The sequence below is a fragment of the Podarcis tiliguerta genome (genome assembly GCF_965153285.1).
Source record: "Podarcis tiliguerta genome assembly, chromosome: 8".
NCBI classification, from domain to species: Eukaryota; Metazoa; Chordata; class Lepidosauria; order Squamata; family Lacertidae; genus Podarcis; species Podarcis tiliguerta.
This window is the reverse complement of record NC_139541.1, coordinates 35072942-35212799: the sequence shown is the minus strand read 5'-3', so window position 1 is coordinate 35212799 and position 139858 is coordinate 35072942. Positions and strand designations below refer to the sequence as shown.

General features: G+C 44.1%; 3 protein-coding genes across 5 annotated transcripts; all 3 read left to right on the top strand.

Annotated features, from left to right (window-relative positions):
- Window positions 1-8567: 8567 nt before the first annotated feature.
- LPCAT2 (lysophosphatidylcholine acyltransferase 2) lies at window positions 8568-45000 on the top strand. 2 transcript variants are annotated; one of them, XR_014514124.1, is made up of 15 exons: window positions 8578-8835; window positions 19007-19146; window positions 20482-20699; window positions 22176-22288; window positions 23986-24046; window positions 25953-26011; window positions 28550-28584; window positions 29531-29585; window positions 31941-32023; window positions 32588-32713; window positions 33192-33345; window positions 39025-39123; window positions 39917-40058; window positions 41336-41916; window positions 42161-45000. XR_014514124.1 is itself a non-coding variant. In XM_083451886.1 (14 exons), exons 1-14 carry the CDS (start codon window positions 8635-8637, stop codon window positions 41563-41565), a joined length of 1716 nt encoding a protein of 571 aa, XP_083308012.1. In that variant the 5' UTR covers window positions 8568-8634; the 3' UTR covers window positions 41566-45000. The 2 variants fall into 2 exon arrangements, 1 of the variants encoding a protein (XP_083308012.1); XM_083451886.1 differs by having other exon boundaries at window positions 8568-8835; window positions 41336-45000.
- CAPNS2 (calpain small subunit 2) lies at window positions 33426-35681 on the top strand. Of its 2 annotated transcripts, XM_083451950.1 has the most exons (2): window positions 33427-33896; window positions 33948-35681. In XM_083451950.1, exons 1-2 carry the CDS (start codon window positions 33797-33799, stop codon window positions 34721-34723), a joined length of 876 nt encoding a protein of 291 aa, XP_083308076.1. In that variant the 5' UTR covers window positions 33427-33796; the 3' UTR covers window positions 34724-35681. The 2 variants fall into 2 exon arrangements, with proteins under 2 accessions (XP_083308075.1, XP_083308076.1); XM_083451949.1 differs by having other exon boundaries at window positions 33426-35681.
- A 16307-nt stretch (window positions 45001-61307) lies between the features above and the next one.
- SLC6A2 (solute carrier family 6 member 2) lies at window positions 61308-121514 on the top strand. The gene is made up of 15 exons (XM_083451884.1): window positions 61308-61394; window positions 61994-62303; window positions 78471-78602; window positions 81824-82064; window positions 86802-86940; window positions 88902-89036; window positions 92473-92576; window positions 102765-102889; window positions 104699-104811; window positions 107135-107263; window positions 107833-107932; window positions 113684-113784; window positions 118241-118408; window positions 120300-120371; window positions 121290-121514. Exons 2-15 carry the CDS (start codon window positions 62000-62002, stop codon window positions 121311-121313), a joined length of 1887 nt encoding a protein of 628 aa, XP_083308010.1. The 5' UTR covers window positions 61308-61394; window positions 61994-61999; the 3' UTR covers window positions 121314-121514.
- The last annotated feature ends 18344 nt before the right edge of the window (window positions 121515-139858 follow it).

The following is a 139858-nucleotide window of genomic DNA, read 5'->3' as shown; positions in this document are numbered from 1 at the left end:
GCTCTGGTTCGCCAGAAGTGGCTTAGTCATGCTGGCCACATGACCCAGAAGCTGTATGCCGGCTCCCTCGGCCAATAAAGCGAGATGAGCGCCGCAACCCCAAAGTCGGTCACAACTGGACCTAACGGTCAGGGGTCCCTTTACCTTTTACACAATGTTGTGCAAAAATTTGTATGTAGCATAGCTTTTCCAGGCTATGTGCACACTCTCATTTACTCTGCAACTAGCATGCTCCCACTACTGGTTTGGAGAGCCATATACAACAAACCAATAGCCACGATCTGTATCTATCCTGTTGTTTCTTACGGAATACTGCGTTTAGATGTGTGTTCCCACAAACCAGCTCCAAACAGAGAAAAAAGAATGGCACAGCTGCATCTAAAACTGGTAATGTGTACGCAGCGCCAGGCCTTGGTAAAAACAACAACAACAAATAAACAACCCTCTGCCGGCCAGATCATTCCTTGTTTTCTCTCAATGCCAGCCACCTTGAAGGATGCAAAGATGTAAAGAGAAGAACAATGGCGTCATCTTCCTAAAACCCAATTTACAAAGAGCAGCAATCCCATAAAACACAACCGAACTTTCAGGAAATCTCTTAATAGCTCATAATTGTCCCATGCAAATGCCTCAGGGACATCTCTGAAGGGAGGAAACAGACTTGTTCCAGACAGTGACTAACTTGTTTGGCCATGAGGGCTCTGTCGGTGGAGCCAAAACAAACCCCAACTTTAAAAGAACAATTAATCTGAGCATACATTGGCCCAGCATTTGGTAATGTGACAAAGCAGTTGTTCTAATGCAGGAGGTCTGCTTCTTTTGCAAAGCAAGCATTTTAAACCCCTGGGATCAGCTTTGTGGGCCAGGGCTTTAGTTTTGCACATTCTAGAGCTGAGAGCTGAGAGACAGCTTCACCCGTGAGCAAAGGGCAAGGGAAGTGGAGGTGGCCAGCCCTGAGAGCCACTGAAAGAGGCATGAATCCATCAACTGGATGCGCCCACAGCAGATTTGCTATGTTGTGGGTGCATTTCAGACCATATTCACCTAAGAAGAGAAATGAAGCAAGTCTGGCTCTCTGAAGGATGGAGCTGGAACATACCTCCTCCAAAACCATTTCTCCTCCCAGAATGTTGATGCTGATTATTTCCCAGGTATTCACTGACTACTCTGGTACTGAATGATTTGGGGCAAAAATAAACCTGATTGCTTCTGGAACAGAAATTCTAGTCAACATACTAGCCATCTCCTACGGAGGCTACTGCAGTCTTCTTAACATTTATAGCAGAGCTTTTCAAACTGTGTATCGCAACATGTTAGTGTGTTGGCTGCAGTGTGTAGGTGTGTCACATGAATGCTCTCCGTGCTTCTCCTAGGACTGGAAAGGGGTTGTCCCCAGCATAAAAGTTTGGAAAGCTCTGATTATAGAGTTAGGCTTGAGTTTTCAACCCCAACTCTGTTGTGATCTCATTGGACTGACTTCCTCTTCCTCTTGAGCCTCAGCCTAAACATCTGTAAAATAGGATGAACCAGAACCTTAATAAGTTATGGATACACAGCTTAGGTCCAAGCTAACTGAAAGATCATATTCCCTCACATGAACCTGCCTGGATTTTCAGGTGTTCAAAGGAGACTCTTCTCTCAGTCCCACCCACCTCACAAGAACACTTGGTGGGGACACGGAGAAGGTCCTTCTCGGTGGCTGCTCCCAGACTCTGGAACTCCCTCCCTGGAGATGCTTGTCAGGCTCCCTCCTTGTTGTCCTTCCACAACCAGGTGAAGTCATTCTTTTCCAGCAGGCTTTTGGGAACTGACTGTTTTTAATGAAAGGACTGGTGCTGTGCTTGTCTTATTGTAATTATTTGTATATTTTAAACATGTGATATATATATATATATATATATATATATATATATATATAGTATTAATTAGATGGATTTTAATTGTTTTTTAATAATTGTTTTTTCTATGTTTCTAGCAATTATTGTTTTTATTTGTAAGCCACCTTGAGTCCCACTAGGGAAAAAGGCGCAGTACTACTACTACTACTACTAATGCTACCCTGAGCCTTCTTTATAGAACAAATTATATATCTAAATTAATAGGCACTATTACAGTTTAGAAATTAAATATCTTGTTTCTCCTGTGCTTTCATTTCAGTTACACTGTCTTATAAATATATCCTGAAACTGTTACAAATGGATCTTTTTAGAGTTTGCAGTTAGGAACAAGCTAGCTGATACAGCTCAATAAAATGGACAAACACTGACATCTGGAGGCCAGATAAAAGACTGCACAGTTCCTGGGATACATGTGTCAACTCATTGTAAGAATCTAACTTTTGAACAAGTTTCCTGTTTGGATTCTTTCCTCTGCTACAGTAGCAAAAAACAGGGGTGGCATCCATCTAAGCCTTATGGACCTCACTTCGTCATGCTACTTAATTTCAAGGGGTCTCCTCTGAGTAAAACATAGTTAAATGTCATCCATTGTCTGTTGTATCTCAGTAGCCATGCTGCTACTACTAATCGTCAATACAGACTTTCCTTCTTGAAAGTTTTCTATCTCCACAAAAAAACATTCTATTATTCTGACTCTTTCTTAGGGCATTTTTGAATTTCTTTAGGATTTCAGTGGGTGTGGTGTGTTGAGCTTAAGTTATCATTGCAAAGTAGACAAGGGTTGTGTGTGTTTTCTTTTTTCTTTCTTGCCTGTAAATGTTTCTTCATCACTCTGCAGCCTCCCCAGCTGCCCACACTTCCTGATCTGTAAAAGCCCCATGCGAGGTGTTACATCACAACACCTCCCCCTGGACCATAGCTGTCAAGTGTCCCTTATTTGAAGGGACAGTCCCTTATTCCAGCACCATGTCCCGCTGCTGTCCCTTATTGATGGATGTCCCTTAAATGTCCCTTAAATGATGTCCCTTAAATTTCAAAGGAAGCAGCTCCTCTCCCTCCCTCCCTGCCGGCCAGGGAGGAGGGAGGCTCCAACTGTGTTGCTTGGCTGTGTTGCTCACCCACTAAGAAGTCTAAGAACGACTGGGGGGTGGAGCTTGCATGCCTTGTATGTGGCTAGTTAATGCAAGCTGAGGGGTTTTTTGAATGCTGGACGCCATTTTGTTGCACGTGCTGCTGCAAACTTTGCAGTGCAAAGCCAGGCCGGGGAGCCATCTTAAGTTGAGGCTGCATAGGCCTTGTGGTGCATGTGATTCAGATTCTATTCAGTTGAACCTCTGGTTACAAAGTTAGTTGGACAGTGTTCTCGAAGCTACCAGCATGAGTTTGACCAGACTGTAGGAGGACAGGAAGACTGGAGTGCCTGGAACACCCGAGGCTGCAGGTCCCTTATTTTGACTGCTGGTCCCTTATTTTCAAGGCTGCTGGTCCCTTATTTTCAAATCTGTAAGTTGACAGCTATGCCCTGGACTTTGGTTTAAGTGTGGACACCCAGGAAGAGTGAAGAGTGCATGCCACTGGTGAGATGCTTTGCAGAACAAAAGGATGAACTCTTTAAAAAAAGGTGGGAAGGAATTTGGGCACAGCATCACTTGAGAGAGACTACTTTTATGCATTTCATTTATGAATGGGTTCCTATGAAGCACCTCAAGGCAATCTCACAACACAACAAAAACATACATGAAACTATTGCTTGTTTTTGTTTGTTTGTTTGTTTGTTTGTTTGTATCTCACCTTTCTCCCAGAACTGAGACTCAAGGTGGCTCACACAAATTGAAACAAATACAAATAAAACACTAAAAACAGATAGGCTATAGTTTAAAAGTTACTGAGCTACCTATAGCATTAAAACAATGCAATAAAGGACAAAAAGGATGGATCCAGTCTAGCCTCTCTAGGAAAGGCATTCCAAAGTGAGGAGTCATTGGTGACTCAGAGTTCAACCATTATTGTTCAGGGAAGTTTTTAATGTGTGACATTTTAATGTATTTTTAATCTTTGTTGGAAGCCGCCCAGAGTGGCTGGGGAAGCCCATCCAGATGAGCGGGGTACAAATAATAAATTATTATTATTACTATTACTATTATTGTGGTGCAATGTCTGACAGCCACAGAAGTTAAACACACCCATCTATAGGTTTCAAAGCACAATGAATACAAAGATTTCCTTGATTTACCAAAAAAACAACAACAACAACAACAACTTTGGAGGGTAGGACATGAACCAATCAATTCAAAAAGGAGATTCTGACTAAACATCAGGAAGAACTTTCTGATGATAAGAGCTGTTTGGCAGTGGAACAGAATCCCTCAGAAGCTTGTGGACTCAGTACCAATTTATTCATGTATAAGCTATATACAGGGTGAGTCCTTTAAAAGTGGCCCCATGGATGCAGAGTACACATGTTCCTATCACACCCCACTGCTATTAACATTCTGAGAGACTGCAGGAAATTTTGCTGACATCTCTCTCACATCATTTCTACTTTCTGCTTACACTCTTGGCCACACTGAAGTGTAACAGCTTCCTGGGAGCCACTTGCTTACTGAGAATCATGGAAGATTAAGAGATAGATAAAATAATCCTCACTGATTATAGCTGCACTACTTCACTATGGCCACCAGATGGGGGCCCATTTTCAAAGTAGGTGCTAAGCATTCTACATATCAGGGGTAGTTTGAGCTGAACGAGGCAAAAGTGCACAAATGTCAGCTCACGGGGACTGAGGTGCCATGTTTGTTATGGGATGAGATGGTAACCCTAACCAGGAATGCAGACTAATAGTGCATGGCTCAAATAAAACTGTGGTTCTTCATGTTGCTCAAAATCGGTCATTATTTGACCTCGGCTGCAGATGAAATATTTCAGGTACAAACCCCACTTTTCAACTTTAAGTAGACTATCTCCCCCATGTTGTTATAATCCCATAGGCAACACCAGAGGGGGGAAGGAGGGCCAAGCATCTCCCCTAAACAAGGAGTTTGCCCCACTTGTCCGTCCCCCCATTTCTGAGCTCCTGTCATTAACATATTCTGTTATTTTTCTTTCTTATTCCCATCAAAATATACCGTATTTCCCCGTGTATAATGCGCAGACACACACACACACCATGTATAAGATGCCCCCTATTTGGGGGGACTCCAAATTTAGAAAATGGGGGGAGATTGCCCAGAGCTGCTGAGCTTTGGAGAGGGGATTTACGAAAAACGCTCACCCGCCTGTCATACTCTGCCACTCATATGCATCGCAAAAGCAAACTATCACCTGTCCCCTCACCGGCAGAAGCTGCCAATCACCTGCCCAATTGCTGCAGCAACAGTCAATCAACACCAGCCCTTGCCGCAGGCACCAATAACACAACCAATAGCCACTGACAACCAATCCCACGTCCCCCCTATGCACTATCCATGTATGACGACCCCTAATTTTTAACATATTTTTTAAATTAAAACAACCCCTCATTTTATACACGGAAAAGTACAGTACTTTGCCTCTTCTGTGCCCTTCCCCCCATTTTTTTTCCTGGTGCAGCCACTGTGTGACTCCCATACTATCTTTCTTCCAAGAAGCTTTGCAGCCAATTAGAGATTTCAACCTGAGTCTCTCAAGGTCTTATCCAACCCTCTAACCCAGGGATGGGGAATCTTTCTCAGCTTTAGGGTCACATTCCCCCTCCTTTCTGGGGGATGCATGCCACAGTGGGTGGGGGACCAGAGGCAAAAGTAGGTGGAGCAACAAATCTGATTCTTACATTTGCAGAGTGGCTTACAGAAGCAGAAGACATCAAGAAGAGATGGCAAGAATACACAGAGGAATGATACCAGAAAGATATGGATGTCTCGTACACCCCAGGTAGTGTGGTTACTTGACCTTGAGCCAGACATCCTGGAGAGTGAAGTCAAATGGGCCTTAGAAAGCATTGCAAATAACAAGGCCAGTGGAAGTGATGGTATTCCAGCTGAACTATTTAAAATTTTAAAAGGTGATGCTGTAAAGGTGCTACACTCAATATGCCAGCAAGTTTGGAAAACTCAGCAGTGGCCAGAGGACTGGAGAAGATCAGTATACATCCCAATCCCAAAGAAGGGCAGTGCCAAAGAATGTTCCAACTACCGCATGATTGCACTCATTTCACACGCTAGCAAGGTTATGCTTAAAATTCTACAAGGCAGGCTTAAGCAGTATGTGGACCAAGAACTCCCAGAAGTGCAAGCTGGATTTCAAAGAGGCAGGGGAACCAGAGACCAAATTGCAAACATATGCTGGATTATGGAGAAAGCTAGAGAGTTCCAGAAAGATATCTACTTCTGCTTCATTGACTATGCAAAAGTTTTGACTGTGTCGACCACAGCAAACGATGGCAAGTTTTTAAAGAAATGGGAGTGCCTGATCACCTCATCTGTCTCCTGAGAAATCTCTATGTGGGACAAGAAGCTACAGTTAGAACTGGATATGGAACAACTGATTGGTTCAAAATTGGGAAAGGGGTATGGCAAGGCTGTATATTGTCTCCCTGCTTATTTAACTTATATGCAGAATTCATCATGGGAAAGGCTGGGCACAAGGAGAAGGGGACGACAGAGTACAAGATGGCTGGACAGTGTTCTCGAAGCAACCAGCATGAGTTTGACCAAACTGTGGGCAGCAGTGGAAGACACGAGTGCCTGGCGTGCTCTGGTCCATGAGGTCACAAAGAGTTGGACACGACTAAATGACTAAACAACAACAAACCAGCATGCAGTTCTTTCCTGATGTTTCCATGGGGGAATCATGGGGGAACAGAGGAACACATGTGCGGAAAGTTTGGGGGAGTAGTGACATTGTCCAATGATGTTCGTTGTTGTGATTTCCAGATGGAGAGGTCTCCTTCAGCCCCTGGGTCTGATGTTCTCAGTCTTACTGTAACCACTACACTACTTTCTGGAAACCTATGTTCATGGATTGGAAAGACACAATTGCTATATTGTTTATTTCATGACAGCAGCAATCTGCCCAGTTACAGATAGCCTATTATAGGATATATTCCACACAGTTCACTACAGGAGCAGAGGTCCGAAGTCTAGTCTCTTGCCTTAGCTGAAAAACCTTCTGGGAAACTTGGTGGAAACCACAGGAGGGAAGAGTGCTCTTGTGCTCAAATCCTGCTTGTGCATTTCCCTTTAGGGCATCTGATTGGCCACTGTGAGAACAAGATGCTGGACTTAATGGGCCCTTGGCCTGATCCAGGAGGCTCTTACGTGTTTTATGCAAAGAACTCTTCCTAAGTTATGTGGCCAGTCCAAGAGGTGTAATACAACTGCCACTTCTTCAGAAAAGATTTACAGTGGTACCTCGGGTTAAGTACTTAATTCATTCCAGAGGTCCGTTCTTAACCTGAAACTGTTCTTAACCTGAAGCACCACTTTAGCTAATGGGGCCTCCTGCTGCCGCCGCGCCGCCGGAGCACAATTTCTGTTCTTATCCTGAAGCAAAGTTCTTAACCTGAACCTGAATTTCTGGGTTAGCAGAGTCTGTAACCTGAAGCATATGTAACCTGAAGCGTATGTAACCCGAGGTACCACTGTATTACCAATACACTTCCCAAGCTTAGCAGTTCCTGATGGCCGATGTTTTCATATGATTAAGCTTTATTTTATTTATTTATGTGTGTGTGTGTGTTTAAAAAAGGCTTCCCTTTTTAAAAAAGCAGGTGAACGGGAAATAACCTGCTTAAATATTTCCTCTTTCTAAAGCTTTGTGTTTCCTTTTCATTCTTCCTGTTTTATTTTGCTCTTGGCTTCTCATATGGGGGGAGGGGGAGAACAGCGCAGCTCTTTTGTTTGTCACATAAACCCATATATGGGGGCAGAACCTGCTATGAGTAACTCCTCAGGAAAGAGATCTGGGGGTTGTGGTTGACAGCTCATTTCTAACATCAGGTCATTGTATGAAGAGGCAATGCAAAAGGGTCCCAGGAGCCAGGGATGAGTTTGGCCAAAAAGGGAAATACTTTCCTTCACCACCACGATTACAACAAATGACATCTGTCTATGTATATAAGAGACTTTGCCATCCTGGCGCCCTAAAGAGGTATTGGATTACAATGCCCATCAGCCCAGCCAGGGGGTGGGGGTGGGGAATTTGATTCAGTTTGCATTTAAAGGCAGAGTTACCTAAGTTACACTTTTCAAGAATGAGAACTGATACACAGTCATCCTCCAGTTTACGTGCGAGATTGCCTCACTCCCATAAAAGCTCCCTGGACCGCTCTGATCTGCAGAACTGGCACCTGTTGCAGGTGCCACATAAAACTTATTCTGCATTTGTCAGAAATTGATCTTTCAGCGTGGCAGCACCTACACTTTGGAAATTATCACCTGCTAAAGTCCGCAGAGGAAGCTGCTCTTAAAAGGCAGAGGAGCAGGTTCCGGTCAATAAGTTGGCAACTGTCCCAAACAACCGCAATTTAGAGTTCTAATACAGGTCTTCCAGCACAGCTAACCGACCTAAAATAGCCACCGCCTGCTAGAGTCCGCCGAGAAAGCTGCTGTTAAAAGGCAGAGGAGCAGGGACAGGTGGAAACGTTGGCAAATCCCCCCTCCCAGCTCCCAGGTTGATGGATTGTGCGCAGGCGCCCTGGAGACAAGGAGGAGCGAGCGCCTTTCGCAGCATCTCCCGGTTCTCCTTTCGCCTGGCCGCGATGACTCTGTGCACAGAAGCGGCCGTGGCGGCGCTGGGAGGCGGATCTGCAGCCCAGGCTGGAGGCGGCGGCGGCATGTCGGAGCCAGCGCTGCAACCGAGGGCGGTCTTCACCTTGCCCAGGCAGCAGTCGCTCGCCTCGCCGCTGGTGATCAACCCCTTCGTGCAAGAGACGCGCCTGGATGCAAAGGATAAATCCCGGGTACAGGGGATTGACAGCCGCTGTAAACAGACCCCGGGGGTGGGGAAGGAGGATGGCCGGGGGCAGCCGGGGTGAACGGCACGGGGGCAGCCTGCGAGCTCGCTAGGGAGGGGAGTTAAAGGGGCCCTTTGCAAATGCCTCTTCAATGATGATGATAATAATAACAATGCGCGCGCACGACGCTGCGCTTTGCAAACATTGACAGGCGTTTTTAAAGCAAAAAGCCATGCTGAAGATTGCAGAAATGAAATCTGTTGCAGTTATTTCTGGGTCTCCGTTTGGTGCCCGCCGACAGAGAAGGGGGCGGCGGCGGTTCTGGCTGAAAAGAGTCTGCCCTCCTTATTACATAAGCAGGCGAAGAATGCGTTCTGTTAGAATTCCTCAGAGCCCCACCTGCCTGGCTCTCCCGGGTCAACTTACTGCAAGCGAAAGAGGCAGCTTCATCCTTCAGTTGGCAGCTGGATGCAAACCGTTTGCATCCTTTCTCTCTCATTTTTTGTATGGATCATGTGAGGGTTCTTTGGTTTTTTTGGGGGTGGAGAGAGTTTGCCCTGATCTCAGCCAGGGCCTCAGCTGATTGATCCGTGAAATGGGGATAAGGCATCATTTATAAGTGAGGCAAATAAAATACATGAGTTTATACAGATCTTCTAGTTAGCATTGCCCCCTTTTATGGTTCTAGTGTCTTTTATTAGTTGAACCCCACATGTGCTTAAACCAACAAAATCTATTTTCCTGGCCAGAGATATGAATATGTGAACTTGACTGGAGTCAGACAGTGTGTTTGGGACTTTGATTGGTCAGCAATATCTGGGGTCCTCAGTGGAGGCCCTTTAGCCAAGCTGGAAATGTCAGCATTGGACCCTTCTGGCTGCAAAGACTGTGCTCTGCTTCTGTGGCCCCTTCTTATCCATGATGGGCTTCTCCAGATGGGATGCTTATTGAGCATCCTGTTTTGCTTGGATGCTGTGGTTAGGTTATAACTGGCTATATTTATTTATTTATAGGGGAAGTGCTATAGATAATCCATTTTGCACACAGAAAGTATCCAGTTCAATTCCGGGCATCTCCAGGTAGGGGCTGGATAGGTCCCCTACCTGAAAACCTAGAGCGATGCTGCCAGTCCGTGTAGACAGTACTGAGCTAGATGGAAGAATACAGTAGAAGGCAGCTTTCTATGTTCCTTCTATTTAAGGGCAAGGGTTGTAGCTCATCGGTAGAGCATCTGCTTTGCAGGCAGAAAGACCCGAGTTAAGTCTCCAACGCCTGGAGTGGGAGAGACTCCTGCCTGAAGCCCTGAAGAGCCTCTGTCAGTCAGTGTAAACAATAATGAGCTTGATAGACCAATGTATGTTTTGTTTTCTTTATTTATCATTTGAATGTATGTACTGTCCTTCATCCAAAGATCACAGGACAGTATACAACATAAAAATTCAAAATGAGAGCACAAAATTAATAACCAAGAACTGAAAACAACCCCCACCAACAAATTCAAAAGGCCAGAGATAGTTTAAACAGCCAAAGGCCTGATTATAGAGGCCTGGTTATGTCCTGACTTGATCTAAGGCAGGTTCCTATGTCCACACAGGCGTGGCAGGAAGTTGTTGCCATTCTTATTTTCTATGTGCAATAAATTAATTTGCTTCCTTTTGCTTTCATACTGCTGCTGTTAGGTAAGCCACTATTCTTTCCATTTCAAAGATGAGAAACTGAGTCCATGCTTTGATGGGGGCAAGCCTGTTGGATCTCCTAAAAGAAAAGAAAGAAACCTAAGAAGTACCAACAGAAAGCATACTGTTAAAATTAAAGAATGAGCCTTTGAGCGTGTTCTGAGTTCCAAAATTTTGTTTTCAATGCAAGAATGTGAATTGAGCTTGCAGCCCTTTAAACACAAAATAAGTTCATAGCTGGTTTGCTTTCTGCATTCCTGTGGCCTAATTTAGAAGTGGGAAAACTATTTTGTTGTTACTATTTTTAAACATTTGGAAAGTTCTGCTGATCTAAGGCAGATTGCCCATAAATCTTATCAGTGGGCACTGTCCTGTTCCCCCCCCCCAAAAAAAAATGTATTGGGAACAGCATAGCTCAGTATGACCGGACTATATTCTCCAAAGGTAAGGGTTGCAGCTGTTTCTCTATCCACTTTTGCCTCTGGCCACACCCACTACTGTCATGCAAACTCCCCAAACTCAGGGAATATGGCCTTCCAGCTGAACATATGTTGATTCCCCACCCATGATGTAGGTTCTGGGGCAGATGAACAAATTGTCTGACCTGGTAGGAGACAGCTTCTGGTGAACTTAACTTTATAGCTAATGGAATCTTCATCTCATCTCACCTTAAGGTGTTTCTGGAATTCCAGATATACTTCAAACTCCAACCTCTGCAAATGGTTGTATTCCAATACAGAGTATTGTTATTCTAATACTGCCATAGATTAGATGTGAGGGATACACACCCACCCAAACAGTGGTACAGTGGTACCTCAGGTTACAGACACTTCAGTTAACAGATGCTTCAGGTTACAGACGCTTCAGGTTACAGACTCCGCTTACCCAGTAATAGTACCTCGGGTTAAGAACTTTGCTTCAGGATGAGAACAGAAATTGTGCTCTGGCGGCACGGCGGCAGCAGGAGGCTTCAGGTTAAGAACAGTTTCAGGTTAAGAACGGACCTCCAGAACGAATTAAGTTCTTAGCCCAAGGTACCACTGTACAAACTAGCAATCCTGGCAACTTGATGCCCCCCTCTCCCCTTGCACAGACTTCAGATTAGCAGTTGCTTTGTTCAACATTCTTAATAAAGTGGTATGTTGAATCCTGCATTGTGGTGGGCTTTGATCATAAGATTTTTGCTTTATGCAGACATTCTGATACTTTCCTGACTTCTGTTTCAAGCCTAGAGTTGTCAGTGTCTGGTTCAGACTTCTGCTTTCTCACTTCTCAGCAAAATTCTCCCCCCGCCCCCCAGTAAAAGTTTCCAGGATTTCCGTACTGTAATTTTCTTTTAGAGGAAGAAGAAAAAGAAGTTTTTTGTGAAATGTTAACCACAAGAAAAGTGCCACTGAAGTGACATTTACCACAGATAGCTGCAAGCACACATTAAACTCTGGTGTAGACAAGCGCTTGTAATCAGAATGAATGCTTCATAAAGATGGAACATTCATTCAGGTTTGTTGAAAGGACTATGTTCTACCACTTGTTGGCATCAGCCAGTAGATGCTACTTATATTAGAAGATTCAGGGCAGGTAAAAGAAAGGACATTTTCATGCAGCACATAATTAATTAAAGCATGGAACTTGCTCCCACAGAGGGCAGTAATGGCCACCAACCTAGATGGCTTTAAAAGATTAGACAGATTCATGGAGGAAAGAAGAAGAAGAAGAGTTGGATTTGATATGCTGCTTTATCACTACCCTAAGGAGTCTTAAAGCGGCTCACAAACTTCTTTCCCTTCCTCCCCCACAACAAACACTCTGTGAGGTGAGTGAGGCTGAGAGACTTCAGAGAAGTGTGACTAGCCCAAGGTCACACAGCAGCTGCATGTGGAGAAGTGGGGAATCAAACCCGGTTCACCAGATTATGAGTCTACTGCTCTTAACCACTAATCCACACTGGCTCTGGCCATGATGGCTGTACTCTGGCTCCACAACACAACGAAGAGGTGCAGGGACTCGGTTCCAGAAGGAAAAAAGCCCTGCCCACAGCATCTGGCTGGCCACTGTTAAAACTGGATGCTGGACTAAATGGGCCATTGGCCTGATCCAGCAGGCTCTTCTTATCTTTTTAACATCTGATGTCACGTGTAACCTTACTGCAAACTTTGCACAAGCAAATTGTGTGGAACGCTCAGCAAGAAGGCCATCTGGATGTAACCTGTGTTGTTTTTAGCATTGTAGCATAGTGGATGACCACAAACTCTGCATACAGGAAGTCCTGTGTTCTTTTGCCAAATTCTTTAAGTGGGGTAGGGAATAACTCTGCCTAAAATTATGGGACACACACACACATACAGTGTCACAGAGTCTCCACCTCTGCCTTAGTGGCTTTCTAAGGTTGTTCCCATGTTGCTAGTTTGCCGTGGACCTCTGAACTACACCCTGAAGAAAGGCACCCTGCCAACATTTTCTGAGGTCATTTTAATCCTAGGAAGATGACAGGGTGATCCAGAGCACCTAAATCATGCCCACTGAATGTTTTCTGCAGCATGTCTGAGCAGATCAGTGCTTTACAGGTCTACACGGAAGTAAGTGCCACTGACTTCAGTGGGACTTCACCTGTCAGGCATTCTTTAGCTGTAATTCCTGCATTGCTGGCAGTTGGACTGGATGCCCCATCGTGTTCCTTCCAGCTCTACAATTTTATGATCCTATGTATGTGTTGCGTTGCAGTCTAAACTGAGTAGTGGGGGCACAGGGCATGCAAACCCAGCCAACAGAACTAGATGAGCAAAGAGGAAGCTTATGAAACTTTGTGTGTTTCCTTTATGTGGCCGGAAAAGAGGGCTGACTCCCAGCCAGCCCTGTGAAACTTCTCCACTCCGGACCCACCTTCTGTTTCGTTGAGAAGTGTAGTGCTTCTCTTCTATCTTGTAATTTCAAAGCTAAGATAAACCACTTCCCTTCCAGTCACCTTGGAGGCCCTTCCACATGCCCAGTATCTGATGACTGGGAGATACTTCTTTCGTGCTTCCTGAAATTGCTATCTTCCAGGGCATCTGACTGTTTTTTAGATGCTCTTAATGCGTTTAAGTGATTTCAATGTATTTTTAACCAGTTTAATCCAGATTTACTGTTTCTGCAGGGTTTTGGTTTTTTTTAATCCATCCAGATTAAATGGAAACATAATATGGGGTGACAGTTTGGTAAGGATGATGTGACATTGAGACTCCACAATAAGCTGCTATGGGGAAGTACCCAGAGCATATCTGCCTTGGTGGCAAAAAGGGAGACTGCACATTTTCAAACCCAGGCTATCAAACCAGACCAGAGCCTGTTCTCTGCCCTGCTTCCACCCCACAGATCTTCTACTTTTTCACTATGGCCTGCAGAAGGGATGTTCTCAGGGCAAATGAATTGAGTGCAGCAGCAGGTGGCATTATGTTTTTTGGGGAGGACCTATCAGCAGATTTGAATGTTCAAGAAAGCATGTGGGATGGTCCCTTCAGGACCAAGCCACTTCCAAAATGCAGATTGAGGGTGTTTATATATTTTGAATCATAGAATCATAGAATCATAGAGTTGGAATAGACCACAAGGGCCATCGAGTCCAACCCCCTGCCAAGCAGGAAACACCATCAGAGCACTCCTGACATATGGTTGTCAAGCCTCTGCTTAAAGACCTCCAAAGAAGGAGACTCCACCACATTCCTTGGCAGCAAATTCCACTGTCCAACAGCTCTTACTGTCAGGAAGTTCTTCCTAATGTTTAGGTGGAATCTTCTTTCTTGTAGTTTGGATCCATTGCTCCGTGTCCGCTTCTCTGGAGCAGCAGAAAATAACCTTTCTCCCTCCTCTATATGACATCCTTTTATATATTTGAACATGGCTACCACATATCACCCCTTAACCTCCTCTTCTCCAGGCTAAACATGCCCAGCTCCCTTAGCCGTTCCTCATAAGGCATCGTTTCCAGACCTTTGACCATTTTGGTTGCCCTCCTCTGGACACATTCCAGTTTGTCAGTGTCCTTCTTGAACTGTGGTGCCAGAACTGGACACAGTACTCCAGGTGAGGTCTGACCAGAGCAGAATACAGAGGCACTATTACTTCCCTTGATCTAGATGCTATACTCCTATTGATGCAGCCCAGAATTGCATTGGCTTTTTTAGCTGCCGCGTCACACTGTTGGCTCATATCAAATCTGTGGTCAACCAAGACTCCTAGATCCTTTGAGTACTCTCCTAATATATCAGAGGTGGACCTTGGGACTCTGCCCAAGGCACACCCCTCACCAGCCTGCTGTGCCCCCTCACTGAGAGTTTTTGGCTGGCTAGGATGTGTCCTTGAATGGCGATAGTGCCTATTCCCTGCCAGGATGGAAGATGGAAAGGTGTAGACCTCTGACTTTCCTGTGGCTAGAACAGAGCCTCTTATACAAATATTTTAAAAGTGCCACTTGTTCCACCCACTGTTGCCTCTGGCCCCGCCCACCACTGGTCTTCAGCCCCCAGAATGCTTCATGGATTGAAAAAGGTTCCCCACCTCTTCAATGCAGAATGCTAAGTTTTTCCAATGCACAGGGAAGGTTGTTCTTCCCCTTGCTCTATGTATGTAAATGGAGCCATTGTTGCTGCAGCTGGTGATAGCTGTTGGTTACAGAGGTCATACTCCCTGAGACTGTTCAAGGTAAAATGTTATTTACCTATTTACCACCAAAGATCACAGGTTTTTCATATGGCTGCAGGACCAGCATGTTTCCTCAAAGAGCAGGTATAACCTGACATTCTGAGGAAGTGTTGTAAACGTTCATTAATGCTCTAAGACAGTTTTGCATTACTTGTTGCTCCAAAAGCCTGCAAGGACTGTAATTCTCTTCGTTTTCAGTACCATATTTAGAGGAAAGCAATTCCTTTAAAAGCTCTGTAAAAATGTTTGCTAGAGCCTTTTAAAAAGAAAAAGAAAAAAAAAAAACTTGCTTGAGAGACCAAAACCATAATTTTTGATTTATTTAATTTTTTTTTAACAGCAAAAGTAAGCCAATAGCTTCTTGCTCCATTTTTCACCAGATTTGGCTGAAAGTTGCCTTCAGGGATCTGAAGAGAGGCAAATTCATGCATGTGTCCTTTTTACAGGGATATACAAATCTTCTCCATGAAGACAGTCAAGTCCTTCTCTGTAGTGTGTTGAAATTGGCAGACTCTTTGGCCTGGGCAGCTTCATTAATAAATACAGCTCACATTCTGCTAGAATTGATAAGCGCCTGACTATGCCATTTCTCCAAGCTTGAGTGTGATGAATGGCAGAAGTGATCCGCATTTGTGGCTTCACACATGTGGCTTGCTCTGTGCCACCCATTTGCTGGGAATCACAAGTGTGGAGATGGCTGTTGCACTTGGCTGCACGTTTTCCAGTGGCATCTGGTTGGCACTGTGAGAACGGGGTGCTGGATTTGCTGGGCTTCTGGCTTGACCCAGCAGGGCTCTTCTTAGGTTGTTTTTCTTATTTTGGGCATTGAATCTCATGTGTGCATGTTTTAAAGTCCCATTTTACAGAATGGAGGTCTTGTGGATTCCACAATTTCAGTCGTCTGTTTTCTTATGGAGGTAATCTGAAGTTGCATTGCAGTTTATTCTGTATTCCTGATGTCGCCCTGACTGTTAACTTCCACATGATAGTTTAGCTTTCATACTACATAAAAGCCACTTCAGGAAATATAGTGGAATATAGCACACTTTTAGCGTTCATTTCAGTGTTACTGGCTTCCAGAATAAATAACACGGAAATAAGGGCTAAACCTGCTCTATATTCCACTATATTTCTGAAAGTGGCTTTTACTTTGTGTGAAAGCTGAAATATAATGCGGAAATTAACAGTTAGGGCAAAGTGGGGAAGACAGAGTGAGCTGCTGTGTGAATGCAGCCAGAGAATGCTGATTCTCCTCCTCAGTCAGGGAGGCCCAAGCATCATCATGCACATCCAGGGTGTGAATTCACATCAGGGAATTGGGGGAGGGAGTCTATGGCCTTCTAAGTGCTGGTGGACTCCCAGATCACACCATCCCTGACCATGCTGGCTGGGGCTGAGGGGATTTGGAGCCCATCACAATCTGGTGGGCCACAGGTTCTCCACCCCTGATGTGCATGACATTTTTTACATCAGACACAGCCTTAGGATGCCATTGTTTTTGAACATAAGAAGAGGTCTGCTGGGTCAGGCCAGTGACTCATCTAGGCCAGCATCCTGTTCTCACAGTGGCCACCCAGATGCCTGTGGGAAGCCCTCAAGAACGGAGCAGAGCACAAGAGCCCTCTCCAGCCCCTGTGTTCAGAAGCATTGCTGCCTCTGACAGTGGAGGTAGGCATGGGCCACCCAAACTCCCGCAAAGAACACTGATGAAATAACTCAAAAACAGGAAATGAACCTGATGTTCCAAAACTGCATGGCTAACCTTTCTTGACCTTCATGAGAAGACGCTACAAATGTTTTGTACTGATAGGAAATGGTGATTATTTTTCTGTAAGCTGACCTCAAATCAGGGGGCAGCCACCCCCCTTTTTTGGCTTCATCCATTAGATCATCAGCCCCAGCCTTTTGCACCCAAAATCCAAAGCTTCTCTGTGAATCTGTAAACTTGTATTGAATACCTCACAGGAAGAGAATTTCACAACTTCCTCAGAACTTCATTCTGCTGTTCCTCCTATAAACATCAGATGACGAGAGACACAGTCTTTGAAGGTGAAATGCTACTGGTTTAGCCGCAAGTTAATAATAGTAATAATAATTGTTACACTTGTCAGGGATACTAATTGGCCCATTATCTTATTTGGCATAAAGAAACTGCTTTTACCTGTCTTGCCCCTGTGCGGACTTGCCCCTTTGCACTCGTTTTAATTTGGAGGAAAATTTGCTTCTGTCTTTCAAGTTTCTCATTCAGTGTGAGGTTGCTTTCTGTGTTCCTGAGTTAGTTAAGTAACTTTGGTGAATTGTGATCTGCTGGGCTTCTAACTAATCCTATTCTGCCTTTGTCCTTGCAGACCTAGTTGCTGCAAAATATGAGAGAGGGAAATTGGCTCGTTAGAAATAGGACGTTTGGCAAGGGTTATGACTTGAGGCTTGTTCAGATGTTGCGCTGAGCACAGGTACAAACTAGCTCTACTTATGTGCAAATGTTTGTGTGGAAGCGTGCAGTGGTGGTGGTGCAATGGTTAGAGTGCCGGGCTAGAACCTTGGAGACCAGGGTTCAAATCCCTATGTGACCCATGAAGCAGTCATCACCTTTCAACCTAACATGGTTGTTATGAGGATCAAATGGAGTTGGGAGTAGGATAACGATTTACACCGCTTTGAGCTCCTTGGAGGAAAGGTGAGATCAAAATGCAAGGAGAAACAGAATCATAGAGTTAGAAGGATCCACTGGGGTCTTTCACCCAATGTGGAGCTCAAACCCGTGACCCTGGAATTAAGAGTCTCATGCTCTACTAGACTGAGCTGTCCAGCCTCATGCACCATGAATCAGAGTGTCTGCCAATGAAACACCTGTGCATTGCAGAACCTCCTTTTTGGGGGAGGGGGGTTCACATCAGTTTACATATGTCAATGCTCTTGAACCCTACTTCAGTTTGTGTGTGCCATCTTTGACCAGAAATCCAAGTATATAACAATGCATAATGCTGTCTCAGTTTGTCTTCAAATATTTACATTAAATTTGCTTTGAGTTATCACTTTCTTTAAACCAAAAAGGGAAAACAACAATCCCGTTCCATGTTAGAGCCAATACTTAGTCAAATAATGCTAATCAGGAAGTTGCTTTCTGTGTATTTTGGCAATTGGTCAATGATTAGGTAACCAGCAAGTTATTTCCAGAGACATCTCTTCCTGGGACGTGACCAAAAGACTAACTGAGAATTCTAAGGGTGTAGGGAGCCTTATAGCAATGCCTAAATAAACCAGGACTCAATTGCTTGGGACTTTTGCCCGCTACATTCCCTGTATGCCTGCATATTACTGAGTTACTTGGCCACTGATGACTAGGCAGCCTCTATTGGAAACCACAGCATTTTGAGGTTATTGTGTTACTGATTTATATACTTCTTAGTTGCCAAAGAGTCTTCTAAGCCATTTACAGGTATAAACCCAATTATAGGGGGGAAAATAGGCATGCATAATTAAAATACATGATGAAACAAGGCTACCCTATGAGAAATCAGGCTCATTTCGAGGGACCTGGGCCTCGTTCAAGTCAGGTTGAGACCGATAATGTGAATGGCCCAGAATCATCCAGTGAACTTCATGGCTGATTGGGGATTTAAAGCCTGATCTCCCAAGTCATAGTCTGATGGATTAAGCCATTATACCATGCTGGCTCAGCTAGGTTATCAGCGGTTTGTTACTGAGTTGGTAGATGCGATCACCGCTGTACCTCTGGCATGTGTCCTTTGGAAACAAACAAATGAATTGAAACATCACTTGTGGCCTAGCTGACTGGTTAACTCTGTCTCTTTATTTTCCAGGCTTTCTTGTTCGGGCTGATTCTGGTTCCTCTCCGTCTCCTATGCATGCTCTTCATTTTGCTGGTGGCTTGGCCATTTGCAGTCCTGGCAACTTCCTGCACCCCTGAGAAGGGGACTAAGCCACTGCTGGGATGGCAAAGGTAACATGGCTGTTGAGGACCTCTTAATAGGGAAGGCTTGCTGAATACAGCAGGACTTGTCCTTGTAACTGCTTTGCACATTATTTGCAAGGACCTCTTTGTCCTCATCCTGGAATGACGCAACCTCCACAATCACAGGTACAGCATCTCTCCACGGACTTCCAGGAAATAAGAGTGGTTACATGGCACCCGAGGTTGCAGTCCTGAAAAACATTGCCTAGGGAAGTAACTTACATTGAACTGAGGATTGCGTTGTGTAGGCCAGCACATTTCGCAAGGCAGCCCAGTGTTTTTACTGCCTCTGTGATATAAAACTTAATGTGGGAGAACCATCGCTTAGAATGTCCTTGTCTTTTTGGAGCACTGGGATTTGTAAGAACCTTAACTTTGTAGCATATTCATATGGCACCATCAGATCTGCCCCTTGGCACACAACGAGGTCCTGTGTCCTTCCCAGTTAAAAATAACAAGAAAGGCTTTTTGGTGTGCCTCTTTTGATGGGGGTTTTAATATGCTTTATTTGTTTTTGAATGTGTGCAGCCATTTTCCCTGTAGTTTTTTTGTGGGGCATGTGCATTTCTGAATATTACCATACCATACCAATTTTGTGTATGGGATTGCTGCCTAAGTCTATGTAAGGTGAATGATGGTGGTAATAGTCACCAATGTAATCGTCATCATAATAAAATAATAATAACACTGATGTACCTGAGAGGGGGTTGCAACAATATTATGTATGTTGAAAGATTTGGGACAGATAAAATAAAGGACTGTTCACACAGTGAACAGTTAAGCTATGGAGCCCACTCCCACAGGAAGCAATGATGGCCACCAACTTCAGTGGCTTTCTAAGAGGGGTAGACAACTTCATGGAAGACAAGGCTATCAGTGACGACTAGCCATGACGGCTCTGCTCTGCCTCTGCCTCTTCCTTCAGGAGTAAATGCTTCTGAATACCAGTAGCTGGAAACCACAGGAGAGCAGAGTGCTCTTGTGCTCAAGTCCTGCTTGTGGGTTTCTCAGATGAGGCATCTAGTTGGCCACTGTGAGAACAGGATGCTGGCTTAGATGGGCCATTGGCCTGATCCAGCAACCTATTCTAATGTTCTTAATGCAGGCTAAGCTCTTTATGAATTTTAAAAATGTCATATATATTTGTTTATATGGTGCTCTCAGTGTACATAACACAAATCATGTGTTAGGAGCTGCAGACCTTCTTGTGGCCTTCCAGCCTTCTCTGTCTGGTTCTCCAGTTTCTCTCCAGGGTTAGGGGTAGTGATCTTGGTGATGAGTGAAGTAATGAGGTTCCCAATTTTCTTTTCTTTTTTCCCTTAGGAGAGTGTGCTATGCCAGCCTCACGATCTTAGGCCGTGCCTTATTTTTTGTGATGGGCTTCCAAGTCAAAGTGAAGGGGGAAGTAGCTAGTCCTGAGGAGGCACCGATCCTTACTGCAGCACCGCACTCGAGCTTCTTCGACGGGATCGTCTGTGTTCTGGCAGGCTTGCCGTCGACGGTGTCTAGGCAAGAGAATCTCTCTGTGCCCATTCTTGGGAGTAAGTGTTGTTATGAGGCTTGAGGGAATGTAGGCTGGTTTCGCCCAGTTTAAGTCTGGTCTTGGACACACACACACACACACAGGTGAATGAGATGGTAGAGTTCTTGGATCACAGAACAAAATCCAGAATGATGTAGCATTCTGAAAAGAGATGGAGAATCCTCTGGTCCTCCTGATGTTGTTGGACTCCCAACTCCCATCAGCTGCATACAGTGTGGCCATTGGTTTTGACATGCCAACTTGTCACCCATGCATGGGTAAACTCAGGACTGCGCTCCAGATTCTTTCCTTTGACATAAAGTCATGTGACATCATCTGATTGACAGGAGGGCAGCCCTTAGCCATCTATTAAAATGGCATGAGTGGGAGCTCAGGATCTGGCCTACCTGCCAGTGTGTGGCAGCTGTGAAATAGGTGAATTCCATGCTAGGGATCTCCAGGAAAGAAATTGAAAATAAAACTTCAGACAGCACAATGCCACTACAGTGGTACCTTGGTTTACGAACTTAATGTGTTCTGGAAATCCATTCTTAAACCAAGGCGTGCTTTCCCATAGCGACGGGGGACTCACTTTACAAATGGAAAACACTCAACAGGAAGTGGAACATGTTCTGCTCCCAAGCAAAGCTCACAAACCAAAGCACCTACTTCTGGGTTTGCAGCGTTCTTAATCCAAGTTGTTCATAAACTGAGCTGTTCTTAAACCAAGGTACCACTGTATACAAATCTATGGTGCAACCACATTTGGAATACTGTACTGTGTACAGTTCTGGTTGCCTCACCTCAGCAAGGATACTGTAAAGTTGGAAAAGGTTCAGAAAAGAGCAGCCAAAACGATCAAGGGGGTGGAGCAACTCCTCTGTGAGGAAAGCTTGTGACATCTGGGATTTTTTAGTTTAGAGAAAATGTGAGTAAGTTATGTCATCATTCAAGTTTGTAGAAATATAGATGGCATAGAGGAAGAGAATAGAGGACAGCTTTCCCCCTCCCTCTCTCTTAACTCTAGAACTCCAATTCTGGAATGTTGGAGGTTTAGGACAAAGTTAAACTATGGAACTTGCTCCCAACTTGGATGGCTTTAAAAGAGGATTGGGCAATATTATGGAAGATAAGGCTATCATTTGCTCCTATCTTTGACAGCTGTTCACTGCCTCTATGGTTGGAGGCAGTATGCCTCTGAATACCAGGGAATCACAAGTGAGGCGAGTGCTGTTGTCCTCAGGTCCTCTCTGTATTCTAAAGTTCTGGTTAGGTATTTTAATATTGTTATACCATCTCCTCCACACATGATATGGGAGGTAGTCTAGAAATGTTCTTAATAAATAAACCAATTTTGACTGGTGCTTAGGGTCAATGAATAATTCTTAGATTTTTTTTGGGGGGGTGGATGGGCCTTGGAAATGATAGGAATCTTTCCTTCCTTCCTTCCTTCCTTCCTTTCTTCCATCCATCCTTCTTTTTTGCTATCAAACAGGGATCCTCAGTGCTCTCCAGCCTGTTGTGGTGTCCCGTGTTGATCCTGATTCTCGGAGGAACACAATCAAAGAAATAACCCGTCGAGCAACTTCAGGGGAGCAATGGCCCCAGGTAAGATTTTTAAGATGGTTTAGCTGCTGAAAAGCTGAACCATCTTTGCGCAAATTGCTCCTCCAGGCTCTTCGTGACAAATGTTGAGAAATGAAGGAGTCATCTGAGATAAATGGAGGATGTTGTAAGCATAAATGAGAGAGCCCTGTTGCCCTTTAAACAGTTGACCTAACCCCATCTGCATTATACATTTTAAGCAGTTTCATGCAAATGTAAACAGTAATGGCTTCTCCCAAAGAATCCTGGAAACTGTAGTTTTTTGAGGGTGCTGAGAGTCGTTAGGAGACCCCCTATTTCCTGTTAAACCACTCATAGTATTGTGGTTTGAACGGTAACTCATTCAAAATTATTCATAGATGGTACCTGATTCCCTGTACTCAAGTACTAATAACCCACTATGCAAGAGAGCCTAAGGAGAATCAGGTGCCTATTTTTATAAATTGTGATCTTGTGAAAAGATACAGGGGAAAAATATAGATATATATTATGAAGTGGGGCTTATCATGGATCAGATACTGGACTTAGTTCCCAGGGTGGCATTCTTATCTATATTTGATGAAGAAAGTCAAAACATTACAAACAAGGGCTCATTACAATTCTTACTATCCATGACACGCTTGACAATAGGTAGAAGTTGGTATGTTTCAGGAGACAACTTGCTGTTTGAATGGTACCAGCAAATTTGGAAAATTGCATCGATGGGAAAACTGACACCAAAGGTGAACGACAGGAAGAATTTCAAAAAAGACAGAAAAGAAGTTCCAAACAATATGCTATCTCCTTATTAAACAAGTAGCACAAAAATACATAACTGGCATCCACATGCGGACTCTTGTGGAACAACTGTGTAAGATGACACTAATAAACAAAAATAATTTTGGTTGTAAGTAAAGAGGCACAAATATTTTACAGCACAACATAGATTCAATCAATGCTCTTAGCTATATGCTCCTTCAATGTTTATGATAATGCATATTGGGTGGTTCACCCCCCCCCCCAAAGCAAATAAAGTGATTTAAAGAAAACAACAACTGCAGGTTTGAAAGGTTCAGTCAGTCATCTTGATTCAAAATAGTGCCCCATGATATCCAGACATAGGAAAAAACCTGCTTTGCTATCTCAGGAGCCATCATGCAACATTTGGTTATGGCATCTTAAGTCCAAATGTATAGCAAACAAGCACATTTCCAAAATATGTGGCAGATACAGCATATGGAAAGTGGAATGGAGCAACAGAGGCGGAATTAGATCAGGGTTATGGAGGCAGAAAGCTCTGACAGTGATCCATGGTTTGAGAACCGGAGTGTTATAAAGGTGTTCCTGTTTTTCTTTCATTAGATTTTGGAGCGTATGTATTGGAAGATGCAGGACAGCATTCCTGGAGTGTCACTACAAGTTCTATTATTGTAGGGACTTCCCCGGCCACTGTTCCAAACAGCCCTCCTCAGCATCTGGCATCTCCCATCAGACTCAGCCATTGTGGCCAGTGAGCAAGGATGATGGGACTTTGAGTCCAACAATATCTTATGGCCCACAGATTAAGAAAGAAAGGTTCAGAAAGATGTGCGCCTCCCCCCCCCCCCCATTGCTGTCTGAAGGAACCATTGGCAAATGAGTCTTGAACAAGAATTGCTGAATTTGTGGGACAGTTTAAATGAATGGAATATGGATGTCTTCTCCTCTTTTTTTGATCCCAGGTATTGATTTTCCCAGAAGGTACATGTACAAACCGTTCATGTCTGATCACTTTTAAACAAGGTGAGGAAGGCTGTGTCAGATGCATTGTTGCTGAAAAGCTAGAGGTGGGTGGGAGAGTGTGTAACATTTGAAAAGCAGATTTAAAGCATGAACCTTTTCAGAGGAATGGAGGAGGTGCATAACCCTCTAATGCATTGCAAAGCAATCCTCCAGGATACAGAATCTGAAATGGACCCATGAATCAGAGTTCTGGGATTGCAAGGTAAAGGTAAAAGATAAAGGACCCCTGGACGCTTAAGTCTAGTCAAAGGCGATTATGGGTTTGAGGCACTCATATCTCTTTTCAGGCCAAGGGAGCTGGCGTTTGTCCACAGACAGCTTTCTGGGTCATGTGGCCAGCATGATTAAACTTCTACTGGTGCAACAGGACACCTTGATGAGTGCCAGAGTGCATGGAAACACCATCTACCTTTCCGTTTCAGTGGTATCTATCTACTTGCACTGGTGTGCTTTTGAACTGCTAGGTTGGAAGAAGCTGGGACAGAGCAACAGGAGCTCACCCTGTCATGCGGATTCAAGCCGTCGACCTTCCGATCAGCAAGCCCAAGAGGCTCAGTGGTTTAGACCACAGCACCACCCACTAGCTGGCCCTACTCAGAGTACACCTATTGAAATCAATGGAATTATTCCAAGTCTATTCTGAATAGGAGCAGCAGTGAACACATGATCTGCCTGGATCAAATCAGGAGAGTCTGCTTTGGAATATGAGTTCAATTCCTTCCTTACCAGGAGTGAACTTTTTATGAAAGGTAGCGATGTTCTAGTACTGGGGAAAAAATGTATTATTGAGCTCAAATGTGCCCCATTAATCCCAACTGCATATCTTTTACACCTGGCTCTGATTGGTAGATCCTTTGGGGTTCTTGTAGAAAGCTAAATAACAATACTGGAATGTGCCAGTTTCTGGAATAGATGTAATGTGACTTGGTTTAAGGCAACGTTCTGTCTTCTGTATGTGAGGAATGTTTCTTTATATGGAGAGCTTCCCCCTTGTGGTCTGAAGCGGTACAGTCCAGAAATGAGCCTAGATCTCACCAACACAATAGACTTCAAAAAGACAATAGACAACCAAAAGTGTTGGTGTGCTTTTCTGCCTAGGGAGTTGGAACCGATCTGCACTTTGTTGTTACAGGGCCTTTAGAACAAAACAGAAAGGGGATTTAGGCACAACTGTATAGCTATGTATGCTTTATCTGATGAATTTCATCCCCCCCCCCATTGCAATCTTTAAAATAGGAATGGGGAACCTTTGGTTCCCCAGATGTTGCCAATCTGCACCTCCCATCAGCCCCAGTAAACTTGGCCCAATAGCCAGAGGTGCTGGGAGTTCAGCAACATCTGGATGACCAACAGTTCCTGACTCCTACTTAAAAGCCCAGGCTTCAGTTCCACAGACTTCAGCTGTCTATTCCAGTGAACATTGAATCCCTCCACTCTCCTGCTGACAGCCACCCAGATCCAAGGTAGTGGTGAAACTGGCCCCAGGACAGGATCCCATACTATCAAATTTGCCTAGGTTGATGGTCTTCATTCTTCAACCTGGGATGCACCTTTTAACCATGACATGCTTTAGGAGACCCAATTCACTTTTGACCACATATTTGGCGATAGCGCTTCAATTGTGATCTACCTTTGATCAGGAAACTGGTCCAGTAGTAGATCCACCAACATGTGGATCTCAATAACAAGTCTGTTAAGAATGTGGCCCCTAACAGCTGTGATTTCCTGGGATTTGGGAGTCTGAGTGAACATGGAAAGCCCTTAACTCAACATGGTAAACTGAATTGTTCTTGTTGGTGGTGTCCATTGATTATTATTCCTGAGTATGGTTTGTTCTCTAGGCACAAACTATAGTCCATGTAATTTCTCCCCATGGTGATTTTTCTTGTCTGGCTTCCATTTCCAGGGGCCTTTATTCCTGGCGTTCCTGTTCAACCAGTGCTCCTTCGGTATCCAAATAAATTGGTAAGTTCCCTCCCAATTATTTTATTGATAGAATAAGTTGGGTAGGGAACCTCAGACCTGGGGGCCAAATGTGGCCCCCCTGAACTCATTATCTGGCCCAAAGAAATCTTTGCAGGCCACATCCCTCATTGCCCATGCTTTAAATCCCTCTTGAGTGTTTCTACCTGGCTCAAATGAGTCTTTGAACTCTGATAATGCCCCTTGCTTGCCTGGATAGAGAATAGAAAAGAGCATATTAACACATTTTGCTTTGCTTGTGGCCCACCTACCCACTACTGGCACGTGGCCCTCAGAAAGTTGCCAGAACGGAAATATGGCCCTTGGACTGAAAAAAAGATTCCCCACCCCTTTAAGAAATCAAATGACTTGTTGCAATCCCTCTAGAATGATCCATTTCCCTGATACAAACTATGGCCACATCTGCACTATACATACATTTAAAGTTCTGCTTTGTTCTGCTTTTAACAGTTGTGGTTTCCCAAAAAAACCTCCAGAAAGTGTATGTAAAGAGTGCTGAGTGTGATTAGGAGACCCCTTTTCCCCTCACAGAACTACAATTCCTAGAGTCCCCTGTGAAGAGTGATTGTTAAGCCATTCTGGAAATTACAGCTCTGTGAGGGGAATAGGGGTCTCCTAACAACTCTCCGCACCCTTAACAAACTGCACTTCCCATGATTCTTTGGCAGATGGTATGATACTGCTTTAAATGTATAGTGTAGACAAGGCCCCTAAAAGCATTGTTTGCCTGAGGTGATCTGAATGTTCTGCCTGTGGTTCTGAGTCTGCTATGGCCCATTCACACATTCAGACCACCATTTGGGTGTGCAAACTATCCCACGATAGGCTCCCTCTATGTATTCTGTCTTGCTGCCTAGGAAAACTCCACCTGAAATATAGCTGAGAGCACACTCTGTCATCCACTCACCACAGACACCACCGTCACCAAGGGCAGGAAACTGGTTAAGCTTTTCCACCAGTGGTTTCTGCAAGTTAAACCTCTTGGCATTGCCACGTCTAAGTAAACAGTTATTTGCTCCTGTGAAGGAACATGACAGGCCTGTGCGGTATTGCCTCATATCGTGTTAGGTCTGAGGAACCTTTTTCAGTCTGGGGGCTGTGTTCCTTCTGCAGGGTCAGAGACAAAAGTGAGCAGAGCAGTGGGTGTGAATGGTAACGCCCCCCCCCTCATTGTTCAGGCAGGCAGGTGAACAGATTTTTCAGAGTTCAAGGACACATTCCAACCCCACAAAAAGATTCAAGGAGGGTTCAAAGCAGGAGCCAGATGGAGAGACTCAGGGGGCTGCATTTGCCTCGCTGGGCCAGAGTCTCACCAGTCATACTATATGTTATGGTTTGGAAATTTTGGGTCTGGCGCTCTGTACCTTGTCTGTTAGCTCACAGTAGGGATGGGAGGATGTGCCAGATCCAGACCTCTCGGCTTCTCATTTTTCCATTCTTGAAGTACCGTAGGTTTTCTACATTTCTGCACCAATTTATGTTTTCTAAAAAATAAAATAAAAAAATCTGCGTGAAAATTCTTCAAAGTGATAGTGTGATTTTCTCTGCGTGAACACACTTTTATAATGTGGTTTTGATGAATGTACACATTTCACCAGCAATTTCTCTTAACACCATTTTTGCATGTCATTTTCACGAACACATTTTACTGCACACATTTGCACTCCAACACATGCATTCTTGCAAACATTGACAGGCATCGCAAATTTCAGATGAGTGCGAATTCTGAAAGATGCCTGCATTTTGGTCCTTGTGTTGTTTTGGACAGTGCAAATGTGAAAAATTTTGCTTTAGGTGCAAACAGAATCAAATTTTCTCCCTCATCCCTTGTCAGGAGCCACAAACCAGTTTCTGCTCTTGCTGTTTGTTTATTTAGAGCCTTTGTACCCCTACTCTTCAGCCAAAAAGGCTCCCATACTGACTTATATACAAACAGTTAAAACAAGACAGCCTCTGCCCACAGTCTTAGAACCTAGAAAAAACACCACATACTGTAGGACAAAGGCATAGGGAGGGGCTGATGGGCGCTGTCAAATTCTGGCACCAGTTCTTAAATAGTTGTTCTTATAACGACCAGTTGGCATTGTTCAGGGGCAGGAGGTGCCTGATGAAGGTGGCCTTGTGGCAAAGCTGATAGAGTGAGTGAGTCCTGCTGGCCACCTCTCCCACTGAGGCAGCCTAGTGAGATTCCTGTCCCCATGTGACTGTTGAGGGAGAGGAGGCCAGATGGTACTGTTGGAATGAGTCCTGTTTTTTATCCTCTGTTCCATCTGATAAGGTGTGGGTGGGAGGTTGTGGCCCTCCAGGTGTTGCTAGATTCCAAGTCTCATCAACCCTGGCTAGTGTGACCAGTGGTCAAGGATGGTGAGACTTGGTCCACAGCCTCCGGAAAAACACAGGTTTCCTGCTAAAGACTTGCTAGCGAATCACACCCACGTCCTGGCCTCGGCTGTGCTTAGCTTTCCATTCGTCCAACGAGCTGTTTATAACTATTCGTTTATTTTATTTGCTTGCCTCTAGGATACCGTGACGTGGACTTGGCAGGGCTACAATTTGTAAGTGGCACCACCCTAATGACAAACCTTCTTATCGCCGGCGGCTGTTGACAATAGTAGTTGCAGCATCTTTGTATGTGCTGCATATACAAATCTTTAGATATGGGTGCCATGTTCAGAAGGTTCAGAAGGTTTATATCGCAGCAATTGTATACTAATGGGGCAGTGGTGGGGAAGCATTCTCATCCCAAGGGCCATGTTCCCTTCTGAGCAACCTTTGGGGTGGGGGTGGGGCACATGCTGTTAGTGAGCGAGGCCAGAAGCGAAAGTTGGTGGAACAACACATTACCTCGGTCACTCATCCCTTCCTGTCCTCCCTCCCTGTCCTCCATCCAGGTAAGCCAGAAACATTATCCAAGTTCAAGGACAGGCAAAAGCACTCAATGAGGTTGCAAGCAGGACTGTTGATGGGTTGTAGCCTGGATACGGCTATCAATGGTTACTACCTGTGGTGGCTACACTCTGCCTGCATGATTGGACGCACTATGCTTCCAAAGACCAGTTGCTGGAAATCTCAGGGGAGAGATGCTGCTGTGCTCATATCCTGCTTGCAGATTTCCCCCAGGCCAGTGTGAGAACCATAACTTGAACTCATGGGTGCTGGGATCTTAAACAAGCCCCTTTCCTTTCAGCTTCATCCATAATGATGCTGTTTTGCTTACAGCGTCTAGATTGTTGGCCACTCTGGAAAGGCCTTGTATAAATTGCATAAAATGTTAAAATGCATTAAACAGCCTATCATCTCAAGGCTGTAGCAAGGATTACTAGCAAGGATGTGAAACACTTCATTGCAAAGCCTAATTATCATTACAAGCGCCTTCTAAATTTTTTTAGATCTGCTTTATTTGTGATGTCCATTTGAAAACGTAGCTGTTTAAATGTCACATTTAAATGGATTGATTTGAAAATGGTTTGCAACCTTTGTTTTATTTTAATTCTTTTCCAGCAAGGAGGCATTAGTCTTGACTTTGTGCCAGCTGTTTACAAAAGTTGAAGTGGAGGTGAGAACCAGAGAAATGCTGCTATTTTAAACCAGAATGTGTTGATTAGTTTGAAAGCAATTAGTTTGCAAATGTTTGAGAACTGACATTGAGCAATGATAGAAAAGCTTCCTTTCTCTTCTTCGCTGCTAAATTGGACCTAGAGGGTTTGCCCCTCTCCCCAGTCCTGTGCTTTAAATAATCTCTCATGTTCTTTTTCTTTTAAAAAAGCACGTACAGCCCTACACCAATGGTTAAATTGTTGTTGTTGTTGTTTAACCCTTGGCCTTTGCCAAAATAATTGGAAATATTTGGTTTGAAAAAGATCAGGTGAGAAAATTAAAGGAACCAGGGAAGGTGAAGAAGGGAAGTCGTAAACGATTGGTTTATTTTATAGAAAGATATGGATGGGGAAATGCTTATTTTAATGTGAATGTGATTTTGAAAAATGTAACACTGAAAAATATTAATAAAATTAAAAGTTGATGCTTAGCATGTTAAGATGTGAGAAATGCTGAAATTGATTAAAACTTCAGTATCCCCCCTTCCTCCTTCCCTTTTGCAGAAAAAGGAACAAACTGTATTCCTTTTTTTAACCATTTTTATTGTAGTGCCTGGGGCCACCATCCCTACTTGCATTGCTCACCAACCCAGCTAACCCTGCACCAAAAGCCCACCTCCTCCCAAGACATAACCCCCTCCCTTTATACCTAACCCAGCCCCCTCACATCCCCACTGCTTCTTCAAGCTCCCCCTATAGCCACACAGCTCTGCTGTGTCCCTTCACTGTATGTATTCAACCCTCTGATGTTGTTTAAAACCACCATTTTAAAACCAACCTCGTCTTTTGTTCCCTTCCCCTACTGTGGCTTCATGCAAATCAGAATTCTGATGACGCATTAAAATCTTCCATTGCGAGCTGCGCAACGACAGCCTTACCTTTTTATGTATATAGGAAGAAAACGTATATCCATTTTGTGAATCCAGGCCTTGCTTATTGATAAGAGAGACTATGCAGCTACCTTCAAATAGTAGATCATGTCTTGACATGGACACATGCTGGGGTCAGCGCCATGCCAGCTACCCTCACTGTTGCAATTCCTCTGCCCCAGCCCTCACTCCTGATATCCCCAAGTCCAGTATAGCTGTATGGGGAAAGAGGAAGCCTAACCCTGCTCCCAGCCCACACATTGAAATCAATGCTAACTTCCCAAAATGGCCTCGACTGTGTTGAAGTAGCCATCCCATTCATTGTGTGTGGGCACTCTCTAAAAAGAAGAAATGCAACAATTTAAAGAGCTATAGTTAATTTAAAGAGTTATAGTTACAGACAGTGCTTTTTTCTGGGGGTAAAGTAAAGGTAAAGGGATCCCTGACCATTAGGTCCAGTCATGGCCGACTCTGGGATTGCGGCGCTCATCTCGCTTTATTGGCCGAGGGAGCCGGCGTACAGCTTCCAGGTCATGTGGCCAGCATGACCAAGCCGCTTCTGGAGAACCAGAGCAGCGCACGGAAACGCCGTTTACCTTCCCGCCGGAGCGGTACCTATTTATCTACTTGCACTTTGACGTGCTTTCAAACTGCTAGGTTGGCAGGAGCAGGGACTGAGCAAAGGGAGCTCACCCCCTTGCGGGGATTCAAACTGCCAACCTTCTGATCGGCAAGTCCTAGGCTCTGTGGTTTAACCCACAGCACCACCCACATCCCGGGGGGGTACGCATACCCCTAAACATTTTGTGAATCTAAGTTTGGCCTCATTGAAGGGCGGTATTTCAATATGAGTAGGAAAATGACAGTACCCCTAAACATTTTTTTTTGGGGGGGAGCATTGGTTACAGAGGTTTTTAGTGCAGCTAATTTTTGCTGTTGAGCATTTTGCTTTTTTAATATATATGGATGTGCTGCCATCTACTGGCAGACCTGCTTATCTTCCCCAGCAGATTTCAGCTGTTTGTATATTGCATGGATGCATACACAAAGAGGCCCAATCTGCACTATACTTTTGAAGTGGTTTGTTAAGGGTGTTCAGAGTTGCTAGGGGACCCCAGAGCTACAATTCCCAGAGCTCCTGGAGGGGGGAAGGGGTTGATTGTTATACCACTCTGGAAATTGTAGCTCTGTAAAGATTAGCAAACTACAGCTCTCAGGTGAAGCTATGACTGCTTAAAGTGATATGATATAGACCCATTGATAGCTTTGATATATGCATACATAAATAGATATACAGGTGATAGCCAACAATTGACATACATTAGACCAGTTGAAATAAATGGATTCAAAATCAAATCCATTTATTTTTGTAGTCCTGAAATATAACCTACCCAGGTTATTAAGACTCTACTGGTTTGTGTAACTGCATTTTTATTATTATTTCAGTTTCTTCCAGTCTACATTCCATCTGAGGAAGAAAAGAAGGATCCAGTCCTTTTTGCCAGTGGAGTCCGTAACAAAATGGCAAGGTGACGTGGGAATCCTTTTGCAAGGTTACCTTAAGGCGGCAGGTGACTGGTGTAAAATAGATCAGGCTTGAATCCTTCCAGCCTGTGTGAGTGCCACTACATAATTGGTGGAGAACCCAGGACTCTTCAACCCTCTCTATCCAACCCTCAGGACTCTTCCTAGGCCAAATCCCTTCTCTCTGGGTCACTCACAGAGAGGTCTCCTTACTGTCAGCACCCTTAACAAACTACAGCTCCCAGAATTCTTGGGGGGAAGCCACGACTGTTTTATGTGGTACGGTGCTTTAAATGTATGGTGTATCAAACATTCCTCAGCCGCCTTGAAAGGAAACATGAGCATATCAAAGGCCCTGCATCACACTCAAGAGAAGGTCACCAAAATTTTCACTCTCTTTGATGATTTTTCAGTGCAGTTTTGTTTCTCATTAACTGATGGCAAACAACCAAAATGTGGGGAAATCTTTCAGCATAGCGCTAGTTTATAAAGTCAGTTCTTTTACTTTGCCTAGAACAAGAAGATGAGCTTACCTTCTAAAGTGGTATCATACATATGTTTAATTTCAGGGCTTTGGATGTGGCCACTACGGACCACACGTACGAAGACTGCCGCCTGATGATCTCGGCCGGACAGCTGACCTTGCCCATGGAGGCAGGATTGGTGGAATTCACCAAAATCAGCAAGAAACTGAAGTAAGTGCTTTGCTTTTGCTTGATTTGGATGCAAGATTTGTGGGCTGTTGGATGCTTGACTTGAAAGATGCTCTGCTTGTATCCAACATCTGGAAGGCCACAGGTCTCCCTGTCCCTGCTGCATATGGATAGCAAACTCGAATGTGGCTCCTTGGGTAGCTAATCCATCCAGGCACAATAAAGAACTCCAGGGTTTACAGATGTACAAGGGAAATAATGGGGCAGGGGGATAATCCAAAATAGCTCAAGCAGGATTGAGTGTGTTTAGTGGCCATGGGGTGCTGGCTGACTGTAGGAAGGGGGTGACAGAACCATAAGGTGAAGGGGGAATGGAATGGAGCATGGAATGGATCTGGCTGGCTGGCTGGAGCCGTGAACAGGAGCATGCTACTTTGCTACTTTTCTTTTACTTTTGAACTCTCAGTTGCCTTTACTAATGGCAAGTGGGGCCTCTGGACTCTTTCTTCCTTTTCAATAGTCTAAAATGGGACAGCGTCAGAGAGCAGTTGGACCAGTTTGCTACGATCGCCAGCACCTCCAAAGGGGGCAGGATTGGAATTGAGGAGTTTGCCAACTACCTGAAGCTGCCCGTCTCAGATGCTCTCGAACAGCTGTTTGCCCTATTTGACAGGGTAAGCATGCTCCCCCACTCCCCCCATACTCCTTCCTGCAGAAGCTGTGCTTGTAATTCAATCCTCATGCAGTCTTCTTTTTTAATAAAAAGAATCCAAATTTACCATAAGGAGGAGAGATGATGCTTTGCTGGGCGAGCAGGGGGACAGCATAGAATCAGTGCAAGGAAGGAGGCACAGGGAATGAGGTTAAAAAGAGTCTGGTGTCTCCAGGGAAAGGGTTTGCAACTGCCAATGCACTGTGAGAAGCAGCTGCCTTTGTTTGTGTGCAGCAGAGGGCGGAGTCCTGCAACACCCATGGATTCCAGCTGTGAAAGACGACATGTATGGGCATGGCAGGCGGTAATTGCTTTGACAGATCAGTTGCTCTTGTAGCGCACACCCAACTGTGCTCTCCTCAGACGCCCTTGAAGCTTTTTGGAAGGTGCTTGGGTCTCTCCGAGTCTTCGCCATGTTCCTCGTTCAGGCTTTGTTGGACACCGCTACCAGTGGCGGCGGCGGTGGTGGTGGTGGTAGCGCTGGAGGAGCCCTTCTGAGAAGCATTGCAGGAGGTGGAGGAGGTGGTGGTGCTGGCGGAGCCCTACTGAGAAGCATTGCAGGAGGAGGTGGCGGTGGTGCTGGTGGAGCCCTCATGAAAGGCCTCGGAGGTGGAGGTGGTGCTGGGGGAGCCCTGGTGAGAGGCCTTGGGGGCCTCTTGGCAGGAGGAGGAGGAGGAGGAGGTGGCGGAAGCAAAGCAGGGAACATTGTGGGGATCGTCGGAGGAATCGTCAACCTCATCAGCGAAGCAGCAGCTCAGTACACTCCCGAGCCGCCACCGACCCCCCGCAGCCATTTTGCAAATGTGGAAGCCAACGAGAGCGAGGAGATGCGCCAGTTCCGCCGCCTCTTTGCCCAGCTGGCTGGCGACGACATGGAGGTGTGCCCCACGGAGCTGATGGAAATCCTCAACAAGGTGATGGCCAGGCACCAGGACCTGAAAGGCGGGGGCTTCAGCCTGGACACCTGCCGGAGCATGGTGTCCGTCATGGACAGCGACACCACGGGCAAGCTGGACTTCTACCAGTTCAGATACCTGTGGAATAACATCAAGAAGTGGCAGTGCGTCTTCAAGCAGCACATGGGCCCGGCGGGGACCATTGAAATGGCCCGGCTGCCTGATGCCTTCAAGGCCGCCGGCTTTCACCTGCATGAGCAGATCTACGCGCTAATCATCCGCCGGTACGCCGACGAAGACGGCAGCATGGATTTCAACAACTTCATCAGCTGCCTGGTGCGCCTGGATGGCATGTTCCGAGCCTTCAAGTCCCTGGACAGGGCTGGCGATGGCAAAGTCCAGATGAACATCCAGGACTGGCTGCAGTTGACCATGTACTCTTGAAAGCAACCCAGGGAGCAGGGAGAAGAATCCGGCACTCATTCCCAGCTTCAGGCTGCAAGCGCTACTTTTTAGTTACATAGCTGGACTCTGTTTCTTTCTGGAAACGAGGCTGACTCTCGTGCCATCGCTACGTTTTAGGCTTGCCAGGGAAATAGGCAAGGTAGGGGAGGTTGTACACTTACATCTGGCTTTACTCCAGGTGCTCATTTTAGCTTTGTTGTCTATGGTTTGCAAAGTTTTCCTTTAAGTGTTTTTGTTTAAGTAATGAAAATGGCTGGTGTGTTTTAGAAATGCATTGTTTATCATTTTGGGAGCATGCATAAACTTTTCTTGTGTAAGCTGTACTCATGTCTAGGACCAAAACTGTATTTTAAAAAGTGTCTAAATTGGGCAGAGAAGACTGTTGCTTTCACAGGCAGCAATCATGTGTGGAAGGGTGTGGGGTGTCTCTGATATATAGTTATACTGCAGGAAAATGCATCGCTGTATGGTGCAGGCCAGAACCCCTGCCCCCTCCCAAAAAATCCTCCTCAAATCTTTCCCCTCTGCAGATGTTTACTGTACACCATCAGGGGCTTGTGGAGACCAGTTCCCATTCCCATGCCATCTCCCATTTACATTCCCCCCCCCCCATCAGACACCTCATCATTCTATATTCGCTAGCTTGTTTTTGGGTGGTGCTGTTCCTCTTCTGAAACGTGACTGGCACTCGGCCACCCAAGTCCACTGTTAGCTGGAATGCTGTAAACTTAGACACAGGAATGGGTACTGGGGGGAGAGCAAGTTGCAAGCTGAGCAGAGTTGTAGTCCGTAGCTTTTGTTCAGTGTTTTGCGTCATTTTGCCCAAGGGCACATTTGAATCCCAAGCAAGCAGTGACAAAGTAGATATTTGGCTAATTCATGGCCATGAAGGGGTGAAAATAAGGGCAAATAAACTTGGATCATAACAACAAAGAAAGAGGTTTCTGCCATTTATTTGATCATGTTGCAGCTTGGTATGACCCGGGGTGGGGGGTGAGAGAAACTTATTTTTGCACTCAGCAATGCAATAACTTGAAAACTGGGAGGGCGTGGGCAAACCCTCACTGATGTTTATAGTAGAATAGAGCCCAGGGCTTCAGATCCCTGGGCGATACCTCATTTCTTCTTAAGGCTTTCTTACTTTAAACCAGAGCTGGGGAACCTTTGGCCCTGGGAGATGCATGTGCCCCCCCAGACCATTATTTCTGGCCCTCAGGACTCTCACCCTTCCCCAGCTCTGCTTTGCACCCTCCTCTGTTGTTTGACCTCTGTCCTTGACCTGTGATCATGCCTCTTGCAGCTGTTTTTTGAAACAGGAGCCATCAATGAGACCTCAGCTGGTAACCTGGTCACTGCATTGTGAACCCATCGAAGTTTCCAAATTGCCTTCAAGGGCAGCTTCATGCAGAGTGACTTGCAGTAGGTCAATGTGAGATGCTGGGCATTGCATCTTTCACCTTCTGCATGCAGAGATGCTCTGCCACTGAGCTATAGCCTTGTCCATATATGAACAAAGGAAGCCAGGTGCCTTATACCAAACCAGGTCCTTTCTCCATGGTACCACATTGGCATCGCAATATGCAGTGACATCGCCTGTGTACGTATTTGACCTTCTACCTTTGAGGATGGGGGAGAAGGAAAAGAGGTGCACAGACAGAGAGAACACACACAGAGAGAGAACACTGAACTCCACATTGTAACTTCTCTTCTCCCTTTCTTGTACATGCTCCATGTTTGCACCTCTTCTAAAACCACCTCTTCATGTTTCCACCATGTTACCAGTTCTGACTGTATGTTGAATCCTGGCTCCCCTCCTTTGCTTTTTCAGACCTAAACCCAGGTGTTTGCGTGTTTAGTAAACGGAGTGTGCAGAGATGATTCATATTTTCTTGGCAAGCCCTTTCTCAAATTAAGAAACCCAGACACCTATTTTTGGCATGGCTCATCTCCCCACCCAAAGTGGGAACGCCCTACCATGTCCGTTGTTCTTCATATTGGTTTTTGGAATGGTGTTATTTGAATAGCTGCAGCTGGCCTGGGAGGCCCCTCTGTAAACATTGTATGATGTGCACAGCCAATCCTTGCTGGCTATTTTTCTTTTCTTTTCGTAAAGAGGAGCTGTTTTAGCAGGGGGCCATTTGGAACTGGAAAAGTAGATGATGGCGGAGTGGGGGGGGGGATAATCACTGACTTAGCTGTCTTTGCAACAGGCACTCCATCTCTAGGAAATTCCAAATGTATGTTTGCTCTATCAAAGGTGCTAAAAGCAACAACACTCAAAATCATTTTAATTATGATTACTTCTCACTCCAGTTGCCAACCCTGCCTGCCCACCAAGCTCTTTGTCAGCTCACTTCCATTTACACATCACCCACCCCTTGCCTATCCCCTAATACCTCACTTCAAGCCCTCCCCCAACCACTTGCTGCAACCCCACCCATTTTTAAAGAAGAGGGGCAAGATTCAAAGAGCAGTTTGCCATATCACTCTTTAACGTGTGTCCCCCCTTTCTGTTAAAATGCTTACCTGGGCCTCCTCCTACCCACACAGCTTGCTTGCTCACCTGCCTGCCACCTGCTGGCAGGCAGGTGAACTGCAGCATGACAGTTGCCTTACATTTATATGCATATAGGAGGAATGAAGGTTCATTGTGTTTTCAGTTTTGACAGTTAACCTCTCTTTAGCTCATGAAGCTTCACTCGGCATTTTCTGCATACTTTCCCTGCAACTTTCATATTTGCATCCATGAGAACATAAAAATGCAAGCATTATTGAAGATAACACACAAAATTGCATGTTATTATTCCATTGCCTGTCAGAAATGTGTATATTAGTCAAAACTGCATGTTTACCAGGAGGAATTCACACTAAATGCTGGTGAATTTATAGAAGATTTTTGAAAAGGAAATTTGCAGATTGCTGCAGTGGTGCAGAGAATTTCACTTTAAGACTAGAAATAGGAGAAACGAAAATTTGCTAATTCTTCCATGATGGTAATGGCAAAAGGGATTTGGCAGGTATCTATTGACATCGACTTTTGATGCCAACCCAACACACTAGTACCAGTATGCTACAAATCCATCCTTTATTTTTAGTACAGGAGGCAGGAAAGAAGAGAAAATACTAATCTAGGCTTGTGATCTTTGCTACATTAACAAATAAAATAACTTTTATTTGTCTTTGCAAGCCTGTTCTCTCCCCTCTCCCAAGAGTAGAAATACTTTTTTCTCCCCTTACTGGGGATGCAGATTGGGGTGGGAGGGATGCAGTTAAATGTGCTAATTCCAGTTTGCACACATTCCATTCTTTTAAGGCAGAGCCCATCCCTTCCTCTGCCTTAAAGTCTGGAAACTGGCCAGTCTCCTGAGGGCTGGTATGCCAGCCTCTTTCAGATGATATAGCCAGTGGCTTGAAATGGAGCCTGCTCCTTGCACTAGAATATTGTGGGTGGGTGCATACACACAGAGAGAAACACACACATACACTACACATATAAATATTTACATAAAGGATATAGTTTGTAAGATAGATAGATAGATAGATAGATGATAGATAGATAGATAGATATTAAAGCAAAATAAGCAGAAATGTTAGGGTTGCCATACGTCTGGGAATTCCCAGACATGTCCTATTTTGGGGGTCCTTCATGCACATCTGGGGGGAATTTTACATTTTAAACAAATGTCTAGGATTTTGGTTGTATGTGTGTGTGTGCACCAGCAGCTCTGGTTCAGGCTCTGGCACAGGCACAACTGCCCTAAAAAAGCTCAACAACTATTTGTGTCCCTATTTTTTACCCCTTGAAATATGGCAACCCTAAGAAATGTATAAGACCCAAAACATATTAAGCAGTCCACTCTTATGGATCAGAGAAAGCCTGGATGAAAAGATAAATCATCACAAGATGTCTAAGCAGCTGGTGGTTGCCGTTTCATGTATATAACAGAGGGGAGGGCATTCCACAGAAGAGGGGCAACAGCAGAAAACACCCATTTTCTGTGATATTCTGTAGGGTGTGGTGTGACAAGTAGAATTCGCTATGAAGATGAATTGATGGTTGATCATTTTTTTGGAACTGAAGCTCTGTGAGGGGAATAGGGGTCCCCTAACAACTCTCAGCACCCTCAACAAACTACGGCTTCCATAATCCTTTGGGGGAAGCCATGGCTGATTAGAGTGGCGTCATAGTGCTTTAAATGTATGCTGTGAATGTGGCCCAACAATGTCAGGGAGGGGAGAGCAGCACATACCCTTTGAATGTTGCCCTGCATTTCTTACAGAATGGAGATGGTACCATAGACTTCAGAGAGTACGTTATTGGTTTGTCCGTAGTTTGCAACCCTGCCAACACAGAACAGACCATTCAAATGGCATTTCAGGTAAGTCCTCAAGCTTAGCATCTTAACTCCAAAAAGAGTTCCACTATACATATAAACTTTCAAAATCCGGGGGGGGGGGGGGCTCTAACAAAGTACTGCTCAGAGTAGGCCCATTGAAATCAATGGACTTAGTAGAGTAGCCATGGCCATTATTGTCAATAGGTTTAATATTTTTAAAAAGATAGTGAAATATACTCGGAGTCGAGAGTGGATTTCAAGCTCTTTATTCAGCTGCATTCTGAATCCTATTGTTCTAGGACCAATCAGACTGCTGCCTTTTGGATCCTATTCAACTCAGTATATAACAGATAGATTGCTGCAAACTAGGGGGGGGGGGGAGTTTTTAAAATCTAAATTATTGCACAGAAGCTGCAGCGTGTAGATACAGCCAGAGTTTCCTGATGAAATAGAAAATGCCTAATGCCTCCATATGGCATTGTTTTCCTTTAATTTCTTTTGTAAATTATTTATCTTATTGATTAAATGATTCATTTCAAGAAAGCTCATGCATTAAATGAATTAGCAAATGCTTATATTTATCTAGTCTGTTGATCTAGTCACTTTATCTAAACTGCAGCCTTATCAAAAGTGCCCATCTCACATTACTTTACACAGTGATGTATGGTTTGCTCAAATTCCTAACCGTCCCTTGATGTGCCATGCCACCACCCTCCATCTGTTGAGGGTTCCTCTGTAATTCCCTTGACTTATTTAACTGTAAAGCCCTTTTGGCTGTTCCCAATGTAACAACAGTTCCCATTGCGAAACATCAGCACGTGCCTCTTTTCTCCAGCTCTTTGACGTCGATGAAGATGGCATCATAAACGAAGACGAATTTAGCTTAATTATGCGTTCAGCGCTTGGGCTTCCTAGCCTCGACGTTTCTAATCTGTTCAAGGAAATAGATGCTGACAACTCTAAAAAGCTCTCCTATGGTAAGTGTCGCCAAGCCTAAAGTGTCATTGCTTCCTTGGGAATTGTTGTCTGGACCTGAGGATGCCAAATTGACTGGGTGAATCCTTAGGTTTTGCCTACAGTCCCAGTATTTCTGTTCAGAAACCAATGATAGCTCAACAAGGTGGACATCCTTTTACATCTGTAGTGTAACTGCAGCCCTCTAAGCATTTATTGTTGTAAGTATGGTGCCCCCTAAAAGTTGTAATTAACTATCATTTTCGGATATCACGGTTCCAGCGCTTCCAGTCTGTTGCTCTTTTCAGGTGGGATTCAAGTCGTACATTTAGAGTGGTTTTGGTGGTATTGAGCAACCAACTCCATTTCACAAAAGATTCAACTTTTTGTGACATGGAAAGTGGTGGGGAAATGGCTCTGGAAAGTGTGGGGGCAACACCCGCAACATCATCTAACCTCCCTGCAAGCAAATGAGAATGAAGGCTATTTAAAGAGTCAGTGGCGTCTAATCTCCTTGCAAACAACTCAGATTGAATGTGCAGTAAATGGTCTATCTAGACCAGCAGTTCTCAACCTGTGGGTCCCCAGATGTTGTTGGACTCCAGCTCCCATCATCCCTGAGCTCTGGCCGTGCTAGCTAGGGGTGATGGGAGTTGTAGTTCAACAACATCTGAGGACCCACAGATACAGAAAGGCTGATCTAGACGTACCCTTAATCATAGTTTAGTGCAGAGGGGAGGAACCTCCAGGCCAAATTGGGGTTCTCAGAGGTATTTATTTGCCCTGCAAGGCTGCTTTTCCCCCAGCCAAGCCTAGCTGCCCCACATCTGATGTCATGGGGAGTCAGGTGTCGGGGAGGTAAAACTGCGGCCGAAAAAGAACAATTGGAAGACTTAAAGTGCAATCTCAATTGTTCCTTAACAAGTAGAGCTTGCAATTAGCAGCTTTTTAATTTAGTGCCAAAAGGAAGGCCTAGTCACTCAGATGGGTTTCACTCAGAAGCTCCTAACTGGAGCACCTGAACGGAGCCAGTTTACCCTGACATGGAAACATGGACAGTAGACTTTTGTCTGAACCTAACACTGTGGTTTAATATTAACTGTGGTTTGTTTAAACAATTCAATTTCCCACTACATGTTTTGAAGTTGGCTACTCTCAGTCAAACCACGGGTTATCAGTCCAGATGACATGATGAGGTGCACCTCAGCAAAAGCAGAAGCTCATGCTAAAGCTATGGTTTAACGCAATGCCCAAACTCCCCCAGTGTTAGAAATAACTTCTTGTGCTTCTTGATTTTCAGAAGAGTTCAAGGATTTTGCTCTTAAACATCCCGAATACGCCAAACTGTTCACAACATACCTCGAGCTACAACGTTGCCAAATATTTCCAGAGACAGAATTTACTTGCAGCACGCCGACTGTGAAAACCCCAGTTTCAGAAATTGCCTCGGTGCCAAAGAATAAAGTTTGTCCTCAGGCCAGTGATGATGACCATTCCATTGTCAGTGTCTCTGATAAAAAAGAAGACTGAATCTAAAAGGCCGAATATATTTGTGTATGTCTTGATGTTTTGTATTTTATTTTTAATATAAAGAACATACGGATTTTCTTCTTTTTTTTAAAAAAAAAGCCGTTTTTAAATTTTTATCAGAGAAGGCAAAGATAAAAAAAATTAATTGCTTAAAAATTATCCAATTAGTTTTAATGAGTCAATTATTCTATTTATTATTTTTATTTTTGTCACTTGGGCTGCATTAATTGCACCCCTGTTTTATTGGGCTGCTTGCACTGAGGCAAAATGCAATACAATGGTTACTCTCTTGGAAAGAATGCCATTGATTCCCCACTCCCACCCCGCCTTTGTGGCAAATGTTTCCAAACAGTTAATAACTACAGTGGTACCCTGGGTTACATACGCTTCAGGTTACATATGTTTCAGGTTACACACTCCACTAACCCAGAAATAGTACCTCGGGTTAAGTACTTTGCTTCAGGATGAGAACAGAAATCATGCTCCAGCGGCATGGTGGCAGCAGCAGGCCCCATTAGCTTCAGGTGGTGCTTCAGGTTAAGAAAGTTTCCGGTTAAAAATGAACCTCTGGAACGAATTAAGTACTTAACTCGAGGCACCACTATATTTCTGGACTAGCAAACAGGTTGCTCTAAGCTAACTTGGCCTTTTGGAGCAGAAGTGGAAATGTAAGATCATAAATTAATAGGGTTGGAACTTGCATTTGGGGTGACCTATGTATCAGAATGAAGATTATGCTATCTCCTTTTTTTATAGTTGTCCTTGTCTACCCCTTCATTCTACCCCCAGAGTCTATGCCTTCCTCCACCTTCCTCTTCCCTTCTCTGAATTAGTATCTGATTTCAGTTCTGTGTACTGATTGGTCTACTGGATGACCACCTTGATTGACCCCCCCCTTTCTTTGGAAAAAGGAAAGCACATCATGGCTGTAATATGGGAGAAATCTGGTGGACTGTACTCTTTTATCCCTCACTTAAGCAGGAAGAAGGTAAGAGAAGGTCCTTGCTTGGGAACCGCCTCACTCCCATGCCAAAACCAGCAGTGAGTCTTCCAATTGGACACTTGATGTGTTGACTGGTCAGATGACACCCTCAACGTTCTGGGACAGCTGTACAAGGACTGTATCAGTCCCCTAAATAGTCATAATTTTGCTCCTCACTGTTATTCCATTTGTGGCTCTCTTGAGGGGCATTTCCCAATTGACTATGTCTGCATTGTACCTACTGAGAAACCAGACGTGCATGTATGGTAGCTCTTCTGATATCTTTCTTGGCCTGTGTCCTGGGGTTAACTTCAACTGGGGAGATGGTAGAAGAGGAGGGTGTATAGATTGAGAAGAGAAAATCCTCCAAACACTGATACAGATCTGTAACCCCATCCTCAAGGAGCTGAATTTGTCTTTATTTATTTATTTAATGCAGGAGATCTAATCACCACATCATACTAGCTGGTCTGATAGAATCATCACAGGCTATTTTACCAGCCAGCTAACTATCTTTGAAGGTTCTTCATCAGAGTACATTTGTCTATAGAATAAATGTGTGTGTGTTCAGAAAGGGGAATGTGCTCACTCAGGGGATTTTGGCCTTGTAACTATACTGAAAAGCCATTTTACAATATTTTTGCACTCTACAAAATATTGCCTAGTGTTGTCTATCTTAACCTAACAAATGCCTGTCTTGTCCTTATCTGGCCACCTTGGTTGGAAGCGATCTTCTGGAGTGGAAACTATGTGAATATTATAGAAAATAAATTAAAAATAAAATAATGTGGTTTATTTGCACATGATGGTGCATATGGTTGGCTTTGTGCTTAAAATAAGAGCTGGATCTGCTGCTATAGGCTTTCGTGTGTGACTGGTACTAGTTCAGTGTTTTAAAAATTAGAGCTGTAGATTCAGCAACTGTGTAATGAATGTTTACTCCTTAGATGCTCAGGAGAGAAAGTGGACTGAAGGTGTATGGATTGGTGCAATTTCTGAAGCTAATTAGGGCCTGGCTACTTTATTTTAAATCTGTGGACGCTGCTGCAAGGTGGAAAAGAGGAGTAGAAAGGCATCACATACAAAAACTAAGTGGTCTAGAGTAGTGATAAAGGAGAAATTCAATTCAATGCACATTGGAAAATTTGATCAATTTTGCACTTTCCAAAACAATATCCAAACCAAAACACAGCTTTCCTTCAAATGCCACTCTTACCTGAATTTTGCAATGCAGTTCTCCAACCAATGTTTTTTTTTAAAAAAAATGCATATATTTGGGGTAAGTGTGGATAGAAATGGACATGCTGAAGAAAATAACATACGAAAGTGCATTTTACCAGGTGAAAGTGCTTGCAGAAATGTAAATATTAGTAAAGGTTGCGTGCCAAAAAACAAAAAGCGTTTATCAGGAGAAATTAGCTCTAAAAGAGTGATGAATTTGCATTAGGATTTTTTTGAGTGCGTTGCGAATTGCTGTGAAATGTGGAGAACTGAATTTAAGATCGGAAAAAGAATAAACTTAGAAAATTAAAACTGACATATCCTCCCATCCCTACTCTAGAGTACGGCTTTTTGTAGACAGAAAATGGTATCCTTTTCAAAAGTTTGGGTCCATGTTGTGCAGCATCCATTGAGTAAGAAATCCCCTTTGGATTTAAACATAGTGGCTGGTGCTTATTGGGGCTGGTAGGGTGTAAGGCAGGAGCCCAACAGTAGGTGGCGCCAGAGCCAATGACAACTAGAGCCAGATAAGTCTAGTGTTGTTTCCATCCACCTCCCTGATGAGTTCTACAAGAGGCAACACTGAGACTAAGGAGGAGGAAGCTGGTGGTCAGTGCCACCCTCTGGACTAACTGCAAGAAGGCAGTCAGGTGGGGGCTGGCTGAGGGCACACTGTGGCTGGTACGGCAGTGACCTAATGGACCAGCTTCCAGGGTTAATCTTGTGTTGGACTGTAGTCCAATGCTAAGTGCAAGGAAATAGGGCTGATAGCCACATGTGTGCAAAGCAAGCAAGAATTCAGTGAAGGCGGAAATGTACTTTTACTAGAGTTACGTCTATAATTGCAGAAGTGAAGCTACTTACATTTCTGGAATTGCACATGAGTTTAAAGAAGCTCTGTTGGGAGAAGGTGGGTGGGAAAACGTAGGGGTTCATTTGAACAGAACTCTTGCAGAGAATATCTGAGTTTCTGGGTCCTAAACAACAAATATCAGGGGAAAACAGTAAAATGCCATCTATACAGTAAAATCTATACAATCTAAACAGTAAAATGCAATCGATAAGCCATAGGTAGGATATTGCCTTTCAAATTAACAAATAAGGTTGCTATATTGTTTCCATGTGTTTTATGGTTTCCTGTTTATATATGGTGTTTCCTCTTCAAAGTTTGTGGGTTTTATGTGCTTTTAAAATAAACATCTAAATGATGCAGTGTCTCCATAGATGAAAAACTCCAAATGGTTTCTGAATCATTTTTTATAATTTTTGAAATGAGGTGTTCCTCTGTATTTGGGAACCAAAGACAGAGTGAGGGACCTCCAGATTCCCAGACTGTCCCTGTGCCTTTAACCCCTCAGCTGACCTCCCTATCTCTTTGATGTTAGACTGATATGTCTTATGGTTGCATCCTGTTTACAACTTCCTCCTCCTTCTCACACTTCTCTCTCGGACCTCAAGATGAGAGGTGGCCTTGGAACTACCCTCGAAGAGCAAAGGAGCAAGATTAGCTAGGTTAGAACTAGAGACAATTCTATCCAAGTTATGCACTTCCAGCAATTATTTTGTTATTTTTTATTACTTTCAAGTATCTCTCTCTCTGTGGTTACAACAGGTAAAGTCTATCCTCTAGCCAGGTTCACTGGCTGAACGCTGCACACTTAGCACACCAAAGCCCTCCATTAGGTATGTGGGGTCATGCATCCAAGAACATGCTCAACAGCCAGGGAAGGGAAATTCAATTTAGTATGCATTTAAGGGCGAATCTGTCAAATTCACACTTTCCAGGACAATCTGTGATCTGAAACGCAACCAGCCATTGAAATTTGCACGTACCAGAATTTTGCAATGCAGTTCTCCAGCCAGCTAAGGTTTGCAAAAAAAAAAAAAAAAAAAGTGTAAGATATCCTAACCAAATTTTGCCTGATGGTCAGCTGCCCTGCCAATAGAGGAGCTATTTCATTTCAGTGACCTTTTTTCATCCATTTCATCCATTACTTTTAAAGCCAAAGTGAAAAAAGCCCAAGTTGTAAGATAATAATAATAATAATTCTAAAGAAATTCTCCCTCTCGGGTCGCACTGTAGCAGGCTGTGAGCGCTTAAGAGTCTCACCCTCGATTACTATTTGCAGGAAGTCAGAAGCCAAACCTCTTGTGACATTAAGGAGGTGTGTTTGCCATCTGCTTGAAAATGTGGACATTTCATTAGGAGGGAAGTTAACCTGACATTTCATTAAGCCAAAATGCAAACACAGACATTTAATTTGATCAAAAGGCAGCCGGTATGCTTTGAAGCCTGGTCCTGCATATGTTTACTCGGAAGCAAGGCTTACTGAGTTCACTACGACTTGGTCCTCGGACTGCATATTTCATTGGGGGGGGCAGGGAGCCTGCAACGGGGGGCTTTAATTGCTTCTTGTTTCTTGAGATACAAAAGAACCTGCGGAGAGAAATATTTTTACATGATAAACAGCAGTCCGTAAGGTAAAGGTAAAGGACCCCCGGATAGTTAAGTCCAGTCAAAGTCGACTATGGGGTGTGGCGTTCATCTCACTTTTCAGGCCAAGGGAGCCAGCATTTGTCCACAGACAGCTTTCCGGGTCATGTTGCCAGCATGACATCTGCTCAACAGCCAAAGCTAATTTTCCCCTCCCACTCTTATTTCAAAGCAATTTTTGTCTTTGTATCAGAAAAGCATCTGGCCAATTTGGTTGCCAATAAATATTGCTGCAAACATTTCCGACATCATGGCCTTTCCAACGAGTGGCTCCTGTCTAGGTTTGTTGATTGTCTTACTTTAAATCTTGTGAGGATCCTATGCCCTTTTAAAATGTGCTTTTTGGGGGTTATTGGGTGGTTGTTTTTATTTTGATTATGTATTTTGTGGTTTTCTATTTTGATTTTATTCTGTGAACCGCCCTGAGACCTCAAAGTATAGGGTGGTATATAAATTTTAACAGCAGCAGCAGCAGCTTCTGGTGCAACAGGACATTGTGACAAGTGCCAGAGCTCATGGAAATGCTGTTTACCTTCTCGCCACAGTGGTACCTATTTACCTACTTACACTGGTGTGCTTTTGAACTGCTAGGTTGGCAGGAGCTGGGACAGAGCAACAGGAGCTCACCACCATGGATTCAAACCGCTGACCTTCCGATCTGCAAGCCCAAAGAGGCTCAGTGGTTGACACACACACCCAGTTTGTACAGGATGGATGAATCTGCCAGTTCTGCTTAGCTTGCTTAGCTAGGTTACTCACTTTTTTATCTTAAATTCAAGGTTGTTAAGAGACCCCTATTCCCTTTCTCGGAGGTACAATTCACAGAATATGTCAACAGTCAATCTCTCTTCCCAAGGAACTTAGGGAATTGTAGCTCTTGGAGGAGAATAATGGTCTCCTAACAACACCTTACCACAGTTTCTGGGATTCTTTGGGGGAAATCATGACCCTTTAAAGTGGTGTGCTACTGCTTTAACAGTGCAGATGAGGTCTTATAGCACATGAATCAGGCTGCTGAAAATCATTAAACAAAGAATGAAGTCTCCTTATCTTCATTCCACCCCCTCATATAATTTTTTATTGAAACTTTAGGCTCCTTCTCTTCAGATGTTCTTGCTGTACATGTAGATTCCTGGGGACACGACTCTCCACTCACGCTTTGGGGACAGCAAAGCCACCCTCATCAGATTATGGTTTTGTCACAACTATGGAATCCGAGAGATGTTCACCCTGTGAGTCAGGATCACTTGATCCCAGCTGTGTGAGAGCCAGCTGAGATGTGCTTGGAGATGAGAGAAGGACAATCAGAGATACTCTTTTAATTCTTATCTTACAGGTTGCCAGGTTCTGGGTGTTGGTGTTATCCTGAAAGCTGGCAAGGGAGAGTAGAGAAAGGGTGCCCTCTGGTGGTCCATTGCATAAGACATGCCCCACAGTGAGAAGACGTAAGAGGGCTCCGCCATGCAACCTATCTTTGAGGATTCATGCTAATTTTTTTTACACAGAGGTTAGATTATACCCAAGCATTCATTCTGGTTGCTTTGTGGGCCAGTTATATGATAGTAAACATTTGATCTGATTGGCTGGTGTGGTATTTAAACAACTTCCCTTTAGTCATTTGTTCATTACAAACTTTTCACTGTCACCTTCTGAAACAGAAAAGGCCTAGTTGACATAGAGATAGATGATAGATGATAGATAGATAGATGATAGATAGATGATAGATGATAGATGATAGATGATAGATGATAGATAGATAGATAGATGATAGATGATAGATGATAGATGATAGATGATAGATAGATAGATAGATATAGATAGATAGATGATAGATAGATGATAGATAGATGATAGATAGCTAGATAGCTAGATGATAGATAGATAGATGATATAGATAGATAGATAGATAGATAGATAGATAGATAGATAGAGATAGATAAGTATAGATATAGATAGATAGGCCTTTTCCATTGTGTGTGTGTGTGAGAGAGAGAGAGAGAGAGAGAGAGAGAGAGAGAGGGGGAGAGAGAGAGTCAACTTTTCCCTTTTCTTGTGAGGAATCATATTCAGAATAAGGGAATTTCCCTTAAAGAAAGGGAAACGTTGACAGCTATGGTGTGTGTGTTGATGTTTCATCATTGTGCCAGAGTGACAGAGTGCTTTAATCCACTTTAAATGAGCAATCCCACATCACTCCCTCAAAATACTGACAGTGTCCTAATGAGAGAGGCTTCCACACGTTGCATTCAGCGAGTGCACAATCTGTATACCTGTGTACAGAGGCAGTAGGGCCATATACCAGTACAGTTATTCACATGTAACACTTAGGGAGCTTACAGTCCTTGAACATAGTAGTTGAGTTTTACAAAGCAACAAATGTGCACCCTGTCACAGAAACACTTGTCCATGTGCAGAGAGAGCTTGCCCTTCCCTCTGTTCCTGGGTAGCGTGTAAATGATCCTTCGGCACTGGAAGGCCAATATCTGAAGCACCCCCCCCCACCCCATACACTGCTAAGGTCCGAGAGAGATCCGTGTCCACTTCTTCCACATCTCTTTGGTTTATGAGCCATTGAACATGGATCAACCCTCTTGCTTGCCTGGATGGAAGGAATTGTGGCTTAAAAAATAAAAATAAAACTAGTTGTCTTATAATATAGTGTGCTCACATCTTACACAGGAAAGCTGGGTTCCATATGGCTAATGTGCGTATGTGAAAGTCGTTCATAGTCAAAATTGTGCTACTCTTGGAGCCGCCCCGCAGCTAGCCAGCCTGGGGTGAAGAGAGAGCACCCTCTCTAGTCCCAGAGCTGGTGTGCCAAGCAGGCCTTGGCTGGGAGGCAAGGCTGAGAACTTAAAAGCACTTTTTGCACCAGGTCTGCTTGGGGTTACCCATTACGAAGAGCGCTTTTAAGCTCTCTGCCTTGCTTTTGGGGGCAAGGCACGCAGACTCTTGGAGTACTACTAGGGATGCTCTTGTGAGATGCCATGGGACAATCTCAGTTCTCACAAGAGAATCCATACCCGTCCTGTGTATGGTTGAAGTCATGCAAGTTAAATGGGCGTCAGATGTGAGTATTCTCTCTCTATCTATCATCTATCTATCTATCTATCTATCTATCTATCTATCTATCTATCTATATCTATCATCTATCTATATCTATCTATATCTATCTATCATCTATCTAGCTAGCTATCATCTATCAATCTAGCTATCATCTATCTATCTCTCTGAAGTTGGAGCTCCCTGGAGTTGCCCAGATTCACCACCTGTTATGTCTCATTCACATTTCACTTAAAGCAAAAATAAGAACACACTGGAGTCCAGCTGGTAAGGAAGAAAGGTCCTTTACTTACTGTTGCTTCATATTCACAAAGATGGCTTCATATTCCAAACTACATGGCTGGAGCTACTTTCATGGCATCCTCGTACCAGGAAAGAGTGAGAAGAAAGAGAGTGAGCAGGAGAAAGGTGCAGAGGTTAGGTGTTCAGTGGGAAGCCACACATTCCATATTCCCTGACTACCTCTTAGTCCCATCCCTGCCTCCTACTGGCTGGAGGCATGCAAGGTTGCTTATGCCCAACAAGATAAAGGCTCACACAAATTTACGGCCTATGCTGTACAAGGCTTCATAGGCAAGACCAGCCTGTCCATGAGGCAAGGTGAGGCAGCAGGCTCCTGAGGGTGACACCGCCAGGCAGCTGACACTTGGCACTGCCAGGCTGCTGTCAGATGCTTGCCACCCCCTCCTGCTCCACCATGACACCAACCCCACTGCCACACCTCCTCCTCTGATGCCTGGAGGTGGCCCAAGGAAGCCCCCTTCCAATGGTGATGCTCTGCAAGCACTTTTCCTCTAGGAGAAGCACTCATGGGGCCTCACCCCCTCCTTTCCAATTGTGATGATCTGCAGGCACTTGTGGAGCCTTGTCCGCCCCCAAATGCCTAGCCCCACTCCCAATTATGTTGATTTTCACACTCCTTCCTTTTCTCACCCCGATGCTGATGCTCCCTGCTACATCTCATCCCAATGCTGCCTGCCATCTCATGAATAGGTAGGGCAGTCTGAATTGGGCCTGGAGACAGACCAGTTGCCAGTGCAGCTGCTATAACAAGTGAGTCGTGTCAGAGGCTGTTTTAGAGTGGCATGGCTGGTGAGCTGCAGGGGGCGCCAAAACAATGCTGTAGAACCGAGTGTGAGAGGCTGGGGGGAGGGCACGCCAAATGGTTAGCATTGCACAGGGCACTGCTGAAATTTGAGAAACCCAAAGTCCTTCATTGGTCATATACTCCCTGTAACCAGCCCTGATCAGCAGTCTGGCTGCAGCTCTTTGAGCCAGTTGCAGTTTCTGATTTTCAAAGGGAGCCCCACGTAGAGCACATTACAGGAATCCAAATGGGATGTGTCTCATTGCGGCTACGTGAATTTTCATGATGGCTGTAGAAAAAAATCACAAGCTGGTGAACGCATGTGGCAAACTGAAGATGGGCCACACCAGAAGCTGAAATGCATGGATTTGTCCTTCTTTACCCACAGGAAGGACACAGCAGGCCAGAAGTTTTCTCCTACCTCATTCTGCTGCAGCATCTCATTTCCCAGACCAAATGTGCTTCAATTAAGCTCCTCTCTTCTAACCTTTTTGCTTATCAGTTCAACTTTATCTAATATAAACTACTAAGGCTTCTTTGGATCAATTATACCTCCTCCCCTATGTAATTTCTAAAGCTTAATATCTCTGTTACTTGTCAGCCCCTGGGGCAAAGTTGTCCGACTGACTCCTATAAACAATCTCAAGCCTTTAATTCAATTGGATCTTCTTCTTCTCTTTCTTTTTTTACCACAGCCCAGGCAATTAACGTAACTCTTTTATGGACAAGGAGCCTCTTTAGAAATAATCCAATAGCTCATATTAAAATATAGGCCCTCGCAAGAGCTGCCAAATAACTTGTCATAACTCTTGAGGACGGAGTTTCCAGCTTCTTTCATTTTGAAGCCATCAGCTCAAGAAGCAGGGCTTTCAAGCAATGCACATGATACACCCTTGGGGGCAACTGGAGGTTCCCCTGGGGCCAGTCAGTGAAACATCACTTTATGTACCCTTAGAGAAAGATTTGTAAGAACATAAGAAGAGCCTGCTGGGTCAGGCCAAAGGCCCATCTAGCCCAAGCATCCTGTTCTCACAGGGACCAACCAGATCCCTCTGGCAAGCAGGACCCCCAAGCACAAGAGCCCTCTCCCTTCCTGCGGTTTCCAGCAACTGGTATTCAGAAGCATTGTTGCCTTTAACTGTTGTGGCAGAGCACAGCCATTATGGCTAGCAGCCATTGGTAGCCCTCTCCTTTATGAATATATCTTAGCATTCCATAGTCAATGCTTTTAAAAGTACATAATTTGTTTTTAAACTGCCAGTGTTTTTAAAGAGCCAGTGTGGTGTAATGGTTAAGAGCGGTAGACTCGTAATCTGGTGAACCGGGTTCGCGTCTCCGCTCCTCCACATGCAGCTGCTGGGTGACCTTGGGCCAGTCACACTTCCTTGAAGTCTCTCAGCCCCACTCACCTCACAGAGTGTTTGTTGTGGGGGAGGAAGGGAAAGGAGAATGTTAGCCGCTTTGAGACTCCTTTGGGTAGTGACAAAGCGGGATATCAAATCCAAACTCTTCTTCCAAACTCTTCTAGTGCTGTATTTTAAACTGGCCCAACCCACCCCAAGGGTGGGATGATGATGATGATGATGATGATGATGATGATGATGCATGTATAAAAACTGCAGCTATAAAAACAATTTTAAAATATTACTTATATAAAAACAGGTAAAACAACCATTCCTTAAACACTGAGTGACAGTAAAGGATATATAATGTGATCCTCACAGCAAGAGGATATGTTTTCTATTATACAAATCCTTCTACAGGATGACCTAAATGCTTAAAAAAACGATTCTCTCCAAGCTGGAGAGCCTAAAATGACAGATGTTCCCAATCTTAAAATTTCACATTATGCCACAGCAGCCAAAATTGGCTCTCCCCGCAACCCAAACCTCCCCAGACAGAACTTCTGCAACAATAAAAGTTTCCACTCATCCACCAAAACTTTCTTCTAACATTCAGAAGGAGAAGAAAAATCTGGATTCTTTTGTGAATAATTTGATCTGTACAACTGCTTTTGAGGGTGAGTGGGATATGCAGAATTCAGAGTCTATAAATGCTGAAAAAACATGGAGATTTTGACACAAGCTGAAACGGCATGGGCAAGCTCTCCCTTGGAGATACTAGGGGTAGGGACTAGGTTAGTAATGCTTAGAGTAAGGCCATGGCTCCTTGGCAGAATATCTGCTTTGCATGCAGCAGGTCCTAGATTTAAATTAAGACAATTGAAACCCACAAAAAAAATTTTTAATCACATACCCTCAGAGGTGTTAATTGCACAGTTTTCATGTCCAGTATCATGTTTTTGATCTTCTCCTGAAATTCAGTAATGAGTGAGGCCGATGCACCTCACTAGGAAGAGTATTCTACAAACAGGGAGCCACCACCAAGAATGCCCTATTATGGGTCAATGCCAACTGGGCGGCAGCTGGAGGCAAAAGCATCAAAAAGGGATCCCCAGCCAAGCACAGGGCCTGAGATGGTTGTGATTGGTTTTGGGTAATATTAGTAAAGCATCCCTGCTGCATTTGGGAGTCCTTGTGCACATTCTGCTGAATGAGGTCCTGGACATCCACCCCAAATGTCTACCCTGCCACAATCAAGAGTCTGCAAGCATGTTCCTCTATTTGTCTGTAAAACACTGTAGGGTATGGAACACGGAATGACTGCACAAGTCTTGGGGAACCTCTGCAACTTAGGTATGCTGGGAGTAACCATGTCAGTGCACTCTGTATGTTGTTGGACTCCCTACATCTACCAACCCCAGTTGGCATAGCCAACAGGGCTAAGTGCCGGTACTAAGGACCGGTGAGAGTGGGCAGAGCAATCTCTCTCTCTCTCTCTCTTCCCTGCCCATCAGGCTCTCTTTGCAGGCTTTCAAACTAGACAAGAGCAAAAATGAAGAGTGCTGTGTAATTGCAAATCTGCTGGTTGTTTTTTGTTTTTTTTTTAAAGGGGGGGCAAAGGTTTTATAGGATCTGATGAAAAGGCAGAGTATAAGCTTGCTTGTTTTGAAACCCAAGGTACCCAGTGGAGGCTGATCTGTTAGGACAAGTGGGGCACTGCCCCACCAACTTGAATCTGCCCTCAGCCAGCCTCCACCTGCCTGCCTTCTCCATGACAAATGCCCTGGGCTGGCAGCTTCCTCCCTCCTTAGTCTCAGCGTAACCCTCATAAAAGAAGACAAGACTGGAATGATTCGCTCCACCTCTTGCATGGGCTCCCTGCCTTCTGCACTTTTTCCGCCCTCACTGATCCCACCCAAAGGCAACACCTATCCTTAGGCTGTGCCTCTGTTAAAGAAAGAAAAGAAAAGCTAACCTATCTATGCACGAGTTTTAAGGCTTCTTTCAACCCGTAGCTTCTGTGTTTAAACAGCTGCTGCCTTTCCAGCCAAGAGCTCGTTGAATTTATCGCCCATGTCAGCTAATGTTTGCAAAGCAGTACAGCAGGTCTTCCTAGACTGCAATAGTTTCTGGACCTCATTCTCTGCTGTGATTTTCACTTCATATTTCAGCTTGAAAACATCGCCGCTGAAGGCTTTGAAATGGTTTGGGCACCTTCCATCATGGCTGCGGAGCAAAGGAGGTTGTTAATCCTTACAAGGCAAAAGGTGTGATTTGCAGAAAATTAGGCTCATACTAAAATTCATTCCATTTTTTCTTTCTCTCTCCACTACTTGCCATGCCTTCTCCCAAAGAATCCTGGGCATTGTCATTTGGGCTGCCTTCACACAGCTGTTTGGTCCACTTCCCCGACATTTCCCTAGCTGTTAATTTCTATAGTATTTTTGAGCTTTCACAGGACATAAAAGCCACTTCTGGGAAGCCAATGCTGAAGACTCATTCCTGTGTTATTTGATTCCAGGAAAAACCCTGTTTGCAGCTCCCTTAACCTGAAAAACAAGGGGGATAGTGACAGAATTTGGACCAGTATATTGGCAGACCATTCATTCCTGCTGTTTTCATGGGGGGATCCTGGGGGAACAGGAGCACACATGTATGAAAGGGTGGGGGAACAGCGATGTTGTCCAATGATGTTCACGGTTGTGTCACACCACGCCCACTGGTGCAAATGAAATCTAGCACAATATGCTGGCATATTGGTCAAAATGCTCCGGTTCTGTAAAACAACAAGTACTGGAGTATGAAAGGAATGTTAGAAAACAGGACAGAAGGGCATACATTGCAACCAGGGAAACAAATGTGATTATTTCCCAGGAGTGCATGCACCCTTGGTGAAGATATCCTTGGGCTGTGTACACATTCCTACTTACTCTGCCTCTAGTTCACTTCCACCACTGGTGCTGGAAGCCAAGTAACCAAGGGGTTTGCCACAATTCAAAGGTGTCCTATATAGCTTCTTGAGAAACACTTCTACTGGATGCCCTTTCCCATCAACCAGTTTCCATTTGATCTGAAAATGGAAGCTGATGTGTGTTCCAGGCACCAATGGCACATGCTCAGATAACAGCACATGCACAAGCGACAGCTTCAGTGAACTGGAGTTCAGGGCGAGGAAACAAATCAGGTAATGGGTTTCAGGTGAAGACATCCCTGCCCATCCCTGCCCATCATCCCTGCCCGGTACGTACAGCAAGGTAAGATTGTGACTTGAAACACAGTTGGAGGGTAAACAATCTCACTGCATTTCAAGCTGCCAATGTGTGCAGAGTCTTAGTTAGAGCTGGGTGGGAAACGTTGGCAGGTACTGCTGGGCTACATCTCCCATCAGTCCTGACCACTGGCCATACTGGTTGGGGTTGATGGGGGTTAACTATGGGAGCACATTATTAAACGATGGAAGGCATCAATAACCAATGGTGGTTTTAAAAGATTAGACAAATTCATGGAGGCAGACAATGACTGCTAGCCATGATGGCTATGCTCTGCCTCCACAATCAGATGTAGTAATTCTTCTGAATATGACCTTCTGGAAACTGCAGGGGAAGGAACTGCTCCTGTTCTCAAGTCCTGCTTACAGGCTTCTCATGGACACCTGGTTGGCCATTGTGAGAACCAGATGTTGGACTAGATGGGCCATTGGCCTGATCCAGCAGAGTCTTCTTATGTTCCTATATTCATACGTTCTCATCCAGCAGGCTCTCCTTATGTTCTCTAGAGGCTGCTCATGTGTTACATTGAATGCAGGTGAAACATGTCTCTGCACATGTATAAGTGTTTGTGTGAAAGGGATTTGTTGATTTGGGCAACTCAACTATTCGTGCACACATGTACTCAGACTGTACACCGGTTGGATGCAATGTGTGAACACCACTTCTCTCTCCACCCATGGTCCACCTCCTTTAAGAGTGCCTGCTGTGTCTCTCCCTATCTGCTTTTGCATTTGTAAATGTAGCAAGCATTACAAAAATGTCCTACTTTCTCCAGTGGTGCAGTGAGGCAGGGAAAGGCAGGGATGAAACACAACCACTTGTTTCACAGCAGGAACGATGATACCATCTCCTGGGGTGCTATCTGCCTGTTTTCTGTATGCCAAATAAATAAAGCTCCCCACCCTCTCGAGAGAGAAACCTACCCAATAAGCAAAGCGAAGGTAGGCTAACATGGTTAAGTACTAAACAACACCAATGTCTATTTATACGCTACCTTTTCATAGTTAAAACCATGCTCAAGGTGGTTTGCAGCATGGTAAGAGTTACATAATTAGAAAACATATATATAACAAAAGCAGTCATAAGCAATATATTGAAAATATCAATAATTATGCAATAAAACCAAACAATCCCCACACAACGGAAAGGAGGTGTGGAGGGGCTCTTCACTTATAGGGTGGCTGAATGCGTTGAAGAACTGAGTGCTGGTGGGACCCCAGACATTTGCCACCTTAATTTGCCCAAAGCCATTTATGTCCATATACAAATATTTTGCAAATTGGTGCAATGTGCCTGTGCCCTGCCGTCGAGTCTTTTAAGTAGCAGCACTACTGGAGGTCAGAAAGAAAGCAGGAGATGTTTAGATTTCACCACCCAAAAAGAATTGTCTTTCCTCTGGTCTGATCCAGCCTCTCTTCGAAGTTTAAAGCACCTCAGGTCTCGGGGTGATCAATGCCACCAACTGAAGGCACCAGATTCTCCTTACCGACTCCTCACCCCCACCCCACCCAAGCAAAAGCAAACACAGCCAGATTGTTTTCTATATCCCCTTTCTCCCTTGCCTGCAACTGCTTCAAGTGCTGTCAAGCCCCATTAGGCACAACGTGGTCCAGACTGATTCAAGATTAAGCCCTTTTTTGGTGAAATCCAATTGAGGACTTTTCTTACCTTGAGGGGGCGGCTGATATTACATTAACTAAGGCTGCCCACACTTTTCCACCCAGAAGCTCCGCAGAAAGAGAGAGAGGGAGAGGGGGAGAGAGAGGATCAAATTCTTCAGGGGAAACAACTATTGGGGGGGGGAAGGGGTTTCTGGGGCACCCCCTCCTTAATGCACTGAAGATCAAACCCGCTCCCCACTCCAAAGTCTTGAGCCTTCAGGAGAGAAAAGAATCCTTCCGGCTGCTCCAGGCTAAACCTACTTTCTCCAGTAAGGGAAAGTGATCAGGATGCTCCAGGGCAAAACATCTGGGAGGTTTTTATTAATACAGTAATTCAATCACGTGGAAAGAAGAGAGACACAGAGGTTTAAAAAGCTCTCTGGTGCCTTGCCTACAGCTTTTCCTCTGGTCCCAAAGGAGAGCCGGGTCTGCGACACTCATCCTGCCCTGCTGGTCCTGCATATGTCTCACCCACCAAGCTCGGCAACCTTTGGGGCATGGGACATCTATTTTGGTTGAGTGTCATCTTCTGCTAAGAGAATCAACCTGTCTGCTGGTGAGTTTTCATAAGACCTCTGTTAAAGCAGGGGCTGGTTTTGTGGGGGTGGGGTGGGTTAAGTTTTGCGGGGTTTTGAAGAAGCAAGGTGTGACCTCTGCCTCTATACACAACAATATTGTCTATTTTATGCAGGAGGGAGGAGTGGGTCTGGTGTTTTCAGTTTCTCTCTCTTTCTCATTTTTCCAATCTGAAATTCAATTCTCCACATTGCTACATAAGGTTGTGGGTTTTTTTTTTTTTTTATGTCTTCATGAAAATTTACCTGCTAATTTCTCCCATTTTGTGTATGCCATTTTTGCCAAATACTTTTGCAAAACAATGTTCCCGGCTGTGATACATTTTTGTATGTTGTTGTCATTAATATATGCTCTCACTCTCTCTTTTGCACACTTTACCCTAATATATACATTTTGTACACATTACTTGGATGGAGAACTGCATTGCAAAATTCAGAGAAGTGCATATTTCAAACTGCATTGCAAAATTCAGAGAAGTGCATATTTCAAACACTACCTGCGTTTTTGGTCCTCATACTGTTTTGGAAAGCACCAATTAGATGTGCCTTTAAATGTGAACTGAACTGAATTTCTGCTCCATCTCCATCTACAGTGTGCAGATGTGTGTGCTGATGTGCACAGCATCATCATGGCAGAGTGTGTGTCAGTCTGCTGCACTGCCTGATTGTGTCTTCCATATGTGTCTTCCATGTACAAGGTGTGAAATTTGTCTCAACAATGGGCCTGGCAAAACCTTAACAGTGTATATCTGAAGCACAATTGTGTAAGACAGTGCATAGCTGGTTGTGTTTAGGGTTCTCTCTTGTGTGTCTGTATGGAGGCATGTTTGTGTGAACAATTCCTCTGCAATAGCTTTGGCTAACCCTGGTTCTGTTTACACTGTAATTGTAGGTATATCCTGAGAATCCCCATTTATCTCCCATTTCATGCATATACATTCTAGGAACTATGAAGAATGGGAGTGGGGAATATTTGGTTCTTCAGATGTTGCTGAGCTTCAAGTTTGAAACCCCATTGATTTTCATGAGAGGGAAAAACATGTGCTTAACATTCTTCTTAAGCTGAAATCAATGACGTAAAAAACACACACACCAAAAACTCTTGATTTGGGCTATATTGCCCCAGGGCATAAGATGTGTCACTGTTGCCCACTGTCTTGAGGGCACACAGATTGGTTAGGCAGGCATTATTTTTTTAATGCATTATTGAAACTGATTTCCCTACCCTTTGTTGTTTCCTACTCTCTGATTCAAAGCTGAATTTGGCTTGTTTTTGTTCTTTACCCTTCACTCCAATAAGTGGAACAAGGGCAAACATTTTATAGCACAAATTGGACCACTATTGGATTGCGGTTTGAGCTTGAGAATGTGTGTGTGTGTGAAAAAGACACAGACAGACTGATGTCTGCTAAAAACACGGGAATAGCTCAAGAACTATGTTGGATGAAGACTATGAAGGGATGGATCAGGGAGAGGAATTCACTTCAGATCTCATTTAAAGATGAAGATAACTTCTCAAAGCAATATGCAAACCAAAATGCAGCTTTCTTTTAGACTTCACTCTTCACCATATTTTGGGAGGCGGTGTGAAAATGCATGTACTGGGGGAAAGTGTGCGTAAAAATGCACATATTGCTGAAAATAACACATGAAGATGCATCATACTAGGGAAAATTAATTGCCAAATATTCCATTAGGCAAGATTGCAATCCAAAAAAAAAAAAAAATGTCTATAGTAGGAGAAAGTTGCACTAAACTGCTGATGGGTTTTCATTAGGACTTTTTGTTTTTGTTTTTTTTAAGCAAACTGATGTGGAAATGTGGAGAACTGAACTGAAGGTTTGAAAAATGAGACACTAAGAGAAACCGAAATCGACATATTTGCCCATTCATACCAACATGACATAACTATTCCAGAAAGATTTAAAGCCACCCTCTGGACTATGTTTTGATTTATTTGTTTGGGGAGGGGTAGTACTTCTGGTGGAGGACGTGTTGTGCTCCTTCTGGGGTAGTTTGTCCAACTTTGGTCGCCACATTGCATTCTGCTCTCACCTGTGCCTCCTAAAAGCTGTCAGCATGGGAGAGTGGCCACATCCCAAGAATGGCTTTGACTAGCTGGCAAAATCAGGTGAAGGTAGCCAATTGGTCTCAAAACACTTGGCGAGTCAGGGACTTCCCCTGCATGCAAAGACAGGCTCTGGTGGGTTGAGTGGATGAGACCAATAATAGGTTCAATGGTCAAGAAGACAGTTTCTGAATGTGCCTTAGAGGGAAGTGAGGGGCAGATGAGGCTCATTAATCTAGGAAGGTAGCCCATCTAAGAGAAGGGAAACTCTGATCCAAAACCTCCGCTGCCTTGTGGGATATCTTCAGGAGAAGAAAATGCTAAGGAGTAAACCCTACACAAATCCAGAGTGGAATCCTTAAGACTGTTGGATGGCACCTTGTATGCCTCTGTCCAGCAACCCCTACAGCCAAGCTGGTGCCAAATGTATTGCTCTGATCTGCTTTCCTTTGGACCACATCAGTGAGGCAGAGAGCCAGGTCTGAGCAGCCCAGGACCTCCATACTCACTGCCCATGCTTGCCCCCTGGGTAGTTCACTTAAGTCAGGGTCGGCAAGGTTTACCTCGCCTGGGCTGGTTCACTCCAGCGGAGATCCCTCTGTGGGCTGGATTGTGCACATGTGTGAGCAAGCGTGCCCACGATTTCCGGGGTCTGCTCAGGCACAATTTCCAGCACCGTGGAAGTGAGTTCCTGCACTGCGCCGCACCATATTAGTGCAGTGTGGGGGGACTCACCGAGCGGGCAGCTTGGTTCGGGGGCGGCTCGTGGACCACTTGTGGCCCATGGGCCTTAGGTTGCCTACCCCTGACTTAAGTGCTGCTAATGCAGCGGTTTGACTTAATCCACAGAGGTGCACTCCATTGTCTCTCGAGACAGACAGATGCCAACAACAGTTACTACGTTTGCTTTGTGTGTGCGTAAGCCACCCTGAGAATATTTTTCTTTTTATTCCTGCAATTGAAGGGCAGCTTAAACATTTTTAAAGTAACCACAGGCAAACAAATAAACACACAAGGCATGCATGGATGGCCCTGTCCCAAGGCTTGCAGTGTTGCATTGTAAACTGTGACTCCTGGGAACAGTAATGCTGATTTCTCTCCATAGAGATGCCTCCCTTCTTCCACAATTTCTTAACTGTGCCGTTACTTGAGGATTGAGCATTTGCTCCAAATGGAGCATCGATTCTGAAATAGTAATTATCATAATTATTTATTGATTTTATTGGTCACTTTTTAAAAAGTAACTCAAAAGCAACTTACAAAAATAGCACATACCATAAAACCAGCATAAAACTAAAACAAAGTAAAAGCTAAATACACTTTCGAATTTATGAAAAGGCAGGACAAAAACACCCACTCCCTGAAGGAGGCCACAGGTAATTTAAAACCAAAGACCTGGCAAAAAAGAAGCACCCAAAGACAGGTAATGAAGGTGACAGGTGGGCTTCCTTGGGGAGAATAATCCATCCCTAGTTCTTCTGCAACATTGGTGGAAACCTGTGACCTTTCAGGCATATGTGTCAACTCCTGGGTGCCCTGGGTGCCCGAGCACCTACAAAATTCCCCATGAAGGGGCCAAGCACCCACAAATTTCGGTGCCAGGACCCTGGCACCCACAACCTCAGGCACCCATGGTCATGGGGCCAAGTTGGCACTCCTGCTTCCAAGTGTTGCTGGATGTCAACTACTATCCTGACCATTGACCATGCTGGCTGGGGCTGATGGGAGTTGGAGTCCAACAACAGCTGGAGGGCTGCAGGTGCCCCATCCCTGATCTAGAAGAAGTGTGCAATAAGAAGTGTGCAGAAGTGTGTGGGCTGGGACTGGGAGGCAACGAGATATCCCTGAGCAACGGGGGGGGGGGGGAATCTCGTCTGAAGGCAAGAGTAGGCACTCCGAATTGTGTCTATTAATCGATGTCCACGATTCTAGAATCCACGCTGAACATTCTATTTGTGTGCCTAAAGAATCTCTCTCTCTGGCACTTAGCTTAGGTGAGCAATATGAGCAACATCCCTTCCCTCCGCTCTCCGCCTCGACGTGCGACTGTGCGCCTTGGGTAAAGCGTTGAGTCCCCATTTGAGGGTGGGAAGCTAAAAGAGGCGGGAGAGTTACTCCGATTCCCAGGAGTACCGTTGCCTTGTGCCCTTCCGTGGCCACCTGCTTGGTGCGAAGCAGGGATGGGCGACAAGGAGTAGGGACCGCTCCGTTGGCGAGAAGAAGGCGCAGACGGTGCACGCGGCGGCGCCTGGAATCAGGGGCCGGTTTAGTTTGGCCCCCGAAGTGGATGAGGCGAGCTAGGGTTTTTCTTGTTTTTTATTAATAATAAAAAAACTGGGGAAGGGTGTCAGGAAAGCGAATCGCTGCTTTTTCCATTTTTCCTCACACACCCGCCTCATTTGCATGCCCTCCTCCCTCGCCGCCTCCTTTCTCCGAGGCGCGTTTTTGCGCTGCGCTCTTGGAGAGCCCTTGCCAAGAGCGCCCTTGCGCGCTCCGGGGGAGAAGACGAAGGGGGCGCTTCCGTTCGCTCCCACTTCTCGCCAGTCTGCCTCGCCTCCCACTCGCGCTTCGCCCCTCCGCTCTCCCACGCTGAGCTTCTCTTTCTCTCTCGGTGTGTGTGTGTCTTTCCCCCTCCCTCTTTTTCTCTCCTCTTGGACGTCTCAAGGCGACAATGACCAAGTCCCTGAGCCAGCCCGAGCAGAGGGACTCGGCGGTGGCGCCCTTGCGGGACTGCTCTGACCCGCCGCTCCAAAAGAAGGACGTGGAGCTTCTCCTGGTGAAAGAGCAGAACGGCGTACAGTACACCAGCAGCAACCTTCTGGAGACCCGCAGCCCGCACTACAGTCCCACCGCCGCGGAGCCTGAGCGGGAGACGTGGGGCAAGAAGATCGACTTCCTCCTCTCAGTCATCGGGTTCTCGGTGGATCTGGCCAACGTGTGGAGATTTCCCTATCTCTGCTATAAAAACGGAGGAGGTAAGAGAAGTCTCTTCTCTCTCTCTCTCTCTCTCTCTGTCTCTCTCAATCTGTCTCTTGTACACATAGGATCTTCTCTTCTGCATCTTTGTGTTTCTCCATAGCCGATCCGACTAGCCTGTGGAAGTTTTACGCGAATGGTTAGGAGAAGGTTTGGGGTTCCGGAGCCAGGGAGTGGGAGGCAGGTTCTTGTCCCGCTGTGCCCTCCTGCGATGCACATCAAGGCCCATAGCAAGTCGCGTGCTCCCACCCTCAGTTCCTACCAGGAGAAGGGAAATAGCAGCGACCTACCTCTTAGGGTTGTTGTGAGGGTGACTGTAGTAAAGAACACGGGGGCACCCTGATCTGAAACACGCTTGCTTACTTAGACGACAACAAACAAGCCTCGAGTTCATTTATTTGCTTATCCTTCACACCTCTTCCTTTCCCTTCTTCCAAACAGTGTCAAGGAAGTAAACACCACCGCCTCCTCTTTTTTAAAAAAAATATATATATTGAGTGACAGGGTTGGCTTGGGATCTCCTAGAACTTCACTGGATGAGTAGAAATTTGAATCCAGCACATCATGTTCCTTGTACTACTGCTGTGCATTTAAAACTATATTCTAACTTATATTTTAATCAACTGTTTTTGTGTGTGTTTTAAGGTTTTTACTGTATTTATATTCAGTGTTTCAGGTGGCGCTGTGGGTAAAACCTCAGCGCCTAGGACTTGCCGATTGCATGGTCGGCAGTTCGAATCCTTGCGGCGGGGTGTGCTCCCGTCGTTCGGTCCCAGCGCCTGCCAACCTAGCAGTTCAAAAGCACCCCCGGGTGCAAGTAGATAAACAGGGACCACTTACCAGCGGGAAGGTAAACGGTGTTCCATGTGCTGCGCTGGCTCGCCAGATGCAGCTTGTCACGCTGGCCACGTGACCCGGAAGTGTCTGCGGACAGCGCTGGCTCCCGGCCTATAGAGTGAGATGAGCGCACAACCCTAGAGTCTGTCAAGACTGGCCCGTACAGGCAGGGGTACCTTTACCTATATTCAGTGTTAGCTGCCTTGAGCCCAGTCTTGGCCGGGGAGGGCGGGGTATAAATAAAAATGTATTATTATTTATTATAGGATCTAACCTTGACAGTCCCAGCTGATGCACGTTTTACTTGAAAGGTGCAAGGGGTTACGACTTGAAAGTGCCATCCTATGCATGTTTACTCAGAAGTGAGACCCGCTAAGTTTGATGAAGCTCAGCAGCATAGTAGTGATTCCCACTGAGTCTTACCCCACTGATAAGTGTGTTAAGGACTACAGCTTGTGTTTAGGATTGCAGTATGAAACTGTTTGTAGATTAAAGGGGAGTGTAGTGGGAGCAGTTGGTGGAAAGGGCAAGCTGTTTTAAGCACTTCTGTTTTCCTTGACTATGAAAGAGGGAGAGAGCTGAGTTACAAACTGAACATGATGAACATTTCTATACAGATCCCGGACTTCAAAATTTCCTAGCATCTTGGGGCTGATTCATTCCCTGCACTCTAGTCAGTGTCTCATTGCCTGATGACTCTGAATGGGTGATCTGCTGTGCTTTCAAAGAGAATTGTGCTTTTTGGGTCACGAAACAAATACTCAGATTGCTATTGATGATTGTTATATTAATGATTACATTTTTATCCCTTCCTTCTTCCAAGGAGCTCAATACAGTGTAGAGAGGTCTCTTCTCATTTTTTCACACAACAACCCTGTGAGGTGGGTTAGACTGAGTGAGTGATCAGCCCAAGCTCAACCAGTATGTTAAGTAGGATTTGAACCCAGATCCACTACTTTTGCATAGCCATCACTTGGGGTGCAACCAATGGTAAAGGGACCCTTAACCATTAGGTCCAGTCGTGGCCGACTCTGGGGTTGCGGCACTCATCTCATTTTATTGGCCGAGGGAGCCGGCATACAGCTTCCGGGTCATGTGGCCAGCATGACTAAGCCACTTCTGGCGAACCAGAGCAGCGCACAGAAATGCCGTTTACCTTCCCGCCGGAGCGGTACCTATTTATCTACTTGCACTTTGACGTGCTTTTGAACTGCTAGGTTGGCAGGAGCAGGGACCGAGCAACGGGAGCTCACCCTGTCACAGGGATTCGAACCGCCGACCTTCTGATCGGCAAGCCCTAGGCTCTGTGGTTTAACCCACAGTGCCACCCGTGTCCCTGATTGATGTGGTAGATCTGTCCTAAAGAAAATACAGAAGGGCTGCTAAATCAGAACTTTGCTTTTTGTGAAATAGGTGTGGACCCATCTGCCCACCCACCCTGGCTGTCCCAGAGAAGCTTGACTTATTTTGAGAGTGGATCAAATCCAGTTGTCCAGTGATCAGTGTAGGGCTGTGTACAGAACCCCCCTCCCTGTGAAATTACTACCCCAGGGGCTCCTAAACTGTGGTCTGCCAATCACCAGTGGTGCACAAGCTTCATGCATGTGGCCTGTGGTGTGTCTCTAAAAAACAATTGCTATTTGAATTCTATAGAATTTTATTGGATTTGGATTGCAATGAAATGCAATCCAATACTATATAGAAGATAAATGGGAAAGAAAAATGCAAATTAAAATCTAATACAGGGCATTGCCTCTGACACACATAGAAAGGGGTTTGCTAGATCACATCAAGGCCCCATCTAGCCCACCCTCCTCCTTCCTACGTCAGTCCCCTGCTGGGCCCTCTCAGCAATTGGTGTTCAGTACATGCTGCCTCTTAATTCCAATTAGCCATCAGGGCTAATAGCTGTGGCTCACCCAACAGCTCATGCACCCATTTGTTCACCACTTCTGGACCCGCCCTGTAATTTAAGGTGCCATTTGCATGGCTTTGTATCTGTGGCTGCATACAAACAATACATGGAAAACACATCTGCCAGCCTCCTGGCTAATAATCCTGGAAACTGTAGTTTGCCCCTCACAGAGCTACACTTCACAGCACCCTTAAGAAACCATAGTTCTCATGGGGTTTTTTGGTGACGTTTTTCTTGTGGGGTTCTTTAAATGTGTTGTGTGTGTGTGCAGTCTATGTTAGGGACATGCCCTCCCTGCTGCCATTCCACTTGAACAAGAACTCCCCTTCAGTGCAGAAACTGCAGGGAACCATGAGGACTAGGCAGTTGTGCAGAGTTGCATGATTTCACAGCTGTGCAAATTTGTCACAGCGCAACCAGGTGCAGAGCAATGAATTAGGACAGTTCAGATTTCATCTGGTCAACAGATAAAAGGGATAAAGGCAGGGTTGGATTTAGGTTTCATGAGGCCCTAAGCTACTGAAGGTAATGGGGCCCTTTATATGTCCAGCTGTCCTTTGTCAACAACAAATTGCCGCTGTTTTTTTGTGTTGAATATATGCTATATGGTAATTTATGGACCTAATAGGTATCTGAAGCCATTTGCACATAACAAAATATATCACATATCAAAGTAATTGTTGAACTGAAATACAATTAAGAAGAAGTATATCAATAGTGAAATAATTACTAAGCTCTAACTTAAAATGATTTTTTTATTCATAACAAACTTAATAATGCAAACACATTGGCATTTGGCAATAAAAAAAGTTCCTTTAGAAACACAGTTTACAAAGACTCATAATGAACAAACCAGGGATATTTTAGGGAGCAGGCTAGCAGGCAGGGCCCATTACTTACATCATAGGAGTCTACACAACACAAAACACTGTTGCTGTATGTAGGTTTTATTTATTTTTTATCTTATATTTTGGAAATATGCATCCAGTTTTTTTTTCCTTTAATTTTTTTTTGCCCCCCCCCCGAGAGAGTGGGGCCCTAAGCTACAGCTTATTCAGTGGTACCTCAGGTTCAGTACTTAATTCGTTCCAGAAGTCCGTACTTAACCTGAAACTGTTCTTAACCTGAAGCACCACTTTAGCTAATGGGACCTCCTGCTGCTGCCGTGCTGCCGGAGCACAATTTCTGTTTTCATCCTGAAGCAAAGTTCTTAACCTGAAGCACTATTTCTGGGTTAGCGGAGTCTGTAACCCGAAGCGTATGTAACCTGAAGCGTATGTAACCCGAGGTACCACTGTACGCAAATCCGGCACTGTATAAAGGTGCTTCTCCTTAAGGAGAGGGGCTGTTGTTCAGTGGTAGAGCATCTGCCTTGTATTCCAAAGGTCCCAGATTCAGTCCACAACATTTCCAGGTAGGGCTGGGTATGTGCCTTGTCTGAAGCCCCGGAGAACTGCTGCCAGTCAGAGTAGGTGATGCTCAGCAAGATAGTTCAAGGGACTGGTTTATATAAGGCTGTGTACACACAGGAGGCCCAGTCCTTCTAGTGTCTGTCTACTTGGACTTGCTTTTGACAACAAGATGCCTTCTGCATGCTTGCTGGAGTAACTCCATCTTTGGGAATCTGCCAGTTCCATGCTGGAGGAACAGAGAGCATGGCAAACAGATGGAGAACTCTTGGCAAGACTGGGGTAGACGTTTGGCTACAAGGGAACCAGCAACAGAAGACACAGCTATGCTATGATGCCTGGACCACTTGGTTGCCAGATTATAAAACAGTAGCTAAACATACTTCTTGCTTTTCAATAAATGATTTTTATTGAGTTTTAGTCAACATGCAATAAACACAGAGCAATATAGGCAATATAGGGACACAGGTGGTGCTGTGGGTTAAACCACAGAGCCTAGGACTTGCTGATCAGAAGGTCGGCGCTTCAAATCCCCGCGACGGGGTGAGCTCCTGCTCCTGCTCCTGCCAACCTAGGAGTTCAAAAGCACGTCAAAGTGCAAGTAGATAAATAGGTACCGCTCCGGCGGGAAGGTAAACGGCGTTTCCGTGCGCTGCTCTGGTTCGCCAGAAGCAGCTCATTCATGCTGGCCACATGACCCAGAAGCTGTACACCGGCTCCCTCAGCCAATAAAGCGAGATGAGTGCCGAAACCCCAGAGTCAGTCACGACTGAACCTATTGGTCAGGAGTCCCTTTACCTTTAATATAGGCAAAGTACGTTATAGGAATGTCTGCAACAGGATTTGGAGTGGTATTGCAAAAGTTCATAGCACAGAATATCTGTAGCCGTGTGCGGTGATTCATAGTGGACCAATATAAACGGAAGTTCTCAAGCAGAAGGTAGACGTTATAGATATGCCCTCCACAATGTAAGCTGACTCATTGAAAGTTGCAGTGGAAAATAGAACTCAAAGGGCATAGGTGAATGTGCATTCCCCATAGCTTGGTGGGAGAGCATCTGCTTTGCATGCAGAAGGTCCCAGGTTCAATCCCCAGTATCTCTGAGTAGGGCTTGGAAATGCTAGATGGACCTAATGGAGCTAGATGAGTCAATGAACTAAATGGGCCTGCTTCTGCAAACCTTTACAATAATGTTTTTTACAGTGAGTTTTGATAGGTATAAATTAGAATTGCAAGGGATGGAACTAGCCTCCTAGAGCTTATGTTTTAGGGTCCAGAAAACAGTTTCCAGTCAGAAAACTTGCTTTATTCAAGTTTACTTACACTTGCTTATGTTTCTGGTTACAAATGCAACATAAAGTTCACGTTCTGAAACTGAGGAGTGTTTGGCAAATTTGTCATGTGCCATTCACACAAGGAGGACATCACTTGCTTGCCCTGCGTATGATTCCTGTGCATTTGATGTCTGATGTCTGAACTTGTGAACTGACTTGGCTGAAAAGCTTTGCATTTGAGATCATGGGGTGATAGGGAAGTTCGATTTGTTCTCTCTCTCTCTCTCTCTCACACACACACACACACATATGTACCACATAACTTTATGTAACCATTGACAGGTGATGGACACCCATATCTGAACCAGTTATATGTGGGTCACCAGAACTCTCAGGCTATAATCTTGTCCACATATTACACTCAATGCATGAGCAGTCTGTGTACCTCTGCACAAAATAATTGATCTGTATACTCATACAGTTATTCACATGCAATGTGCAACCGTACAATTTCTATACCTTTATACACAGTAGTTGAGCTGTACAAATCAACAAGTGTACACTCTTCCACACAAATGTGTGTGTAGGGTCAACACGTACCTGTATTCAGTGCAACATGTGTGAACAAGCCCATAAATAAATATATTTCCCAAGTTAAGTAATATGCATGGACATCCAAACCAGCCATACGCATTAGAATGATTATTCCCTCATCTAGATAGCTGTGGTTATCCCTACAAGTCCTCTGGTGACTTGCGCCAACAACCCCATACCTAAGCAAGCCCATTGTCATTTTGAAGTTGCAGATATATCAGATTAAAGCGCTCTACCAGCCAGCCCATGAATTTGGGTCTTTCATTTTCATGCACAAATGCCGGATGCTTTAACTTCAATCACCTGGTTTAAAAGATTTGGCCCGATTCCCCAAGTAGTAGCATAAGGATATTTAAACACACACACACACACAAATCATTTCCTGCATTCTGGGGCTTTGTTCTCTGGTGATTTATTTATTTATCATTTGCCCTGGGAAGGTCATGGATGAGAGTTCTGGCACAGTGCGTCCTTTGTGCAGACGGCTTATCTCTACTGGCTCTTGCAGTAATTCTCCCCAAAGCATGACAAAGGTGAATGTAAAAGTCCATTTTCTTTGTGAAGGGAAGACATTATGGGTTGTCTGGCCTATGCAGGGCTAGTGTTGGGAGCTGGCACTGCTGGGAACCTGTCAGGGCCTTCGCACCAGAAGCAGCCGTGCTGCTGACTAAGGATATCAAAACTCATTTTTTCTGCTCTGCTCTATATTCATTGCATGCAGCGTGGTTTCCACTCTGCTGCGGTTCATCTTCCACCAAAACCAATCCACAAGATTTTAAGCTGAGATGCATGGTCAGCGGCGCTGGATGGTGCAGCTCTTTCTAGACTGTCCCAGTTCGAATTTCAAATGGGGAACTAGATATTTCAATGCACTCCATGTAATAATGTGATACAGAACATTACAGTATAGCAAAATAGGGGTGGGGTAAAAGGTCAACCCGAGGGTCACATTCCCTCCTGGGCAACCTTCCGGGGGCCACATGTCAGCGTGTCCTTGGACTCTGATAACACCTCCTGCTTCCCTGGATGGAGGTTATAGCAGTGAGTGTGTGTAGAAACTAGCCTCCTGTACAAAGGTTAGAATTTACATTTGTTGCTGTGTCCCCTTGTTTCTGACTCTGCCGATCTCTGAGATATGGAGCTCAGAAGTTTGCCCAGAAATGAATATGACCTTTGGGATGAACAGGGTTCCCCATTCTTGGGATGGGGGTGATCTGAATTGCTCACCCAGGCACACACTTATGGGTGTCCATACATCATATGTGCCTATCTTTCTCTGCCTTGATACTCTGTGTGTGTGTGTGTGTGTGTGTGTGTGTGCGCATATATATATATATATATGCAAAGCACTCTGGCAAATCACAAAGCCATTCACCTGACATGTGTCAAAAGCCTTCCTATTGTTCCACGATCATTCTATTGTTCGTTGGTTGGTACTCTGCTCTGCTGGCATGTGTGTAATACGGGGAATCTTTTTTGCTACTGGAGAGCTATTCTTAGCTGATGGAAATAAGAGCCCAATCTACTCCTGCTGTGTCTTGAACCGCTTCCTGTAGAAACCGCATGCCGCACACTAGTCGAACGGCAAACTACTGGGGGAAAGAGCAGTTTGGAGAGCTCCTTTTGGAGCTCCTCATAATCTCATTTTTCCTCAGACCACCCTGATCAATTTGGTGCCACCAGGAAACTTGGCTGTTTTGCTACTTGCCCCTAACTCCAGGGCATTTATGAAAAAGTTACAAAGCACAGGTTCCAGAAGTGATTCTTTGAGGGGGGGTGGGGATCCTACTTTTTACATCCCTTCATTGTAAAACAAAAGTAACAACAACTCTGTATATTTATTCTGACTTTCTGCTTCCTTGGAACTTTGAAAGGGAGGTCCGACAGCTCACCTGTCAATCATCTGACATAGTTATGACATGTGCATTATCCTGCCCACTTGTTGAAGTCCTTTGCTCAGTATTTGATAAGTGCTCAACTGCCAGCTGCTTGTTGGGCACTTGGAAAGTGCAGTGCAAGGTGTTTTGCAAACCATATGCTCAGTGCTTGGGAAGTGCAAGGACTGGGAAAAACTGCAGCCTCATGGGACAAATTTGGCCTGCAAGTTGTAGGTTCTCCATTCTTGCTTTCTGCCTATAATATATATGCTCTCATTTGAAACCAAGAACTCCATCTTACCCATCTTGGTTTGGAGGCATATACTGTAAATGCTTTCAGTATTTACAGTGTTTTTCTCTCCAAAAGTCTTTGGCATGTTCACTTTGTTCTATGGTGCTTTGTACTCCTCGAATTGCTGTCATGTCCCCCTTGTGCACGCTGATTCCCTAGTTCTACACCACTCCCATTTGCACCATCCTAAACAATTTAACCCTCATCCCTTGCGGATGATTTACCCTGAACTGGAGACTCCTCATCTACTGTCAGTTTTCTGAAAGTTGCTCTGCCAGAATTTTGGCTGTCATGTCCAACAATCTGTTTCCATTCTCGTTCACACAGAGCCCTTCTTCTTTGTATAGTCCTGGCTTGTCCCAAAATGCTCTCCAGCACCTACCAGATCCAGGCATCTTTTCCTGACACCAGTGTCATGGCTACCAGCCATGATGGCTAAGTTCTGTCTCAGGGTGGCCCAACTTTTCATACCAAGTGGGCCACCAGAGTACTTTGACACAGAACCCACAGGGTGCACACTGCCTTATTGCACCAGGGTGTGTGTGTTAATGAACACTTTCCCCAGCCCTTCCACTGCCTTCCCAAAGCTGGGAAAGCACTATCTAGGCTTTGGGAAGGAGGCAGGAGGACTCTTGAACCCTGCTACAGCCCCGTGTCTCTTTTCCAAAGCCCAGCACCATGCTTGAGGGCAGGGCCGTCTTAAGTATAGCCGGCGCCATGGTGCAAAGATCCCTCCGGCGCCCCTTCAAAACAAGGGAGGGGGCAGTGGAAAATGTCCTCTGCCTCCCCCACCACCCCAATCCCCAGCGTGGTGGCCATGATCAAGCAGGAAAACGTGCTGGAGGACATGCTCTCTGGCGTCAGGGCACCTGAGAAGGCAACCTAGGAAGGCTGCACACCGCCTTTCGCCAGGAAGCAGAAGGAGGACAATGACTGGGAGCAAGGCTGTCTTTAGCAGATGCAGAGGCTTGGGATCCTAAGCCTCTGTGGGATCGCTCTCCTTCTGCAGAGGCTTGGGAGGGAAGCTGCACGCCCTCCAGGCATATAGTTGGTGGGGCGCAGCTGGCGGGCGTGCTGGGAAAGGGGAGGCTGCTGGCAAAGCCGCACAGCTACCCCACTCATGAGGGCGCCCCTGAGAGGCCGGCGCCCTGGCGCAACAAACCACTAAGACCAATGGGAAAGACGGCTCTGCTTGAGGGCTGGGCTGGGGTTGTCAAATGTTGCCAAGGGCCACCAAAAAAGGCCTTGAGGGCCGCACATTGGACCACCTTGCTGTATCTCCATTGCTTCTGAATACCAGTCATTGAAAACCACAGGGGAGAGCACTCTTGTGTTCAGGTCCTGCTTGCATATTTCTCCTCAAGCACCTGGTTGACCACTGTGAGAACAGGATAATGGACTAGACGGGCCATTGCCCCAATCCAGCAGGACTCGTCTTATGTTCTTATATCCAGGTGGGTCTAGGACAAAGCTTACCTGAATGAAAGCCTGGAGAGCCACAGCCTGTCATTGTAGACAATACTGAGCTAGGTGGCCAATGGCATGACTCAGTATAAGGCAGCTTCCTTTGTTTTACTAGGCACATGCCCACAACCTCTATCCATCAGGGACATTCTGTACAATCTACCAGCATACTTCTTATTGCTGTTTATTGAGATAATTTTATTTGGTGCCTGGGTCATGAAATGGTGAGGTGAGGATAGTCTGCCCCGGCCTTATCTCACTGGTGCACTGAACTCACACAGCTGCCCAACTCACGTGTTTCCTTGGCTTGCGGATTAGGGCCTGAGATGCTTCTTCGAGTGGGGCTCTCCTCTTGCTCACAGAGCTGTGATCAAAGGTTCCCTGGTGATTTTCCATAGAATGAAGAAAATGCTGCCTAAGAAGGGGGGGGGGGAATCATTAGCAGTGTGGGAGGATTCACTCTTCTGTTATGTGTTCAGTCCGTTTCATTTGGGGGAGCCTCAAATATATATATTATTTTCTTCAGGCCACAAGGTGGAGCCATGTAACTTTAAAATAATAATTAACGTACAACGTATATAAATGTATATGCTACATATTACCAGCTCCTGAAGAAGTCAAGTAGATATTTTCAGAAGTCTTTCTTTATTTTTATTTTTTGTAGTACGAAATCTTTGGTACACATTTTCCCAACCTGGCACCTTCAAAATATTTGGACTACTCAGTGGTGCTGGCTGAGACTGAAGGGTTGTAGCCCCAATCATCTTGAAGGCACCAGTTTGAGAAAGTCCTCTCTGGAATCGTAAACCTGTACTTTACAGCTGGGAAAAGGACAAATCTGCTGAGCAATTTTAAACACCAGCCATCTAGATTAAATGATCTGTACATCACTGTGGGTTAAACCACAGAGCCTAGGACTTGCTGATCAGAAGGTTGGTGGTTCGAATCCCCACAACAGGATGAGCTGCTGTTGCTTGGTCCCTGCTTCTGCCAACCTAGCAGTTCGAAAGCACGTCAAGTGCCAGTAGATAAATAGGTACCGCTCCAGCGGGAAGGTAAACGGCGTTTCAGTGTGCTGCTTTGGTTCGCCAGAAGCAGCTTATTCATGCTGGCCACATGACCCGGAACAGTAAAAACAGGGGTGTGGAGCCTTTTCCCCTTCCCTCAGAAGTAACTTTCTGAGGACTGAATGCCCATGATAGGTGGGGCTGGAGCCCAAAGGTGGGCAGGGCCAGACGTAATAAGTAGGCAGAGCAACAAGTGTGACTCTCTAGCACTTTCAGAGAGGGGTCCAGAGAGACCCAGGTTTAAAAAGGCTGCAACATTTGAGACTTTTTAGTTTAGAGAAAAGACAAGAAGAGGTGATACGGTAGATGTATTGTGGTAAAACTGGATGGAGAAAAGTTTCTCTCTCACAGCACCAGAGCTCATGGGCATGCAATGAAACTGAATGTTGGAAGATTCAGGACGGATAAAAGAAAGCTTTTCTTCAACCAACACAGAGCTAAACTGAGTCACTGGACCTGTGGCTGCTCCTCCAGACATAAAGGACAGCCGTTCTGACCTGGTGTTTGTTTTTGTTGTTGTTTTAATTGGAGTAGCTTCTGCTGAAGTAAACACCTGCGAAGTTTGGAGCTACGCAGAATGCTTTGTTTTCATAAGCAGCATGGATGCTTCTTTTATCCAGTGAACAATTTTTGTATCATTCAGAGAATGGATACCTGCTTTGTATGCAGAGAAGAACAGATTCAGTTAAAGCTCATTTTCTGTTGTATCATTTTATACTTTGCATATTGTTGTAACAAGCACCCGCTCCCCTCTGGATGAAATTGCAGAGCGAGAACTATTTCTTAAAAGGCTGTGAAATCTGGAAAGCAGAATTTCCACTTCTACAGGGCACTATGTATGTTTAATTTGGAAGAGAAACAGACTATTACAAAAACAAAAACCTGAGGTTTATGAGCACTGTTACAAGATGTGAAAGTGTGTGTGCAGGGTGGCGGCGGAGGGGTATAATTTCTCCCTTACAGTGTCTCATCTTGCACACTTGAGCTTTTCAGGATAAGACTTGTAAATGAACACTTTGATGTCAAATAACAGTCACGTGGTTTGGAATAACAAGGGTAGGAAGTGCTCTGTCAAAGCATTCGGAAGAGATTGCAGGATCAAAAGGGAGCAGCTGGATGCGATTTGCATCTCTGCAGGACTTTTTTTTGCCAACATTGGGAATCACAGCTCTTCCTGGGGGTGGAGAGGTCAGACGTGGCTGAAGGAACTGAAATATTACACTGAGATCATTAGTTGCACGGCTGTGTAAACCTTCCTAGGAGCACCTTAAGGTGGGTGTCCAAAGAGGTTCACTGTTGCCACAGATCAAAGCTGAGGGACACCTTGAAGCTCCCATCTTTGAACTTTATCTGTACTTGAGATCCGTTATGATCTCTGGTTGTGTATCTGCTACAGCTTCATGGGTTGCTTATTTCACAAAATCTGTATACTGCTTGAATGAAAGAAAACAACAACCTAAAAGTGTTTTACAGAAATAATAAAACAAAACAAACATCACTAAAAAAAGAGAGAGTTAAGAATGACTTTAACCATTCCAAACAGATTGAAATCAACGATAAGCTAAAAACCAGACTAAAGTGCGTGTCTGCTAGAGTTTCACATGTCTGGAGAGACTTGCCTAAACAAAAATGGTTTAGCAGGTGCAGAAAAGAGTACAATGAGTTTCGGGGTGTGGATGCTGCCATATGGTGTTTTTAGAAATGTGGGAGTGGCTGAGTGGAGATATATAGGGTAAAGTGATTTCTCAGGTCAAGAATATGGGAGAAATTTGATTTAGTTTGCCTTTAAAGGTGGACCTCCCTATTTTGCACTTTCCATGACAATATGCATAATGAAAGACAGTTATCTTTTGAAATTCAGTTTTCGGTATATGGCAATGCATTTCTCTAGTCAAGTCATGTGTTCAGAAAACGGATAAAGTATGGTAAAGTCTGCATACAAATGCATATGTAAGTGAACATACAAAAATGCATTCTATTAGGGGGAATGGCTTTACAAAAATATGTATGTTGTGACTCTTCAGTTTAAGGGATGCATCCTGTTTCAGCCATCACTTACTTAGACAGTGTCAGGGAAACTTGAACCGAGGCTTCTGCAATGGCTCCCGTCCAGTTTGAAACCATTCCAGACGCTGCAAATGCACTAGCAGTTTTATTGCTGTACCACTAGGAGATGGATTTGAGGGGCAGCAACGTGGCGTCCTTGTTCCAGAGGGGCACTGGTACCATGGGCTCATCTTGCCAACGTATTCTCGGGCCTGCATTCCATGCAAATGCTTTTCTTGCTCAGAGTCCTCTAAGACCTGCTGCCTCTGCGTAAGGCTTAGTCTAAGGCTGGTGCTTGCTGAAGCAACATCAACATGACTCTGGAGGGCCACAGGCTCTTTATCTGTGTTATGATGCAAGCCCTCACTTTGTCATTGACAGGAGTGGGAAAATGGTCCTCTGAGAAAGGGCAGCAGCATTTGGGGCATTTATAATTGAGGGGGAAAGGGTGGGGCGTGATAGAGGTTTATGAAATTGCGCATGACATGGAAGTTTTTATTTTTCTCTAGTTAGAAACCGATTGGGGAATTCGCAGACTGACAATGGACTAAGGTAGTACTTCTTCACATATTGCTTGGTGAAGTGCCAGTGCTTTTTTTATAGAAAAAAAGGCTCTAGAACTGCCCCCTCTCCCCTGCCTTGCTCCCGCCTCGCTCTTAGCCCCCTGCTCTTAGCCCCTTCCATGGCAGGCTGCTGCTGTGGTCACAGTGATCAATATCTGATCGTGGTGGTGGCAGCAGGCTTCTTGATGGGAGGAGAAGCAGGCAGAGGGAGTGGGCAGGGGCCGCCAAGTCAGACCCAACCAGCCTCCGGGGGGGGGGGGAGAGAAGGGGAGTTGGGAGTGAGGGGGAGACAGAGAAAGCAGGGGAAGTGGGGGGGGTGGAGAGGAGGACAAGGGGATGATTTAACCTAGAGCAGAAAAATCTCACAAGTACCTCTTGGGTAGAAAACCAAACCATAATGAATAAGGAGGGAGGGAGGTGGCAGTAAAGCAGAATGAGGTGGCGGCAGGTGGAAAACTCAGACAGCAGTGGCAGCGCCGCTTCAAATCTCTTGGAAAGGCTGACCCAGTGGCTGCTGAAGGAACAAGCAAAGATAGATTTTTTTTACATATGTATATATAGCACACTTCTTTGGGATGGGGGGGGGAAGAAAAGGTGCCGGGACTGCGCTCCGGTGCGCTCCCGCTCAAAAAAAGTACTGCCCTTAGCCTAAGGTTACCAGATATTTTTTCAGTGAGTTTGGGGACACTTTTCAACTTCAATGGATTTTGTATGGGGACTGATTTGTAAATCCGGGGACTGTCCCCAGGAAACGGGGACATCTGGTAACCTTACCTTGGCCACAGGGAACATAGGAAGTCATCCTGTACTGAGCCACACTATTGATCCTTCTGCTTCTATACTGTCAACGCTAACTAGAGCAGGGGCTGTCCAGGGTTTGAGGCCGAGTCCCCCCCCCCCCCCAGTCCAACCTGGAGATGCCTGTGATCGATCTTGAGAGCTTCTGCACGAAAAGCAGATTCTCTACCATTGAGCTGTGTGACAACCCTTCTCCTGCTACAACCTTGGAAGGTAGAGGCACTTTCTGCTTCAGTTGCTTGGCTGCAGAAACACCACTTGTGAATTAAAACACGGTTGATTGTGGCACAGTGATAAGAGCCTTAAGTGTAATCTTGAGACGTTTGTGTTTTTTGTTTGATCCTGCTCTGGGCAGAATTTTCAATCATCTACCTCCTATTGGCTTCTGCATTAATCCTCTTGAAAGACACATGTAGCTTATTTCAGATGTTTTAAAGCACTTTTCTTCACCTTAGTGTGCAGTGGCTCTCAGTGATCCTTCTCCTCTCTGCCCCTCTTGACCCTTTTCTAAGAAGCTATTTTCTCTTTCCTCTCTAGAATGTGTTCCCTTCAGAATGGTTGTCTGGAAGCTTGTTTGCTTATTTGGGTTTTTTCACTCTGACAATCAAGGAGGAGTGAGCTAAAAAAAGAAAGCATTAAAACATTTTGAAGATCTGACTTCAAGAAAGAAAGAAAGAAAGAAAGAAAGAAAGAAAGAAAGAGAGAGAAATGCCTTTGCAAATCCAACGCTTGACACTGCCTCTCTCCAGCAGTTGCTACAGCTGAAGTGTTGAACACTTTAAAGTAGCAATCCCGTCTTAAAGGGATTTATATGCGAAATTTGGTGGAATCCAAAATGACTGATCTTTGTTCACATCAGATCACGTCTTGCATATTTTAATTTATTTGTTTAAAAGCATTGCTTGACAGCTTTAATATGTTAAAAATCTCTTAAGTGGGTGTATTCTTTACACTGATTTATTTATTCAGCCTATCATTAATTTATTGATTACCTTCCTTCACCCTAAAGTCCCAGGATGGGTTTACAGCATTAAAACACTACATAAAAGCAATATAAAACAGCTATGCCCCGCCCTTGCTCCAGAAGGTTACCAGGCCACCAAACCTAATTAATAATAATAATAATAATAATAATAATAATAATAATAATATATTAAGCATTATAATATCAGTTAAAAACAGTGATTTCAGGGTTGCCAGGCATGGTATTGTTCTGAGCTTATAGTGTGACAGAAAAGATTTTTGGAAGATGCTCTTTTGAAATACCAATCCTCTGGTTACCAGTATCTCAGAGGGGCCTTGGGGTGGGGGTTGTTGTTGTTGGGTTTCTTTGTTTTGTACCGCAGTGTCTATCAACTCCCCAAATGGATGCATGCAATCTGCCTGATTCTTATTTTATTTGATCTTGAACATCCCCCATTAACGCTTGTTACACTTTGATATTTAAATTAGCCGTGTCCTGATGAGAGAATGCATTTGCTTTCCCAGAGAGACTGTATCGCGGAGATGGATTTACTCAGCCAAGTGTTGTAGCTATTGCTCTATACACACACACACACACACACACACACACACACACACACCTATTAAAACATTATATTATATCACACATCTGGAATGTTGCTCAGTGCATTGAACACTGTCCAGCCACACAAAGCTTAGCAAATGGGCAGTTGAAAAGTTGGGGGGGGGGGAGAGAGACAATGCGAGGTTCTGTGTCTGCAGTGGAAAATGGTGTGGGATGCAGGGAGGGAATCCAGGGACTCAGCTATACAGCTGCAAACAACATTTTAAGTGTGTTTTAAGTGCATTATTATACAAATGAGTCACTAGATGGGGATGGTGAGCTAATGGCAAATTCAGCATATATTTTAAACCTTTGTTTTAAAAGAGCATTTTCACAGTGCTTTTTTATATATGTCTAGATTCAGCCCAGGAAGCATTGCCTGACAGGGTTAAAACGGGTTGCATAATTAGAATTGCAGAATTGGAGCTTGGTTGATCTCTGTCTTGGTGCTTCTGTTTCTAGGTGCCTTCCTCATACCTTACATACTCTTCCTCGTCATTGCTGGGATGCCCTTATTCTACATGGAACTAGCGTTGGGCCAGTATAACAGAGAAGGGGCTGCCACCGTATGGAAAATCTGCCCACTTTTTAAAGGTAAATCCCAGGCTTTCTGCTTAATACATTTGCAATATCTTCTGGAGTTTCTTGATATTGAACACATCTCCGAGGCTTGCATTGAAAGTTTTTGGCAAGGCCAGAATAGCTAACATCTGTATTTTGAGAGTCACTTGTCACTAATGCCTTTATTGCTCATCAGAAAAAAAAAAGAAAAAAAAAGACTTTAGGGCAGCCTTCAGTAACTTGGTGCCTTCCAGATGTTTTTGCACTACAACTTCCATCAGCCCCAGCCAGCAATGGTGCACTGGCTGAGGCTGACAACAGTTGTATTCCCAAACATCTGGAGGGCACAGAGTTGGTGAAAGCAGATATAGCAGGAAGATAGACACCATTATGCATGATGATATATAGGAGATTTTTAAAAAGGTTCCTCCAGGGAAAGTGTTAGCTATTTGACAAGTCTAAAAATATCTGGGCAAATTCTGATGAACTATCCCTGCCCAAAAGCATTCACCTTATTAACAACAAAAAGATGCCTTGCTCATCAACAGGTCTGCATGAATCCCCAAAACAAACGAGTCTTTAATAAAACTGCAGTGAATTATTATAAGGATGCTGGATTAGACGGCACATTGGTCTCATCCAGGAGGCTCCTTTGTTCTTTTGCTGCCACCGTTGCAAAACTGCTAGCAAAAGTGAAAACCACAACAGGGGTGGAGTCTGGTGCAACCTCACCCTGAACTAGGCCAAAATTTGGTGCACTATCCCTGCAGCCCTCATGCAATGACAGGCTTTGGGAAGGAGGTGCGAGGCTCTGGCAGGATCCTAGAGGCTTCCCTCCTCCTTCCCAAAGCTGGGAAAGTGGTAACTAAGCTTGGTGAAGGAGGTGAGAGGACTCTAGGCCCCTGCCAGAGACCTCAAGCTTCTTTTCCATAACCAGGCAAGTGCTTCTATCCACTCAGTACCCAGCGCAGGGGAACTGGCCAGGCTGCCCTAAAACTGCCTCTGATTGTAGTAGTAGTAGTACTACTACTACTAGTAGTAGTACTACTACTACTACTACTACTAGTAGTAGTAGTAATTTATTATTTGTACCCTGCCCATCTGGCTGGGTTTCCCCAGCCACTCTGGGTGGCTTCCAACAAAGATTAAAAATACATTAAAATGTCACACATTAAAAACTTCCCTGAACAGGGCTGCCTTCAGATGTCTTCTAAATGTCAGGTAGTTGTTTATCTACCTGAAAGGGTAAGGAATCAGGGTCACTCCTCTTTCTGCCATCTTTTCCCACCTGCCTCATTTTCAAGCTAGAACTTCCCCCATGAGAATTTTGTCTCACTGACTCACTCTCAGTTTTCTGTTTTTTTTCACAACACCCCCAAGTTAGCAATCTGGTGTTGTCTGCCTCACCTGAACAATAGGAACAGCCATGGTGGATCTCTTCGTGTTGCCATTTAAACTCTAGTACATTTGGACCCAGGGATGCGGGTGGCGCTGTGGGTTAAACCACAGAGCCTAGGACTTGCCGATCAGAAGTTTGGCGGTTCGAATCCCTGTGAGCTCCCGTTGCTCAGTCCCTGCTCCTGCCAACCTAGCAGTTCGAAAGCACATCAAAGTGCAAGTAGATAAATAGGTATCGCTCCAGCGGGAAGGTAAATGGCATTTCCGTGCGCTACTCTGGTTCGCCAGAAGCGGCTTAGTCATGCTGGCCTCCCTCGGCTGGCTCCCTCGGCCAATTAAGCGAGATTAACCCCAGAGTCGGTCACGACTGGACCTAATGGTCAGGGGTACCGTTACCTTTACATTTGGACCCAGAGTAAAAATTTAGCCGTTGATGAAATGCTGATAGTGGGAAAGCCTTGGAGAGAGCTCGGTTCAAAGCTCTAGCTTTGGGTGTCATGGGCTGCAACCTGCTCCAGAGCTCTCATTTTCATGGTTTTTCATGAATTTGAATCTTTAGTGGCAATGATAAGCCAACGGTTTATTCCTAATTAGTTAAAAACACTCCTAATTGGGGGGGGGGGAGAGAAAGAGAAGTTGGCTAATTTTAGTTTGCTGCACCTGGAAAGACCCTTTGGACCAGAAAGCAAACAGACATTAAACACAACAGGCTAATATTAGCTATAAATGGCAGTGCTGTAAAATCTGGGACTTGGTGGTAATGATGTGAGCCCGCCGTGTTTGGCACCAGGAGCGTACCCTGCAATCACTGTGGAAGTATTCATTCAAATGTTGGGATAAGAAGGCTGCCTTCAACCACTTGGGTGTCACCCAGCTGTTGTAAATAGCAGGCTGTGTCCAGATTTGCTTCTCAAATTTACTCTAATGACATGCTAGAATAATATACCCCACGGGTGCTATTCTGGATTTTCAGTTTGGGTTTACACTACTTTTGTACACATTTTTGCTAGGATTGACAAGCCAATCAATTAACCGGTCAGATCATCAGTTTACGCCAGTTTGTTTCACTACTGTTAAATGTTGTCAAATATTCCAACATACAGGTCACAGATTACCTTTGCAAGAGCCTTTCAAAAGTTGCTATTACTTTCTACTATTGGAATTTTTGTATTTTTCAGTAGCTGGGCACCTTTTGGAGGAAAGGCAGGAATAATAATAATAATAATAATAATAATAATAATAATAATATGCAAAACATGACCCTGCTATAAAAACCCAAGCGATGAACTATGCCATGAATTCTTTGCATTTACAGTTTACAATAATTCACTGCACTTTCCTTAAAAGGTTAATTTAATTGTTCTCACAATATGTTAGCTATTTTTTTGTAATTAGCGTAAGTATTTGGGTTGCTTGTTTTAATTATGGTGATTTCTCCCCTACCTTTCAAGTAAAAAGCAGAGACTGAACAAGTCATCTCTCAGGGATGCTGCAGTTGCACCCTGCATTGCAGATCCTGCTTTGAGCAGAGGGCTGGACTTGATTACTTTCAAGATCCCTTCCAACTCAGTGTTTTAATTAAATTTGGCATCCATATGGTCAGAAATACAACAAAGCAGGGAAACACAAAGGCTGTGCCTTGATTGACCAGCCAATGTACCCCACCCTGAATGAAAGCTGATCTTGCTTCCCAGCACCAAGCAAACACCTTGGTGTGAAATTATTATTGTTAATAATATTTGGCAAATAGTTGGTTGGGGTGGTGAGCAATACCACCCTCTTCTAGCCCTCACTAGGAAGATGAACCTGATGTGACTTACAGCTTCATGTGTAATCTGGTTTTCCTTTGTCTTCAGGTGTAGGCTATGCTGTGATACTCATAGCTCTATACGTGGGTTTCTACTACAACGTTATCATAGCTTGGTCTCTGTATTATCTGTTTGCATCCTTCACACTGGAGGAGCTTCCCTGGACGAAGTGTGGCAACCCCTGGAACAGCCCCAACTGCATAGACCCCAAACTCATCAATGCCTCAACATTTGCCGCTGGAACCACTTATTCCAAGTACAAGATAACTCCTGCAGCTGAATTTTATGAGTAAGTCTGGGGCTCCTTATGGCTTTCACTTTTGGAAAACAGTTTGCAGTTGATCTGGGATGTATTCAAGGGCCTCTTCTGGCATCCCTTTAAATATGCATTCATGATGATTTGTGCTCGTGATGGTTGTCACCAGTGCTTTTTTTCTAGAGAAATAGGTGCCAGTACTCACCATGAAGTTGTTACAGTAACCGTCTCGCTTTTTAATGACAAACCCCCCCCCCCCCAAAAAAGGTGCCGGTACTGTGTACCTTTGAGTACCCTGGGGGAGCACTGGTCATCACAATAGTTATACACAATCTCACTTTTTTATACATAATCTCACTTTCACTACCATTTGAACCTGCTAAAATTTGGGGTGGCCAAGCTGCTTCATTTACAATTGGTGCATGCCCTGTAGCCTCCTGCTCAAACCCTGCAACATTTTATACTACCGTTGTCCTGGGTTTGTGCATTTTCCCCACTTTTGTAGCTCAGGGCAACAATAACGTTGTAACATTCGGGAAACATCACAGGAAGACTAATAAAGCTGATTGATATGTGGGCAATCCAGCATTTTTAAAAAAGGTAAAGAACCCCTGACAGTTAAGTCCAGTCACTAACGACTCTGGGGTTGCAGCGCTCATCTTGCTTTACTGGCCGAGGGAGCTGGCGTTTTTCCGCAGACAGTTCTTCCAGGTCATGTGGCCTGCATGACTAAGCCGCTTCTGGTGGAACCAGAGCAGTGCACAGAAACAATGTTTACCTTCCCGCCAGAGCGGTATCTATTTATCTACTTGCACTTTGATGTGCTTTCAAACTGCTAGGTTGGCAGGAGCTGGGACCGAGCAATGGGAGCTCACCCTGTTGCGGGGATTCAAACTGCCGACCTTCCGATTGGCAAGCCCTAGGCTCTGTGGTTTAACCCACAGCGCCACCCACATCCAGCATTACTCTACCACTGAATGCACTCTTATTGCATCAAAGACTTGTTGCCAACCTCTCCACTAATCTGAAGGGAGCCTAAGTCATGCCCCACCAATCATTTTTTGGCATGGGGGCACATGCGTATTTTTGAGTGAGTATTGTGGACACCACTGCCTCTAGCCACTTATTTTTCCTCTGCCCCAGATCAGCCACTTTTCCTGGGGACAAGAAGCATGATTGCACCTGCACACAAACTTTGCTTTCAAGAGATCTTGATAAAAGTTCTATCTAACAGAATTAACCTGAACCTTGAAAAACACATAGAGATGAAAGTGGAAGTGGGAAAGAGTGCCCTTCTTCCATCCTCCTCCATCTCCTCGATCTACTTTTCAGGGGAGAAAAAAGTAACCAGGGGCCAAGTTAAACCCCTGATAACTCCTGGAAGGGCTGGAAGAGAACCCTATCTGCAATCTTTGAGAGCTGCTGCCAGTCAGTACTGAGCTAGAAGAACCAATAGTTTGACTGAGTATGAGTCAGCTTCCCGTGTCCCTTTGTTCCCCTGAATCCACTCAACAATGGAAATAAGTTTCCTGAGTCTGAATGCTGTATTCAGGATGGAGCAATTGACGATTCAGATCCTCTTGTAGCCATTGATACCACTGTTTGTGGATTGCTGCTGACACATCTGTGGGACCTAGTGGATGCTTCAGTTTCATTATCTTTGAGCCTCTTTCGGTCTGTGCTATTAAATGGCACAGAATTCATTATTGTTATTAGCCAAGGCACAATGTAAAATACTAAGTGGCTGTCTATTGCAACACACACACACACCCATAGGTCTCTGTTATTTGATCTAGGTAGTAATTATGGCAGTGGAAGTGGAAATAGACGTGTAGTGTTTTCTATTATTTCCTCTATAGTTGTATCAAAAAGATAATGCAAGAGAGAAGTCCGGAAAGTGGTGCTCCTTACTCAAGTTGGCCTCACAACACAGGGATGGAGCAATTTCCCTCTCAGCAAAGTTTATTTGTTTAACAATCTGTTTCGCATTGTAGTATTAATGTGTTTTCTTTTTAGAAGACAAACAAATACATTGACCAGTTTTAGAACCATGGGATCATTTATTACCTTTAAACCTTTAAGCATTTCCCCTCATTATTTTGATAAGCTTCAACAGGCATAATCAAATGCCACATAATACTAAAAACAAATAATAAAAATAAAAGCAGCTATTTTCTCCCACCGTCTCTAATCTAGCACCTTTCAGATGTTACTGGACTACAACTTCCATCTTCCCTGACTGTTGGCCATGCTGGCTGGGGCTGATGGGAGTTGGTGTCTGACAACATCTGGAGGGTCAGAGGTCTAATGAATGTTCATAATGGTTTTGCCATTAGTTGTTGTTGTTGTTGTTGTTGTTGTTGTTGTTAATTAAATTTATATACCACCCTTCATCTGAGGATCACAGGGAGGTTTACAATATAACAACACAAGAATACATACTATAGTAACACACAATAACCCCTTCACACAGTTTAAAAGGCCATAGTTTGTTTAATTAGCTGAAGGCCTTGGAGAAGTGGAATGTTTTTGCTTGTGCCTAAAGATATGAAATGGAATGAAAGCATGATCTAGGGCATGGGGGAAATGGGGAAGGCTGTGTTGTAGATAAAAACAACCAAGAACAGCTTTATAATTTTCTTCTTACGGATGTAACATCCCACATTAACCTTGGTTTGGTTTTTATGTGTTTGTCTCATGAAGTTCTGTTTTGTTATTTGGGTTATATGGATGAAATTTAATAAAAATATTTTTTAAAATCAGAAGTTTGGAGAGACACTTTTATAGTCTGATTCACAGCTGTTAGGCTGTGCCCCTGAATCCATGTGCTGACAGAAACGACTTCGAAGTGGGAGCCTTCATATATACAGCTGTGCATACCAAAACTCACATGCAATTGGTCCATGAAAACATAGGAGGCATCATTATACCTGGTCGGTCCATTGGCAGCGGCTCTCCAGGGTTTCTCCAGGTGTCTCTCCCATCTCTACCTGGAGATGCACCTTCCGCCTGCCGATCAGCTGTTCTACCACTGAGCTATGTCCCTAATCACTGTTCTATAGAGACAATTTTGAGATAACTTCTGGGATCTATTTTTGAAAAATGTGTCCCCATTGCCTCTCTGTCCCAGCATGCTTCTCAGCTTCCTTTGCCCAGCTTCATTACTCTGAAAGCAGTTCCCTTCGGCAATATCTTAAGCTTGAAACAGCTGCAAGAGAGGGTTTGAACCTATTATTTTCCACATGCAAATTTGTGGGTGGTAAAACTGGGAAATTATTTTGCTGAGTTTTCCCCCAGGAGAGGAGAAAATCTCTGAACAATATCTATAGAGATATGGTTTCTACGTCATGTGTTTAAGAGTAGGGTGTTTGTTTTTTCTGGCTCTATCTTAAAGACCAAGATTGAAAAACAAAGTGGGCACATCTCATCAAGGCATTTCACATTCTTTTAAATTCTGTTTCCTGTTTAGGCTTCATGTCCTTTTAACAACGACATAAGGAGTGGACTTTCAATACAGCTCACAAAGGAAAAATTGAATCCACAATAGAGGGCAATCTAAGGGTCTTGGGTTTAGTTTGCATCCCTAATGACCATATTTTATTTTTATTTTTGTTAGAGGGCTCTAAGGCTCCATCTATACCATGTATATAAAGCTGTATCATACTCCATTAAACAGCCATGCCCCCCTCCCAAGAGTCCTGGGAAATGTAATTTGCTAAGGCTGCTGAGAGTTGTCATGAGACCCCAATTTTCCCCCAGAGCACTACAAACTACACTTCCTAGGATCCTAGCCCTCTATTTGCCTCACCAAGCTACCATTTCCAGAGTCCCCTGGCAAGAGGGATTGACTGTTTAAATCACTCTGAGTATTGTAGCTCTGGGAGGGGAAATGAGATGTATTTATGGGGAGACAAATGATGCACTTTGCCCAGGGCAACAAATTCATGGGAGCATTTGCAACACCACGGGGGGGGGGGTGAACTCTTAGCTTTCATTTTTTAAAAAGTTCTCTCCACTATGAGAAAAGGATGCTGGGTGTCCGGGGTATTTTCACAGCTAAGGCAAAACCTGTGTAAAGTGACCCACTTGAGTATGCATTTTTGCTTAAGAACACAAGAAATGCCTTGATGGGGCAAAAAGAGATCCACCTAGTCCAGCGTCCTTTGCAACAATCCCTGAGTAAACTGCCAGAAATTGATTACATGGCTTTACATGGCCTACATCGTTGCTTAAGAGGAATGACAAAATATGTCTGAGGGGGGGGGGTGCAGGAGGGCTCCCCCTCCAATCTAGGACACCTAGATGACTAGTCCTGACATCAAACTGAGCTGTGTATTACTTTCTTTTTGTTTTTACTTCTATGTTTTTCAGACCCCTTGATGAGACCTGATCTTGACAAACAGTTCACTGTTTGTGTGTTCAAAATACCCTAAATATAGGGAGAGGTGGGTAGGTGTTCCAATGCACGAGATGAAAGAGGAAGCTCTGGGTCATGTGCATAGGTACATATAGGTCCCTCGATCTGTTTAGTCTGCACCCCATTGGCCAGATTAAACCCATCAACGAGGGACCTACCAGTCGGGTGTTGTGGCTGTCCAATTAACCCACCCACAGTGTCCAGGTCTCACTGCAACATGTGCCCTCTTTTAGGGAGGACATGCTTTGCTGAAACCAAGTCACACCACTTCAAATAAGTGTGGAGCCAGTTAGTGATTGTTTTTCCATACAAAAGGATCTAACTCAATCCCTCTTCTGTCTCTTTTTGCTTAGGCGGAGAGTTCTACAGCTTCACCTAAGCCGGGGGATTCATGATATCGGCTTGCCCCAATGGCAGCTCACACTGTGTCTTGTGGTTGTGGTGATCACTGTTTTCTTCAGCCTGTGGAAAGGTGTGAAGACTTCAGGAAAGGTTGGCAAATATTTTCCTAATACATACATTTTTTCTTTAAAAAGGGCTTTTCTATTAGGGTTTTTGTGGTTCAGATGTAACATCAAACCATGGTTTGCACAGAACACTGTCTACTTTCAAGCCATGCTTTGTGTTCCAGACATATAGGCACACAGTGGTTCATGCAGCTTCCACCTTCCCTTCACCTTCTCTGATGCTATGCCAAGCAGTGGAGTACCCCCTAAACTGTGAGCCTGTCATGAACTGGCTGGATGCAGAGTTGTGGTGGGGAACCCCCAAGGTCAGAAGCCAAAAAGGTAATAGGGTTGGTGAACAGGAAGAGGTTATGGCAGAGGGCAGCTCAGACTGTGAGGCAGAAGCGGAGGCTGGAGGAGAGTGGGGCCAGATGACAGAGAGGCAGACTGCTGAAGAAGTAGGGAGTCTCCCCCTCCTGCTGTGGCCAGCTTCCCTTCCCCGGGTCTCCTAGAACACAGAGAAAAATGAAGAGAGTGGAGCACAGTTTTCAACAGCTTGGGAAATACCTTGGAGAGGAGGAGCCTTAGGGAAGGCGGGGACCATCAATCAGTCCCTGCGTTTGCCTTGTTGGAACAAAACCTACTGGAAAGAGTTGCTGTTATGGTTTCTGGAATAAAGAGTTAACTTCACTGACTTGGGGTTGATTGCTGACCTACATTTGACTCTAGCTCCTGACAACCTCAACCCATCTAAGACTGACCTTACCCCACTCACTACACTTTTGTATAGTCTCAATTAAGTTTCAGCTTCTTTGTCCCTACCATCCACTCCAAATTACCCAGGCTATATCCAGATACCTGTTCAGACTTCCATAGCCTCCCTTGATTAGGTGCCAGAGACTGAACATGGTTTGATTGAGGTTTGTTTTATGTAACCACGGTTAGATCAAGCCACAATTTCCTGCATTTAGACTTAATGGCAAACTCTGCTTAGTTCAATCTCTCTTTATACATGAAAAGCAGAAGGGAGAAAGGAATGGGGAACAAGACAACCTTGTCCTGATGTGTATTTTGTTCTAGCAGGTTTAGTTTGGCCAGAATCAAATATACACTCCCAGGTAAAGGTACCCCCCCTGCCCGTACAGGCCAGTCTTGACAGACTCTAGGGTTGTGCGCCCATCTCACTCAAGAGGCTGGGGGCCAGCGCTGTCCGCAGACACTTCCAGGTCACGTGGCCAGCGTGACATCGCTGCTCTGGCAAGCCAGAGCTGCACACGGAAACGCCATTTACCTTCCCGCTGGTAAGCGGTCCCTATTTATCTACTTGCACCCAGGAGTGCTTTCGAACTGCTAGGTTGGCAGGCATACACTCCCAGAGTTGGTGCTAAATACTGCTACGTGAGCCACCATAGCTACTAGAAGGCCATGAAAATTTGTGCCCCTGGCTTTTAAGACTTGTCTACCCATGTATTATCTGAAACCAAAGGGGCACATTGGTTGCCAGATGTGAATCCCCCCCCCCAGCTCTCCTACCCCACTATACTGAAATGGAAAGATGCTGTTCAAATGGTTGGCTGCATTTCTTTTTTAACAACGAAAAAAGCAGTCAAAGAGAGAGGAGCATCTCTACCCCCATCATTCAGCCAGGACACTGAGGTCCAGCTCCCAAAGGCCTTCTGGCGGTTCCCTCCCTGCGAGAAGTGAGGTTACAGGGAACCAGGCAGAGGGCCTTCTCGGTAGTGGCATCCATCCCTTGGAACACCCTCCCATCAGATGTCAAGGAAATAAACAACTATCTGACTTTTAGAAAACATCTGAAGGCAGCCCTGTTTAGGGAAGTTTTATTGTGCTTTTAGTATTCTGTTGGGAGCCACCCAGAGTGGCTGGGGAGGTCCAGCCAGATGGGTGGTGTATAAGTAATAAATTGTTGTTGTTGTTGTTGTTACTGCTGTCTTTGCCATTCAAGAGACAGATCAATATTTTTTGTTGCTTGTCTTAACTTAATAGGTTGTATGGATAACAGCCACATTGCCTTACGTTGTTTTATCCGTACTGTTAATCCATGGACTGACGCTGCCTGGTGCGTATGATGGAATCAAAGCATACCTCAACATTGACTTTAGAAGATTAAAAGAAGCCACAGTGAGTGCTTTGTTTCAACCTTCGCATTTAACATTGAAAAGGAGATTACAGTAACAAACCAAGTTTGTTCATCCACATGCAGTTTCATTGGATAGAGAGATGTTTTTATGCCTCTTTCATAATAATAGAACAATTGGACATCCAACAAGGCTAAATGTTGACAGATGGAGGTCTGGTTAAATAAAGCACTTCTTCATATATTGCATGGTTAAGCAATGGAACACACACACACCCCACAGGAGGCAGTGATGACCACCATCTTGGGTGGATTTAAAAGAGGATTGGACAAGTTCATGGATAAAGATATCAGTGGCTAGCAGCCATTATGCTTATGGTCCAAGGTAGTAATGCTTCTGTACACCAGTTGCTGGAAATCACAGGTGGGGAGAGTTCTCTTGTGCTTGGGATCTGCTGGTCAGTTTCTCAGAGGCATCCAGGTGGCCAGTGTGAGAAGAGGATGCTGAACTAGATGAGTCATTAGCCTGAACCAGCAGGCTCTTTTTATCTTCTTAATTAACAACAACAAAATTCAGTACACCATGTTGTATTAAGATCTTTCCATGTGCACTCATGCTAAGTGATGCTAGGGAATTGCATCTGTTAAGGGTCATGTACTTAATAGATGTGTTATTTAGGTAATTCAAGATGAACCTCTGCCTTTTAGAACTGGGTGGCTGTCAGTGACAAAGTGGTGGACCTTAGTCACAGCTTTGTCTATTTGCTGTTCATTTCCAGGCCCAATTCAAGCTGCTTCATGTTGCTATTCTCTGGGGTTATCCCATATCTTCTCAAAGGTACCTGATACTGAACAATGAATCCCTGCCTCTGGAATGCCTACGGCAGGAAGTAGTAACCTCATTGGCTCCCCAGCAATGAATGAATTGCTGTCCTGCAGACATCTAGTGTCTCTTTCACAAAAGGAGCAGCAGTAGCTACCCAGTGAAATCTGAGATGCCAGGAAGAGTGTGTCTCCCTTCTTCATTGTTCTCTGTGAAGAGCTTCCTGCAAATACTTTAGTGTTTGTGGGTGCCCTGGTTGTTTTTCTCTTCCTCAGGCTATAAATCTGCCTATGATTGTTTGCCAGTAAGAATCATGCATTACCACAATGGCGTAGTAATGCTTGCAATGACGCAATGCTAAAGCTTAGAAGAAGAGACTGGCTGGCACCTCTTGGGAAAATATTTAGGAAACTTGAAGTAGTTTTGGGTAAACAGCTCTGCGTAGTACTAGTGCTGTTGAAGTCAACATATAGCACAAATGTAGATTGCGGCCTGCAGCTGTGGTGTACTTGGAATGAAAGCAAAAACAACAGTTGGATTTATTTTTAAATGCATATGGCATGTGTCAGAGGTGAGAAATAAAAGAGTTTTAAGCTTAAACCATGCAGGAAGTAAATTTATTGGTGTGGGGGGAATGGGAGGTCAGGGAACGGTTATGGTGAAACAAATTATCTGAATTAGATGTGGCTTAAGGTTGAAACAGGGACGCAGGTGGCACTGTGGGTTAAACCACAGAGCCTAGGACTTGCCGATCAGAAGGTCGGTGGTTCGAATCCCCATGACGGGGTGAGCTCCTGTTGCTCGGTTCCTGCTCCTGCCAACCTAGCAGTTCGAAAGCACCTCAAAGTGCAAGTAGATAAATAGGTACCGCTCTGACAGGAAGGTAAACGGTGTTTCCGTGCGCTGCTCTGGTTCGCCAGAAGCGGCTTAGTCATGCTGGCCACATGACTCGGAAGTTGTATGCCGGCTCCCTCAGCCAATAAAGCGAGATGAGCGCCACAACCCCAGAGTCGGTCACGACTGGACCTAATGGTCAGGGGTGCCTTTACCTTTACCTTTAAGGTTGAATCAGATGTAATATCTGCCCATTGGAATGACTTTTTTAAAAAGTACAGACTGACATGTACATATAACATGGGCCCTAGGTTGGCATACCTGTGGGCCTCTGAATGTTGTTGGACTCCAGCTCACATCAGCTCCAGCCACCATGGCTAATGATAAGGGAAGATGGAAGCTGTAGTCAAGCAACCTCCGGAGAGATACAGTTTCCTTACCCCTCACCTAGGGCACAGTAATTGCTAGGTACATCACGCTTGGTGTCAACCAGTAAAAATAAGAGCATAAGAAGAGCCTGCTGGATCGGGCCAAAGGTCCATCTAACCATATAATCATGCCAGCATCCTATTCTTGCCCACAAGCAGGACCTGAGCACAAGAGCACTCTCCCCTCTTATGGTTTCTAGTATCTGATATTGAAAGGCATTTGCTGCCTGGAGGCAAAGCTAGTAGCCATTGATAGCCTTTTCCTCAATGAATTGTCTAATCTTCACTGGCCCTCACTGCCTCCTGTGGGAGGGAGTTCCATTGTCCCATAACTGTGTGCTGTGTGAAGAAGTTATTTCATCTATCGATCAACTTCAGCTTCATTGGATGTCCGTGACTTCTTGTGTTGAGATTGTTTTGTATTACTCATTGCCTGAGTCCAGCGATCCTCTGCTTGAATTCTGTGTCACATATCCCCAGTCCTATAGCATTTTTATTGGTTACCTGTTTGTTTCCAGGTTCAGTTTTGAGTGCTGGTGCCAACTTTCCCATCCATTAATGGCCTAAAGTAGCCTTCATTGACCTGGTGCCCTCCAGATGTTTTCTATGCCAGCTCCCATCAGCCCCAGCCAGCACGGGGGAGTTTTCATCCAAATTGTCTGGAGGGCACAGTCTCTCCTAGTACAAAGATACATTAAGGACCATCTTCTCCCCCACTCAAACATGTCTAAACCTTAAGGGTGCACTTTTCAATGCAATACACAAACCTGAACACAGCCACTATTTTAAATAACGTGCTTCTCCGAATTTTGTAATGCAGTTGTCCAGCCAAGTAATGCATACAAAATGCATATGTTGGGGGCAAAGTGTTCACAAAAATGCATCTGTTAGTGGCAAAAATCACCCCGTTTGTAATTTAGGCAAATGCATACAAGCATATGCATATTAGAAGAAATTTGCACCAAAATGCCAATGAATTTTCATGAGGACTTCTTTTTTTAAAAAAAATCATAATCATTAGCAAAGTGATTTGGAAGTGAACACTGGAAAAATGAGAAATGGAGAAGAACTGAGAGTGACAGATTTGCCTATCAGTCTGCCCTCAGGAGCCCAGTTTTCCTCCTCTGCTTCATGCCACAGATGTGCCTGTCCCCTGTCATTAAAATACTAAAGCAGGGCACCTGGGCTCAAATTCTTGCTCACCTATGCTTTCTGGATTTCAGCAGAGCTTTCCCCTATTTCTCAGTTTTAAATCCATGAAATGGATTCCCCCCCCCCAAACAAATTATATAATTGAAAATACAGTTGTTGTTGTTGTTGTTGTTGTTGTTGTTGTTGTTGTTGTTCAATTTTGCTATAATCCACAAACTACCTTCCTCTGTTCTCCTTATGCAGGTATGGATTGATGCAGCCACACAAATATTTTATTCCTTAGGGGCTGGGTTTGGGGTCTTAATTGCCTTTGCCAGCTACAATAGATTTGACAACAACTGCTACAGGTAAGCCACAATGCTGTAAAACATCTCATGTCCCTGTAATCAATTTTATTTGTTTAAATAGATGAGGAATACATATCTTTGTTTGTTTGACAATTTTATTTTCATGTAAGTGTGTATGTTCTTAATAATAATGTACAGAGCCAGCCTACTTTTACATTCCACAAACTGGGAAAATCAGGAGGGAAAGGTCAAAACAAGGCCTTGTGAGCTTCCTAGAATTATGTGGCTCAGTGGTAGAATGCCTGCTTTGCACACAGAAACTCTAAGGGTCAAGCCTGACATCTCCAGGTAGGGCTGGGAGAGACTTCTGCTCAAAACCCTGGTGAGCCACACCAGTCACTGAAGACAATGCTAAGCTAGATGGACCAATGGTCTGACTCAGTATTAGTCAGCTTCCTATGTTTGCATGCATGTCTGTACAGTGCTGTCATTGTTCTGGAAAGAAGGTATTCATTCCTGAGGTTACTGAACTTAAGAACCTTACTGGACCCAGCTAGTCCAATATCTCGTTTCCCACACCAGCCAATATAAAGCCTATGCAAAGTCCAAAAGAGCAACCACTTTCTCCTAATGTTCTTCCCTAGTGACTAGTTTTGCAGGGGCATGCAGTCTCTCATTCTGGAAGGTATCACATCACTTAGAGACAGGAAACCTGTTAAAAGATTAGCAGGGTTGAGTAAATATCAAGATCTTTGTGTGGCATCTAAGCCCCCCTTCCGTGACCAATAAGCACGTGACACCTTTGCCCGGCGTCGCTGTGGCCCCTAGATTTGCAGCAAAATACTGGGCAAGGTTTCTTCTCTGTGTGATGGGCTCATGGGAAAAAGCTGGCTCATGAGCCCTTGCTGCAGAGGGGAGGGGAAGCCTATATAAGGCTGCTTCCCCTGGATCTCACAGCCATTTTGCTTTGACAGCATCTCGCCCACCCTTGGGTTAGAGCCTTCACTGAGCAAATTTGGGTCATTGGTTGACAGGGCCAGAAATGATTTTCTTTTCTCTCAACCTGATTGGCACTTGGTTGGGCTTTTTTTCACCTTTCCCTCAGCGAAATTACGGCTTTCTTTTGTTAAGCAAAAGAACATTGTTTGTATGAGGGCAGAAATGTCATTGGTCAGGATCAACATAGTATAGGGCTCCCCCATAAGGGGCATGAGGGGAGGATTGACCACAGCAAACCCAAACAAGAGTTCGGTATCTGCCTGGTTGGAATATGTACCCTGGTCCCCCAGTGAGACCTTGCTTGCTTGCACCATGGCAAGGTTCAACACTGGCTGACTCCTGTTGTACAGGTTTGGAGCAATCTAAACCCAGTGGATCTATTCCATCAACATGGGGTTTGTGGAATGATGAACTGACCCTGGGACCCAGTGCCATGCCAACCCTTGCCTTGCCTGCTGCTGCCAATAAAGATCTGGCCTGATTTTATCCCATCACCGTTGTACAGTCTGGTTATTTTGCTGCTCTCATGGGTCACATAACACAGCTGCCTGGGCAAAAGTAATTAAATTTGGTAGCAGATGAGCCTCTGGTGGAAAAACATTCCACCTCTGGAGCTTTCTCCCCATTCACCACTAGCCTAAACTCTGATGGCAGTGGTACCTGGTGAAGGATTCAGATGATGCTCCTAGAAATCGCACATGCATACGTGGCAGTTGCTGGACCACAGCTCCCATAATCCCTGACCATTGCCCATATTGACTGAAGCAGAAAACATCTGGAGGGCCATAGGTTTCCCAATCTCATTTAGAATGGATAACTGCCCCAGAGTGGCTATGTGTAGTTCCCTCCCTCCATATAAGCATCCATATTTTCATGCATCCTCCAAACTGGTGTCAGTGCAAGAGATTTGGACCAGTGTGTCTGTTCCACTGAAGTAATGGTACCTGTCTCTGCTAAGCCACAATGTCTAAGCACAATTGGAGGCAGTTATGCTTCTGAATAGCAGTTGCTGGAACCCACAGGACAGGAGAGGGCTCTTGTGCTCGGGTCCAGCTTGCGCATTTCCCACAGGCATCTGGTTGGTGGCTAAAAACAGGATGCTGGACTAGATGGGCCATTGGCCTGATCCACCAGACTCTTCATGTTCCGCGAAATTCACAATGCCGCAGTGAAGCAAATAGTGGCTTTGGCAGTCTGCTATTTTGTTTGTTTCAGATTTGAACTGGGCTTTAGATTTCCAAGTAAGATATTCCACTGTGACAATGAATGGGCATCATCTTGCAGTAGAAGCAACACCTGCAATCACATGCAGTTATCCAAATGACAACCATCTGCCTTTTTTTTGCAATTAGATTACCATTAACCGATCACTAGGAAGCATGCCTTTAAAATGAGAGAGAGAGAGAGAGAGAGAGAGAGAGAGAGAGAGAGAGAGAGAACCGTTTCCAGCATAATTGCTTTTATCCTGTAATCTGAGTAAATTTGCCATGAAACATCTAAAACAGAGTGGGGATGCCACCCCACCCTGGATAAGAACTGCTTGAGGCGATAGTCACTATTGCATTAAATTCTTCAAAGATTAATAATCCTGTCTTCCGCTCTTTGGCTCGTGTCATTCTTTCTCTTCCATATATATATAGCCTTTACAATTGATGCAGGGAAAGTGGTCCCCAGATGGACTCCAACTTCCATCAGCCCCAGCCACAATAGGCAATGGTCAGTGGTGATGGGAGTTGTGGTCCAGCAACATCTGGTGGGCCACAGGTTTGCCACCTCCACTCTCAAACAATGTTTGGTCCTGAAACCATTTCAATTTATATTACTCTGGGGGTAAAGCAGTAATGACAAGGAGCCTGAGGAAACAGTTGTGTTGGCCATATGGCCTACCCTCTGCCCTCTCCTCGGGTGCTGCTGTAAGATCTTGGCCTATTGCCATTCTCACCACCTTCTGTTTCTGAAATTGGAAGGTGGAACCATTTTGCCCTTTGCCTCAGCTAACCAAATGTATTGAGATGTCCCTGCTCTTTCCCCTTCATTTATCCCCCTCACAACAACCTTGAAAGGTAGAATAAACTGATGGCGACTGGTTGTCCCACAGTCACCCAATGGTGGTGAAAACCTGCCCTGCAGTTTCCCAAAAGTTTTCTTCCCTCATGAAAGCGCCTTCTGTTTCTTTCTGCTTCATCTGCAGGGCATTTCAAAATTTCTTTAGAATCATTAAACTCTACAAGTCTGGCATATATATATATCCAGTGGCCTCCTTGAAAGTGAGGAAAGCACTCTACCCATGAGCTTTTCACTAAAGTTTCTGTACATTTTCAGTACAGCACTACCGAGTGATTTTTGAGGCTGAGTAGGACTTTGAATGAATGAATGAATAAGTTTATTACGGTCATAGACCAGAAGAAAAGAAAAAAGCATAAAAACAACAGTAGTTTACGAGGGAATGATGGTGTCAATTAAAAGTTGTAAAATTATACATAAAAACAATACACATATGCACACACACCCACACACACGCACATATATACTCATATATGCGCTACAATATATGTGTAGACTTTAAAAAAGGGGGGGGGCTTGTCCAAGGGTCAGATCTTTTACTTTTTTACAACTAATGCCCTCCGCTTGATCGCGGCCGCAGAAAACTTGGCCACTTTCAGTGTTACTTCTGGGTTTTTATCTCCTAGTAGGATTTTCAGCCGCTGAGATTCAGATCGACCTGGGAATTTCTGAACGATAGGGGAGATAAACAGTGACCTGATATCCCCGTAGAGGTCGCAGTGTAACAACACATGTGAAGCCGTTTCCGCCTCCTTCAGACCACATGGGCAAACTCGTTCGGCATAGGGTGTGCCCTCGTATCTGCCCTTTAGTAAGGCAGATGGCAGTACATCAAATCTGGTAAGGGTAAACGCCCGCCTATATTTTGCGATTTGTAGATCCAGCAGATATGGGGTTAGATTAAACCCTTTTCCATAATCTTGGATAGCTGGATATTTATCTATCTTGCTCATATGGTCCTGAAGCTCTATATCTCCTATTCGCTGGCTCACCATCATTTTAGCCTTTTCAAAACCTGCGGCTATAAGTTCCTGTGGGGAAAGCCCCAGGCCCTTCAATTTTTCATAAAGCGACAATCTCCATTTAGACTGGAACGGGTCTAGTAAAGTCAATGGAGCCACTCCCACTGGGAAAAATATGAGTTTTAGCCAGAAGTGAATCTTCAGGATCCATATCCTGGCATTAATAGGGAGTTGACCTACCTCCAGCCTAATGGCAGTGTTGGAGACACAGGTAGGTAACCCTAGTAGGGAGCGGTAAAATTTAGTTTGTACAGATTCCAGGGACTTGAGTTTTTGGCAATTAAATATCTGGGTGCCATACATCAGTTGTGGAAGTATTTTTGCAACAAAGACCTGGGAGGCGGCAGGAACATATTGACCTCCTTTTCTGTAAAAGAATCTTATGATAGCTCTAAAAGATCTTTGCGCATTTACAATGGAATTCTTAATCTGATGGCACCAAGATCCCTTCTCATCAAAAATTATTCCAAGATATCTAAAAGATGTTACTTGCTCAATAGGTTGGTTATTAATTTTCCATTTATGTCGGAGTTTTCTCTTGGGGAACACCATAATTTTTGATTTAGTGTAATTTATTATTAGGTGTTCAGCTTCGCAGTACTCTGTAAGAGCTCGTAAAAGTTTTCTTAGACCCACACAAGAGAAGGAAATAAGTGCCGCATCATCTGCGTACAAAAGGACTGGGATTGGTATATTGTTTAGGTTTGGGGAATGAGTACTTGCTTCCTCCATCTTTCCGACTAAGGAGTTTATATAGAAGTTGAATAGAATAGGGGCAAGAACACAGCCTTGCTTGACACCATGGAAACTTTGGATTTCCTTTGATAGGTTCCCATAACGGTCGCATCTAACACGGATCCGAGTATTTTCATGTAGTCTACGGATAAGAAGCAAAAGACGTCTATCGATGTTTGTGGCATTTAATTTTTCCCAAAGTCTGTGCCGGGGTATCGAATCGAAAGCTGATTTGAAATCTATAAAGGCTACATAGAGAGAGCCTCCTTTCTTTGAGGTGTATTTCTCCACTAGATGTTGCAATACCAGTCCTTGGTCTAGAGTTGATCTATGTGCCCTGAAACCAGCCTGGGCTTCCTTTAAGACGTGCTCCTGTTCCAGCCAGTCCGCAAACTTTTCACGTAAGTGAGTTGCATAAAGTTTGCTGATGATGCTTAAGAGACTGATTGGTCTGTAATTGGCTGGATCAAGTTTACAGCCTTTCTTAAATATGGGAACGATGATTGCCAATCCCCAGTCCTCTGGTATTATTGCTGTTTGATCTATGCTGGTGAAAAGGGTGGCAAGGACTGGGGCCCACCAGTCAATATTGGCTTTGAGAAGCTCAGGAGAGATATTATCTGCTCCCGGGGCTTTTCTATGTTTGAGTGCCTGAATAAGCCTCCTAATCTCCGCAACCGACACCGGGGGCCACTCATCACCTGCCGCACACTGTATTAGTGGCTGTGTCAAAGGCAGAGCTGGATATAAAGATTGGAAAAATGCCTCCCAAGTCCCTGCAGGTATAGTATACTCCACTTCTGAGGAAGTAGATCGCACTCCATTTGCTACCAGTCTCCAGAAGGTGGCCGAATCTCTCTCTCTGGATGCATCTATTAGGCATTTCCATTCTCTTTTCTGTGCCAGGAGTTTTTTGTTTTTGATCAGAATTTTATAGTTTCGTTTATCTTCAAACCAGCCCGTGGGGAGTTGGGGTAAATTGGCAGATCTATAATTCTTGTATTTTTTCAGTAAGTTTAGCTTCATGTCCTGACATTCTTGATCAAACCAGGGTTTGGAGTTTTTATATACTGAAGATTGCCTACTTGGCCTGTTCCTTTTTTCCTTCAGGGAATCTTGAAGGAGTGAAATTAACTCCTGAAATAAATTTATCTTTAGTTCATGGCTAGAGGAAGTTATGAGGTTTTCTCTCTTAGTAAGGAATTCCTTTGAGCATAGCCTACTTGAAATTTCCTTATGCAGTTCATCTGTCCATCTGATACGCGAATATCTGAGCTCCAAAGCTGTAGGGCTCGAATGCTCGATTTTCTCAGCGCAGGATAAATCCTTTCCCGCAGCTACGAGTGCACTTAATGGCAGATGGTCACTGTCTAAGCGCTCCTCCACTTTGCATTCCAGAACTTTGTTTTGAAGATCATACGACACGATTATATAGTCAATTGTGGAGGCGCCATTGTTAGATATAAATGTGAATTCTCCGACCTTCTCCCCTTCTGTACGGCCATTTAGTATAACCAAGTCCAACTTGTTGACCAAGTGTAGTAGGCATAAGCCGGCATAATTGCAGCCTTTATCCTTTGAGACTCTAGCTGGTATTGGGTGGGTTTCCTCTATAATGGGGACTGTTTCGTGGAAATGGGCATACAAAGCCTCATCAGATTGTCCAGTTCTGGCATTTAGGTCGCCTGCCACCACTACAGAGGCATCAGGAAATTGATTTGATAGTTTGTCAAGATACTGTTCTAACTGAGCCCAATTGTTTCTTATCAATCTTTTCTCTCTTTGTGGGGGTAGGTATACGTTAATCAGCAGCAAGCTGTGGGTTCTCCACTGTACTTGCACAGCTGTGGCCAGATGGTCTAGTGGGTCTAGTTTTTTAAATATGGCCCTTAGCCTTGTTGAGATTAGGGTAACTAACCCACCTTTAACTCGCCCCCCTCTAGTACTTAAAAGACCTGGGAGGGAGAACGCAGAAAAACCATTTAGCTCCACTTCACTTGTGCTCCAGGTCTCCTGGAGAAACACAATGTCATGTCTCTGGATGTATTTAGCAAAGGATTGGTCAGAAACCCTCTTTTGCCAACCTGCAATATTCCAAGTTAGCAAGGCAAGGTTGCACGTTGTCTTGCCAAACATTGATCTTAGTCAATTTGCCTTTAAAAGATTTTTTGGGCCTATCTTTTTATCTGTTAGTTGGATTTCATTCATTTTGGCAATGTCCATAGATGTATTGTCGCCCAGGTACTCAATGGAGTCAATTGAAGGGTGCAGCGTGCTAACATTAGTGATCAGAACTCCTTTTTTTGGCGAATCTACCTTGTGGTGTTCTATTTGACTGATACCAAGTTCATCCTCATCCAGGTATCTCATGCTGGTCCAAGAGCGCGTTGTGGTTGTCATAGGGATGGTTTCCTTCTTAGATGGTAGATTGTTGCTGTCCCTTACGCACTGTGTTAGATCTGTTGCTGTCAGGTTTATCTCTGCAGCTGCAGAGGTATTATAAAGGTAGTCTTTCATGGTTGCCATAAGGATGGTTTCCTTCTTAGATGGTAGTTTGTCCCTTGCGCACTGTGTTAGATCTGTTGTTAACAGGTTTATCTCTGCAATTGCAGAGGTATTATAAGAGTAATCTTTCATGGGGTCTGTCTTGGCTTTTTCAGAGAGGTTCTCTTTCTTTAATTGGTCCGTTGCCGGTTCTTCCTCTCTTACTTTTTCCTGAGCATTCATCTCTGTTAGCTTATTTCTAAGGGTCTCCAATCTTCTCAAGATCTCAGATTGGGCAAGGGAAGGCAACAATCCAAACTGATTTATTAATGCCTTTTCTTCTGGATAGAAGTTATCCGTCCCCTCATTAGGCAGTCTCATCTCCTGTCTTAGTTTCAAGGACCCTTGCTCAGTATGTTCCAGTTTGTCTTTTGAGTGTCCTCTCTCCTCCTTTGGTTTACAAGAAAATCTTATCTCAGCTGTCGTAAACTCATCAGGGAACAATTTCAAACATGTGCTGTTTTCAAAGAATCTTGTTACCGTTATCCTTTTCTTTAACAGCAAATGTCTTGATCTATATATATATTTAGCCAAGATTTGATCTTTGAAGGAGGCAATCACTCGCAGAGAGTATCCATTGTAGAATATGAAATCTACTGAGGTAATGTCCTTTAATTTTATTTTCCCTGGCAGCATATCATCTAAAGTATTCACAAAATGCACCGAGCGTTCTTCCTGTGTAAGGAAGCCCTTTGGCTTCGGGTAGTTAAGAAATGCTAACTTCCTATCTGCCAACATCAGTTTCCATCCTTTATCCTGGGGCAAGTCTTGCCCTGCTACTGGCTCATCTTGAGATCTGCCATAATCAATGGTATGGGGTGAGTCTTCTTTAATATTTATGGATCCTTGGGGTTTCAGCATAGAGCACCCGGGTAGTGATTCCGTTTCCTCACTTGTTTTGTTAGGCAGCGATGATGTTTCTTTCAAAGACTTCAGCTGGATCTTTTTTCCTGGATCCACACTGTTGTTCTCTCTGCTGCCATGTATAGCAGGTTTGTTAGAGTTTGTTTTTGATTTTGTTGGGATCAGCTTATATAGTCTTTTCCAGCATACTTTACATGCACGCCGGTTTATAACAGATTTCCTTGCAATTTTTATGTTCTTACTTTTCTTTTTAATTTCAGCTTTCTTCTTATGGGATCTCTTACTGATGCCTCGCTTCTTTTGATTTACTTCAATAGGAAATTCAGTTTTAGGGACAGATACATACAACCCTATGTCCTTTCCTTGTTGTAAATGATTTTCCGCTGCTGATCCTTGTGTGCACTTACTGGTCGCTGGTTGCTTTGTATATTCTGGCTCTTGAGGGGTGGTTGGTGGATTGACACCATGAAATTCTGAGCCTTTAGCTTGGAGGGGATAATTTTCCACTAATGTCAGAAGCAGCCCATTTGTTATTGTTAAGTATTTTTTCATAGCTGCCAGATCCAGATTTATAGAGAGCAGCCAGTCCTGAGGATAGCAGTCATTGTTTTCCGTCTGGGAGCCCATAGATGAAGTCTGGGATTTCTGGGAGTTTCGGGTTTCTTCCTGTAGCTCTGAAGATAATACCTCAGCCAAGACTATTTCATGGGCCAGGCTCATTGTATTTCTATTTTGGTTGTTATTCTCCGTGTCCTGTATTCCTCTAGAGAAGGTTGAGTGATCTTGAGCAGCAGAGGGAAAAGGAAGAGCCTCATCCTGCTTCAACTCAACCATCTCAGCCATCTTTTGCCCGTTTCCATTTCCATTCTCGTTGTCCCTTGTATGTAAAAGGTATTGCGTGATTTTACTCTGTTTCTCATAACACTCCTGGAACAATGGGCTTGTCGCTATCCCCAGGTCCCTACGTTTCTTTCTAGTAAGTACCATTTGTAAATCTTTGTTACCAATCAGGGTTATTCTTCCTATTTCAAAAACTATGCCTCTTAGGAAGTCGAAAGCTCCACCCAGCTATAGACTGAGGTCCAGATTGAGGCAAGATTTGGGATAGCTGTTTGTGGTTTGTAATTTGATAGCTTGTAGTTCGGAGCGTAACACGAACTCTGCAGCTAGTTCGGCGGCCATCCACTATGTGGTGATACTTCCGGACGGTGTTGGAAAACTGGGAATAAATCTCTTGAACACAGGGCGAACTCCCCTCTCCGGCAGCCTCCTTCGACTAGCTCTCCTTCTGCACCGGCGTCCTGTCGCGTTGGGTCTCGGCTCCCCTCCCCGCCCAGGCAATAAAACTATTAGCTCTAAAACTCTAAAACTATTAGCTTCAAAATCTCAGAGGGCAGCAAGGGGTTGCTGCTCCCTAGTCAGATTGAGCAGTAAAACAGTAAAACACTAACTAAACAATAAAACAATAAAACACTAACTAAAAGTAAAGAGAAGCGAGGAGGTGATAAAACAGCTGGTAGGACGTTAAAACTAAGAGTTTAAAACCAAGAGGTGGCTAAAAAAAAAAAAACTGCTAAAAAACTTAACTGAGAGCAGAAGAATCTGACCAAGCTGCAGCCTCCGTCGCCATCTTGAGACTTTGAACGCATGTCACCTGGCTCATCGTCTTAACACTTTAAGCACTATGCCGAAATGGTGTAGAGATCTCTTAAGATTTCTTTTCACTCGGACAAGGCCCGTTGACTCTACCTGAGCCTTCTGTTCCTGACACTTGGAGTATTAACACACTGACACCAGTCCACTCAAAATTGCAATCTACCACAAGATGTCACCTCAAAACACATGCTTTGGTCAGCAGAATTTGATGATCTGGGTGTAAAGTGATGCTGGGTGGTAGCATTAAAAAACAGTAGTCAAATTGTATAAAGTACTTCAAATTTGTGCTTAGCTCTACTAAAATGACATTGCATGAGGTTCTTAACTGGTTGCTGCCTTTTCATCATCTCCTGATTTCTCCTAGGGATGCGCTGATGACCAGTACAATCAATTGTGTCACTAGCTTCATCTCTGGATTTGCCATTTTTTCTATACTGGGCTACATGGCACACGTATACAAAGTCAAAATTCAAGATGTGGCCACTGAAGGTAAGAATGCATCTGCACACTTTCCTTGTTTCAAACTACATAAACCTATGCACCTCTCCTTTTTAGTTGAAAATGCCACATGATAGGATACAGCCAATGAATCTGAATGTTGCAGAATTCAGGACAGATAAATGACTCATCTACACAGTTTTAAATGTGTTGTAAAGTGCAGCATACAAGTGTGACACTAGATGGCAACAGTGGGATATGCAAAATTCAATGTATTATTCAAAACATTTTTTTAAAAAAGCATTTTCACAGCATTTTTTATATGTGTGTAGATTCTACCAAAGAAAGCCCTTCTTCACACAGAGCATGGTTAATCTATGGAACTCACTCCCACAGAAGGCAGTGATGGCCACCAATTTAAATGGCTTTAGAATTATGATTATACATGGAAGAGAAGGCTATCAATGGCTGCTAGCCATCATGGCTATACTCTACCTCCATGGCTGGAGGCAGCAATGTTACTGAATAATAGTTTCTGGAGATCACAGGATGGGGTAGTGCTACTTGTGCTTTGGTTTTGCTTGCGAGTTTCCCACAGGAATTTGGGTGGCCACATTGAGAACCGGGTGCTGGACTAGATGGGCCATTGGCTTCAACTAGCAGGCTCTTCCTGTGTTTTTAAACGTGCTACCAGCAATACCAGATTGGGTCCATTACTGTGTTTATACCACACTGACCACACTGCCACCTCACTCCTCCTCCTTTCTCTCTTGGTAAGTGACAGTGACCCACCTACCCAGAAAATATAGCAATGGTATGCTGTTATACAGTATGTATAGTCTGGTAAGCCTGCTGGTTGAAAGAATAAAGTATTGTAAGGTTTATTACTGCAGGCAAAGAAAGCCATTCTGAGTACAAGATTGCATGTGGCCATCATGGAGGCATGTGGTTCGCAAAAAAAAAGAAGGTCTAACACTAACTAACTGGAGGAGGAAGAGGAGGAAGGAAGCAAAGCCTGAGAATAAATGATCTACAGATAGTTACTTGTAGGCAACTTATTCTTCCCTCATCGATTCCATCTTGCCTTTCTGTTTATTCTACCCCCCACAACTGGTCAAGGTAACCAGCTTCACTCCCAACATGAAGCACATGTCTAGGCTCCAAAGTACAATTTCTGGCTAATGTTTGTGTGTTCCCTCTGGGATTTATTTCTCTGGTCTATATGCAATGTCTATCTATTTGTGCTGTTGACAAAACCACTTCTGCACTACCTTGAAGCAGTACTTTTCTTCTTTTTCTCCTCTAGATTTTCACTTCTGGCCTATGTGCCTCTCTCAGTCTTCTGAGTTGCATGCTGTGAAATGAGTGTGGTCTAATCCTGCAGAACTGGAAAGGTTTCTCTGTCTCAGAAAAGTGTTAAGAAAAGACTGGTTATTTTCAAGGCTTGTTTCCTTATTCATTTTATAGGGAATAATATTTTACTGTATCACTTGATGTTCTTATGCCAGGTGACAGTGTTGCTACCTATAACAAACATGAAAACAGCCAATCTTTTCTTAACACATTTTGGGCCCAAAGCAGAAGCCTTTCCAGGCAGGATTAGGCCACATACATTATATTGCAAGCTGTGCAAGCAGCACTATAGTGACACCTGCTGACATAATACAAGCATTACAATGCAGCATATATAACTTTTCAGCCAAGGGTTGGGTGGGAGGAGGAAGGGAAGCAACTGAATTAGAGACAATATTAAAGAAGGCTCTCTAACCAAGGCATAACCAACCAATATTAAATATAAATATAAAATCTTGCCTTAAAGTTGTGCAATTAGGAAACTATTTTTCTTTCTTCCTTCCTCAGGAGCTGGATTAGTTTTCATCATTTATCCAGAAGCTATTTCAACCCTTAAAGGATCAACTTTTTGGGCAATAGTGTTTTTCATAATGCTGCTTTCACTGGGTATTGACAGTTCTGTAAGTATGTGTTATTTTTCATTTGCAACATTCTTTATTCACACACATATATGAATGGCACTCCCACACTGCTGCTCCATTTATGTAAGAGGTCCCACAGCAGAGATCATTCAGTTTTTAACTTAAGGGTTATTTCTGTGATCAGTAAGCCAGGCCAACCAAGATGGTGGTGGTGGAGGAGGTGTTGCTTAGCCTTCAAGCAGAGCAGCATGAAGTTGCTGAGTTAGCACACTCTCTGGTTGATTATGTAGTTCTGGGGGAGCTTTCCTCTGTGTGGTTAGTTGAATGTCTCTCTGCTATGTACAAGGCCTGAAATAAGAAAGACAAAACCCCGATGTTCTTTTCTCAAATCACGCACTGTTTTTGCTTAGCTGCCTCAGTAAAGTTTTACTAGGATTTCATTTCTATCTGGATTCAGCCTGTGTTTATGGCTGGTGCTTGAACAATAATAGTTAAATGAATCTCAGTCATTTCATCATGGATTTCAGTGACCTAAATGTAATTTCACAATCAGATCCCTCAACGTCTGTTACCATATTAAGAGAGCTTTAGAGAAGGGGAACCAGTGGCATGGGGGAACTTTCATAAGTGTCTGTCTTTACTTTCTTTACCTGGGATTAAGTGGCTTGCTGAAACTTCAGACTTGCCCCATATATTCAGAGCACTCTAACTGCACTCAGTCCTTCTTGTTCTTGATGCTGGAGTGGCATCAAGATTTCTATATTTAAATCAAGAGTTCACTTCTGGGAAAAACAAACAGAGCCTTCAAACTACAGTAGGGTGACTGACTGACTGTGATGCTCAGGGGGGCTATTGCCGTTCCATCACCTTTCAAGAGGAATAAAAGCTTGAAAGACACCAGTCATTTATCAGGAGGAAGCAAGAGACCCAATGTATGTCAGCATAAGGTAGAAACTGGAAGTTGTGTTGGAGCCCATGTTGTGCAAAAACTGTGGGTGTCCAGGCCCCAAGGCCCCCTATAATTGGCACCTGTGCTCCCCTCATGAGGTTTCCAGCAACTAGTAATCAGAAGCATTACCACATCTGACTGTAGAAGTAGAGCAGGCATAGGCAAACTCGGCCCTCCAGATGTTTTGGGACCTACAATTTCCATCATCCCTGACCACTGGTCCTGTTAGCTAGGGATCATGGGAGCTGTAGTCCCAAAACATCTGGAGGGCCAAGCTTGCCTATGCCTGAAGTAGAGAATAGCCATTGTGGCTAGCCTTCTCCTTCATGAATTTGTCCAACCCTATTTTAAAGGCATTCAAGTTGGTCGCTATGACAGTACCCCTCACCCATAGGAGGGAGTGCCATAGTTTAATTACTGTATGTATAAATAATAAATTATTATTATTATTATTATTATTATTATTATTATTATTATTATTATATGTGCTGCATGGAGAGGTAGTTTTGTTTACATGTCCGAAATCATTCCTATGAGGAGATGTTGGCTATAGAGAGTGGTTGCTGTTGTTCCCTCTCATTTTACTAGCTCTTGGATCATGATGAAACTAATTGGTAATAGGTTCAAGACAGGCCCCCTCCCCCCCCAAAAAAAAAGGAAAAAAGGAAAAACTTGCACAACAGATAATTGACTTGCGAAATTCAATCACACAGGATGTGGCATTTGGTCATACACTTAATAGGTTTTCTTAGCGAGGGTTAGTTAAATTCATGAAGGATTGGTCTGTCCATTGTCATTAGATGTCATATGGAACCTCTCATGTCTGGATACAAGATATCTTTGATTACCAGATGTTTGTGGCAAACAGCAGAAAATAGCCATCTCCCATTTTGCTCATCTGATGAGTTTCCCTTGGCCAATTTGACTCTCAAGGTAGCTCCAGAGTTAGAGACAGAAGCCAGATTTGGTGGATCTTGGATCATGGAAAGCTGCCTTATACTCAGTATAGAGTCAGATCATTAATCTTTCTATTTCGGTATTGTCTATACTGATTCACAGTGACTCTCCAGGATTCTTGGAGCTGTAGTTTCTTAAGGGTGCCAATAATTGTTAGATGACCCCTATTCCCCTGCCAGAGCTACAATTTCAGAATGGTTTAACAATCAATTCCTTTTCACAAAGAACTCTGGGAATCTTACTCAGAGTAGACCCACTGAAATAAATGATCCTAAGTTAGCCATGTCCATTTACTTCTAGGTCTACTCTGCGTAGGACTTGCATTGGATGCCACCCTTGGAGTAATTAATTTATACCAGTTTTTTTTAAAATAAAAATAAAAATGGGAGAAGGTTAAATGATAAAGCATTTTTGCTAACCTGCAATTTTCTTTTTATATTTTCTTTTTCTTTTTAGATGGGTGGCATGGAAGCTGTCATCACCGGCTTAGCAGATGATTTCCACATCCTAAAAAGACATAGAAAACTTTTCACATTTGGGGTCTCCTTTGGCACCTTCCTCGTTGCTCTCTTTTGCATAACAAATGTAAGTGTCCCTTTGGGAAGTCTGTGTCTATTCTTGGGCAACAACTCAAGTGACTACCAAGTGGATAGCTGCCAATCCTTCCATCAAATTTTGTGTTGGGGAGTTAACAATTTGGCGCAATGGCCAGAAACTGCTGCCGATCCAATACATAGATGATAGAGAAAATCCTGTTGTCTTATGCTCCAGTGAGAGATTCAAATTACAGAATTAAAAATTAGTAATGTATTTATTGCATTTATATCCCCCTCTCCCACTCCCAGAGTTCAAGTTGATGTTCTTTACTTATCATTCCCCATGACATCACTGTTTCTTTTAAATCTGTCTCTTCCTACTTTTACTCTGCATGATTGGCCAACAGCCTCCAGGATGATAACCCAATGGTCTGTCCATCACAGACACCAGGTTGGGGGGAGGGGAACCTGGTCTGTATTGAGTCAGACTCTCCTAGGACTGAAATAGATTGGTTACATCGGTTATCAAGCAAATTAGATCCCATCCAATCAGAGCTTTGAGTGTTCGAGTATTTCTGGGCTGCTTGTTTTATTGGATGCTTTCTTCTTGTTACTTAGGGTGGAATCTACATACTGACTCTGTTGGACACATTTGCTGCTGGGACGTCCATCTTGTTTGCTGTTTTAATAGAAGCCATTGGCGTCTCCTGGTTTTATGGTGAGCCAGCGGTGGGGGAGGATTGTTCCAATTGTTTATGACTGCAACCGGTCAGAGTAAACTGCAGTGTTTTTCCCCAAAGTAATTGCTACAGTAACATCATAGTAGTTTAGAGAAAGGGAATGTGGATGAACAAGAATCAAAGAAGAAGAGACAAAGGGGCTATCTAGACCAGCATTCTTTTTCCACTGGGGCCAACCAAATTCCTATGAGAAGCCCAAAGCAGGGCATGAATGCTGTAGCCGTCTCCTGCAGATGAACCTTAGCAGGTATGTGCTGGGTGAAGAAGTCCTTCCTTTTGCCTGTCCTGAATCTCCCACCATTCAGCTTCATTGAATGGCTCAGGTTCCAGTATTACAGGGGGAGGGGGGCAAATCTATATCCTCATTAAAAACACATCTCATGAAAATTTGTCAGAAATTTAGTGAAGTTTTCTCCTGATCATCATACTTTTTGTGCGCAGTTTTGACTAATGTCGATATTTCGCCAGCTGTTTTCCCTAACATAATGCGTTTCTGTATGTTGTTTTCAGTTGCTGATTTTTATGCACATTTCACCTCTGCCATATGCATTTTGGTAAACACTGTTTGATTGGAAAACTAAACTGAAAAATTCTAAGAAGTGCCAACTTCAAGAGACAGCTGTGTTTCAGTTCTCACACAGTTTTGAAAAGTGCATGTTATGGAAGTTCACTATTAAATGCAAGCTGAATTGAATTTCTCCTCCATCCCTAGCTCTGGAACGTATGACATCAGGCTGCAGCTCATGGGATCAGTGTGATTGCCTATTGAACAAAAGTCTCCATTCCCATATACTAGAATATGCACATGAAAGGCATGTTATGGCCTTTCTCCTCGACATCTAGTTTTCAATAGGCTGGTTTTTTCATATGCATTTTATATTATCTACAAATCAATATAATATTGTGAGCCTCCCATCAGCCTTATGCAATAGTCCAGTCCAAACGGAGGTGTTTCTTTTTTCTTTGACGTCTTCATCTGCTGTCTATCAGACAGAGACCAAAACATCAGGTCAAAGACTCCCTTTATTTACACACTCAGCTCAGCTTTTTGAGATTAGTTGCAATTCAACATCAGAGAACAGAGCTTTGCCCTCTGATGCTTTCTGTATGTCAAATAGCCAAAGGACATAAACACAGACCAGTAGAGTAAAGGAGACACAGAGAGATTAATTTTCCCCCTCTTTCCCACTGTGTAGACGATCATAACACTGCCAGCCAGCCAGATGTCTCTCCTCCTTCTCCTGCAAATGAAAATGAATGCATTTAGATAACCTGGGCTTGAAAAGCTTGCTGAAGCTGTATTTATTATAACAGCTCTTTAGAGAGTTTACTAAACACAGCAGGGCAACCTGGGGGGAAATGGCTTTTTAATCACACATGCGCCTGCCAAGAGGTAAGAGCGAGGGAGCTTCTGACAGACTACTACCTTGAAGGCTGGGAGCACGGCGTTAATTATGCCCTCAATTACACTGTTCCCATCATGTTGTATAAATGCATGTGATTGCAGGGCAGCTCAAGCTCTGCTAGGACAGCGTTCCCTGGGGAGAGGGTTGGATAGCTAAACCACAGTCAGTCCCTCTTCCCAAGAATCTCTGGGGATTGTAGCAAGCTGTAAGCAGAGTAGGGCTCTCCTGACAACTCTCAGCACCCTTAACAAACTACAGTCTCCAGGAATATTTGGAGGAAGCCATGGCTCTTAAAGTGGAATCATAGTGCTTTGAATGTAATGTGCCTAAGACTGGATCCCTCTTTCTTTCTTTCTTTCTTTCTTTCTTTCTTTCTTTCTTTCGAGTAGGGAACCTAGTACCATCGACAAGTTGTTACATGACAAGTCCCCTCAGTCCCAATGGTCAGAGATAGAAAGTTATAGAATCATAGAGTCTGAAGGGAGCCCGAGGATCATCTTGTCCAACCTCCTGCAATTCATGGGAGCAAAGATCCAACAACATCTGGAGGATTGCCTCTTCCCTATCACTGTTTTAAAAGGTTTGCATCAGTGGAGGTGCTCCCTAGCCTAGTCTGAGCCACGAGACCCTTCCCCGCCTTTTTGCTAAATTTCTTCTCTTCATTGCTCTCCTCAAAATTATCTCCCATTCTATTGAAACAAGAGGTCCGGAAATGAGAACGCTCCACATTATTGCCATCACGGAATGAATTTCACCCCCACACCCCCACCCTTCCTTTTTTCTCTGGTCATAGCCAGGTGCCTTCTTAAATGGTTTTCTTATGAACTTTTCTCCCTTTGTTCTTACCATTCCTTTCCCACATCAAACGCCTCTGCTTGGTCACACACATTCTCATCTTTCAGTTCTTCTGCTAAAGACCTCCTAAGTGCTTTGGAAACTCCAAAAGAGCAATGAGGACACGATCATCCAAACAAGATGATGCGGGTTGTTGCATCCTCCCTCACCCCTTTCCCCATCTGCATTAAAAGGCCTGTAACCAGGTTCATGGAAGTAATTCTTCATGCACCATATCATTTCAAACTGTCCCTATAAAAAGCTCGACGTTAATCAACACCTTCCATAGAGATTGCATTTCTTCTTCATCTCTTTGACTCACTTGTTAATCCTCCAGATTCTTTCCTCTTTGATTCAGCTGTCTCCTCTTCAGTGTAACGGACAACATAGCTTCAGTCCTCTCAAAGTTGAAACAAGGTCAACGTTTGTTGTGTGAAATTCATCCTATGCCTTTTGCTTTGCTGCTTATAAATGGGCCTCTACTCTCCCTGCATTAAGTATAAATGCTGGGATGTGACTGAGGTTATGGCATATCTGTTGGAGTTTGCTGATCAAAGAATATGACATTAACAACATCCCTATCTTCTTTGGACTCAGAAGTTATTTACTCCTCCTGAACTCAGATTTACTGGCCTTTTAGAATAGTTTCCTTTTGGTTGCAGTTCATGTCATTGACTCTCTGCAATTAGCCAGACTGTTCATTTCTTAGAACTATTTCTTTCCTAATTACTACCATTCTTCCTTCTCTTGCTCATATCCCCTTCCCTTTGGAAGTTCTACACACAAAAGGCCCCAGGTTCAATTCCTGGTGTATCCAGGTCAGACTGGGGAAACCTCCTGCCTGAAACCTTGGAGAGCAGCTGCCTGCCAGTGTAAACAGTGCTGAGCTTGATGGACCAATGGTTTGACTCAGTATAAGGCAGCTTCCTATGCTCCTATTCAAATTTACTGCTGCACATAGCTCAGTGGTAGAGCACACATTTTGTATTCTAAAGGTCTCAGGTTCAAGCCCTGGTATCTCCAGATAGCGCTGGGAGAGACCCCTGCCTGATATCCTAAAAGGCCACTCCTTATCATATAGACAATAAAGGTAAGGGACCCCTGACCATTAGGTCCAGTCGTGACCAACTCTGGGGTTGCGGCACTCATCTCGCTTTATTGACCGAGGGAGCCGGCGTACAGCTTCTAGGTCATGTGGCCAACATGGCTAAGCCGCTTCTGGCGAACCAGAGCAGCACACTGAAATGCCATTTACCTTCCCACCAGAGCGGTACCTATTTATCTACTTGCACTTTGACGTGCTTTCGAACTGCTAGGTTGGTAGGAGCAGGGACCGAGCAACAGGAGCTCACCCCCTTGCGGGGACTTGAACCGCCAACCTTCTGATTGGCAAGTCCTAGGCTCTGTGGTTTAACCCACAGCGCCACCTGCATCCCTATGATATAGACAATACACTAATCTAAATGAACCAGCTGTCTGACTCAGTGAATAAGGCATCTTCCTATGTTCCTCTGTCCAATGCAGTTTAAAATATGTCTAATAGAATAGACCAGTGGTCTGGCTGGGTAGAAGGCAGCTCCCTACATTAGACCAGGGTCATGACTCAGTGGTGGTGCATCTTCTATGCCTGCAGAGTTCAATTTCCAGGTAGGTCTGCTGCCTAAAATTCTGGAGAGTTACTACCAGTCAATGTAGACAGATACATGATCAGCTATAGAAGGTAAAAGGCTGATTCCCCCCTGTGGATCAGTATGAGCGGAGACTTTCAAGTCAACTGTTTTAGGAAGCTAAGAGGTGATTTTTGTTGTTGACATATTGCTCTGTAAAACATAATTTATTATGGCTGTAAAAAAAAATAAAGGTACCCCTGCCCGTACGGGCCAGTCGTGTCCGACTCTAGGGTTGCGTGCTCATCTCGCTTAAGAGGCCGTGATCCGGCGCCATCCGAAGACACTTCCGGGTCACGTGGCCAGCGTGACGAAGCTGCAGCTGGCGAGCCAGCACCAGCGCAGCACAAGGAAACGCCGTTTACCTTCCCGCTATAAAGCGGTACCTATTTATCTACTTGCACTTAAGGGTGCTTTCAAACTGCTAGGTGGGCAGGAGCTGGGACCGAACGACGGGAGCTCACCCCGCCGCGAGGATTCGAACCGCCGACCATGCGATCAGCAAGTCCTAGGCACGGAGGTTTTACCCACAGCGCCACCCGCGTCCCTGTATTATGGCTGTAGGGAATGTTAAAATTGATCATTGTATAATCTGGCATAGCTCTGCCCACCTACTATCTTCGGAGTTGATCTCTCTCTCTCTCTCTCACACACACACACACACCAGCCATCCCCTTCCTTCAATGCCCAGTTGCCTTATTGACCCGCAGAAAACTCTGTTTAGCTGAAAAGCGCACTTGACATTTTAGCACTAGCCAAAGGAAGTTTTTCTGAAATGTTTTGATGGCAGCTTAAGCTATACCTGTGTCAGTTGATGTGGGGAAAGAATGACTGCATGTAAGAGTTTTTACAAAGAATGATTACAAATAAGAATTTGTTATTACATGGATAAACTGTGGTGTTTGCAAATTGAGTGGATATTCTTATATGTCTGACTGTCATTTTGGGCAGCAAAGGGATTTTAGGGAGGGGCAAAATGTGCACGTTTCCTTCTGGTTCTCTGGCATTATTTTCCCTCTTCCCTGCTTTAGTTCCATTTTCCTGGGCTGGCTTCTTCCTGAAAAAGAGGCACATGGGAGAACCCAAATACCATGGACAACTTTAGGGGTTAGACTAGATGACCCTGGGGGTCCCTTCCAACTCTCCAATTCTATGATTCTAACATTAGGAACTTGGTGCTGTTATGGTGCTGCATTGCAGATGTTGCTGCATGATGCCTTTCCCTTTTTGGAGAACTCCTAGAAAATCATAAAAAGAAGTGACTTTTTCGCCATTGCAAAATGGAAAAATGTGCCCATTTCAGCAGAACCCTAACTAGATTTGCTAATTAACATTGTAAATAATGGTACTTTGTTTTTAAAAACCCTCATACTAACAGATGTTAGGAAAAGTTTTGTAGAATTAAGGGACTTTGCTTACAACAATTGAGCTGAATTAGGGTTTTAGAGAGGACAAACCTTTGCTGTGATTTGCTACTTGACAGCATTCCAAATGTATGAAACCTTACCAGAGCTTAGTCCCTCCCCCTCCCCCCCCCCGAGTTCCTGGGACTTACTCCCAAATAAGCACACACAGGAACTGCAGCAAATTGTTTAAATCTCATTGGATTCAGTGACTTCAAGATGGCAGTCATTTGGCCATCATTTCATAGAGCACCATCCTTTTGATGATGCCACAGAACATGAGTCATATTTGAACAGCTTATCAGCTTTAAGTGGGGTGGCAAGCAAGCAGTGTGAACATCAAGCATTGCAGTGGCTGTTGTTGTCAAATGTATCCATGCGTTGTCTGCTTCTGTCTTATATTTGTGGTCAACCTTCAGGTGTGGACAGATTCAGTGAAGACATCCAGCAAATGATGGGCTTCAAACCAGGCCTCTACTGGAGACTTTGTTGGAAATTCGTGAGCCCTGCTTTTTTATTGGTAAGCCTTTCAGATGTTTTAATAGGAATGATAGAGCATGTGAATCTATGGCAGGCATAGCCAAAGCGGTGCCTTTCCACATGATGTTGGGCTTCAGCTCCCATCAGCCTTATCTGACATGACCAATGGTGACAGAAGCTATAGTCCAGTAGCAACATATGAAGGGAACCACATTGACTACCCCTGTGACATGGTTTGCTCCCCTGCCTCTTCTGGTATAGATCAGAGATGTGGGTCCTGGCCCAGACATGTTCATGTATAAGAAACCTACAATCCGGTAGAGTGGGGATGAGCATCCTAGCTCAACCTCAGTGCCTTCCATGAACTGGATGGTGACCATATAAAATGGGGAGCCTTTTCTGTTCATACAGACTTCCTGTGTGGTGTAGTACCCTAGAAAATACTGTATTTTCCCGTGTATAAGACTAGGAACGTAAAGCACCATAGAAAAAAATAAAATAAGCATTAATATTAATCATAGAATTGTAAAGTTGGAAGGCACACCAAGAGTCGTCTAGAGCAACCCTCTGTGATACAGGAATCACAGCTAATAACTGGCTAATCAAGAAAGTTTAAGCAGCTGCAAAGGCCAGACAGCATAAAAAATACTGTTCAAAGATGCCTGAAAGTCAAAAGCAAGATGCCTGCTGCATCTCTGCTGCAAGAGTATTCCAAAGCAAGGGACCAGCAATACTAAAAGCCCAACTTCTCATTGAAGCTAGTCAGGGCTCTGTAATATTGGAGACAGCTAACTGTGCTCCTCTGGATGATCTCAGTGATCAGGCTGGGATGTAAGAGCTCAGGCAGACCTTCAGGCATCCTGGACCCAAGCTGTTTAGGGCTTTGTATAGTAATACAAGAGCTTTAAACCTTCCCTGGCAGCATCAAACAGACAGTGCAGATGTTTTAGCAGGGAGGGAGGTCACATGCTGTCGGTTGTCTGCACCCGCCAGCCATCTACAATATCAAAAACCTTCTTCTGCGTTTGAATCTCCCTTGACCTTGGACACCTTCAACTTGAAATTGCTCTGCACAGTTCTACTGAAAGGAGCAGGGCTTCAGAACTGCACGCGTTAATGGGTTTTGAACAAGAAATAGATTGTTCCATAGGTGCAGGAACATGAAGATTAATGGGAAAGAGTGATCAGTAACTGGACTGTTGTTGAATGGAAGTTTCACAGTTTTGTTTGTGGGTCTGGTTTTGTTGTTTTATTTTCAATCTTCAGCTGCTGCAAAGGTGCTGGTGGTGGGAAATAGAATCTGAAAATGAGATATTTGTTTATTAATTTTAAAAGGGGGGGAAACAGTAAGCCGTTTGGCGTCATTTAAAATTTTCAACACATGGAAGATGTTTCTGCTTGGAACACTCACAACCCACTTTTGTTAACATTTCCCTTTTTAATTTCCCACTCAAAATCTGAAGATCCCCTACTCCACTACTTCTAATCATGGGACTCTGTAAGACCATTAAGTGCATCTTTTTCAAATGAAATATAAATAAATAACAGATGTGTCCCACCTTTCTGGGCTCTTTGCTCTCATAAGATTTGAAGAAGATGAAAACACACATACTATCTAATTGCAGTGATGAGCAGCAGATGGTTTCTTTTTTCTTTTTAATTGGAAACAAAAAAAAAAGAGCAGATCAACCCAAAACATCTTTAATTTTTTTTATTCCAGATGTCAAGTGAAGTGAGTGTGAATGTAGTAAATATATATATTAAGGATAAATGTGCTTTCAAATGTTAGTGGTGGGGAAATTGCAACCTGATGTGGAAAAGGGGTGGGGGAGGGAGACTGGAAAAATGATGGAAACTGAAATTGAGAATTTTGTCTATTTCTAGTCCATAGTAGCTTCCTGGAAGCAAATCTCTTGCTTTAGTGTAAAGATGGAGTTGGGTAAGTTTAGGCTGGAGAAGAGAAGCCTGAGAGGTAATATGAAAACCATCTTCAAATATCTGAAGGGCTGTCACATGAAAGATGGAACAAGCTTGTTTTCTGCTGCTCCAGATGGTAGGACTGTCAGATTTCCATTTATTGGTACAGGAAGTATTGGTTTAAAGTGTAGAGATCTTTCCTATTCTAATTCAAGAAGGTTCTAGAAGCTTCTCTGTATGAGACAAGCTAGTGCAAGCTGGAAGTTTCTAGCTAACAATCAAGCTTCTATCCTGTCTGGAAACAAGCAGAAGGTTCCTGATGTTTGGGTTATTCCTTCAGAGAAGCTGAACAGCTGGTTCAAACTGGTTTTGTTATCTATTTCTGTCAAGGTCATGCTGACTATAATAATAGGCCAGAATGAGCCTAGGTTTCACTTTCTGTCTCTCTTTTCTTCTGGTGTGGTGGTCTGTATATACGGTATTGTTAAGGTTTTAGTCTTATTTTAAGTTTAAGTTAAGTCTGCTGCAACTTGATTTCTTATAGACTGTGATAATCTGGATTTGTGACCGTTATGTGCATTTGCGTTCAGTAGTAAAAAATGACAGGAAATAAGATTCTAGTTAAACATTAGGAAGAACTTTCTGATGGTAAAAGCTGTTCAACAGTGGAATGGACCACCTCAGAAAGTGGTGGGTTGGCCTTCACTGGAGGTTTTTAAACAGAGGCTGAATGGCCATCTGTCAAGGACTCTTTAGCTTTGACTCCTGCTTTGCAGTGTGTTGGACTAGGTGAGGATACCTTCCAGCTTTATGATTCTATTGTTCAGCATCCAGCTTTTACCGGGTTATGGCAGTGGTGTTTTTGTTTGCTTGCTTGTTTTCTGTTCCAAAGATGGCATGCTACCAGCAAAGACTATAAACTCACGTTGAAGCTTCTTCTCCGACATCTAATGCCCTTAATTTGATGTTTGAGCGACAAGCCTAATAGCTAACATTATAGGCAAATCAAAACCCTTTCGGGCTTTTCTTCTGTGACAAGATTTAACTTGACACTCAATATTAAACAATGAGGTACATCGGGTCTTGTCCCCTTTCTGAGGTTGCCATTTGCACTCGTGCTGTTAAGTTTGATAGCTGAGAATGCCACAATCGACAAGCGCATGGTGAGGCTAGACAGCAGAAGCAATTGGAATTTTGGGATGAGAGAAGACACTGAGTTTTTGGATTGTGATACAGATAAGTGGGCTCCCACTACAAAATGGGTGTGCCTAGGCCAGGGGACATTCAAAGCTCTTCCTTCTCAGGTAGAAGACTGTTCGGGGCAAGTCAATGGGTAGGCACCTTCGCACATCAAAATGGTGTAGTGGTTAGAGTGTCAGACTAGCAGCTTGGGGACCAGGGTTCAAATCTCTGCTCAGCCATGAAGTTCACTGGGTCCCCTTGGGCCAGTCACTGCCTCCTCTCAGCCTCACAGTGGTTGTGAGGATAAAATGGGGAAGAGAACCATTTACAGTACACCACTTTGAGTGCTGGGGGGGGGAGGTATATGGATTTATTAAATATATAAAATAAAGATCTGTACACCCCTTTGTCCACCCTCCCTTTCCAGCCACTTTGTTCCACTCCTTCCCTTCACTGGGTTTGACACTGGTCTTTTCTTACATATTTCACTTTCCTGTCCTTAAAATCGAGCATGTGTATATACTGTTCCTCTGTAGACGGGGTAAAGCCCAGCTGTGAGTCAATTGTAAAGCCAATTCTCTAAGGTGATTCTATCATATTACTTTTCAAGTGGAAGCATTTATAGGAAGTTTGATAAGCCGTTTGGTGACTAATGTAAGTGCCGAGAATTATTGTGTGGTCACTAATATGATTGCAGATGAATATTGTATGCTTATTTTACACTAAACCCGTCATCTTCAAATTACAAAATAAGCTTCAGAGTTCTACAGCAGCCTTTGCTAATTTTCTGTCCACAGATCTTCTTGGATGACAACTCTCATCCTCTCCACCCAGCAGGGCCAATGGACAAGTGAGGACAGGAGTTGTCATCCAATAAGATCTGGGAATCCAAGGTTGGGGAAGGATCCAGAGGATGGAGGTAACCATAAAGGCCACCTCCTTCCCTGCAGACTCTCCTGGGTGTTGAGAATGGCAGAGAAGGCCCTCTTGGTTGTTCCATTGCCCTCAGAAGCATAGGTGGTGGCGGCCTGGAAGAGGGCATTCTCTGTGGAAGCCTCTAAGTTGTGGGACTCCCTCCCAACAGAAGTGTGTCTGACACCTTCATTACACAGCTTTCATCATATACTGAAGATACACCACTTTAGCCTGGCTTTTGATATTTGAGAGATAAATATCTTAGGACCCACCTTATTTCTGTGATTGTAAATTCTTCTAAAATGTTTTTAACATTGTGCTTTAATTGTTGTAAGCTGCCTTGGGACCTTAGGGTCAAGAGTGGCTTGTTGTTGTTGTTGTTATTCTGAGGAGACACCTGAAGAGTCTCCTTTATTTTATCTTGGAATAAACATATGGTTCAAAGGAAATTGATCATAACTTTCTCCTCTTATTTCCCACAGTTTGTGGTAATAGCCAGCATTGTCACTTTTAAACCTCTGACCTACGATGAGTACGTCTTCCCACCCTGGGCCAACTCTGTCGGATGGGGAATAGCATTGTCATCAATGATCCTTGTGCCTGCGTATGCCCTCTATAAATTATTGAAGGCGCGAGGGACCTTTAAACAAGTGAGTGGCCAAGCAGTGAAATGTCATGGAAATGTTCTTTGTGAAATGAAAATCGCCAGTATTAAGCTAAGAGTTTGCTTTCTTTAATTCCACAAACACTTTTGCAGATAGGTGACCTTTCGGAAGCAGCTTTTAAGTAATTTGCCATTTCAAGAAGGGATTTAAGACTCTTTTTCTACTTCCTGTTCTGGAAGTTTGGAAGCTAAAACACCCCAGGACCTGACCTATTAAAGGACAAGCTAGGCATGAGAGCCATCATCTCGTTTTCTAGCACGATGATAGCCAATTTGGTGCCCTGCAGGTGCTGTTGGACTCCATTTCCCATCAGCCCCAGTCAGTGTAGCCAATAGGCAAGGATGATGTGAGTTGTAGTCTAGAGGGCACCCTGTTGGCTCTCCTAGCAACTTGTTCTTAACCTCAAAACATCTGCAGAGATTAAATTAAGGAGTGGAATTGGTTGAGCATTTCTTTTATGCCATTTCTATGATTTGAAATTTGCTCCTTGAATGTGCCGGGACTAATAGAAGCTTCAGACTGGGAGGGATGTGATTTCCATCAGAAAAAAAGTGTTGGGGAGATCCATTAACACCCACCCCCTACCCACAAGTGCATCCCTGAGGGTCTATTTTGGCATTAAGTGGTATATCAGTGAATAAAACGTGATAATAATGTATAGAAGCAAAATATAATGGGGAAGCTTTTAAGATACACTTCCTTGCCTTGGATGTGAAAATAAATTCTATTACAGAAAATGAGTTACAGGAAATTCTTCCACACACCAGATGTGAAAATAAATGGAAGAAACCCTTCTCTGCAGTTTTTTCACACTTAAGTTGTTAATGGAGGCAAATCACTTGCAAAGTAATGGGAATGTGGCTTGAGCAAAAGTGGTCAAGACAGAGGTCAAGACTGGGACAGATGCGGTGACAGTGACTCCTTTTCCAAATTTAAATCCCAGCTGTTATTTCAAAACTCTCTCTGTAGACCAGTGATGGCAAAGGGTTCTAGTTCAGTGGTAGAGCATCTTCCTTGCATGCAGGCCCCTCCAGGTTCAATCCCCCAGGTAAGGATGGAGGGAAGCCCTACCTGAAACTCTGCAGAGCCACTGGCAGTCAGTGTTGACAATTCTGAGCTAGACGGACCAACTGTCTGACTCAGTATAAAACAGCTTTCTATGTTCCTAACCTGTGGCTCTCCTGACATTGTTGGACTACAGCTCCCATCACCCTGACCTGACCATGCTGGCAAAGTCTGATGAGAGTTGCTGTCCAACAACATTGGGGTGGGGGCACAGGTTAACCAGCACTGGTATAAGGATACAGAACCCAACATTTATCATATTTGGTTTATCTACACTTTCAAAAAAAGAGCCTTGGTTTCTATGGTGAAAAAATGTCTCCCATTATTCTGCATTGCAATTGCACTGTGCTCGCTTCCCAATTACCATCCCTAAACTGTGCAGAATTAAGTTTTGTGATCATATTAATTTTCCTGTCACTGCCATGGGAAAGCCTTCTCAGTGCTGTCACGTTCACTTTAGATGCACTTCAGCCTTTCAGTAAGAAAGCATGAAGGCACAATTTTCCCTCTCTTGCTTTTCACTTCCCAGCATCTTCTATTGCAAAGCTGGTTCAAAGCAGGTTATGTTATTTGCCACTAAGCTTTCTGTGTCCCACTCCTGCCTTTTGTTTAAGGTGCTGTGGTGCCACAGAATCCTCACATGCAGCCAAAGATGTCTGTGTAACTTGTGATGTGTTTACTCCCGCACTAACTAAAGTGTGTTTTTATTACTAAAAATAAAAATAGAAGTCAAGAGCTTCATTCCGTCATCAATATGCAAGTATAATTTTCCTTAAAGTGATTCTTCTCCTCTGCCTGTGCTCCTTTGTAGAGACTAGCATACTGCATCACACCTGAGAATGAACACCATCTCGTAGCAGAAGGGAATGTGCGGCAGTATAAGGTTTGTATTCTTCTCTGAACTTTATTCATTTGTAAATGTCCATTCCTTGAAAAGATGTAGAGTGGTACCTCGGGTTACATACACTTCAGGTTACATACGCTTCAAGTTACACACTCCGCTAACCCAGAAATAGTGCTTCAGGATAAGAACAGAAATCGTGCTTCAGGATAAGAACAGAAATCGGGCTCCAGCGGTGTGGCAGCAGCAGGAGGCCCCATTAGCTAAAGTGGTGCTTCAGGTTAAGAACAGCTTCAGGTTAAGAACGGACCTCCAGAATGAATTAAGTACTTAACCTGAGGTATCACTGTACAGGGTAATAATGTACATCAAACAGGAATATATGAATCACAAACGTGTATATGTGTACAGGTAGACAGATGGGTTTAAGAATATATATATATATATATATATATATATATATATATATATATATATATTCACACACACACACACCAAACTGATATTTTGATTCTGAGCCATTGTATAAAAGTTTTATTAGAAAGAAAGCCCCTTGGATTTATGTAGAGCAGGGTAGCCAATGTGGTCGCTTCCAGCTGTTGGAGGACTACAACTCCCATCATCCCTACCATAGGCCATGCTTCCTGGGACTGATGGGAGTAGGTGTCCAACAACATTTGGACATCCTGATATAGTGGGATCCATGCCATTCTTGCAAAGAGCAGTTTGGACCTTTTTGCTGAGAAGCTTTCCAAACCCAAAGAAATTTGTAGTTCATAGGCTGTACTTACTGATTTTATATTTATTGCTCACTAGCCTTCTCTTCAGGTTTTAGCCCCGTGAAGTGTGCAGGGGAGGGAGGTCTTCATTATTGTTTTTGCTAGAATTTAGCAATACAATTAACAACATCACCATAGTATTCAGACAAATCTTTTCTTCTTCTTCTTTTCCCCCTTGCAGTTCCAGCATTGGCTATCTATATGATGATTAAGAAAAGGAAAGCCAGTACCTTATAAAGATAAATTGGGAATACCTGTGAAGTCAGTGACAAAGCTCTCAATCATGCTTGGTCCTGGCAGGCTGGCACACTCCGAAGAGTATCTCCAGCTTTCTTTGGGCGAAGATTCATCATTCACACCCTATCACACAATCATTCAGTTTGTCAAATGAACTTCCCAGACCATTCATTGGTTTTTGTTTAAGGTTTACAGGGTGGGTGGGGATTAACATATAAGTTTTCAGTGTGCTGATCTTGATCCTGACCAAAGGAGTCATCTTTGCTAATGACTGAAGCAAAAATTGGGGGGGAAATAACAAATCAGTGTTCAGCTAAAGGTTGTCTTATCTGGGGGCAGAACATATTTCAAATGCTTGTTTCAAAGGGAGAAAATAGGAAGGTGCCTTATACCAAGTCAGATCATTGATCCATGTAGCTCAATAGGGTTTCAGATAGGAGATATTCCCAACCCTACCTGGAGACTCCATGGCTTGAGCCTGGAACCTTTGCATGCAAAGCAGGTGCTCTGCCCCTGAACCAGGCCTTCCCCCTTTAAAGTATGTCTGGCATTGGTCTGACTAGACAGAATTCTAGTCTCTGAAACAGGTATGTCCATCTGCAAATCAACATTTGATTGTGAAATCATAGACCCCAGTCCCACTGTCAAATTGCTCTTAGCATCAAGATGTCTCCCCCTCCCATGTTCGGTCAAGTAGGTGACTTGCTTAGGTAGTACTTTGGAACACTCCCTTGTCATTTCTGGTGCGATACTTTTCTAAACAAAGGTGGTTGTCTTAGTTGCACATATCTGCCTTTCCTGGAAAGTGGCCAAAGTTGGAATTAGGTTCCAAGCTCTTGAGGCCAAATGGCAGAGAATCTTTGTGTGTGTGTGTCACTGGGCAAAATCATTCCCTTGTAGTTCCTGTGTTTTCTACACAGGTGGAAGTGGAGGAGCAGAGAGAGAGAGAAAAAGAGAGAGAAGTAATCAAATACTCTTGCAATGCTTTGTTTATACTTTGTGCTTTAAAAATATTATATAAACACCCACACACACACCAAATTCTTTATGCTCACACACACATAAAATAAAAGGCACCACCAGCTGGCTGCATGTCAGATGTGGATATGGTGGCTCCTCTGACCATCCACAAACCATCTTGTCAGTCCTTTGTAACTGAAACATATAGGTGCTCCTTGCTGATATACCATGATCTATCTAAATTCTAATGATCTTCTGCAGAAGCAAGAAAGACAAAATTTGGTTAGTAATATTTTTTTTTGGAGGGGTGATAATCTAAAACACCAGTTTTTAAGAATGGCTAAATTCAATAGCTTTTAGGGGTTTTAGTGTATGTTGTATAGGGAGCCCCCCGAAACCTGGTGACTAGAAAGTTGGATTTGATGAACATGGTAATCCCAAGGTCATTTGGACAAATCATTGGCTGAGATGGTAAAGCTGTGCATGGGCTCTACCAATTTAGGCTTTTGTTTGGGGGTTCACATGATGTAATGTTCCACCATACCACCCCCAGCCAAATTTCTAAACAAGGTGCTTATCAACCTTTTTCAGCCCAAGAACTACATTCTCCCATGGACAACCTTCCAGGAACCACATCCCACGGGCAGGCAGCAACCCGAGGATAGAATGAGTGGAGCAATGCAATTGGCTCTTACCTTTAGCACAGTAGGCTACAGTCAAGCTACATATATATTATTTTCAGAAAGGCAGCCAGCCGCTCACAACACACATTTCTCCATCCAGGAAAGCAAAAGGCACGCTCACATCAGGGACACATTCTAGCCAAGGAAGATATGGAGCAGGGTAAGTGTAGCTTGGGGAGAAGGGGGTATAGAAGGACAATGCCTGGGGAAAGACCAGTAGCTTTGAAGTTCCAACCGACAGAGCCTCTCTCAAGCCTTCCTGCCTACGACCACTTCCTGACCCCCACTTTCTCCCTCTTTCTCCTCCTTGCTACCAACAACAGATCTTAACTATCAGCATTCTACCTCAGAAAGTTCCTTCTCCTCCACCTCTCCAGCCTCATTTCAAGTAGGGTGTGTACACACTCATTTTCTCCTCCACAACCCATAATAAGTGAAGCCAGGCTTTCAGAAGTTATTTGCCACAGAGGAGGGGGAAATGTTGCCCTTATCTGGGGCTCTGGGAGAAGTTTTTGCTCCACTGCATACTCTTCTACACATCTGACCCAGCACATTGATTTCATTTCAAGAAGTCCAATAGCAAGAAGTCCATCTGACCCCAGTGTGCCTTAACATCATGATGTACTTTTAGCATTAGCATAACATCCACACCATATCAGACTGTTGTGCAATTAATGCACCTCAAACACTTTGAGTGTAGATGATTTATGATGTAAAGTAACCCAGACAATACAAATCTCCATTCTTCACCTTTCTATACATTGCTTTCCTTGTCCTCTCTTTTCATCTAACATCCCCTTGAGAGTAAGTGCTTTAGATCTGAGGAACCATCAAACCTTCTAAATGATTGTTTCAATACACTGTTGTTATATTAGTGCTGTGCATGAAGGGCAATTTGGAACTGGATAGAAATAGGGAACCTAAGAATACCAAGTCACCCACCTTAGTATTAAACAAACCTCATCCACATGGCCAAGTGCCAACATCGTGTCTCCCTCTAGCAGCACTGGGGAGGGAGGGAGACCAGCTACACTGTTGAGGACATGGAACAGAAGCTTATGGTGGAGAAGACCCAAATATGCTCAGTTTGGGTCTTTCCAAAGCCATGTGCAAATCCCAGTGTTGGACCGATATTCATTTGAATGGAAGAAGCAGAGACACTTTTGACAGGGAACACCTTCCAAGACCCACCTGTTCTGTTTTGTTTTCCATCTTTAAGATGGATTCTTGGCAATAATTTAATTCTGAGTGTTTCAGCAGGCAGAAGACCAATAACTTTATGACTCTGTGATCACAAATTGAAATCAACACGAGTCTACACAAAGTCAACAGCTTCCCCTTTTGGACTCAATATTTAATTCATTGAAGGAGTATCAGAAATAGCATTTGAAAACCGTAGCAGAGGATTATGCCTTTGTGTTACCTCAAATCATCTTCACAGATCTTGGTGTCGTACCCAAATGAATCTCTGGAAGAGTGTGCAATGCTGGTGAGGGGAGCCTGGCTGTTGTTGAGACTCGCCTGCTGCCAGTCTTTTATGTACCTGTGGATCAGCCTTTCAAAATTATAAATGATCTGCTTCCATATATCTGTATAATATACCTGATAGCTGGGATCCAAAGGGTTGTTTTAGCCAGGCCCGGTGGGATTTTTGATTCACTTTACTTTGAATAGCAGGAATGAGTTTCACATCAAATTTTCATAAGGGTAAAATTTTCACTGTGAAAGTTGTCATCTCAGGGTGAGACGGAGAGGGTCACATTCTGCAACTTGCAGTATTCTGTATTTTTTTCTTCTTCATGCTGGTTGGCAGCTGGTTGACTTTCAAAGAGGTGTAGCAGCACACACATAGCAATACACACACACATACATTCACAAAAAGAGTTCCCAACTTGTTTTGGCTCAGCACTAGCAAACATCCATACTCATGAATTATATCCAACTAAATTCTGCTCAGAGTAAATCCATTGAGACTGATAGACCTATGTGAGTCCTGTATGTTAATTTCAATGTGTCTAAACTGAGTAGTACGAACATTAGATACAAATGCACCTGCCTTGAAGCTCTCTACAGTTTCAGAAATGGTCATGGATTAACAGAGGTGAAGAGAAGTCAAAAAAAGCCCCTTGAACATGCATACCTAATTTTGTCACCCTTTGGATCCTGGCTCCTATGATCTTTTCTCAATCATGCACTTCATTCTATTAAAGCAGGAACCTTTTCCCAAATATTGCGCAAGTATCTTACACCATATAGTCTTTTCAAGTTTGCCTTACTGAGAAGAGCTTTATAGTTAGCATTTACTTGGTTGCTTTCCCCCTCTCCTTTTGCTTAATTTGTAATGCCTTTTTATAGCAAAAGGTTCAATAAGGGTACCTCTGTGTATATCAATATTTTTATCAGTTTTTTTATTATTTTTTCATAAAATGAAAACAAATGTATATTGTAAAATGAAATGTTTTATGCTTTTTATGTGGGAAGCTCCCATCAAACCCAATCTGATTAGCCAATCTAGTTAGATCTGGGCTAGCAGGATGGGTTCGCCTTTTTTGATTCACAGTGTAACGTGATAGAAGGAGAATAAAGCATTGGCATCAACAGTGTTGTGATCTGCAGTGCAATATTCTCCAAAGCTGCCTTAATCTGATAGAGGAAGTCATGTGTATTTGTAGTCTATATTCTCCAGAAACCAGAGAGTATTTTTGTGTGTGTTTATTGGGAAAAAACCTATATGTAACCAAAATTGGAAGTGAGGATGGAAAACCCAACCCATCGCTTTGATCTAGCTTTCCATGTATAATCTGCACGCACAAAACACTTAGGCTCAGGTTCCCATTAACTGAGCTGCCAGTGCCCCAAAATGCATGTGCATCTTTATAGATCATCTCCCTTAATGGAAATGATGGGGGGGGAGCCATTCTAGGTAATCTTATGTATTCATTAAAAAGCACCCGCTTCACTACTATAGTGGACAGAGCACAGGGCTTGGAGCTGCAATGACTAAGGTCCAGATCTCTTCTCAAAGCAAACTTGGTGGCCTTGGGCATGACTCTTGTCTCTCAGGCCACAGGGTTGTTGTGAAAATAAAAGGTGACACCCCCCCACACACCAACATCTAAAGTGTCCCACAAACCCTTTGGAGAAGTGGTGGGAGACAAATCTGAGTAACAGATTCATCCATCACTGGATTGGGGCCAGTTTGTTATTGAGACTCTGTGGAACCTGAAAGATCTCCAGGGACATCTTTGGATTCTTCTGATACATTAATTAAAGATGAATGAGAGCTCACTCATCCCCAAAGGCGTCAATCTCAACAGAGTACTTGATATCACAAGAAGGTGTGTACAACTGCCCAGGCAAGTCCTGGAAGATTCACAGCTCTTTCCATTGGCTTCAGCCCTCTGTAGGTGCATTCAGCAACAGTTTCCTTTTACCACAGCCCTATTATTACTTTAGGCAACTGAAAAGCTCATCTTATTCTATTCCCTTCCCACTACCCATCCCCCATGAGAGTAGGGACAAAGCTGCATCCCTTGGTATGGAACCTGGAATAGCCACGTCCCCTATAATTATGGACTTAAGTGTGATGTATGCACTGGTTGACTATATTCAAGATGTGGGTCAAGTTGTTGAGTGTGAAATATTTGTCCTCTTTTTTTAATGTCCTCCTATGGGTCGCTGTAAATAAGAGTCAGTGTTTTTGTTTTTTTGTTTTTTTTTAAAAAAAGCTGTGCACTGTAAATGTTAGGGGATTCTTCAAATATTGTGTTATAAAGTCTTATTTAAGTTGACATAGAAATATGCACTAAAATGAAGTATATACAATAAAGAGTATCTTCTGTACCAATAAAACTGTTTTGCAAGGTGTTGTATTTTACAAAATAGTGGTTGTGATGTTCTTGAAGGCATCAGTGAGGTTAGATTACTGCAATGTGTTATACGTAGGATTGCCTCTGAAGATGGTTCAGAAACTTCAGCTAGTGCAGAATTCAACAGCCAGGTTGCTCACTGGGGCAAGACGGTTTGAACATATTACACCTATCCTGGTCAAACTGTCCTGGCCATCAATTAGTTTCTGGGCCCAATTCAAACTGCTGGTTTTGACCTATAAAGCCTTAAATGGCTCAGGACCACAATACCTCAAGGACCACTTCTTTCCATATGAACCTACCCAGAACCTGAGATCATCTTCTGAGGCCCTTCTTCGTGTGCCTCCTCCATGAGAGGTCCAGAGGGTGGCAACACAAGAACAAGCCTTTTCTGCAGTGACTCCCCATTTGTGGAATGCTGACCCCAGGGAGGTTTGCTGGGTGCCTTCATTAAACACCTTCAGGCGCCAGGCAAAAACATTCCTTTTTAACCAGGCCTTTGGTTGTTTGACATCCAATGCCCTTTCAAAATGTGTTGGGGGAGGATTTGGGTTTTTTAAAAATCTTGATTATGTATTTTGTGTTTTTATATTGTGGGTTGATGGTAACTGTCATCCAGAACATCTGGAGGGCGCCAAGTTGGCTACCCCTGAGGTAGGTCTTTAGTCAGAACCAGCAGAGTTCTTCTAATGCTCTTTCAAAGCCAATTCCTGTGCTCTTAAGAGGACATAAGGTAAAGGTAAAGGTACCTCTGCCCGTACGGGCCAGTCTTGCCAGACTCTAGGGTTGTGCGCTCATCTCACTCTATAGGCTGGGAACCAGCGCTGTCCGAAGACACTTCCGGGCCACGTGGCCAGCGTGACAAGCTGCATCTGGTGAGCCAGCACAGCACACAGAATGCCGTTTACCTTCCCGCTGGTAAGCGGTCCCTATTTATCTACTTGCACCCGGAGGTGCTTTCGAACTGCTAGGTTGGCAGGCGCTGGGACCGAACGACGGGAGCGCACCCCGCCACGGGGATTCGAACCGCCGACCATGCGATCGGCGTCCCTCTTAAGAGGACATACTTGGGGTCATTTAATTTAGCTTTGCCTGATAGGGTTGCTATGCACCTGGAATTTCCTGGACATACCCAGAATACTGTATGCAAAAGCAGTATTTGGGCACAAATCAGACTCAAGCTTCATAATTCATTGGCTGGGAATATGAACCTCAGTTACCCAGAAAGCTCACTTGGAATACAGGGTGGTTTAAAAGAAAACGCATTAAAACTCAATTAAAATTGCACTATCTGTGGAGCTCCAGAGCCAGCTGCCTGAACAGTCGCCATGTTAACCAGAAGTCCCAGGTCGGAATACTGTACAGGGTGAGCATTGTAACTCCCTGCAAGTTCATCTCCGACTTGGGCTTTAATCCAAACCAGAGAGGAATTCCTTGCACAATTGCTTACCTGTGCTTCAACTTCCCACCCTCTACTTCTGAATCACCAGCACACACTCCCCTTCCCAACAACCTGCTTAAAGTGATTCTGACTGGGGTGGGGTTAAAAAGGAAGTGGGTATGCCTCTCTGCCCACTCCCATCTCCAACAGCAGCACTCCAGGCACCAGGAGAACTGGATGAGTGCAATTTCCGCAGTGCTCCCAAAATGTGTCTGGGTTGCTGGGAAAGCTAAATTTCCCAGGCATCCTGGTGTGAAGTCCACTGCATTGCCAGTGCCAGGCTTTCTTCAACTGGAGCTTCAACAGAAGTAGCACCTTTGGAGTAAGTGAACATGAGTGTGGCCAGCTCAGAAGTGAGCAAAAGGTTTTGGAGGTTCATGGAGTAAGTGGAGCCAGACTGTATTATAGACTCTTGTTCCGGGGTCCAACCAGTTTAACACACAGTATTTTAGAATAAGCCAAGCTATTGCCTGATCATCTACATCGGATAAAGCTTACACCCACGCCATACATTTAAAGCACTTTTATAGCAGTGCAACAGTCATGCCTCCCCCCCCCCAATAATCCTGGGAACTGTAGTTTTTTAAGGGTACTTAGAGCTGTTAGCAGACCCCCCTCACAGACCTACAATTCCCAGCACCCTTGACCAACTACAGTTCCCAGGATTCTTTGAAGGAAACCACAACTGTTAAAGGGGTATAAGGGTGCTGCAAGTGTATTGTGTAGTGCAGTGATGGCCAAACCTGGTCCTCCAGCTGTTTTGGGACTACAATTCCCATCATCCCTGACCACTGGTCCTGTTAGCTAGGGATGATGGGAGTTGTAGTCCCCAAACAGCTGGAGGGCTATAACTGGTGTAGTGTGACCAAAGGAAACAAACTTGCATGAGTCTTTGGATCTTATGTGCACACACCATTAGTCTTCACTTTAGAGAGACTAAGGCAGCACAATCCAAAGCACATTTATTTGGCAGTAAATTCCACTGGGGTCAGAAGGATTTATTTCTGGGCAAAGATGCTTAAGACTCATTACACTTCAAGTATAGCTTTTAATGTCTTTAATTGCTCTCCTTAAGAACTGGAGAGAATGAGAGCAGAATGAAATAAATGTTCTGGTTCATGGAGGATGGCGACGAAAATATGGCGAGTACCACTGTCGCCACAATAACTATGGATTAATTTCAAACATCTGATCCGATGACAGTGAATTATATTGAAGGGAGGAAATTAACCAAAAGGAACAAGAAATGGCTTTAAATGGTCCAGCTATGCTAGCAAATCACAATGGAAAGAAAAAGCACAATCAGTTGCACAGCTGTGATTTTGCACAACCCATCATGAAAGCTTGAGTTTAAGTGATGGTCATTGGTTATGCTTAGCAAGCTATTGATCCTCATGAATGCAAGGGAAAGCTCTTCATTAAAAAAAATTGCTAAAGGTTTTGCAAAAGAAGAGTCTGAGCAAAGAGTGGTGGTAGGAGTTGCTCCCTCATAGCCTTCTTACCTGGAGATGTTTGTGCCAATGCATGGATGTCCAGGGGGCAGCCACAGAACTCTGCTTCCCATTCATTCCATTGACCATCCTTCCTGTGAGTTAAGAGGGCTGTCACATGGCAATGCCTTCCCCTGCTTATAGTTTTCTACGGCTGTATAGAACCATGGTCTAATAAGAACACAGGACTATTGTCAAAATTTTCTCCAGCACTTCCTTCTTTCCCCCACCATTCTCCATCAATTAATGAGGAAAGGGAATTGCATTTGAACGTAATCATTATTATGGGAGATAAAATCTCAGTGAAATTATCAAGGGTCTGGTACAGGGCTTTTGTCGTACTTAGCTTACTTTCAAGGTGGGCTAGGGTACTTGTGGGTGTCCTGCCTTTCAATCAACAAATCATCTCACCAGTAGCCTGTGCTGTGCAGGATTCTTGGGTGCCCACATTTCAATTAAAGCTCAGTGAAAGATATCCTGGGGCTTTTTCAGATCAGTAAATGTGGGCAGCTAGGGAGGCTGCAGGGTGCTAGGGTGCTTACTGGGAAGGAAACACACGTGCCACTCTTGGCCACTCATGGAGCAGAAGTATCAATGGGTACTAGTCATTATGGCTATGTTCTGCCTCCATATTTGGAGGCAGTATCCTTCTGAATACCAGTTGCTGGAAACCACAGGAGGGGAGAGTGCTCTTGTGTTCAGATCCTGCTTGTGGGATTCCCACAAGCATCTGGGTGGACACTGTGAGAACAGGATGCTGGACTAAACGAGCCATTTGCATGGTCCAGCTGGCTCTTCTTATGCTCTTATGCCATGATAAAGTTAGCTCAAACCCCAACACCTCCCCAAAGTATATAATAATCCTTAAGAAATTCTCAAAGGGCCTGAGAATGAAGCATAAAAATGAAGCCTCTTTCACAGAGGAAGAAACCCTTTGAGAAACCGGAAGACAGATTTGCACATAGCACTACACAGGGCAACAGATGAAGTTTTGAGCTCAAACACAAGCATGAAGACATTTCAGAGCAGCATGCGTGCATGTGCGCGCGCACACACACACTTTGCTGCTCTGCAGCCCTGTGCTCAGTCTCACCTAATTATTTTTCTAACTCACAGGGAAAATGGGGTTGGTTTTCACTCGGCTGGAGCACTAAGAATAAGGCATGTTTGTGTGTAGCTGAGCTAATGCCAAGCCATTCTTGGGCATCTGGGCACTAAATTAGAGTATGAGGTGAATGTCAAAGCACACAAGGAAAATGAAGTTTGGGTAGGAGAGAGAGATTTGTGTGAAGCCATTAATACCTTGCAATAAGGCCAGCTGTGCTCTGCATTGCAGAAGGAAGACTTCAGGAAGAAGCTCAAAGAAAAGACTTCAGAACTTAACTGTACTGCAGGGGTGGGTAACTTCAGATACTGAAATCTCCACACCATTCCATCTTCCCTGGCCTATTGTAGTTTCACAGCCCCAGAACAATGTGGCTCCAGCCCATTTGAAGATTGCTACTGAAAGAGTGAAAAGACAGCCAGTTTCTCTAACCTCAAGCCAATTTCCCCCCAGGTTTGGAGTGAGCTAGCTGCAAGGTGAACAATCTTACAGACTTTAGGTTGAACCAAAGGAAGCTGGGAAGCTTCTCTGCAGATAGATGCATTGGCTTCTAACCAATTCAGCTTGAAACATAGCCTTGGATTTGAAATGCCTTTTAATTGTGCACAGTAGCTGGGGTTTTGTTCTTAAGCCAAAAATACTTGAGGTACCATATTCCTACAGGCATCTGGCTGGCTGGAATAGATGGGCCATTGGCATGAACCAGAAGGCTCTTCTCCCCTTACCATTCCTGATGCAAGTCCTCCTTAGGTGCCTTTACTAGGCTAGAATTTTACTAGGCTAGAATGTGCCCTGGAACTGTGATAAGGCCTCTTGCTTGCCTGTATGGAGGGCAGACATGTGGCCTAAATGGTCATGCCACTCCCCATTTAATCCCCACAACAGCCCTGTGAAGTAGGTTAGGCTGAGAGGCAGTAAGTGGCCCAAGGCCACCCAATGAACTTCATGGTTGAATGGAAACTTGAACCCTGGCCTCATAGGTCCTAGCTCAATATTTGAACCGCTGCACCACACTGGAATGTAGCATTCTATGCAAAGGGTAAGAGTCCCATCCATTGCTCTGAGTGCTGTTACCCATGGCTCTGCCCAGTTTCTCATTGGTCCCTTCCCACGATTGGCATGTGGTCAGCAGATAGCCTATGAGAAAGTGTGGCTCCCAGGTGGAAAACCTTTCCTCCCCCCTGCTGTACTGGCTCATACGATTCTAGCTGAACATAAATCTAGTGAGAGGACCTATGACCCATCCACACACCCAAATTCAGATAGCATGTTTGGGTAGTGTTTTGTAGATAGCCAGGTTTGGCCTGGAGCCAGGGAGGTTGGCAACATAAGAAGAGTTTCACTGGATCAGACCAAGTACCCTTCTAATCCAGCATCCTGTTCTCATTGTGGCCAACCAGATGCCCACAAGCAGAGCCTGGATGCAATGCCAATGCTCCCCACTTGTGATTCCCAGATTGCCTCTTGCACTAGATTCCACTGGCATGCCATTGGATTGCACTGATTCCATAACTTTAATGTAAAGGTAAAGGACCCCTGACAGTTAAGTCCAGTCGTGGACGACTGGGGTTGCGGCGCTCATTTCACTTTACTGGCTGAGGGAGCCAGTGTACAGCTTCTGGGCGAACCAGAACAGCCCACAGAAATGCTGTTTACCTTCCCGCCAGAGTGGTACCTATTTATCTACTTGCACTTTGACATGCTTTCGAATTGCAAGGTTGGCAGGAGCAGGGACCGAGCAATGGGGGCTCACCCCGTTGCGGGGATTCGAACCGCCAACCTTCTGAATAGCAAGCCCTAGGCTCTGTGGTTTAACCCACAGTGCCACCCGCGTCCTTTAATGTAGAGATCCCCATACTTCTGAGCCCAGGGGAACATCTGAAAACCATATGATACTTATTTCACAGAAGTGAACTTGTGGTGCTTAGAACCTGACTCCAAACAGGCAAAACTCTTAAATCCACCAAAACAAACAATGCAGATTTGTTTTAAAGCAGGCAACAACCCACCAAGCACCCCCAAAAGCACACAAAAAATCATTTAAAAATGGGGGGGGGGGGCTTTGCTAGTTCTGCTGTCCTTTTTTACCAGAGACTGTTCCTATATAGTTGGTACCAGGCTTTGAACCTGGTTTTGCTATCATTAAGTCTAGTGAGAAAACCAAGTGCCGGGTGGGTAGATAGAGGCCACATGGCTCTTGTCAACTAAACCCGCCCTATCCAAATAAAATATTAAAATCCTCAAAAGGCACAAGTGACCCTTTGTAGTGAGGAAAGAGTTGCACAAAGCGTTTCTTATCACCACCTCTTCAGATTAATTAAGTGTCCCCTAGGCATTCCCCATTAAAGTTATCTTTCATGTGCTAAGTTGCAACTTCCTTTCAAGTTGTAGGTTTTATGTGGAAAATTGCAGCTTGTAAAATCCTTGCACACTACAGCCAGTAATTGCAAGCAGATGTGCAAAAGCGACCTCAACTTTGGGTTACGGAGATGATAGCTGGCTGCAAGTCAATGGTAAGATGCTCTACAAGCTGCAACATAAACTCTCCATTCAGAACATCTGTCCATCCTTTTCTCATCGAAGTGCCAGATGGATCTCATTGATGTCCAGAATGTTCTGTCACTGCTGGCAACATGCACTGAGACCAGATACAATGTGGCCCTTGGAAATTTTGCTGCGGATTTTTTTTTTTGGCTACAAATAATACAATTGTTTTTTAGGGCTGCACAGAAGATGATTGAACGATTAAATGACTCACTACTCAAAACACACAATGGGATATTAAAACAGCAAGACAGAAAAGCAATTCAAATGCAGTCCAAAATTTGACAAAAACCAATTTCTAGCAGAGGGTTGCCCACCACTCCCCAGAAGATATTGATCGGTTGTCTCTAAGCTGGTGATCTCAGAAATGTTTTTCAGTCCAACTTCCAGCAGCTCCAGTATAAATGGCCAGTGGTTAGAGATGATGGGTGCTGTACTTCAAAACATCGGTTGGGCACCAGTTTAGAAAGGCTGCTCTACCTCTTGGCTTTTGTTTGTTACTGGCAATGGAGGACAGCTTGTTTCAGTTTAAATGAATGCAGAGTGCAGAGGAGGACCTTCAGCAAATATGGGACAGTAATTATTGTAATGAATTGGGATGCTACGTGCACTTTTATAGAGACAGTCAGTTGGAACACAATAGATTCAATCAGGACCCAAGCAGTTGTCATGCAATCCCAAAACATTGCCCCCTGTCCCAAGGCCAGTGTGTTCTGTTCTAGTCTGGTGAAAAAGGCTAGAAGACAATGTGGCAAGACAGGCCAGGAGTTTCAGCACCACGGAGAACTCTGAGTAAGCCACTTGAGCTTTTTCAAAGCCTCTGCCCCCAAGCCACATTTCCTAGGCTCTGGGCACTCCTACATTCCATGGTCTTCCGTCTGGTGGGCTCCCTGTGGCACTGGACCAATAACATATTGTGGGAAGCATTTGATTCCTTAGGCTCAAGGAAGGATGACCATGAGGGTATTGGCTCTGGCTGTACAGGCCCTGTTGCTATGGGAGATGGCTCCAAGGGCTCCCGTCTGCCAACCTTAGGCTCAGTGGACTCCAGTAGCAGATTCACAGGTGTGAACCTAGTCTGGCTATTTAAATGGTGACTCTGCAACCTCTGACTCTGTGTCTTGATCACTGCTGGATTCTGGGGTCATAATAGACAGCCTTCTACAAATCTGGTGCTCTCAATGTGCTGTGTGGTGCTTCTTATCACTAGTCATGAGCCTCTCTCTCTCTGTGTGTGTGTGTGTGTTTAAAAATAATGAATGTGTGGAATTAGGGGTCTATTGCATTGCAACCTTATACCCTTGAAAAGGCCAGTAAATTTCACCCGGCAGTTCCTATAAAATGTACAACCTTTTCTGCCCCCAGTGTATTTTCTCTTATTTAACCAGGCTTTATGGATACAATGTAAATGTTGATTTTATTATGTGGCCTATTCAAAAAGGGGTTGGGGTGAATGTCAGACAAGCTTTAATAATAACAACGAATACAAAGAAAACACACGTTGGCATTACCTTTAGAGAGGGCTACAGCAGCTGAGTACCATGGGGAGGTGGGGGGAAACAACAGAGCGCCACTGACTACCCTTGTAAGATAAAGTGTCCATTGCTCACTGCTTATCACTCTCTAAAAAACATCTCTTCTCACACAGCTGAAGCTTCACATTTGCCAAGACTGATCTCTCCCTCTCCATCACTCTTCACATCCACTTACCAAAAACCTGGCTTTTAAAAAGAAATCCCAACATTGCTTGCAGGTCTCTTAATCTCACCACGATGTTAAAAGTTTGTTGAGTTTGAAGCAACTAGGAATGGCTAACCTCCTGTTCCCACCACTTCCAATATATACCATCCCTCCCAAAGCACACACTCCAGCCACACACAGATGAATAGAAATGAGCATAAGAGCCTGCTGGGTCAGCCCAGTGGCCCATCTGCTCAAGCATTCTGTTCTCACGTGCATTCCCCCCCCCCATGGTGAACAGATCTTCTGTCCAGGTTTCAGCTAGCAGTGGGAGTGAGAGTTTCCAAGATGGAAGGATAATGTGTTTGACTGCTTTGACAACATGCTTATAGACTTCTGACAGGCATTTCATTGGCCACTGTGAGAAAAAGGATGGGCCTTGTCATTGTGGTTACATTTTGGGATCCGAAGTCCATACCCCATCTCAGTCCTTCATTCGTCAGAAACACAACCTAGATAGGAACAATGAAGGTGTTTATCCCCTAATTCTGCGCAAGCACAGAGGAAAAGCCACTGAATATTGTGTTTAGTATGGCCCTCCAGACATTGCTGGACTACAACTCCCATCATTCATGAGAATTGATTAGAACTGATGGGAGCTGGAGTCCAACAACATCTGGAGGGCCACATGTTCCCCATCTCTGGAGTAGAGGATTCAACTTCCTGAAAACCTCAGCTCACATTATAAAGCAAATGCCTAAATGTCTATACCATATGGCTGTGAAGATAGGTGCTAGGATGTGTGGGTAATGCCTAGTGAAATCTGAGAAGACAAGCAGCTGAATAAGATGTTAAGGTATCAAGATTTCAGCAGCCTCCATAGTTATTTGCTAGGGAGGCCAACATTTCACCAGCTTGACTGGCAAGTGATAAATCCTTCTTATCTTGCCACAAAAAGCTTCACTTGCTTTTTCAATGGATCATGCTGCTAGGAGTGAGCTAAGCTAGTTGTTCTGGTCAGCTGGCAACCTTATTCCTTAGGACTCCCTATGACTGCTAATATTATGTGGCATTACACAATGTTATTCTACTCAGAATCCCACTTCCCTTGGCTAAATGAATAGAGGTTTGATATATCCTCCTATTTTCTGCTGTGGAATAAATGGAAGTCTAGAACAAATAATTAAATGTACTTCTTGAAATGACTGCTAATTCCTTGAATTGTTTCATTGTCCTATCCTTTATTAAATGGCTGCTTCGATCTATTTATTGAACAACAGCTAAACTGTAAACCAGTCCAGACATCTTGATTTGACCTGCCTTCCTTTGTTCAGGACTGAGTTGCTTCGTATTGATTTCATGTGCCTTCAGAGGTGGCTAGTGCCCATCAGAGCAAAAGTTGGGGAGGCTATCAGTAGGTAGCACCAGAGGCAATGAATGGCAGAGCCAGCTAATTTTGTTCATGGAGCAGTGCCCCGTTTGCCCTAATGGGTCAGCCACCTCTGGGGGACATGTCATCTTTGTCCAAATAGATTGGGCCGGGCTGCATTATTGAGAAGATTCTTTTGTATGGGAATAGTGTTCTTCTGCACTTTAAAGTAAGAGGAGGTCTTCTTCACTGCTTAGTGTTATCACAAAAACATAGAATAAAGGAAACAGCCTTATACAGAGTCAAACAGTGGTCCTACCACAGTATACAGAGTCAAACAGTGGTCCTACCACAGTATTTTCTATGCTGCCTGGCAGAAGCTCAGAGAGCCAGTGTGGTATAATGGTTAAGAGCGGTAGTCTCGTAATCTGGGGAACCGGGTTCGCACCCCTGCTCCTCCACATGCAGCTGCTAGTGTGACCTTGGGCTAGTCACACTTCTCTGAAGTCTCTCAGCCTCACTCACCTCACAGAGTGTTTGTTGTGGGGGAGGAAGGGAAAGGAGATTGTTAGCTGATTTGAAACTCCTTAGGGTAGTGATAAAGCAGGATATGAAATCCAAACTCTTCTTATCCTCTAGGGCTTCCAATAGGGGGCATTCTCAGTCCTACCTGGAGATGCTGAGGATTGAATTTGGGACCTTCTGCCTGAAAATCAGATGTTCTACTACTAAGCTACTGGCCTTCCCCAAACATAATACAACCTCGTGTTAAGGCCTTCTGGAATTTGAATATAATTTGTCTTTACAGGTGACATGAGAAGACCTGGCATTTTGATATTTCCCCCATCCACTCGCTTTCCTCTAGGCTCCCCGCCCCACCCCTCACCGCCAATTGTCGTTATCGGATGTGAAAAAAGGTCAAGCTCAGAAAATTCTTTCAAATTTGGTTAAACAATAAAAGTCTGCAAAGCGACCGCAAACCTCAGCATAATTGTTGTGGCTTTGGGAGAACTTAATCCAATTCAGGGGAAGAAAAGGAGTGTTCAGAGAGCCAGCTTGTATCGCAAACTCATTCGGACAATACTGGCACTAATCTAATTGGCAAGATGTTAATCCGCCTGGTTCCCGAGCTAAAAGCTACCACTGTCAAAGAAAACCCTGCAATCTAATCAAATTTGAATATTTTAAGGCTCTATAAAAACAAATCCTCAAAGGGCACCTTTGCTGAGAATAGCCATTGACTTGAACGTTTTCCAATGTACCTTGGCAGTTAGAATGAAAACAATGGTCAATATTGTGAGAAGCACAGCTCTTTGAATAAGGAGGTTCAGTACTCTACTGACAGGAGCTCACACAAATAGTTTTTGGAACATGAGAATCAGCCTTAAACTCGGAAAGAGCATGGATCCATCTAGCTCAGTATTGGCCACACTGGCTGGCAGCAGCTCTCCAGAATTTCAGGCAGGAAGCCCTACCTGGAGACGTTTCAACCAAAGGTATTTCAAAGTACTGGTAAGTATTTCAAGGGAAGCTAAGAGAATGTTGATGACACTAATAAACTGCATCAAAGGGGGTTCATATATCCTTAACCCAAAATGAATAATAGATAGGTTGTTTGATTCAGACTTGTACCAATTTATTTTTAACATGCTAGGAGAGTTTTGCCATGGATTGTATCCAAGATTAGTAAAACAGAAAAGAAAAAAAAGAGTGGTTTCTCAGGAATTCTTCTCTCTTAAAAATAAAACCAAATTCATATTTATTTACACATTATGCTTCATGTGGACTTAAGGCACAGAGGTCACTATATTTAGCATTTTCCTATCTTACTCCATTAATTATGTGTGATAGCATAGTCTAAAATAAGACTATGGGACTGCAATAAAATGTCTAATGTTCCAACTAAACTTGGACAAGAACACTTGAGAAACTTGCAACACTGCACACAGGTTCCTTTCTGATAACAGTTTCTCCAATCATAATGATAGCCATTTGCTCGTTAATGATAATCTACTATATACTTTGGAAAGTGGTTCACCTGTCTTCTCTCTATGCTTTTGGACACTATTGTAACCAAATTTCACTTTAACCATATTTTAATCCTTGCTTCCTTGCCCCTAAATTCGGAACTAAAATGCCAGTTGATGTATAGGTGGGTGAGAAGTCCGAGAGATTAGGATCTAGCCCACTGGCCACAAAAGGTCCCCCATACAGAGGCTTGGTCTGATCCACCATAGATGAAGAACCTGATGTGCTCCCCCTGCTGCTGGATTATGGTAATCCCAGATTATTTGCCATGCTGGTTGGGACCAATGGGAGTTGGAGGGCAACAACAACCAGAAAGCTAGTGGTTCCTCATCCCTGGTCCACACTGCCTGGCGACAGTCCTCCAAGGTCTCATATAGGATTCTTTCCAAGCTTTATCCAGAGATGCTATGGATTGAACCTGGGACCTTCTGCAAACAACACAGAGCTACAGACCTAATTCAACTGGTAAGAGCGGGAGGAGTGATTTGAAGGGAGGCAGAGGGAAAGGTTGTGTGACTTAGCTATATGGAAACAAGATGAAATTGATTTTAAAAATAATAATAATGCCAAGTTTGGGCAGAATCCTTAACTTGCAAATGACATGCATGATGTGTTTGCATACAAACGGATCACTCCCATTCGACATCGAGACCCAGTCACTTACACACAAAGAGAATGGCAGCTGTCACTGAAGCAAAGACAGCCAAGGAGACAAGCACATAAGAGGGTGTGAGATGGTGAAAAGCCAAGTCCCCATTAATCTGTCTCTTTGAGAAGCCTTGTTACTTAACGCCGGGAACAAATTTGCCATGGGGCATTCTCCAGGCCTATTGTAAACTCCACACAACTTAACAGTGGCAAATTTGCTTTGTTGAGTTTTAGCGGAGCCCTTGTGGGTCCGATAAGCTTATCTTCCACAACTGAGCTGAACAGCAGGGTTTCAGTCAATAACCAGCTGTCTTCAGACTAAGTAGTAGGACCAACTCAGGTGGTTCTGAGTACAAATTGTTTCTGTGCATCCTCTTTGCTGGGTAGCATACAATGAATAAATCTGTCAGCATTCAAAGGGTTGGCACAATGACACCCACTTGCTTGTGAAAGGCTCATGCAGACCAGCAGATACGTTTTTAAATGCAGACTGTTTTACTAACCCAAAACCTTTCCAACTTTTCCACTCTCAGTGGTGTGTGTGTTTTTGCCAGCACTATGGATCACTAAGCTGGCTGTTTACATATGAAGAGTATTCTTTCGTCTTATCGGTGCCTTCCTGCTGGTGAATCCATTATGCAGATGTACCAACATGTACCAACTCCATAATAGTACTAACCCACCAGCAGATATTTG

Excerpts from the sequence above, each read along its gene's own strand:
- SLC6A2 (XM_083451884.1), top strand. The coding sequence starts at position 62,000 with ATGACCAAGTCCCTGAGCCAGCCCGAGCAGAGGGACTCGGCGGTGGCG. Across the intron at positions 62,304-78,470 it reads CTGCTATAAAAACGGAGGAG|GTGCCTTCCTCATACCTTAC; the intron begins GTAAGAGAAGTC and ends TTCTGTTTCTAG. Across the intron at positions 120,372-121,289 it reads GGAATGTGCGGCAGTATAAG|TTCCAGCATTGGCTATCTAT; the intron begins GTTTGTATTCTT and ends TCCCCCTTGCAG.
- LPCAT2 (XM_083451886.1), top strand. The coding sequence starts at position 8,635 with ATGACTCTGTGCACAGAAGCGGCCGTGGCGGCGCTGGGAGGCGGATCT. Across the intron at positions 20,700-22,175 it reads CTCTGTGCCCATTCTTGGGA|GGATCCTCAGTGCTCTCCAG; the intron begins GTAAGTGTTGTT and ends GCTATCAAACAG. Across the intron at positions 40,059-41,335 it reads CTCTAAAAAGCTCTCCTATG|AAGAGTTCAAGGATTTTGCT; the intron begins GTAAGTGTCGCC and ends CTTGATTTTCAG.
- CAPNS2 (XM_083451949.1), top strand. The coding sequence starts at position 33,797 with ATGTTCCTCGTTCAGGCTTTGTTGGACACCGCTACCAGTGGCGGCGGC.